Source organism: Lupinus angustifolius, chromosome LG06 (assembly GCF_001865875.1).
Source record: "Lupinus angustifolius cultivar Tanjil chromosome LG06, LupAngTanjil_v1.0, whole genome shotgun sequence".
Taxonomy (NCBI): Eukaryota; Viridiplantae; Streptophyta; class Magnoliopsida; order Fabales; family Fabaceae; genus Lupinus; species Lupinus angustifolius.
The window spans coordinates 30,363,454-30,503,750 of record NC_032014.1 but is presented as its reverse complement, the minus strand read 5'-3'; the positions used below and the strand labels follow the sequence as shown (position 1 = coordinate 30,503,750).

At 32.4% G+C, this 140,297-nt stretch overlaps 19 protein-coding genes, 2 long non-coding RNA genes, 1 other non-coding gene and 1 pseudogene across 42 annotated transcripts in view; 12 read left to right on the top strand and 11 right to left on the bottom strand.

Moving 5' to 3' along the window:
* LOC109351048 (ethylene-responsive transcription factor RAP2-7-like) overlaps positions 1-847 on the top strand; it is a 3,900-nt gene extending 3,053 nt beyond the window's left edge. The window contains exon 10 of the mRNA XM_019592370.1: positions 462-847. Coding sequence (XP_019447915.1) covers positions 462-725 — 264 coding nt within the window. The 3' untranslated portion in view covers positions 726-847. The remainder of the gene's footprint in view (positions 1-461) is intronic.
* On the bottom strand, positions 2,154-5,453 carry LOC109351047 (DDB1- and CUL4-associated factor 8). 3 transcript variants are annotated; one of them, XM_019592367.1, is made up of 6 exons: positions 5,228-5,453; positions 4,832-5,083; positions 3,800-3,943; positions 3,023-3,715; positions 2,274-2,526; positions 2,154-2,235 (listed from the first exon to the last, which is right to left on the bottom strand). In XM_019592367.1, exons 1-5 carry the CDS (start codon positions 5,354-5,356, stop codon positions 2,284-2,286), a joined length of 1,461 nt encoding a protein of 486 aa, XP_019447912.1. In that variant the 5' UTR covers positions 5,357-5,453; the 3' UTR covers positions 2,154-2,235; positions 2,274-2,283. The 3 variants fall into 3 exon arrangements, with proteins under 3 accessions (XP_019447912.1, XP_019447911.1, XP_019447913.1); XM_019592366.1 differs by having other exon boundaries at positions 2,154-2,526; XM_019592368.1 differs by lacking the exon at positions 5,228-5,453 and having other exon boundaries at positions 2,154-2,526; positions 3,023-3,341; positions 3,375-3,715; positions 4,832-4,969.
* LOC109350607 lies at positions 7,314-11,125 on the bottom strand (annotated as a pseudogene).
* LOC109351109 (tetraspanin-3-like) lies at positions 15,077-17,590 on the top strand. Its single transcript, XM_019592465.1, has 2 exons — positions 15,077-15,589; positions 17,246-17,590. The coding sequence occupies exons 1-2, from the start codon at positions 15,077-15,079 to the stop codon at positions 17,588-17,590; spliced, it is 858 nt and encodes a 285-aa protein (XP_019448010.1).
* LOC109351045 (carbamoyl-phosphate synthase large chain, chloroplastic-like) lies at positions 20,346-25,062 on the top strand. 3 transcript variants are annotated; one of them, XR_002108177.1, is made up of 4 exons: positions 20,346-21,829; positions 21,936-22,628; positions 22,824-24,389; positions 24,846-25,062. XR_002108177.1 is itself a non-coding variant. In XM_019592364.1 (3 exons), the coding sequence occupies exons 1-3, from the start codon at positions 20,513-20,515 to the stop codon at positions 24,333-24,335; spliced, it is 3,522 nt and encodes a 1,173-aa protein (XP_019447909.1). In that variant the 5' UTR covers positions 20,346-20,512; the 3' UTR covers positions 24,336-24,541. The 3 variants fall into 3 exon arrangements, 1 of the variants encoding a protein (XP_019447909.1); XR_002108176.1 differs by having other exon boundaries at positions 22,824-24,397; positions 24,851-25,062; XM_019592364.1 differs by lacking the exon at positions 24,846-25,062 and having other exon boundaries at positions 22,824-24,541.
* Positions 28,121-29,626, top strand: LOC109351046 (LOB domain-containing protein 1-like). Its single transcript, XM_019592365.1, has 2 exons — positions 28,121-28,486; positions 29,281-29,626. The coding sequence occupies exons 1-2, from the start codon at positions 28,232-28,234 to the stop codon at positions 29,623-29,625; spliced, it is 600 nt and encodes a 199-aa protein (XP_019447910.1). The 5' UTR covers positions 28,121-28,231; the 3' UTR covers position 29,626.
* On the top strand, positions 34,276-36,852 carry LOC109351044 (protein disulfide-isomerase 5-1-like). Its single transcript, XM_019592363.1, has 5 exons — positions 34,276-34,483; positions 34,891-34,949; positions 35,048-35,223; positions 36,157-36,263; positions 36,633-36,852. The coding sequence occupies exons 1-4, from the start codon at positions 34,367-34,369 to the stop codon at positions 36,249-36,251; spliced, it is 447 nt and encodes a 148-aa protein (XP_019447908.1). The 5' UTR covers positions 34,276-34,366; the 3' UTR covers positions 36,252-36,263; positions 36,633-36,852.
* LOC109351041 (E3 SUMO-protein ligase SIZ1-like) lies at positions 38,354-50,624 on the top strand. Of its 5 annotated transcripts, none has more exons than XM_019592359.1 (17): positions 38,354-38,611; positions 38,754-38,851; positions 39,708-39,788; positions 40,159-40,201; positions 41,490-41,562; positions 41,783-41,951; positions 42,151-42,281; positions 42,853-42,921; positions 44,094-44,181; positions 44,279-44,354; positions 44,562-44,635; positions 44,812-44,919; positions 46,362-46,523; positions 46,604-46,708; positions 46,807-46,887; positions 46,974-48,204; positions 49,803-50,624. In XM_019592359.1, exons 2-17 carry the CDS (start codon positions 38,828-38,830, stop codon positions 49,868-49,870), a joined length of 2,583 nt encoding a protein of 860 aa, XP_019447904.1. In that variant the 5' UTR covers positions 38,354-38,611; positions 38,754-38,827; the 3' UTR covers positions 49,871-50,624. The 5 variants fall into 5 exon arrangements, with proteins under 5 accessions (XP_019447904.1, XP_019447902.1, XP_019447903.1 ...); XM_019592357.1 differs by having other exon boundaries at positions 38,356-38,513; positions 49,772-50,624; XM_019592358.1 differs by having other exon boundaries at positions 38,356-38,611; positions 38,775-38,851; positions 49,772-50,624.
* Positions 52,309-52,846, top strand: LOC109351040 (protein transport protein Sec61 subunit beta-like). 2 transcript variants are annotated; one of them, XM_019592355.1, is made up of 2 exons: positions 52,309-52,349; positions 52,391-52,846. In XM_019592355.1, exon 2 carries the CDS (start codon positions 52,399-52,401, stop codon positions 52,723-52,725), a length of 327 nt encoding a protein of 108 aa, XP_019447900.1. In that variant the 5' UTR covers positions 52,309-52,349; positions 52,391-52,398; the 3' UTR covers positions 52,726-52,846. The 2 variants fall into 2 exon arrangements, with proteins under 2 accessions (XP_019447900.1, XP_019447899.1); XM_019592354.1 differs by having other exon boundaries at positions 52,338-52,355; positions 52,390-52,846.
* On the bottom strand, positions 54,260-58,288 carry LOC109350606 (fasciclin-like arabinogalactan protein 12). Its single transcript, XM_019591832.1, has 3 exons — positions 57,575-58,288; positions 56,661-56,870; positions 54,260-54,525 (listed from the first exon to the last, which is right to left on the bottom strand). Exons 1-3 carry the CDS (start codon positions 58,191-58,193, stop codon positions 54,260-54,262), a joined length of 1,095 nt encoding a protein of 364 aa, XP_019447377.1. The 5' UTR covers positions 58,194-58,288.
* Positions 60,122-61,411, top strand: LOC109351039 (fasciclin-like arabinogalactan protein 12). The gene has a single exon (XM_019592353.1). It carries the CDS (start codon positions 60,342-60,344, stop codon positions 61,218-61,220), a length of 879 nt encoding a protein of 292 aa, XP_019447898.1. The 5' UTR covers positions 60,122-60,341; the 3' UTR covers positions 61,221-61,411.
* LOC109351038 (protein PRD1-like) lies at positions 61,820-67,892 on the bottom strand. Of its 3 annotated transcripts, XM_019592350.1 has the most exons (9): positions 67,406-67,892; positions 66,568-66,677; positions 66,312-66,487; positions 65,760-66,062; positions 64,516-65,470; positions 63,711-64,419; positions 63,272-63,552; positions 62,446-63,112; positions 61,820-62,336 (listed from the first exon to the last, which is right to left on the bottom strand). In XM_019592350.1, exons 1-9 carry the CDS (start codon positions 67,871-67,873, stop codon positions 62,112-62,114), a joined length of 3,894 nt encoding a protein of 1,297 aa, XP_019447895.1. In that variant the 5' UTR covers positions 67,874-67,892; the 3' UTR covers positions 61,820-62,111. The 3 variants fall into 3 exon arrangements, with proteins under 3 accessions (XP_019447895.1, XP_019447897.1, XP_019447896.1); XM_019592352.1 differs by lacking the exon at positions 67,406-67,892 and having other exon boundaries at positions 61,821-62,336; positions 65,760-66,082; positions 66,312-66,492; positions 66,568-66,673; XM_019592351.1 differs by lacking the exon at positions 67,406-67,892 and having other exon boundaries at positions 61,821-62,336; positions 66,312-66,492; positions 66,568-66,673.
* On the bottom strand, positions 68,009-71,560 carry LOC109350605 (protein PRD1-like). Its single transcript, XM_019591831.1, has 6 exons — positions 71,074-71,560; positions 70,236-70,345; positions 69,980-70,155; positions 69,428-69,730; positions 68,184-69,138; positions 68,009-68,087 (listed from the first exon to the last, which is right to left on the bottom strand). The coding sequence occupies exons 1-6, from the start codon at positions 71,539-71,541 to the stop codon at positions 68,009-68,011; spliced, it is 2,091 nt and encodes a 696-aa protein (XP_019447376.1). The 5' UTR covers positions 71,542-71,560.
* Positions 72,212-73,369, bottom strand: LOC109351037 (fasciclin-like arabinogalactan protein 11). Its single transcript, XM_019592349.1, has one exon. It carries the CDS (start codon positions 73,356-73,358, stop codon positions 72,531-72,533), a length of 828 nt encoding a protein of 275 aa, XP_019447894.1. The 5' UTR covers positions 73,359-73,369; the 3' UTR covers positions 72,212-72,530.
* LOC109351030 (beta-galactosidase 8-like) lies at positions 83,054-88,905 on the top strand. The gene is made up of 18 exons (XM_019592345.1): positions 83,054-83,572; positions 83,786-83,881; positions 84,148-84,260; positions 84,347-84,413; positions 84,495-84,587; positions 84,705-84,848; positions 84,990-85,078; positions 85,236-85,341; positions 85,461-85,548; positions 85,751-85,869; positions 86,205-86,366; positions 86,514-86,716; positions 86,810-86,904; positions 87,078-87,187; positions 87,326-87,541; positions 87,678-87,889; positions 87,975-88,311; positions 88,705-88,905. Exons 1-18 carry the CDS (start codon positions 83,402-83,404, stop codon positions 88,810-88,812), a joined length of 2,529 nt encoding a protein of 842 aa, XP_019447890.1. The 5' UTR covers positions 83,054-83,401; the 3' UTR covers positions 88,813-88,905.
* Positions 88,703-89,280, bottom strand: LOC109351031. The gene is made up of 2 exons (XR_002108174.1): positions 88,896-89,280; positions 88,703-88,831 (listed from the first exon to the last, which is right to left on the bottom strand). It is a non-coding gene; the product is annotated as an uncharacterized LOC109351031 (long non-coding RNA).
* TRNAG-CCC lies at positions 93,174-93,244 on the bottom strand. Its single transcript has one exon. It is a non-coding gene; the product is annotated as a tRNA-Gly (tRNA).
* On the top strand, positions 101,215-103,628 carry LOC109351028 (F-box/kelch-repeat protein At5g60570-like). Of its 5 annotated transcripts, XR_002108172.1 has the most exons (4): positions 101,216-101,429; positions 101,663-101,877; positions 102,074-103,324; positions 103,379-103,628. XR_002108172.1 is itself a non-coding variant. In XM_019592343.1 (3 exons), exon 3 carries the CDS (start codon positions 102,089-102,091, stop codon positions 103,253-103,255), a length of 1,167 nt encoding a protein of 388 aa, XP_019447888.1. In that variant the 5' UTR covers positions 101,215-101,429; positions 101,663-101,776; positions 102,074-102,088; the 3' UTR covers positions 103,256-103,628. The 5 variants fall into 5 exon arrangements, 4 of the variants coding, with proteins under 4 accessions (XP_019447888.1, XP_019447889.1, XP_019447887.1 ...); XM_019592343.1 differs by having other exon boundaries at positions 101,215-101,429; positions 101,663-101,776; positions 102,074-103,628; XM_019592342.1 differs by having other exon boundaries at positions 101,669-101,877; positions 102,074-103,628.
* LOC109351025 lies at positions 114,280-118,704 on the top strand. Of its 3 annotated transcripts, XM_019592339.1 has the most exons (9): positions 114,280-114,696; positions 115,189-115,689; positions 115,946-116,105; positions 116,521-116,806; positions 117,377-117,449; positions 117,522-117,612; positions 117,919-117,998; positions 118,181-118,359; positions 118,390-118,704. In XM_019592339.1, the coding sequence occupies exons 1-9, from the start codon at positions 114,628-114,630 to the stop codon at positions 118,427-118,429; spliced, it is 1,479 nt and encodes a 492-aa protein (XP_019447884.1). In that variant the 5' UTR covers positions 114,280-114,627; the 3' UTR covers positions 118,430-118,704. The 3 variants fall into 3 exon arrangements, with proteins under 3 accessions (XP_019447884.1, XP_019447883.1, XP_019447882.1); XM_019592338.1 differs by having other exon boundaries at positions 118,196-118,704; XM_019592337.1 differs by having other exon boundaries at positions 118,181-118,704.
* On the top strand, positions 121,378-127,676 carry LOC109351023 (4-hydroxy-3-methylbut-2-en-1-yl diphosphate synthase (ferredoxin), chloroplastic-like). Of its 2 annotated transcripts, XM_019592335.1 has the most exons (20): positions 121,378-121,487; positions 121,629-121,859; positions 122,858-123,015; positions 123,138-123,244; positions 123,344-123,444; positions 123,534-123,610; positions 123,888-124,007; positions 124,099-124,329; positions 124,422-124,538; positions 124,634-124,708; positions 124,825-124,902; positions 125,027-125,086; positions 125,170-125,232; positions 125,379-125,523; positions 125,900-126,038; positions 126,168-126,245; positions 126,325-126,484; positions 126,574-126,672; positions 126,991-127,095; positions 127,347-127,676. In XM_019592335.1, the coding sequence occupies exons 2-20, from the start codon at positions 121,640-121,642 to the stop codon at positions 127,446-127,448; spliced, it is 2,235 nt and encodes a 744-aa protein (XP_019447880.1). In that variant the 5' UTR covers positions 121,378-121,487; positions 121,629-121,639; the 3' UTR covers positions 127,449-127,676. The 2 variants fall into 2 exon arrangements, with proteins under 2 accessions (XP_019447880.1, XP_019447881.1); XM_019592336.1 differs by lacking the exon at positions 127,347-127,676 and having other exon boundaries at positions 126,574-126,722; positions 126,991-127,079.
* LOC109351020 (protein disulfide isomerase-like 1-4) lies at positions 128,661-132,655 on the bottom strand. The gene is made up of 12 exons (XM_019592334.1): positions 132,072-132,655; positions 131,852-131,981; positions 130,975-131,140; positions 130,767-130,885; positions 130,560-130,640; positions 130,172-130,258; positions 129,957-130,031; positions 129,746-129,814; positions 129,576-129,656; positions 129,358-129,492; positions 129,130-129,186; positions 128,661-129,021 (listed from the first exon to the last, which is right to left on the bottom strand). Exons 1-12 carry the CDS (start codon positions 132,560-132,562, stop codon positions 128,839-128,841), a joined length of 1,674 nt encoding a protein of 557 aa, XP_019447879.1. The 5' UTR covers positions 132,563-132,655; the 3' UTR covers positions 128,661-128,838.
* On the bottom strand, positions 133,290-138,090 carry LOC109351019 (probable serine/threonine-protein kinase PBL9). 3 transcript variants are annotated; one of them, XM_019592333.1, is made up of 10 exons: positions 137,745-138,090; positions 136,839-137,040; positions 136,454-136,564; positions 135,630-135,860; positions 135,277-135,512; positions 134,909-135,035; positions 134,756-134,827; positions 134,332-134,509; positions 133,634-133,766; positions 133,290-133,537 (listed from the first exon to the last, which is right to left on the bottom strand). In XM_019592333.1, exons 2-10 carry the CDS (start codon positions 136,930-136,932, stop codon positions 133,292-133,294), a joined length of 1,428 nt encoding a protein of 475 aa, XP_019447878.1. In that variant the 5' UTR covers positions 136,933-137,040; positions 137,745-138,090; the 3' UTR covers positions 133,290-133,291. The 3 variants fall into 3 exon arrangements, with proteins under 3 accessions (XP_019447878.1, XP_019447877.1, XP_019447876.1); XM_019592332.1 differs by lacking the exon at positions 137,745-138,090 and adding an exon at positions 137,213-137,422; XM_019592331.1 differs by lacking the exon at positions 137,745-138,090 and adding an exon at positions 137,275-137,422.
* LOC109351111 lies at positions 138,187-138,559 on the bottom strand. Its single transcript, XR_002108183.1, has 2 exons — positions 138,372-138,559; positions 138,187-138,341 (listed from the first exon to the last, which is right to left on the bottom strand). It is a non-coding gene; the product is annotated as an uncharacterized LOC109351111 (long non-coding RNA).

The following is a 140,297-nucleotide window of genomic DNA, read 5'->3' as shown; positions in this document are numbered from 1 at the left end:
TACAAATTAACCATCAACTTTTGGTGCTATCTAAGTCTTAGAGGGGAAGTTAAGGGAAAATTGTTGCTATTTTTGTACATATATATTTGATGTTCTGTCTTTTAGTTATTTGGCAACATAACTTGTTTCTAAATGAGTACAAAAGTCATTCCCATAGTGGCGACTGGTGAGTCCATAAGTAGGTTATTTAAATGGGTGCCAAAAAAGTGGGAAAAAATAAGTGCAGTCCATAACAATCAAGTGGGGTCTATAATAACTAATCGTCCATTTATATCCGTTCCCTAGATGCATTAAATGTAACGACCAATTAACAAATGAGATGAATGTGGAATATGGTTAAGACTAAGAATTCGATGATAAAGTCAACTAAAACATTGGGTAAAATTTCCACTAGCGGATTAGTCAGGTCAGATATTATTAATTGGAGTTGGTTAAACAAAAAATGTTGAAATATTTTGCAGGAAATAGGAGAGAGAATCGTCCCTCATCCTTATCAAGGACTCCCCAACTGGGCGTGGCAAACGCAGGGTCAAGTCACTGCTACCCAAATGCCACAGTTCTCTACAGCAGCAGCAGCATCATCAGGATTCTCAATTTCAGCTACATCTCCACCAAAATCTATGAACCCATTTCCCCAGAGTCTTTGTTTTACTTCACCCAGCACACCTGTTAGCATTGCACCTCAATACTATTACCAGGTGAAGTCCCCGCAGGCACCACAATAGCCTTCCCATCTTTGTAAGGCAATGCGTAAAAAGTCTGTATTCAAAACTCTTTGTATGATTCAGTTACTAATCAATGTATAAACATGAAATTTGATGGCACTTCTTGGTTAAACCATTACGCACATGATGTGTGAACAAAACAAAATGCTACTTTTTTAATGCAATAGTTTTCCAACAATTCTGTATTCGCTGACCATTTTTGATATTATATGTGATGTGCGTGCGATCCAGGAAAATAGAGGATAGGGAAGAGATACATGCTATTTTTTACCCAATATCTCATTCTAACCTGCAATATAATCGGCATTGAAATTGGTCGTGATATCTGAATAGAGTTGGTGTTTATCAGTTTTTTAGGTCCGAGAGAGAAGGGAACAAGAGTAGCCAAAAGGAATGGAGAAGGACATGGGGTTAAAACAACAGTTGAGGCATGAATATCTCCTTTTACCCTCTTTTTTGGCATTTAACATCATTATTACTATACTTAGTACTCTTACTACTAGTCACTGACTTATCAAATCAAACAAAAAAAAAATATATAGTAAACTCTGATCTGATGCCTCATTACTCAGTAGTCAACCTGCATTTTCACTGGAAGCAGGGTAGTAGACCACGTCCAATAGAAATGGGCAATACAAGTCCAAGTCGACGTGGCCTGGAGGAAACACTGCCTTTTCAGCGTTCTCTTTTAAGGAGACCACGTTACTACTCCTCACAAATTGTATATGCACACAAACATCTCATCATTATTATTTGCCACTTGTGTATCAAATAAGCATATTATGCTTTTAGCCATACAAAGTTGTACGATTAAATTAGAGAATAAAGTATTTCTTTGTAAGAAAAATTATCTCTTTCGGCCACTAAAATTGTAACATATGTTATATTTCTTTATTTTCTATAAAAAAAAATTAAAAATAAACAAAATAGTACACATGTCATATTTTTATTAAAAGAATGATATAAGTTATCTTATGATATAAAAATTTACTCTATTCTCTTTAAATAAATACATTGGTCATAATAATATTCCAATCAAATAAATACGACCAAAATATAATTATTAGTAGTTTTAATATTAAAAAATAATAAGAAATTCTTTAATATGTGGATAATTATAATTATGAAATAAGTAAAACATATAAAATTCAAAATTAATTAAAAACCATTAGTATACTAAAATTTAATTAAAAATGATTGAAAAATGACATATTTTTCTACAAATCATTTCCTACACCATAAAAAGAATAACATGGCCATCATATGACTCAATTAAAAAGAGGTAGAGTTATTCACTTCACAGAGCCAAGACTTGATTTGCTTGCCGAAAGAAAAGAAAAATTCACTCTTACTTTATACCTATACAATAATATCTTAATTTTAATGCACAAGCCCGATTTTAGACTCTATACATTATTATCGTTTTTCCCCTGATGAGATTTATTAGTACAAGCTTCATACCTGTACATATATGATACTGCTTCATGAAAACAGCAAAGCTAACATCATTTTCTAAGCACTTAGTCAGCTAACACCAAAAAAACCAACTTCCTTAACCTTAACTTATGTTGCAGTCTCTGGAATTTCCACCATAATCCTCCTCAGAAGAGGCATCACCATCGGAGAGTCCTAAAGCGGAGCCCTCTGCATCTTCACTGTTCACGTTATCAGCCCGATTATATCTTCTTTCTACATATGCTAATGTCTGCCGCCTCTGCAGGCGGAGAACATGCATTATGAGATCGGGAGTAAGGGTTACCCGCGATCGGTCTTCTCTGCTCTTTCTGTTTGCCTCAGTTATCTGTTCACATGTATTACCAGTAGGAAAAGTTGCAGTCAAAAATGGAAAACAGGTTTTATAAATAAAAATAGCATATTAAGCAATAGGACATAACTTAAGTATTGTTATGTGGGTGTCTTTATGCTTTTTTTCGGATAAAAATACAACATGTGTAATAATTGTTACACAAGTAGAGACGCCGAGGCTCGACGCAATAAGGTTAATACCTTTTGACCTGAAGGTCACATGTTAAAATCCTAAAAGTGGGTAAAGTTACGTATATCTACCATTCCTAGACTCTGTTGTGAGCCTTGCACAGTGCGTCACCCTTTTTAGTTTTTTCTATGGTTGAACAGCACTACTAGTATCTAGAGAACGACACCTGAGTTTTGTCCTAAGAATACGCACTAAAAATATCCAATGGCCAAAATAAATGCATTAAACATATCCTATGTAACTAGAGAAACCAGTTGTGGAATGACAGGAGGAGGGAAAAAGTAAAGACAGAAGATAGTACCTCTTTCACATTTACCGGAAGTGGAGGAATATCGCTAGCTAGAGGAGCCCAAATTTTCACATTGTTTTCTATGCCACAAGTTGCTAGAATAGGTATATGTGGATGGGGCTCAAGTTGATTTACAACATGTTGATCACCTACCATTAATCTCACCAGTTCAGCTCCCTTCTTCTTCCAGATGAATATATGGCCACAATCGGATCCACTCAATACATATTCATCATTCGGGCCAAAAAAATTCACCCCTTTAATTGTCTGTGCATTTCTATGGCCAGAGTAAACCTGTGCCTCTTGATGATTCTTCAAATCCTCAGATGCAGCAGATGACGAAGATGTAGAACCAAAGCTGGCATTCTTTTCAAACAGATAGATAAGCTCGTCATTATAAGAAACAAGGAGTTCACTTGAGCTTGAGTAAGCCAATGCTGTGATATGGACATCATACGACTCAATTAAGTGCTGAGGGCAAAATGTGCTAACTGGTCTATCGGAATCTTCTGATGCATCCCATTGACATGTTCTTATGTCATAGACGCGTGCATATTCATCAGATCCACCAACAGCAAAGTAACATGGATTCCTAGAGTCGATCACAATGGAATTCAACCTTATTTTTTTTGGAGGATGCTTATTATTTCCTTCCAATGAAGAACAACTGAAAAGTCTTGTAGCAGAACTACTTCGCAAATCATACTGCAAAAGAAACAAAACTTATGATTGTCGGTAAATAGCATAAAGGGTGTTTCAACAAGCAACATGCTGTAATAATTCACTAACATGATGGATGAATCCATCTTCACCACAACTATACAGTATGTGAGGACTTCCTGGCTCCACAGCAAGCTTGTACACACAACCACGGTGCTTCCCCAACACCGTAGTGTCAACTTTGCCATCCTCCCGGAGAAGGCCAAGCCTTACCTACAAAAGAAAGATCAGTTTCCATTTTCCAATGGACGAGATTCAGGTAGATACATTAAAAGAGCATAAGTCGGGTTGGGCTTAAATCCGGACTTTCAGCATGACAATTTCTGACATCATTTAAAGGATGAATTAGAGGCTCCATGTGGTCATAAAATCAATCAAAATGAGATTTTTGGCTTTTTATGCTTGATTGTGGTGCCATTCTATTTTCATTTGAAGCTATGAAGATATTCATGATACAACACAATCATGAGAATATGGAAAAATTTAAACATTACAGAACACAACACGGTTGTAGTATGTATAAAATATCTATAAAGATAGAAAACATATATAAAAGATAAAACTAATGCTTTAGAAGTTGGCAGTAGTGAACATATATAATTAAATATTATTATTAATCGAATTATTGTGGAATTCCCATATGTATTGGTATCAAGATAAAAAACTGAAATTAAAAAAATTGTAGACTGCAACAAAAGAGAATCCGAACTATCCATGAAGATTCCAACATAGATACATGTCAAACACAAACAGGACAACAATTGTCACAACTCACAACTAAGCTTCCTTGTTTAGAGGCATTTAGCAACTTGCAGCATATCGACTAGATGGACAGGAAAAGAAGCTGGCCACAACAAATCCAATTCAAGGACTAAATGAAGTGATTTCACCAGATAAAAGTTCAATGACAAAAAATTAGTACGCCATTCTCACTTCTTAGTTATAAAGATCGAAAACGAAGAAAAGTTTCAAAGACCGTATGATCAATAAAATCAACAATATCAGAGGCAAAAGAATATTGGATGATCAAATGACAACAATTTAATTCCGGCTTAAACGATATAAATCAAGGTGAATTGTAAGGCTGTGATTTCGGTGTACCTGGCCATCACCAGCAGAAGTTACAATTTTGGAGTCATCAGTGAAAGGCATAATTTTAGTCTGAAAAATGTTGTCTAAGTGGCCAGAAGGATATGCAAGTAATTTAGTTTTGGAAGCCCAATTCCAAAGCATAACTTGTTTATCATCAGAACCAGAAACAAGCATGTCACCAGAAGAGTTAAATTCCACTGCATTAACACATCCTTCATGCCCATTTAATTTCCCATATAAATTCAAGTTCTTTACAATAACCTGAAAATAATAAATAAATAAATCAATAACCCTATTAAATCAAATAATCATAAAAACAGTTCTAATAGCTGGATTTCCATGGCATAGTAATAAGATTGAATTTTTATTTCAATCTATGAATATGAAAAGAGAAATTGGGGAAACCTGAGAAGCTGAAAAGCGACGAGGAAAAGCTGTGGGATTTGAGAACCCAAATTCTCTTCTGAAAAGATCAGTGAAGCTATGTGGATTAGTTCGAGTGGTGGGTTTATGAAAATTCTCCATTCTCAACATTCTTTCTCAGATTGTGTATAGTTGCAGTTGCAGTTGCAGAGGTTGAAATTGAATAGTTGAAGTGAAACACAGACACTGACACTGACACTAACGTGTGTTTTTGTTCACAAATGTTGTCTTTTTTCGTGAAGATTAGTCCAATACTCAATGGCCCAATGAAAAGCCCAATACCAATTATCAATGCCACATTCTCACCATGAAAGGATCCATTATGGGGACAAGGAAACCGATGATGAACCAGTCAAAATATTTTTAGCTAAATTTTTTAAATATTCATTAAAAAAAAAACTTTTTCTATTTTTTTTCTATTTTAATTGGTTGAAGATATGCTTAAGAATGTATTTGGGAACCATCCTTGTCCCAATTATAGAGCAAATTCTTGTAAAAAAATAAATTGAAGTAGATTAGTTATTTAGTCAAGGTGTCTGTTTAATAATGTAAGATACTACTTGATCTTCAGCTAAATTAAAATGTCAAATTTTTTATTTATGAGAGTGACCTTTCTCACACATCATGAAAGTAACTAGTTGGTTACCTATTGTATTATGAGTTTAAAATACATTGTCAATACATATTGTTTTATATTACTTTTGTTCGAAAGTTAATAATAATTAACAAATTAATGGTAGATAATTTATTGACAGTATAAAAAATCCATACAATGGTATTGGGGTATAATATTAAATCTTTTTACACACGTGCTTAATTAATGATAGAGCATTTTCATATAAGGAAGTTTGTAGGTAATTATCTCTTGATAGAATTCTGAAACTCTAACTTCTCAAATTAGATCAATAATCAATTACTAGGTTTTACCATAAATTACTTCCAATTAATTAAATCAACAGTTAAAATCTAGCTAATTCATATAGAGCATTTCCCATCTTTTTTTAATGAATACTTCTTTAAATGAATAAATAAATAAACATCCAGAAGTTATCTGAGGGAGTTTCTTCAGAACTAGAAGCAGTTAAGACCGTGGATCGCGACGCCGTAACGAAACATGGGATTGTAATGGATAAGACTCATAGGAGGAACCATAAAGAATTGAGGGTAGCAGAGAAATTGGAAATAGTACAAGCTGTGAATTCAGAAATTGAAGCAGAGTTGAAAAGAGTTAAGATACAATCTGATCAATGGAGAAAAGCTGCAGAAGCTGCTATGTCTATGCTTTCAGTTGGAAACAATGGAAAAATGAGTAAGAGATCTTTGTCATTTAACAACAACTATAGTATATCAACAACTTGTAATGAAAACATTGAGAATGATTTCCAGAGAAAGAAAAATGGGAACATGCTGAAAAAGATTGGAGTCTTGTGCAAGATGCCACAGAAATAACCACTTTGTAATTCATGGCATGTTTTGAATATGCATGTAGTGCATCAATGTTTTTTTTGGGATGATAGTTTTTATTAATATTGTGTTGCTGTAGTGTTTATGTTCTGCAATTTTTGTCTCATTAATATAAAAAGAGAGTTAACATACATGTATTATATATTTTAAATTCAAAAAAACAAATGCTAGACAGCAATTAATCTAAATGGTTAATGGTATTTCACTATTTCAGGTGTTTTTCTTATGATAAAAGTATAATTTAAAGTATATTTGATTTAGATATACAATAACTTAATGATCTTTTGATTGATACATATGAAAAGACAATGTATGAGATAAAAGATTTTTTTATTGATATATATATATATATATATATATATATATATCAATAAAAAAATCTTTTATCTCATACATTGTCTTTTCATATGTATCAATCAAAAGATCATTAAGTTATTGTATATCTAAATCAAATATACTTTAAATTATACTTTTATCATAAGAAAAACACCTGAAATAGTGAAATACCATTAACCATTTAGATTAATTGCTGTCTAGCATTTGTTTTTTTGAATTTAAAATATATAATACATGTATGTTAACTCTCTTTTTATATTAATGAGACAAAAATTGCAGAACATAAACACTACAGCAACACAATATTAATAAAAACTATCATCCCAAAAAAAACATTGATGCACTACATGCATATTCAAAACATGCCATGAATTACAAAGTGGTTATTTCTGTGGCATCTTGCACAAGACTCCAATCTTTTTCAGCATGTTCCCATTTTTCTTTCTCTGGAAATCATTCTCAATGTTTTCATTACAAGTTGTTGATATACTATAGTTGTTGTTAAATGACAAAGATCTCTTACTCATTTTTCCATTGTTTCCAACTGAAAGCATAGACATAGCAGCTTCTGCAGCTTTTCTCCATTGATCAGATTGTATCTTAACTCTTTTCAACTCTGCTTCAATTTCTGAATTCACAGCTTGTACTATTTCCAATTTCTCTGCTACCCTCAATTCTTTATGGTTCCTCCTATGAGTCTTATCCATTACAATCCCATGTTTCGTTACGGCGTCGCGATCCACGGTCTTAACTGCTTCTAGTTCTGAAGAAACTCCCTCAGATAACTTCTTATTGATTTCCATCTTCAGCATTTCATTCTCTTCTGATATGCTTTGCAGTGTTGTTTCCTTGTCCATAAGATCTTCTTTTAGTTCAGCTACACATTCATATAATGTCTTAAGTTCCCTTCTGAATTCATGTTCTAATTGTGATGACATTGACATGCATTTTTCAAGCTTCAAATTCAGCCTCTCATTCTCTTTCTTAACACTTTGTAACACATTTTCCTTATCCATTAGGCTTACCTTCAAATCTTCAATATCAGCTTCTAGCTCAAACTCTCTTTGACTTGATTCTGATTTTATCATATCAACCAACTCATATGCATTGCTGATCATAACTGTGCTCAGAAACTCTTCTTCTTGGTACTTAGTCTCAGTAGCCTCTATAACAGACTCCAAAGAATGAAGTTCTGCTTCAATCTCATTAGGGTCATTTCCATTTTTCAATCTTTCAGCTTCATTCTCAAAGTTAAAATCACCTGCAAGATTTGCACAATGGCTACATTTAATACTAATAAGGCTCGCGACGAGTTTTCGTGCGAGTCCCTCCAGCGAGTTCACCCTTGCTCTAGAGTGCTCTAACTCCAAAGCAGTATCATTGTAACCATGTACAGATTTTGCAGCATTAGCCCTTAGATTCTCTACAGTTTTTTTTGCAGCCTCAAGTTGCTTCAATGTCTCATTCACCATATCTTGGGCTTGAAATGACTCATGACAATCCATGAAATTGTTTTGCATGTTTTCCATAAGATAAAGAGATTCTTCCAAATTTTGCTTCAAGTTTACTAGTTCCAAGTCTAATGATTCTGCAACTTTTACCTTAAGCTTCTGAATTTCATGGATGACAGAATTCAGCACAATGGAGTTTATTGTTTGCCATTGCCATAACTCATCATTCTCTTCTGCAATTTTCTTTGGCTCAATAACACAAGCTTCTTCAGAAGCATTTAGCTTTAAAGGTTGGTGTTTAGAATCTTCAAGTTTCACAGATATAGCTAATAGTTGTTCCTTATACACCTCAGCATCATGTTGATGTTGTTTCTTGCATGATTCTGATAAACTAAGGTGGTTCCTTAGATTCTTCAAATCCACTTTAAGTTGAGAAATTTGAGATTCCAATTCAGATATTCTACTAGGACGCTTTCTCTAAAGCAATAGAAAGTTATGGTTTAGAATTATAGACAAATTTCAATGCAAGGATTGCATAGAACCCAAATACAATAAAACACTATAATGAGAAAAGACATGTAAAGAAAAATATAGGGTCAGAATCTTGCATGGCATGTAGTGATATACAATGCCATCATATACATATATAGAAGCAATGATTAGTTATTATATGGTAGTAGAGTAGCTTATACCACCCACTCTCTATAATGATTCTAATGCTTTTAGATGCTCAACAACATAATCCATTAAAAAGGCTCCTTTAATATCTATCTAACTATGATCATGCATTTGGGCATGACTTTATGTGCCCATAGTGTTAGATGATTCATAAATACAATTTCTATGTAGTTGTATATTACACAAAAAATGTCAAAAGATTCAATTTCTGGGAGGGAGGGCAGTCATGCACCCTAAATCGAAAGGGATGAGTTCTTTAGCCATAGGATGAAAGGTAATACCAAACAAATATTATACAAAAAGTAACAATTAATAATGCAAAGTAAAATTATAGCACATTCCAAAAGCCGAAAGTTGAACGAGATCTCTTGTACTTATTGGTGTACCCAAATCAAACAAAAGTAATCCATATGAATGGTGATTAACATATGAATGTTGATTAACACATCATTCATCGTTGATTTGTTTTACTTTTGTTTGAAAGTCAACGATGATTAACATATGAATGGTGAATCATAAAAAAAACTGTTACCTATGGAACTTGGCTTCTATATGATCTGCAATCAATGACTTTGGTGCTTCTATCCTTTGATGTTTTGTTAGCTTGATTTAACAGAGTTACAGAGACAGTGCTTAGTGCAGCATTTCTGAGAAATTTCTTAGGAATTTCAAGTGAACCAGGTCTGAAATAAGAGCATATATATGACTATATATTATGATGATTTATGATGAAATCATGTCAAATAAAATAAATCATTTGGTTAATGGAAACTCAATTAAGTTTATGAACTCTAGCAATAAAAGCTTTGCCATATAAAGCATAACCAATAATACAATATCTTTAAATCACTATAAATTTTGATCTTGCTAATAGAGATTTTTTTTTATATTGTATAGCATAATAGAGTAAATAATTTAAACCATTAGAAGAATTTAAATATACAAGATGGAGAGTTAAAAACCAAAATTATAATTACTTTTGCTGGAATGAGTAATTAGTAATTGAGTACCATAATTCCATAAATATGTTATTTGCTACAATGAAGTCTTTAAGATTTAACGCAAATTTCATTGACTGAAAATTAAAAGTTTCTCTAAGTACCAAAAAAAATCCATATTATGATTAATGCATAATGAATAGTAATTAGTGACTGGGGTATTTTTCTTATTTGATGCTATATATTGCACCGTGCAATAAGTGTGATGATTACTCTATGTAACTTAATAGTTTAATAGCTTAAGAATCTTTTTCATTAACAGACAGATAAATGTCACTCTATGTAACTAAGGGTGGAAATAGGGCAGGCCGCCTATCAGGGGCCTATTACCTGGCCTATAACAGACTAGGCCAGGCCAGGCTTTTTTCACGAACAGGCCAGGCTCAGGCTTTCTAAAAAGCCTATTTAGCTTAACAGGCCAGACTTTAGGCCACCTAAAAGGCCTATAAAGCCTAACATGCCGACCTATTTAGCTATATTATATAAGAATGTTGAAATTATACTATTTTAATATAAGCAATATTATTATATATGTGTAATATTAATATAAAAATGTATATAAAAATATAGTTTAACTATTAGAATTAGATGGGCCTAACTAAAAATAAGCCTATAAGCCCATTAAAATGTAGATATGATAGCCTATTTCATGAGAATATAGTATAATAGGCCTTTAAACAGGCTAACAGGCCAGACCAGGTTTTTAAACAGGCCAGGCCTAGGCTTTGAATTTTTTTTTAAACAGGCTAACAGGTCAGGCCCAGGCTCCTATGTGCTATATAGGCTGGGCCTGTTTAAGGCAAAGCCTGGCCTGGCCTGTTTCCACCCTTATATGTAACTTAATCGATTAAGAATTTTCTTTTCCATTAATGATGTTTTTATCCATTTGCTTACTATGAAATTACATTTTTGTCATTAAAAATATGAGTAAAAATAATTACTTGTCTCTCCATTAATTGAGAGGATACTTATCCAATTATATGTTGGCAACTATAACTTCATAAGGAAAACCATTCTTTTATCAGAATATACTGTTTATATGCCTTTCTAAAGATTTATACCGATTATTTATTCATTTATATTACTTATATTTAAAAGTTAATTATAATTAAATTTTAATGGTGAATAATGTAAAAAAATTCTTAACCTATGTATCTTTTAAATTATTCATATTAAAAATGGTTTGTTTAGCAATAAATGTGCATACCATCAATCAGTTTTCTATAACGTGTCACAAATTAATCTAAACTTGTTTAGGGGAAGATTTTCATTTTTTTTGTAAGTGAAGAATTTTTTTTGTACTACTAATGATTTTTTTTTTATTTTTTAGATAAGAAACTAATTCTTTCGAGTTTTGTGTTCCTCCCAAAAAGTTGACTCACATGATTAAAAAAAGTTGATAAACATCATAATGTTTGGGTTGAACTCTTTGAACATCTTTATACAATTAGGAAGAGTTATACAACAAAAATTGAATAAAAAATGAAACATGTTAATAGTTATACACATGAATTTGAAATATGAGAAATATCATACATTAAAGTAAACAATCCTGTTGATTAAGCATATTTTTTGTTTAATAAAAAAAATGTATATATAATAATTTTATATACTTTTCGTTCATCATCCACAATTTATTTTCGATCATTATTGATTATTCAAAAAAGTAATACAAATAAATGATGAATATATATTGATTGTATATAAATTTTTACACTTACAATCCATATATATTAACACCTTTTTTTGTTTACTTTTAAAAAACCAAAAGAGGAAACAATGGTGAAGCATTTCAAGATTACCTTGCCTTTGGGGTCTGCATGGTTTAATAGTTTTGAATACAAGAAAGTGAAACAGGTCCAAAAAAAAAATAAGGGAGTACATCTATTTTTCCACTTTTTGTATTATTTCATATCATCACCTCTCTGATCGATTGAAAAAAATTATTGAAATTAAAATTATAATTATGAAATATTTTTCTGACAAATCATATCCTCTAACATATAGAGTGGTATAAATGCGTGAGACAAGAGATGTGTACCCGAGCCTAAATAAAAATATATCACAAACTGACTATGGAATCCAATGTGAATTTCAATAAAGTTAGAGGGGAAATAAATGTGTTCATGCATGATGGATGAACTCCTCATTATAACATGTGAAGTCATATAAATGTAGAATATCTGTCTGTTATAAATTTCATTGTTGGATTCTATAAATTCCTTATTTCTTCTTCCCTTTCAACATAATTGAGCCTATATAACTTTTTTTGGTAGTAATTTGAAGCTATATAACTAAAATTGAACATGTTTAAACAATTAAGCAGGGTAAAAACATTGGTACCAAACTCTCATTACAAAAATATAGAAAAATAATATAACCAATATTTATTGTCCAAGAAACGCAAAAACACCTTGAAAATAAGCATCATTTGCTAGGTTCAATAAACTTTCATTTTCCCATTATAATAAAGAGAATACCAAGAAAAACATTCTAACAAGAAATGTTAGAATGAACCACTTTCACGTGTTTATGATCTGAGATATCTTCTTTTCCATGTGTGTTATATATGCTAATTAACATGAACAACAAATAATGTTTAGTAACATGATAATTAGTAATGTTACTAGTAACATAATGTTTAGTCTAATAATCAGAAACATAATGCTTACCTTACCTAGTTAACATCACCCTCTAATAACTCATGCTCCAGGTTGAGTAAGTTAGATATATACTTGTTCAGTAGAATATTCTTTTGTGTTTTGTTTCTTAATTTTGCAGAATGAGTATGCAAGTGTAGAGAAACCAAGAAACATAGGGAAGGTGGCAATCAAAGAGTGAGTGGTGAAGTAGAGTCCTACTACTATACATTTGTTGTTTTACATGACCTAAATATTTGTTTCAAGTAGGACCTTGTGTCCACATGTATGTCTCATCATTAGTGTCTTAGAAAAAAAATTATTTTATTTTTCTTTCTCAAATTCACTTTAACTATTATATTTTCTTTTTATAATCTATCACATTAGTTGTTTTATGGGTATCATTTTTTTTAAGGATTTCTCACTATTTTTGTTATTATAAACTGATTTCAATTGAAATTAAAGCATATTATGGACAAGGCCGGAACAAATGATAAATATTTTGTTTCATTGTGTATAATGTTTTTTTATTGGTTAATAGAAACAAAACTTATGTAAATTAGTGTTGTAAAAACTGTTTCATGCTGACCGGTTCAACTGGTAAATTAATGAACTAGACCTAGTACCAGTATGATATAACATTATACTAGTCATGCAACAAACTAGTCGAAATCGGTCATACCGGTAATTTTCAATTGAACCATGTCGGTTATACTGACCGGTTTTTATTTAAAATTAATTTTTTAATGAAAATAAAGAAAAAAATGGTTTTTATTGATTTTTCAACATAAATGTAAATATATTATATATATATATATCTAATTTCGTCGGTACACGATTTAATTAGTAAATCACCAATTAAACCACCATGTCATTATATCTGTACCCTAATCTGTTTAATAACTAGTACAATATTAATAACACTTATATAAATATAGCAAACCTTGATTCTTGTTTCTGGCCCAGGGATCCAATATAGACAATGGGAGAAAACGATTTAGAATCAAGAGAGAGAACTACTAAAATGCAATATCTGATGTGTTAAAACTTAAAACAAATATGTAAACCTCTTTCTTTGCTTTCCATCGTAACATATTTCCTTGATATAATCGAATATTTATGCTTATTTGGCTATTTGAAATATATAATTATTATTGAAATATTTATATATTATCAATATAAAGATTTATGTACATTTAATACTTCATTCATTATTTATTTGTATTACTGTTTTTTGAAGAGTTAATCATAATTAAATATGAATGAAAATTTTAATATTATGTATCATTCAAGTCCAATGAAAAATCAAAACATAACCCTTAATATTAAGATCATAATCTTACCCACCAGAAAATGCTTGCCAAGGTAATTAAGTACAAGTGAGTATGAAAAAAAGAAGGGGGAATTCAAGACTCATCAACAAAAAGGTTTTTGTATCATAAGGGTATGCTTTTACATTTTTTATTTGTAGCTAAAAATGAATTACAACATTGTTATTTCTATTCATATTATTTTCAAATTAAAACTATTGGCCCAATGATGAATCTCATACACGATTGAATTATCATCTCTCAATAAAGTTATTGAAAACAAATTCATGCATCATGGTTACAAAACCTAGTTATATACATAATGTTATGTTCAGTGTTCTTCTAGGATCCCTTAGTAGTTTGACTATATTATTACACATCTAGTGTAACTTTTTTGGAAATTATAGGATTACATTTTAATGAAAACCGTATATATTATCCACGATTTAAGAGAAGTCATTGATCAGAAATGCAAGTCTTGAAGGAAGTCATGCTTCTAATACACGAGTTCCACTTTATTTTTTAAATTCATGCTCTTTAAACACGATTTTTAAAAGTTGTATTCTTGACTCATGATTTTTAAAAGTCGTGTTCCTTAAACACGACTTCCATTGTAAATTAATAACAAATTTATTTTCTAATCTAGTAGTTATTGCTTTACATGGTAAGCTAGAGATTCATTGTTCAACACCCACCACTAGACTAGAGAATAATTTTGTTATTAAAGTTACATTAATCTTATAATTTTCGAATAAGTTACACTATTCATGTAAAATTTTTAGTTCTAGTTTGTATATATTTTTTGAGACGTGTATAAATAATAAATGAAAGTTAAATAAAAAAATTTGTCTTAAAAAAAGTTCTCAAAAGCTATTTCAAACAATGAAACTCTTATTATATTGTACATGGAACATAGCTCTACTACAATAAACAAGACATATATAGCAACATGAAAATGAGAACTAGTAACCACTTAATCGGTCTTCTAAACTTCTTAACCTTCTTGCTCTCAATACCAATCCTAGGAAGTGGTATATGGCTAAGTACCAGAGCCAACAACACAGATTGCCTCAATTTTCTTCAATGGCCTTTGATCATTATAGGAGTTTCCATCATGGTCATTTCCTTAGCAGGTTTTGCAGGTGCATGTTACAGAAACACATTACTTATGAGGCTCTACCTTATTATCATGTTCCTCATCATTGCAGTGCTCATAGGGTTCATAATCTTTGCTTATGTTGTTACTGACAAGGGCTCAGGAAGGTTTGTACCTAATAGAAGTTACTTGGATTATTATATTCAGGATTATTCTGGTTGGTTAGAGGAACGTGTAGCAAGTGATGAATATTGGGGTAAGATTAGGTCTTGTGTTAGGGATTCTAGGGTTTGTAGTAAGCTTAGGAGAATCGTTGGTGGGGTACCTGAATCTGCTGATATGTTCTATATCAGAAAGCTCACTCCTATTCAGGTATGTTATCTTTTCTATTTTTTTCTTTGTTGAATTTGGATGATGTTGTATTTTAAATTATGTTTGTGGTCACGATTCGGTAAGAGTTGTGGTTATTGTGATTGTGATTGCAGTCATTGTGGCTGTTGTGATACAGATTGCGGTAATTGCGGTGTCAATTATTTTGTGATTAAAATAATATTTTTGAATTTGATGTAACCTAATACGGTCTGATGCGGTTGCGACTCATTGTGACCGTATCATTGTACTTTAGAGTCACACTAAAATTATGTTGTGATGCGGCTGCAAATTACCGCAACCACAATATTGCGGCTGCAATTTAAATCACTGGTTCTTATCATGGTTATTTTTATGCTAAGTTTAATCTAAGAAGAAAAACAAATTAGGTAAGTTTGAGATTTCTTTGTATTTTGAAATCAATACTAAATTTTCTCTACTGAAAAAATACATCTGGTTCAAGACAGAAAAATACAACAATGGTGTTCATTTATTTTGGATTCTAAAAAAGTGTTTTTTGTATGGAAAAATGTATTTGTGAAAATAATTTGTTTTGTTATTGAAAATAAGGAAAAGCCCTTCTCTCTCTATATATAATTGATTTAATATTTATATAGTTTTAACTATTCAATTATAATCGTACTTTTTTGTATTTATGTATACTATGATGCTATTGCACATAGATTAATGTGAGCGTGAGACATAGTCACATAGATATGTGAAATCGGTGTTGATTAGATTCTTGATATAAACAGTGTTATTGAATTTTATATATTAGTTTTTTTCCCAAGATAGTTTTTGGTTTTGTGCTTATATTATAAAGAAATTAAAGTATGGGTAGTAGAGAAAGAACTTGAATGAAGCAAAGTGCATGCACTTTCATTGGATTAGGTAAGATAGATCTGACTCATGTTGCATATCTCTATCCATGAGCTTCATTGTTGGATTAATCCACACTATTACATATTTTTAAATATCACATAAACAAGAATGATACCATGACCAAAGTTCAAGACATTATATGAAGCTTTTTTTCTTATAGACTAATTATGTATATGCTATGGCTTTATTGGTTATGAGAGTGCTGGTTCACTAGTCAATGGCCACGTTAATCGACTATGTTTGTTGAATAAGTATCAATGGACTTTGAATTTTAGTTGGGTATAGCTTGCATGTATGATTTTATTTCACATAAAAATGACTATAATTTAAGTGGGTATGTGTCAATTTTAAGTGTACTAAGTTGTAATTTTTCTCTTGGAAAAATTGCTCTGTATGTATTTTTTTTAAATTTAAGTTAGTAAATGAAGTATATTAGGGTGGTGCCTAAATGTGTACAAAAACAAATAGCCTATATCATACCACCCCAACCTAGCCATGATATGCTATCTCGATGAATCTACTGAACGTTTCATCTCCGAACTTAAATACTTATGCAATATTTTATTTTCTCTTAAAGGCGTCTCAAACGACTCGAACCCATGATATCACGGATTTATAGTTATTGATTTGATTGATATGCTACCACTAAATTAATTAAAGTAATTTTTATGTATGTATGTCCCTCCTAGTTAATACTCAAATATGTCCTGAACTCAAATATGTTGTAAAATGTGATTGAATATTGAAGTAATATTGTTGCATGTGTTGTATTTATAGTCTGGTTGCTGCAAGCCCCCAACAGAGTGTGATTATATCTATGAAAATGAGACAATATGGAAGCCAGGAATGGGACTAATAGGAACAAATGCAGACTGCACTAGATGGAGTAATGATCAAGAATCACTTTGCTATGCATGTGATTCATGCAAAGCTGGTGTATTGGCTAGTCTCAAGAAAAGTTGGAGGAAAGTTTCAGTGATAAATATTGTTGTTATGATTATTCTTATCATTGTTTATATCATTGCTTATGCAGCATATAGGAACAATCGTAGGATGGATAATGATGAACCATTTGGTGGAGCAAGGATGACAAAGGCAAGACCTAGCAGAATTCATCTTTAAATTAAGAGTAAATACAAGTTTCAGTCTTCGACTTTACTAATTTGGTCTCACAAAAATCGAAAAACTTAAAATGATTCTAAAAATGTCAAATTAGTCTTTTTTTACAGTTAAATTAGTCCTTATAAATATTATAAAAATGACTAATTTAACCTATATCTAAAAAAATTTGGGACTATTTTAGGTTTTTCGATTTTTGAGGATGCTAAACTATGTATTTACTCTTAGATTTGTTTATCTTAGGTTTGGGGATCTTTTTAGCCTAGTATGATGACTATATATAACTAAGTTGTTCTCATGGTTTTGTATCAAATTAAGGCAACAACAAGACAAATTATTTTACTTATTGTATTCAACATCTTTATGTGGTTGAATTGTTTTTGTGTGTGTGTGAATTTTGATTTCAATGCTTTTTTATTTTTGTTGTCCTCAATTGAATTATATATTAGTTATGGATAGAAAATGTTTGCATGAATAACTATGGTTATATTTAGCCACAAATATTAAAATGGTCCTATTTAACTCAAAATTGTCAATTTAACTTTATATGTTTTGAAATAGTCTTATAAATTAAGTAAATTTGAGTTAGTTCATATGATATTGGTTAATTTAATGTGAGATATGTGGTTAATTAATGTGTTGGTAGTGATTACTTAGGATTATATGTTTTTTTTGTAAAAATTAAATAATGTTAAGAGCAAAACAGGAAGTGAAAATTAATTATGAGGGAAGTTGTTTCAAGTTTTGGCTTTATATATAGTATAGATAAGTAAATATATAGTATAAATAAATATATAGTATAAATATAAATATATAGTATAAATAAATATTTCATTATAAAAATTAGGGACTAATATAAAAATTATTTAAATTACACGGACTAAAATCAATATTTTTTAATTTATGAGATGATTTAGGATCAACAGTTTCGATATAAATTGTCACATGTATGAATGTCTTCAAATTAAATAAGAACGAATTCTCGCATGTATTAATGTTTTAAAATTAAATAAGAACCACATTCTCACACCTATCAATGTTTTAAAATTAAATAAGTGTATTTTGTATGATTAAGCTAAATCACATAATAATTTCTGTCCTTTCTAAATGTGAGAGTATAAATTTTCTTACCTTTAATTTTGGGATAAAGGCCCATTCCATTTATTCATGGAGATCTGTTGTTTATCCTTTTCTTTATTTTATGCCTTTTTCCCTTCTAATAACCATCCTAAAGGACCATAACTTTGAAGCATGAGATACCACACCATAAAGCCATGGACCATAAGTTTTCACATTTTTTGGACCACCCCTTTGCTCATATATATATAATAAATAAAATGTTTAAAATCTGTGCATTAACTATAAATTTTTTACATTGTGAGTACATCATTTATCATTGATTTATATTACTTTTGTTTAAGAGTCATTAGTGGTTAATGTTGATAGTGAGATAATGATGTTAGATTAATATCAATAACATTGATGATCAGGCGATAATTAAAATGGTTAAGGGTGGAAGTCAATCAGAAATAGTTTTTTAAATTTTTTTATAAACAAATTTAACTAATTTCATATAGAAATTAATTAAATACAATTAATTATATTGATTTATAAAAAACATACATATAGTTATAATTACTTTTCAATCTATGATATATGAGAAATTGTTTGAATTAAAAGTGATATTGAGAACCATAACATCAATAACATTGTGTATATTTGAGACAAAAAAATATGTTGATATCTGTTTGCTTATAAATAAGACCAAAAGGAATATTAACTAATTTTAATTTAATTAATTGGATAAGCTAATGAGACTAAATTAAAAAATATTGATCTAGTAGTTTAAGATCCTGTTAAATCACCAGATTGATTAAAAGTTAATAGTTCAATTTTTAGAAATGAAATTGATTAATTATTTATCTAAAAGTAAAGAATACAAAAAAGAAAAGAAAGAGAGAGACTAAATTAGAAAGAAGAAACCAATTTATACCAATGTTATATTACTACTGGAAACTCTAAAGATGTAATTTCCATTTAGTTATTCTTCATAAAAAAAGAAATGAGCATAAAACACAGAGAAAATGATGTACAAACTGACAGTATAAGAGTTTTATACATTGTCAATTCATTATATATCACTTATTTGTAATCATCATTGACTTTTTAAAATACAAATTAATAATAAATGATGTACAAACTATATATAAATAAATCTATACACTCATGGTATATACATATTACTATCTCAAATAATTTATAGAAGTTCAAAATGACTATCGCTTTTGACATTTTCGAAAATTACTTGATGATGATAAAGCAGTAACTTTCATAATTATTTATACTAGTGTTGTTGACATGCACTGTCGTGTCTGTCAACCCGCTTTCTTATTGTTTGTAATGTATAGTTTGTATTTTATAAATTCAAATATAATTTTTTGCGCTAAATTTGCGGTTGAATTTATTCAATTCGTCTAATATTCAATTTTTTAAATACACTTTTAAAATAAGAAGATAATAAAGATAAAATAAGAAAATAATATTATATAGTTTTTTGGTAGAAATAAAAAGATATTTATGGCAAAATAGGAAAACACAAATTACACCATGATGAGTGATTATTTTGTATTTTCCCTTTATTAATAGTATAGATAATAAAATAATAATTTGAAGTAGCAGTTAAAAGTTTTAATATTTACCAACCCTATTATTCTATTATTACCCCCAAATTGAAACGAATCTCATCCTCATTAACAATTCTTCATTTCTTGTATTCTCTGTCCTTTTCCTTTTAACATTTTACCACAAATATAGCAATTTCAGCATCCTCTGATATTGACAGAAGAACCCAATACATAAAGCTTATTCCTTTACTTCACTCCGCAGTCACACCAAAAAACCCTAAACCCTAATTTCATCTTCACAATGGGAGCAATGTCGTACTGCGTAACTCATTTCCAGAAACCCCCACATGTTCTTTTCTCCAATTCACCTTCATTTCCCAATACCCATAACCCCAATCGCGCATTCCCAAAACCCATTACCCAAAACAACACCAATTTTCGTTTCGGGAAATTAGGGATTCGATGTTCTCACAAAGCGCGCCACGGCGTCGTTTCAGCATCTGAAGCCACAATTGTCGCTCCAAGTGTCGAAATTGTAAGCAAAGTGGGAAAAAGGACGGACTTGAAGAAGATTTTGATCCTAGGAGCTGGACCAATCGTGATTGGTCAAGCTTGTGAGTTTGATTACTCAGGAACACAAGCTTGTAAGGCACTGAAAGAAGAAGGGTATGAAGTTATTCTCATAAACTCGAACCCTGCGACGATAATGACTGATCCGGATTTGGCTGACCGGACCTACATTACCCCCATGACGCCTGAATTGGTCGAGCAGGTGTTGGAAGCAGAGCGCCCGGATGCCCTGCTTCCAACTATGGGTGGCCAGACTGCGCTTAACCTCGCGGTTGCACTTGCCGAGAGTGGCACGCTGGAGAAATATGGTGTGGAGTTGATTGGCGCGAAGCTGGATGCCATTAAGAAGGCTGAGGATAGAGATTTGTTTAAACAGGCAATGAAGAGTATTGGGATTAAAACCCCGCCTTCCGGGACTGGAACCACATTGAGGGAGTGTATGGAAATTGCGAATAAGATTGGGGAATTCCCTTTGATTGTTAGGCCAGCGTTCACTTTGGGTGGAACCGGGGGTGGAATTGCGTATAATAGGGAGGAGTTTGAGGAAATTTGTAAGGCAGGAATTGCGGCTAGTTTAACTAATCAAGTATTGATTGAGAAGTCTTTGTTGGGTTGGAAAGAGTACGAGCTTGAGGTTATGAGAGATTTGGCCGACAATGTGGTCATTATATGCTCCATTGAGAATATTGATCCCATGGGAGTTCATACTGGAGATTCTATTACTGTTGCGCCAGCACAAACATTGACTGATAAGGAATACCAGCGTCTTCGAGATTACTCCGTTGCTATAATAAGGGAAATTGGTGTGGAGTGTGGGGGTTCTAATGTGCAGTTTGCTGTTAATCCCGAAGACGGTGAGGTTATGGTAATTGAGATGAACCCAAGAGTTTCGAGGTCATCGGCTCTGGCTTCAAAGGCAACCGGGTTTCCTATAGCAAAGATGGCGGCTAAGTTGTCTATTGGCTACACATTGGATCAAATTCCAAATGATATAACCAAAAAGACACCAGCTAGTTTTGAGCCCTCTATTGATTATGTGGTTACAAAGGTTAGTACCTTGTATTTACTTTTTCACGACTTTTCATGTTGCAGATTCAAACTTCAAACTTGGTTTTTACCTTGTATTTACTTTTTAATGACTTTTCATGTTGCAGATTCCTCGGTTTGCTTTCGAAAAATTTCCCGGCTCTCAGCCAATATTGACAACACAGATGAAATCAGTTGGAGAGGCAATGGCAGTAGGGCGAACCTTCCAAGAGTCCTTTCAAAAAGCAATACGCTCTCTAGAATATGGTTACTCTGGATGGGGTTGTGGACAAGTTAAGGAGTTAGATCAGGATTGGGACCAATTGAAGTACAATCTCAGGGTTCCCAACCCTGATAGAATACATGCAGTGTATGCTGCAATGAAGAAGGGGATGGAAATTGATGAAATTTTTGAACTCAGCTACATTGACAAATGGTACCTCCAACAGCTCAAGGAGCTTATTGACGTGGAAAATTTTTTGTTGTCGCATAATTTGTCTGATTTGACAAATGTTGATTTCTACGAGGTGAAGAGAAGAGGATTTAGTGATAAACAGATTGCATTTGCAACTAAATCCACTGAGAAGGAAGTCCGAGTCAGGAGAATATCTTTAGGTGTTACTCCTGCATATAAACGAGTTGATACATGTGCTGCTGAGTTTGAAGCTAATACTCCTTATATGTACTCTTCATATGATTTTGAGTGCGAATCAGCCCCCACTGAAAAAAAGAAAGTTTTAATTTTGGGTGGAGGACCAAATCGAATTGGTCAAGGGATTGAGTTTGATTACTGCTGTTGTCATGCATCCTTTGCTCTTCAGGTTTGTGTTCTTCTATTTTGTGTTAATTAGATTCCATATGTTTATGTATTCACTAGTTGTGTTTTTTATTTTATTTTGCGAATAACCAATTAAAGAAGAAACATATAAATTCTATTTATCTTTCATGCTCTCTATTTCTTCTATCTTTTTTGGTTAATATTCTTTTATTAAAATAAAGGTTTAACTTTGGTGCAGGCAGCAGGATATGAAACAATCATGGTGAATTCGAATCCCGAGACAGTCTCCACAGACTATGATACTAGTGATCGTCTGTACTTTGAACCTTTGACCGTTGAAGATATTGCGAACATTATTGATTTGGAAAGGCCTGATGGTATCATTGTACAATTCGGAGGTCAAACACCATTGAAGTTGTCTCTCCCCCTACAACAATACCTAGATGAACACAAGCCAGCATGTGCCAGTGGGGTTGGTCATGTACGCATTTGGGGAACATCTCCTGATTCTATAGATGCCGCTGAGAACAGAGAAAGGTTCAATGTGATAATTAATGAACTAAAGATTGAACAGCCAAAAGGGGGAATTGCTAGGAGTGAAACCGATGCCCTTGCCATTGCAGCAGACATTGGATATCCGGTTGTTGTCCGCCCTTCCTATGTTTTGGGTGGTCGAGCAATGGAGATTGTATACAGCGATGATAAACTTGTGACATACCTTGAAACTGCTGTTGAGGTGGATCCAGAACGCCCCGTACTAATTGACAAGTATTTAGCTGATGCTATTGAGATCGATGTTGATGCACTGGCTGATTCACATGGCAATGTGGTCATTGGCGGGATAATGGAGCACATAGAACAGGCTGGGGTACATTCTGGTGATTCTGCCTGCTCTATCCCCACAAGAACTGTTCCGTCTTCCTGCTTGGACACAATCAGGTCATGGACGGAAAAACTAGCTAAAAAACTGAATGTCTGTGGGCTCATGAACTGTCAGTATGCAATAACCACATCGGGAGATGTATTTTTGCTTGAGGCCAACCCTCGAGCTTCTCGTACAGTCCCATTTGTATCAAAAGCAATTGGCCACCCGCTGGCTAAATATGCGTCCCTTGTCATGTCTGGGAAGTCTCTGCATGATATACAGTTTACAAAAGAGGTTATTCCTAAATATGTGTCAGTCAAGGAAGCAGTTCTTCCCTTTTCAAAGTTCCCTGGCACCGACGTGCTTTTAAGTCCTGAGATGCGTAGTACTGGTGAGGTCATGGGCATTGACTACATGTATAACACTGCATTTGCGAAAGCTCAAATTGCTGCTGGCCAGAAGTTACCACTTTCTGGTACCGTGTTCCTTACTTTGAATGACTTAACAAAGTCTCACCTTGAGAAGATCGCAAAGGCTTTTGTGGAGAGTGGATTTCAGATTGTTGCTACTTCTGGAACAGCTCATATTCTCGAGGTAGCTAATATCCCGGTTGTGCGAGTGCTGAAGATGCATGAAGGGAGGCCTCATGCTGCTGACATGATTGCCAACGGAGACATTCAGCTGATGGTGATAACCAGTTCAGGTGATGCACTTGATAGAATAGATGGTCTGGCTCTGAGAAGGATGGCTTTGGATTACAAGGTTCCTATCGTGACAACGGTTAATGGAGCTCTGGCAACTGCTGAAGCGATAAAAAGCTTGAAGTCCAATTCTATCAAAATGATTGCTCTTCAGGACTTCATCAATGATGATTTTAAACAGTGAGAAAAGATCGCAGAAAGCCTCTTTCTCTTTGAACTCGCTTGATGATAGATACTAGTAAGCATATCCATGTTTTCTCCTTGTATCGGTAATTTGGTACTATTATTAATGCTGTCTTTTTGGTTACCAAAAACTTTCCAATTCATTCATCTTTTTATTTGAGATAAATTAATCAACAATATTTGGGATGTGTTGCATATTTTTAGCTTCACATATATTTTATGGATAATTTTTGCAATGTGTAAGTTTGCTAAAATACTTCTAATGCATATATTGCCTCCAAGCAACTCTAGTCAGAACCCAGAACTACAAGTATATAATATTTGATTATCTTCAGTTATTATAACCATATCCATTCTCATTTTTCCTTGGAACAAAAAAAAAAGCATAAACCATCGAACAATCTTTTATCATGTTTTAGTCTTTTGGATTGCGCTCCTTCCGTAAGCATGTATATGTAGCTTTGACATCATTGGTTTTGCATATTGACTACTTAAACTTGGGTTGTTGCAGATTACTGTGAGTTTGTACTAGTTGCTTATTTTGGCAGAGTGGAAGTTGAATTTGGATGGGATGCTTTCATTTGTAGACTAAACCAAAAGCAATATGAAAGGTCATGTAGTCTCTGTTCTTGACTCCTTCATAAAATCACTATCCTTCTGTGTAAAAGTTTTTGTAGTTTGTTGAACTTCTACTGCTTAATAATCATTTTCATTTTAAGAGTCTCTTATCTTCTGTTTGAAGCTGCTGCTTAACCATTTCATTTATATGACAATCCCAAACCAAAAACTCTGAACAGTAAAATAATATTTACTATCTGATTCTCCTAAAATTTGTGAATGCTTTACCAAGATGTACTTATAAGTATTTGATAACAAAATTTGAGAGGAAAAAAGCCCTCTGGGAAAATATTGATAGAATTTAACTTGAAGTAATTTTCTTTGTTAATTTAGACAATAATATAGACTATAATTTTATTTTATTTGAAAACATTGAGGTGGGTCTTTTACCACATACATCTCAAGAATCAAACCAAAAAATTATCATTAGGGAGTTCAATTATTTACTAATTATGATAAACTTTGTTGGTAAGTTAAATCTGTTTCTAATGTGCCAACTTGCAACCATTAGAAAAATTGTAGGAATGGTTGTGTAGTATTATAGTTCATGTTTTTTATTTAACAATGGCATTCCAAATTTTGTGTAGTAGTAATAAATGCACTTGTTTGCAATTAGAAGGACACATACTATAATGTAATACGACCATTCAACATGATTTCTATATATTCCTTACATGGGAGGACAAGTGATTATGATTGAAAAATATATATTTGTTGACAATATAAGAGTTTTATACACTGTTAGTTTATCATCTATTATTCATTGTTATGGACTCTTCAAAAAATAATTATATCAAATGTGTATAAATTTTTACACTGAAAGTATATAAATATTACAATGTTATGATTAATGCTATGTTAGGAACCCCTCCCTTCAACAAATGGAACTGTAAATTGCAATTTTGTCTAGTTTCATTTATAGCCTTTTGAATTTAGTTATCATACATGCTCTAGTTGGGTTATGTATTGATCACATTCACATGGGACCATATAAGAATTCACTTTACATGAGAATAAAGTGTAAGCCTATATTTTCTTCATGATTAATATGAAAACACTTATTTTATGTGGGTGTAGGAAAGAAATGAGACTTCATTATAGTAGGAATGCAATGTATTGACCTTAAAAAGAAGCTATAGTGGAGTTGACTATTGTTCTTCTTTTCTTAAGGTCCACACGCTTAAGACTCTATGAGAGGATTAGAGAGTAAATATGTGAAGGATTTGTTACAAAAAATTGCAAAAGTCTAACTACTTTCATAGCAAAGTTGAAAACTCGGTTTAATTTGTTCTAACTAGTGGAAAACTTTAAGATAATCTAGAGCCCAAAATTAAAAACATTACTGATTTTAGAACTCAGTATTTATATGTATTTAATCTTTTAAGTTTTTGCATTAAAGGAGTGAGGCTCTTCATACAATCATACTAAGAAATTGGTGGAAAGTATGAGAGAGATGTGAACAAAGACATTATGAACAGACACAACAATTGAGGGAACAGCCTAGGTCCTCCATCAATGAAAGGCCTAAAAAATTATTTCTTGTTCGATTGGACTGCGATTGGGGAGCCTTCACCTATCGAGACTTTCATTGTTATCGGGATATGAGAATAGTTGAGAGGCACAAGTGAGACATCGCGTTTTGAACTAAAACTTTAAGATATTAGTTTCATGAGTCTTTTCTATTTATAAAGTCTTTCATTCCTTTCATATCCAATGTAAGACTTCACACCTGAATAAACCTAATAATTGAAGGAACAACCTAGGTCTCCTAAAAATATTTCTTACATTATAAAAAATTATGATTATATCCTATATTAAAATGATTATTTACTTAATTTTAAGGTATGAATAAATGATTTTATAATTTGGAAATTACTCCTTAAACTTAGTTCACATAGAGCCTTGGGGATTTTAAACATGATATAGCTTAACCAATTGAGTTAACTTTTTAGGTAAGATTGAGAACTCATCAACCACTTTTGATGCATAGTGTGCTCAACGAGGCTTAACGGTTCTTCACCAACCTTATGGCCTATTATTGCTCTCACACACACAAATATATATTATTCTATTTTCTGCAAATAGACACTTAGATATGTATCTAGTCCTTAAATAAATTGCTAATTCATTATGTGGTAGTTAAGTGGTAGAAAAATAGCATTGTCTCTATGGTGGTAGCAACCCCAATAACTCTCATTCTAAACCAATTAAATAAACTATTATCTAACCAAATATGAGACAGTTGGCATAATCATAAGACCAAAGACAACTAGTAGTTTAGAGTGGACTAGGACTAAGAAACACACTAGACAATCAGTTTTTGATCAGGATCACATGTCTTCATTTGTGTCTCATTTCATATTTTCACCTAATTAAAAAGTCTTATTTAATTAGTTACAGGGGAAAAGTACGTTTGTTCCTCTGTTTTACCATGGAATTTGTGTAACTAGCAAACTAGCTTAATCTATCATAACTCATAGGGTAAGGGTAGACAGAGTTGTTCCTCTAACATTCAAAATGATTAGAGTGGGAGAGAAGTATTATTTTACATGAACCCATAAATTAAATATACTTAAAATTTTATATTCATACATTACTTGTAAAGTTTTTTACACGACTAATATATTACTTTTACTTATCAACTAATAATGATTAACACATAAATATCAAATGATGTACTTATGGTATAAAGTCCCTTAGGTACTTAAGTGATTTGTTGCATGATTTATTTCATTTGTGCATTAAAGTAAAAGAAGAAGAAAAAAGAAGTTTTAAAAAATAACAAGCAGAAATATATGCCAACCAAAAGGTTTTTTCAAACTTAGAAGAGTATTTTTCATATAATGAGCCAAAGAGGTATCACAATCCACAACACCTAACCTAGAAGAAGTGAGAAAAAGCTCCCACAACCACATCAACTAACAAATTTCAATGGTCACATCACTTTTATTTGAGATGATTTTCTCTTTATTCTTTTTCATTTTTTTGTACTACCAAAAATATTCTCTTACAGTTTGGATAAGAAATTAATTTCTTTTGAGGACGTGGTTGTCCCTCCCAACAAGTGTCGTTTCCAGAAATTGAACCCTTGAACGTTTGATCCTTCCAGGATCTAGTGAAGTATTACACCACTACTAGACTAACGTCCTTGTTCGTCTTATCTTTTCATTATATATATATAAAACCCTTCCCTAGCTTTGGCTTCTTAACCAACCCTACACACACCTTCACCTTAATACCCTTCTTTTCTCACTAAACAACAAATTCAAACTGAGAAAAATGGATTTCAATGACACAAACACCCCTAATTCCTCTCCATTTTCTCACTCTTTTCCTACCATTTACACATCTTTCCCTCCACAACCTATAGCTCCTACTCAAGTAGTGATGAACCCTTGTGCTGCTTGCAAGATTTTGAGGCGAAGATGTGCTGAAAAATGTGTGTTAGCACCTTATTTTCCTCCCAATGAACCTGCCAAGTTTACCTTTGCACACAAAGTCTTTGGAGCTAGCAACATCATCAAGTTCTTACAGGTACTTAATAAAGGACCACTCTAGCATTAGCTAGGTCTAATAGTTACAAAATATTATTATCAACTATAATCCTAGATGGCAAATATTTATGAGTAATATATTAAACTCACTACAAAAATATAATACTTATATTGGTGGTAGGTGACAATTAGAGAAACCAAAAGCTGAAAGTGAATCTGGACAATTAGTTATTAGATATTATACGAAGTTATAAAAAAGATGAATGTTCGAGTCTCATCGACTATAAATATTAACATTTGCCTATAAAAAACTTTCATCACATCAACCAAACATTTATTTTGTAGGTGGAAATTCTCTTCGAAATAAATGAGCATAATAATAGGTGTAAGAATATTATAGAACACTTGATCATATTTTTATAGTCTTCATTTTTAAGACCTTCCACTTAATGTTTCTTTTTCTGAGTGAAAATGTTACATAGACATAGACACATATATGTAGTAACAAAAGTAGATATCACTATACATTATATTTTTATTTTTTACTCTTCTTATTTTTCTTCTTTCTAACACCAAAATAAGTAAATATATATAATTATAATTAAGAGAATAATGTATCTTCTCATATCAGTAGATGATTTATCTCCTTCTGTCAATAAAAGTAGGACATGTGTATTGTTTTGTTTTATTTTAGATTTTTTTTGTAGAAAATAATTAATTAGGACACATGTCATGATTTTATTGGTTGAAGGATATAACTTATCTCCTTATACTATGAGATGGGTTACTCTCTATAATTAATTGACCAAATTATTCATTTGCTTGATTTTTCAGGAACTTCCTGAGTCACAAAGAGCTGATGCAGTGACAAGCATGGTTTATGAAGCTGGTGCAAGAATAAGAGATCCAATATATGGTTGTGCAGGAGTAATATGCAACCTCCAAAAACAAATCAACCAGCTTCAAACACAATTAGCAAAGACACAAGCTGAGGTTGTAAACATGCAATTGCAACAAGCCAATCTTGTGGCTCTAATTTGCATGCAAATGGCACCACAACAATCATTGGACAATTTCATTTCAAGTACTCAATACAACAATATTGGATATCAAAACAATCTTAACTTCTATGAGGAGAATATTAGCCTAAATTCACTATTAGAGCCTCTTTGGACATGAAGAAAGGACAATGTAAACAAGTCATTTTAAAATTGTTTGGATAACAATCAATCTCCTAAGGAGAATTTGAAGGAATCAATTAGAACTACTAGTTTATTAAATTAAAGTAACTTTGGTAACTAGAAATGTAATTGATTCCATGTATAAGCCTCACATCACCTTTTCAAATATTCGATACTTTTTCCACCATGTAATCTTTCCAATAATATTGAATGTTTAATATCCTTTCGATCACGAGTTGAGATCTTTAGAAGAGTCGAACGATTAACATAATTTGATAAAAATGGAGAAAAGTATTTATCTTGTTTATTTCATTGTCACATATCTTCTATTTCTTTAAATTCATATAGTTTTTGGATTAAGGATAAGAAATTAACTTCAAAATTATCAAAATTAAAAGATGGTCACAATGGTAACTTGAATCTTGTTATTGATAATGTGATAAGTTGCTTGCCTAGAACTAATATGCTCAAGACTAATGGTGCTATGACTAGCCTCAAGCTCATGCCAACAACACCCATGCTTATGCCAATAGCAGCCAAGCCTGAAATCAATATGCGCACATTGGGCATAATCAAAATCAGCAACATAGTTTATGTACCAAATATGGTCAATGTCCTATTCTTGATTAAGACAGATTGGGTAGACCAAGACATTGCCCTGCATCAGCTGCGCCAGGTCAAGGTCTTGAGACAACTTCATATGCATCAGGCTAGAGTCACAAGACATCATCAGATGCACCAGATGCATCAGTTGCACCAAGCCAAGGTTGTCCCATGCACGACTCAGGCCATTTAAGGCACTTCCTCTCGGGCCAAGCTTAGGCACATGCATCAGGCCACCCATTCAGTCATGGTCCAGGCCAAGCATCAATTAAGAAAGGCCAATGATCAATCAAGCAATCTAACCAGAATTTTTTGGCATAAGCCCATTGCTTGTAGTTGAAGTCATTATGTTGGGTACTTAATAAAGGACCACTCTAGCATTAGCTAGGTCTAATAGTTACAAAATATTATTATCAACTATAATCCTAGATGGCAAATATTTATGAGTAATATATTAAACTCACTACAAAAATATAATACTTATATTGGTGGTAGGTGACAATTAGAGAAACCAAAAGCTGAAAGTGAATCTGGACAATTAGTTATTAGATATTATACGAAGTTATAAAAAAGATGAATGTTCGAGTCTCATCGACTATAAATATTAACATTTGCCTATAAAAAACTTTCATCACATCAACCAAACATTTATTTTGTAGGTGGAAATTCTCTTCGAAATAAATGAGCATAATAATAGGTGTAAGAATATTATAGAACACTTGATCATATTTTTATAGTCTTCATTTTTAAGACCTTCCACTTAATGTTTCTTTTTCTGAGTGAAAATGTTACATAGACATAGACACATATATGTAGTAACAAAAGTAGATATCACTATACATTATATTTTTATTTTTTACTCTTCTTATTTTTCTTCTTTCTAACACCAAAATAAGTAAATATATATAATTATAATTAAGAGAATAATGTATCTTCTCATATCAGTAGATGATTTATCTCCTTCTGTCAATAAAAGTAGGACATGTGTATTGTTTTGTTTTATTTTAGATTTTTTTTGTAGAAAATAATTAATTAGGACACATGTCATGATTTTATTGGTTGAAGGATATAACTTATCTCCTTATACTATGAGATGGGTTACTCTCTATAATTAATTGACCAAATTATTCATTTGCTTGATTTTTCAGGAACTTCCTGAGTCACAAAGAGCTGATGCAGTGACAAGCATGGTTTATGAAGCTGGTGCAAGAATAAGAGATCCAATATATGGTTGTGCAGGAGTAATATGCAACCTCCAAAAACAAATCAACCAGCTTCAAACACAATTAGCAAAGACACAAGCTGAGGTTGTAAACATGCAATTGCAACAAGCCAATCTTGTGGCTCTAATTTGCATGCAAATGGCACCACAACAATCATTGGACAATTTCATTTCAAGTACTCAATACAACAATATTGGATATCAAAACAATCTTAACTTCTATGAGGAGAATATTAGCCTAAATTCACTATTAGAGCCTCTTTGGACATGAAGAAAGGACAATGTAAACAAGTCATTTTAAAATTGTTTGGATAACAATCAATCTCCTAAGGAGAATTTGAAGGAATCAATTAGAACTACTAGTTTATTAAATTAAAGTAACTTTGGTAACTAGAAATGTAATTGATTCCATGTATAAGCCTCACATCACCTTTTCAAATATTCGATACTTTTTCCACCATGTAATCTTTCCAATAATATTGAATGTTTAATATCCTTTCGATCACGAGTTGAGATCTTTAGAAGAGTCGAACGATTAACATAATTTGATAAAAATGGAGAAAAGTATTTATCTTGTTTATTTCATTGTCACATATCTTCTATTTCTTTAAATTCATATAGTTTTTGGATTAAGGATAAGAAATTAACTTCAAAATTATCAAAATTAAAAGATGGTCACAATGGTAACTTGAATCTTGTTATTGATAATGTGATAAGTTGCTTGCCTAGAACTAATATGCTCAAGACTAATGGTGCTATGACTAGCCTCAAGCTCATGCCAACAACACCCATGCTTATGCCAATAGCAGCCAAGCCTGAAATCAATATGCGCACATTGGGCATAATCAAAATCAGCAACATAGTTTATGTACCAAATATGGTCAATGTCCTATTCTTGATTAAGACAGATTGGGTAGACCAAGACATTGCCCTGCATCAGCTGCGCCAGGTCAAGGTCTTGAGACAACTTCATATGCATCAGGCTAGAGTCACAAGACATCATCAGATGCACCAGATGCATCAGTTGCACCAAGCCAAGGTTGTCCCATGCACGACTCAGGCCATTTAAGGCACTTCCTCTCGGGCCAAGCTTAGGCACATGCATCAGGCCACCCATTCAGTCATGGTCCAGGCCAAGCATCAATTAAGAAAGGCCAATGATCAATCAAGCAATCTAACCAGAATTTTTTGGCATAAGCCCATTGCTTGTAGTTGAAGTCATTATGTTGTTCATGTGTTTTATCATATTTAACATGTGCTAAATATGCTAATTAAGTTAGTTGGTTTGTTATTAAAAGTTGTTAAAGCATTCTTCTTCCTATAAATAAGAAGAATCAAGTTTGTATATTTCGGCAATTCAATTTCTAATAAAAGTATCAAGTATTATTCTTTTCTTATTCTCTTTGCCATATATATTCATCTTCTTTCTCGCATTATTCTTCTTCAACAAGAACAACATTATTCCTTCTTGATTTCTTCTTTTCTTTGAAAAATCATACATACATTATATTTAATCCTTAATATATATAATCTCTTTCCAATTGAAGGTATTTTGTGAATATGAGCAACAAGGCATTGTTGATGTAAAGATATTTTTTTGGTACTACTAATGATATTTTCTCATTCTTTTTGGGTAAGGAATTAATCCCTTTTGGGCTATGTGGGTGTCCCTCCCAACAAATGTTGCTCACAAAAATTGAACTCTTAACCTTTTGGTCATCTTGGAGATGTAGTGATATAATCAACCATCTTTGAAGCTATGATGACATGTGTCCTTAAAGGCATATTTTAGGGCTATAATTCAAACCTTGTGCTGCCCACGTGAGTTGATATCTAAAGCAATTCAACCATAAAATCTCACTTGTTGCATGTGGGTAACCCAAAGATGTGTGTTTTTATCTTCCTAGTGGACCTTTCTCACACCCAACATGTTATTATTTTCTATGCATGAAGGGAAACATAGTTGTTTTGTATTGACTCAAAGTTGTAAATTTTCATGGGCTGCGACACTACCTACTTCATGGGTTGAACAACATGCACATGCAAAACTAGAACAAGAACAGGAATGTATAAGTTACACTTCCCAAACTTATAAGGATGAGGTGATTATGGGTTTTTTTTTATTAGATGATTAGAGGAAGATTTGAGTGTGTTTGTGAAAATAAGATGGAAATTTGAGGGTGCAAGAGGTGCTAGTTTGATAGAATCTATTGGCCTTTGGTTATGTTTTTTCTTTAAGAAAAAATTAATTTTGAGGGCTAACATTTTTAAATTAGAGTACTTAATGGATATATTTAAGAATGAAAATTGAATCAAAACCTAAAAATAAGATATAATGCTATTTATTAACTAAATCTCGAGGTATTGACATCTCATATATTGGAAAGTTTTCCATCTTTGATCAGAAATTCCTAACGAATAATTCTCTTAAAATGATGAGATTTTAAAATTACAATATATTACAATGTAATTAATCAATTGCTTTTGCTCATAGTTCATCTCAACAATCCTCTCCATTTTATCAACACATATAAATAATCTCAATCTTTTAATAATTTATTTATATGATAGAGGATTAAATTAATTTTTTTCATTAAAAAATACTTGGTGTCATATAGAGGAGTACAAAACCAATAAATTGTCAGTTTATAGGTACAAGACCTCATTAGATTCTCAACGTGACTAAAAGATTAAGTATTCGAGAATATACTATTTGTAGTACAAAAAAGGAAGGAAGAGGAGAAAAAATAAAAGAAATATATTTACCATTTTCATATTCATCACCCTTTCTTATTTTTCAGATTTAGTCCATAATTTTTTCCCCTTTTGGATAAAAGATGTTAATGTGACCTAACATTAGAGTTACTGGTAACAAAGAACATTGCAGAACAGTGTAAGAGAGTGTAGATCAGCCATGAAAATTCATCATCATTCATTTCTATTACTCCTAACAATTATTATAACATCATGTCTCATCATTCCAACACATTCTGAGGTTATAACCTTAACCACTGATACATTCTCCGACAAGGTAACACACACTTCAACTCTTTGTTCTTAATCCTAACCCACTTTCTTCTTCCCATCAAAATCGAATTTTTCAATTAAAAATCTTTGCTTTTTCTTCTTTTAATGTAACCCAATTCATCAACCAATTTTTTTTTTTGCATTTTCTTTATGCACTAGTTTATATTGTTATACCCTTATTGAATTCTCTGATTTTTCCCCTTTTCAAAAATCACAACAATGTTTTATCGAAACTAATTGGAGTTTGCAATCATAGAGGGTAATAAACATACAAGCTGTTTAATTAGGGTTTTGTGATTGCGTTTATTAATTTTTTGATGGTAACAGTATCTCACATTTCCTTTAGTTAGGTTAGTGTAAGTTCATTATTGCTATGATCTTAATTCTCATTTATTTATTTTTTGTGTTTAGATCAAGGAAAAGGGCACTGCATGGTTTGTGAAATTCTGTGTTCCCTGGTGCAAGCATTGGTGAGTAATTCTTTTACATACTCTGCAATAATCTAAACTTGATGCTGAATCTGCTCTTTTGTTGAAACTGTTTGCTAACTAGTAGAATTGGTTGCCAGTAAGAACTTGGGTTCTTTGTGGGATGATTTGGGGAAAGCAATGGAAACGGAAGACGAAATAGAGATCGGGGAAGTCGATTGCGGCACAGACAAAGCAGTTTGTAGCAAAGTTGACATTCATTCATATCCTATATTTAAGGTATTCTATGATGGCGAAGAGGTTGCTAGATACCAAGGTAATTGGATTTTTTACCTTCATGGAATCTATTCTGTTCCCCTGTATAATACAGACTGTATTCGTCGATTTGATTCACATGCTCAATAAGAATTTTCACTTCGGATGATTATAACGAATTATGACTAGTTGGTCTCATGTTTGATTGTATCCCTCGTTTTCTAGTATGTTACTTACTTTGATTGGGGTAAAAAGTATTCTTCTTTCGAATTTCACATAGTATTAAGTTTGGTAAACCACACAAGACATCACCTCAGTCATTGCATTGCATCTATACAAGTACTATATTTCTTCTCGACGTAATGAACGTAGAAACTTTTTAAACAAAAAGTCGCTGATAACGAGGTTCTCTAACTCTTGCGCATACTATCGATGATGAATGAAGGTGCAAGTTGGCACCCATCACATGTCAGATATCGATGATGAACAAATGAGTCTGCTAGTTAACAGAGATTTTATCTGCAATAATAACTGAAGTTAGCATGTATCTTCAAGTCATGCGTCATCTTAGAGTCCGGTCTAATACTAAATTCAGTGCTCCGAAACTCTTTCATGTTATAAAACTTCCCTGTTTCATTTTACAGTTATTAAAGTCACAGCTACTCGAAGGGGGTTGGGGGTGAGAACTTATTGAACTACATCATAGTAATGGATTTAAGCCTTTTATGATTCATTTCGATTTTATTCTATCTCCCTGAAGTAAGAAATCAAGTAATATATATTCTGTAATTTAAACAAGAAACAAATCATGATCTTGTGATCATATATTAATTTCTGACGTATGCTTTAAAGTTTTTATATGATTTTGTCCTTACTTGTAATAGGCTACTCCCCTCGCCCTTTCCGGCTTCTCTCAACCTAAGCCAGAGGGAGAAGTAATGGATCATAATTCATAGATCTAATCTTATTTTTTGCATGTCGTAAACATGATCAGGTACGAGGAATGTTGAATCATTGAAAGCCTTTGTTTTGGAAGAAGCTGAAAAGGCAGCCGCAAAAGTACAACTTGACAACGATAAAGAATTGTAACAACTTTTTGTGGTATACTACCAAGACACATTCTTCGCGTTTATCCTTATATCATTCCAATGAGTTTTTCTAATAGTATCACATAAGCGAGGGCTTAAAACCTCACAACATTGCTTACATCCATCAATTTTGACAGTAAATACTTCTCTGTGTTCCACCTCTGATATATGCTTTCGGGAGATTACCATTTACGATATTGAAGGAATGGCTGGTTACGCATCGTATTAACAAGCTCACTGCCCTTTTGGTTGATCATCTTAAATTTGAAATATATTTCCACCATAGTCTAAATTATAATTCTTCCTTTAATTTTTCATCTAATAAATTAACCATTTTTTATGTGGTGTGCTAAATGATTGATTATAATTTCTTCTGGTGCAGTCATTGCATGGATTGCAACCGGCTCTTCATCCCGGATTAGTAGTCAAGTCGTTTTTCAGGTTGAGGTTAGCTAAGGTCCATTCTGCTCAGTTCTGATCAACATTTGTAGGACCATGGAACTATGAATGTAGAACTAATTTTGTATTCTACCACATTTTGGTTATTGTTTTCATTTTTTTTACTTTACAAAACTGATAACATCTTCAGGTAAAAGTTCCAATATGATTGTCTTTGAATGCCCAACTTTGTATTTTATGGCACCCTTGTATGAAAATATGTTGTGCCATTAATCATATAGAATAAAGTATCTCCTTATATCAGAATATAACTTATTTCCTCCGGCCAATAAAAATATGACATATGTACTACTATTAGAAATGCTGACACTGAGACTGGTTAGTTATAGACTCAGTTGTTATTTGTAGTGCTTTTATGGAAGACTATACATTCATGAAAATGCCATGAGGGTTGTGGTCCTTAAGGTTGGAATATATCGACTGAACGGATTCCAAACTAGGGCTTGTGTATCCGAAAAACCAAACGTTATTCTCAATAAATGACATTCACAATATGAATCAGAATGCGGTTATAATGTTTTATAATTGATAAAGTCGTAATCTTTAAATCCTTCCTAATTGTTATATCTATTATTTTCATTAATGAAATAGAAATTGAATGAAAGACAAAATTAACAAATGACCAATACTTTTTGTAGATGAATCAGAAAATTGATCAAAGTTCGAAATCAATAATACAAAAGTGAATCAAGAATGGAGAAATAACCATAAATCCATAATAGACTATAAAGGGAAAGTCAACCACTTACTTGAATAATAAAGAATAACAACAAACAAATCATAAATTAGGAAAGATTGATGAATCCAACCATAAATGAAACTTCCAACATAAAATTTTATTAACAAGGGACTCATATTATTGTCTATGGTTTAATCCAAACATATCATCAAGTTAAAGATGCAAGATGGAAAGTACTTGAGAGAAAACAAACTACAATTTTGGAAATTAAGAATTTCACAAAGAAATGATTACTTGATAGAGAATTATACACTATTATTGTCTTTGGTATAATAGAAAGAAGGGAGAAGAAAGAGAATAGAGGGGAAGAAGTTAGAGAAATAATCACTTTCTTTCCTTTGGTTACGAGAGAGTTGGAGAAGAGAGAGTAAACATGCATTGTGCTAGAAATAGTCACTTTCTCTCCTTTGGTTCACGAGAAAGTATGAAAAAAGACACATAAAAGTGCAGTGCATTATTGATTTGTTTTTACTCTAATGTTAATAGAGAAGATGAGAGATAGAGTTGGGAGTCTTATTTTTTCTCTAAAACCAAACAACATAAAATTAAACAATATTACATAATCTCCAATGATATTGACTTATACACTACAAGACGACTACTACAAATGACAATTAACATTACAAAATTGATATCAAGTGGTTGAAAACTACATATTACCCGGGGATTTTGAAGCACATCATAGTGATTTATGTCATTTAGTGACCCATCAAACTTCTTTTGAAGTAAATAAAAAATTGTAAGTGACTGTTTCCGAGTTGATTTTTGGAAGATAAAGGAGAGAAGAGAAAAATTTATAAGCTCTTTATAAGTGTATTTTATGATTCTCAAACCTTCTTTTTCTCTCATCTACCATCCAAAAACCAAATTGAAAGGAGCTAAAAGAAAATATGAAGCAACCAATGACCATGTTCCATTGAACCTAGACAAGACACTAGTGGAAGAAGCCTAACCCGGACGTGTCCCCGAAAAAAAACCGGATTAGATAAACGGCCATAGGTCCGAACCGCATTGGGTCAAAAAGAAGAAAAAAACACGTTAACAGTGAATGAGTGCTGAGTCGGCGTAACCGCTCAAAACCCTAATCTACGCTCTTGCTTCTCATTTTCATCACTGTTTCACCATTTCGATTTGTTTCTATGCTTTGTATCTTCTAATTTGAGGTTAATTTCACGCTCTCTCGTTATAATTGTAACTTATATATGTGTTTTATATTTGTAGTTTTGTACTAATGATTTTTGTTTTATAGCTTGTAAATTGAACTGATTGCTTTTGTTTTGGTGGTTTTTTTGGTTATTTGAGTAGATCGATTGGTGGTTGTGGCAGCATGCACTTGCTTCAGTAGTTTTGGTTGTGAATTGGTGAAGATTCTGTGCAAAATGGATTTGGTATCCAGTTGCAAGGTATATATACTTCATTTTTTGTTTTAATTTTCATTTTGACCAATTTTTCACTATCATTTTCGAAGATTCTGTAGTTGCCGGAGTGTTTATTAATTTGCGATATCATTGCCATTTAGTGTAACTTAATTTTGGATGTGAAGCTGGAAAGTTGGTGTTTTTATTTCTATTGAGGTTATGTTCGAGTCGTGCCAAATGCAATGTAATCATTGTTTGCTTTTTCTTTTTTGGTAAATTGTTTTGGCTTAGTCTCTTGTTATTTATGCCCCACCGATAGTTCGAAATGGTTTCCTTAACACTTATTGGGTTGGATATTTTGAGATTTTTTAGATATCAACTTATCTTTCAATTATTTAATGAAATTCTCCATATTGATATATCCATATCGTGTCGTATCTGTGCAATTTATCCATGTCCGTGCTCCTTATCTTATTATGAATGTGTAATACAGTCATGATTTTCCTGGTAATTGACAAGGAAATTTATTGTCTAAAATTTTAATTTCAGTTTTTGTTCAGTTTGGTCTGCTTACCAGTTATCGCAGAATATTTCTGTCCTTACTACTCAGCGGATATTGTTTATGGTGGTTATGTTGGTTTTGATACTTTGTCGACGACATGATTCTCAGATACCTTTAGTTCACCTTGCTTTGGTACTATTATATAGTCTGAAATGGATATGCATAGTTTTTGTATTATGATACTTGAGTTTCTTTTGCATGCCGTCTTCAGAGCATGTGACATCACAGTATATCAATTTTCATGTTATTCCCCCTTTCTTTTGTTTTATTTTGTATTAATGCTGAGCTATTAAATACAATGTATGCTGTTCTACTTTACTCATCCAGTGATTTCTGTAGGAAAAGTTGACATATTTTCGTATAAAAGAGCTCAAAGATGTGCTCACTCAGTTAGGACTTTCAAAGCAGGGAAAGAAGCAGGTGAGACAAGAGTATTCTGTCACGTCAATGTTAGACCTTTTCTTTGAAAAATGAAACCTAAATGGTAGTATTGACATGACACCGAATTGTTTGTGTGGACTGATTACTTATCATTTTTTATCTCGTACCTCTTTTCCTACTAGATTGCATGCATTATTGAATTATTGTATTTAGATCATTTATGTCTTAGATTTTATACGTGTGTTACTGATCACGAATATGAGTTTAAAACAGAAAAGACGTTATTGTGAATGTATTGCAGGAACTTCCATGATTACTTTGGTTTTAACCTCTGCATTATTGTTTGTGCATAATATCTTCTTTTGTGTTTTAGGATAATGTAATGATGGTAGTGCCTTATATTTTGCAGGATCTTGTTGACAGGATATTATCTATTCTCTCTGATGAACAAGGTAAGAATATACTCTCTATGAACCACACACGTGAGCATGGTTGTCAAGATTGCGATCAAACTCATGTAAATGCATGATATTACGATTTTGTAATCACCAGTGATCCATCGGGATGGTGGACTCGGTGGGATCGCCCAGCAGTATCATGAATTTTTTTCCGCGTTTTCAGCATTTTGTGTGTTTTCCGGGTCGACACAGTTTTTTTTACCATTGTGGATGGGCGCAGGATGGACCAAAATGTTAACACTAAAAGGTTTCACCCCAAAAAAAGTCATACCTGCACTTTTTTTCTCTATTTTAACTTATTCTCTTCTATATTGTCACTCAAATTTCACCACCCATGAACTCAGCCCAAAACAGTTCCAGTTACTATCAGCCCAAAACATGTAGAACCTAACACATTTTCCCTTACACACAGTCTTAACACTTCCTACTTTATCTCAATTGTTTCATTCATATATTATTATGCATAATTAATTACATATTAATTATATAAATATTTAATATGCATACAAATACGTATGAACTTATGGAAATTTTTATTTATACATATAAATATTCAAAATTTATACTTTTTTATTTTAGAATGAGTAGGATCTTATGATCCGTGTTATGAATTTATGATTCCACGTTTTACGTGTTTCTTTCCCCTCTCCATCCTATGCAAGATCTCTATTTTGACAACCTTGCATGTGACTCAACTTTTGGTTCTATTATATCTGGCATCCCGATTAATTCACGATAGATGGAATTCCTAGGAAAAGACTGTTAGTTTTTTCTCATTAAATAGTAAATCTTCCTTCTTAATGTTAGTCAGATGAATTTGAGTTGGTTCTTTACACCTCGGCTTGTGTTTGTCCCTGAAATTCCTATGATGCTCACTTTGTTATTTTAGAGGGTGGCCTCACCACAATGGTAAGGGTGCTACTTAGTGACCACGCAAGAGGTCACCAGTTCAATTTCTGCAAACAACCTCTCTGCTTGCAGGGTAAAGTTGTGTACATCTACCCTCCTCGGGCCCCACTAACTAGATGAGAGTCTCTTCCATTGGGCCACCCTTTTTTGTTCACTTTGTTATTTTAAAGTACAGCTCATTCCATTCTGTGTTAAGGGTGAGGCTGACTCGTATTTGGGCATAGTTCATAGAACCATATGACATTTGGAATATTTAATAAATGTTCATTTACTTCAATTTCATGATTCTAGTATGTGAAGTTGGTTTGCACATTTTTCCCTCTCCTTTCTCCTGTAAACTAAGGACCTAAGGACCATTTTGCTTTTTTCCCAGTTTCCAGAATGTGGGCTAAGAAAAATGCTGTTGGAAAAGAACAAGTGGCAAAATTAGTGGATGACACATATAGGTCAGTTTTAGTGAGAACACTGTTAATGACATTTTCTTCATCTACCTTCGCTATCTTCAGATAAATGTAATGGTAAAAAATATTTAGATCATCAGTTCACATTGTATACATGATTTGGTAAAAATTTTGCAGTTTGATTTAGGTTGATTATACTTGTACGTACATGTCTTAATCCCCTGAATTTGTTGTTTTTGTTGATGTTCTTTTTCTTTTTGTCCAGAAAATTGCAGGGATCCGGGGCCACTGATCTAGCATCGAAGGGACAAGGTGCCTCAGATAGTAGTAATGTGAATGTGAATGTTAAAGCTGAAATTGATGATTCCTTTCAATCAGATACAAAGATTCGCTGTCTCTGTGGAAGTTCATTGGAAACAGAGCCATTGATAAAGGTATAATATTCAATGTGTGTCTACTGTACTCATGATATGTAAAATTCTATGCACTTTTATGCACAAATGATTTTGCTGGTTATCAGCCAAATTGTACATTTCATTTTCATTTCCCCTTGATGTGACATATACTTTTTATTCAGATCTCTAATGATCATTGATAATTATGGCATTTATACTTTTTCTCATCTAATTGCAGTGTGAAGATACAAGATGCCATGTGTGGCAGCATATCAACTGTGTTATTATTCCAGAGAAACCCATGGAAGGAACCCCTCCAGTTCCTGATAAATTTTATTGCGAGACCTGTCGACTCAGTCGTGCAGATCCGTATGTCATGTTCTCTCTCTTTTATCTTATATATAGGGTGGGAATGAATTTTTGAACTTTTTTAAATAGTTCATTGTTCGATATTTATTTTTATGATTACCTCGAGAGCGTATATGTGTGTATCTTCAAGGGCTTGTGTTAGTTGGTTGGCATAATTTGCTTAACATTCATTTAGTTGATATGATATCATATGTTGGTACTTTGAACTGAACTTAATAGTTGTCAAATGATAACATGTTGCAGTTTTGTAATTTTTTGGGTATATTATGATTGCTCTGTGGCACATTTATACTTGTAGAGTTAATCAATTTGTATGTGTATATTCTTCTGTGGTAGCATTATGTTGCAGATTCTTATTAATTATTGTGGTGATGTGTGAGGCTTTCAAACATTTTTTTCTTCATTTCAAGGGTCTGATAGTGATTCTCTGATGTATGCTAAGTTTGTCGTATTAATTGGCTTTTCCCTCTCTTTTCTATTATATTTTCTTCTAGTTGAATGAGGTTTCTTGTTCTTTTATTGTTTACGTTGGTCTAACTCAAATTTGCATTATTTGCTATTATGTTACAAGGTTTTGGGTTTCAATGGCACACCCTTTGCTTCCGGTGAGGTTGACTACAACAAGCATTCCAACTGATGGGTGAGTTCACTATGTGGCTTAGTTCAAGTTAGATATAGTTTATGTAATTGGCATCGTCCTCGATGTTTAAGGGGAAGTTTGATTGCACGAATATAAGAACCGAAATGTTATATGGGATTAAATGTTTGGCAATAAAATGTCAACAAGAAAATAAACTCCATGTAGTAGAGATGAGAGTGTTGCGTTGGATGAGTGGACACACTAGATGAGATAAGATTGGAGTAGTTCCTATTGTACAAAATATGGTAGAATTGTGGACACATTAGGGAGAAAGTTGGAGTAGCTCCTATTGTAGAAAATATGGTAGAATTGTGCATTTGGTGGTTTGGACATGTGTGGAGGAGACTGTTAGAAGCCCCAATAAAGAGAATAAATAAAATGGAGGTTAGTCCAATGTCAAGAGGAAGAGGGAGGCTAAAAAATCGTAGGCGAAACCTTTGGAACGATTTAGAGATCAATGTTTTGCCAAAGAACATGATTTATGATAGAACATTATGGCGTCGTTCGATACATGTAGCTGACCCACTTACTGGGAGTAAGGCTTGGTTGTTGTTGCCTAAGTTGTAAGTTATAAGAGGTTGATTTGGTCTCGATTAATATCCATTTCTTTTGGGGATGGGAGTGGGGGATAGGTGTCTAATTTAATTCCAATATTCGATGGGAGTACCTGTTTACTGTGCATAGCTCTAGGTCCATTTATTTTGTGCCATTTGAAGGGATCATAATGTTAGTGCTATTCCTATTTATTTCGCTAATAGTTTTTTTTATAATAAAGGAAATATTATTAGTACCAAAGAGAAAAGTAAAAAGGAAGAAGATAATGCATCCTCACAAACAAAATAAGAAACAACTAAAAACCTATATGATATATGACAGAACCATGCAACAAAGAATGCCAACATAGAGCCCATGGGCAGAGTTTGTGAATTGAAATGGTTTAGGTATTGAATATGTTTCTCAGAGGTGAAAATTCTCTGTGACAATAAACTATTGAAAAGTTAAACCTTTTCCCTTTTCTTTGAGTTTTTCTTTTCTTTTCTTGTCTTAAGGTTTTCCTCAATCTTTCTGATGAGATTGATCTAACCATTGCAAAATAGTTGGACTAAGACTTGGTTGTTGTTATTATTGTTTATAACCTCGTTTTTAATATGCTTTCTGTTTGAGCTGACCAGAACAAACCCAGTTCAGAGCGTGGAGAAAACATTTCAACTTACGAGAGCTGATAAGGACTTGATAACAAGACCAGAATTTGATGTTCAGGTTTGTTTGGTGATTCAATGCTAGTAGTTTTAAGTGTTGATATGTAACCTTTTATTCAGGTAGTGTGTTGATGTTTGCTAAATGACAACATATGTAGGCTTGGTGTATGCTCTTGAACGACAAAGTTTCATTCAGAATGCAATGGCCACAATATACAGACCTTCAAATCAATGGTATGATATTACATGACATGATCTTCTCACTGGAGTATTTGGCTGCTGTGAAAATGATGTTTTCATGTCGTTGGTCTTTTTTGAGTTTTCATATTATATTATTATTTATGTAATTAGAAGTCCATCATTGTAAAAGTAAAACCTCAGCTTTCTTTTTGGGATGCATGAATTTTGCGGCTGTATTTGATTTTGTTTTTTTATGTCTAGGTTTTTCTGTACGTGCAATTAACAGACCTGGTTCACAATTGCTTGGAGCTAATGGTCGTGATGATGGCCCAATTGTGAGTTTATTTTCATCTATGCTTATAATTATTTGTATTTTCTTGCAGCAATTGTGCTTGTATTTTAAATTAGATTTTTTAAGCATCTGGGTGGTAGTTTTAGTCCAATCTTTTTCGCAGTGTTTATTAAATTTATCTACATTGATTTCATTCAATTTTTATCTCTGTTTTGTCAGATCACGCCATATACAAAAGACGGAGTTAATAAAATTTGCTTAACAGGGTGTGATGTTCGCATTTTCTGTTTAGGGGTCCGTATTGTCAGAAGGCGAAGCATGCTGCAGGTATATTGCATTCTATTTTTTTTTAATTACCAAGTATATTCTGGATGATTGTTTGTTCATTCTATTTTTTAAGATTTCCTCCCACTTAATCATGTTAGTCTGAAGTTTCTGAGGCTGGTCCATTTATGTGGATTTCTGATAAAAAATGAATTTGGACAACTTGAAATTTAAGTAGACAATCTCAAATCCTAGAGCATCCCAGCCAACCCCAAAGTGGGATATGGGATAGCGAGATGGCTGAGATAGTGATGTTTAGGGAAAGAAAGTAAACAATTTATACTATACTATACCAATATAAATGCTAAAAAGTAGAAAAAAATACATAAATGAAGGCGTTAGCTCAAAATATAACTCAAATCTAATAAAAGTAGGTATAAGTAGCTCAAAATTTCAATATAGGTTAATGAGTTTAAGGAGTTAAACCTCTCTAAAGCTTAAAAGTAAGTACTAGGTACTAGACTTAGACTATTAGTCTATTCTAAGCATTCAAAATAATATGGTGAATAAGGTTAATGGCTGATGGCTCACGAGCTTGGGGGTTGAGAGCTGCTCATCCAAGGTTCAGTTGTTGAATGGGTTGAGAGCTGCTCACCTAGGTCCTTTTGTTTGAATTAGGTTTAGGGGTTTGTCAAAATGACCATAAGGTCCCAAAAAAGGACAGTGATAAAAATGAGGACAAAATGGGGTTTTAACAGCCAGCGTGGTTGCCTAGTCTCTGTTATAGATGGCCGCATCATTGAAACAACCATAGTCCTTAGTGCTGAGCGCACTTGTGGCTATAAGTGTAATCTTATTCGTTAGGCTTGTGTTTGGCAGTTATGAGAAAAGGGAAGGAGAGAGATCAAGGGGCAAGGAGGGGGGAGGAAGGGAAGGAGAAAGGAAGGCAAATCAAGTTAAACCTCTCCCTTTTTTGGGAGTGTGAAATTTAGATAGGAGGAGAATGAAAGGTTAACTAAAGTAATGATAATGTAATAATACCTTTTTAGCCTCCCTTTAACAATCTATTTAACAATGGGAAATGGATAAAAATGTAATTATAAAATTTTACTAAAGGCATTTAAGTACTACTTTGACATATTTGTCTCCATAAAAATCCCAAATTCGGGGAACCATGAAAATGGGCATATGAAGGGTTTTAGAGGGTTCCATAAAACCTTCAAAACCATTTTCCCCCTCTTTCACCTATAACTCTCATGCATTGGAGACACTTTTCAAAGTCATCCCTTCCCTTCCCTTCCCTCCCCCTCCTAAACAAGACTCCCAAACACAACCTTAGTGAAATAAAAATGTAGTCCACAAAGGATGAGATACTTAGTTATATATTTGATTGAAATGTCTCTTACTTGTATGTTGAATTTTGGAAGTGCCTATATGTTCACTGATTATTTTTACTTGCCTTCTTTCGATGCCATGAAATTTGTGATTGTCTCTCTGTTATCTAGATCTTAAACATGATTCCGAAGGAGTCTGAAGGTGAGCGTTTTGAAGATGCTCTTGCACGCGTCGTTTCTTGTGTTGGGGGTGGAAATGCAAGTGATAATGCTGATAGTGACAGTGATTTGGAAGTGGTTTCAGATACTTTCAGCATCAACCTTCGTTGTCCAGTAAGGCTTTCATGCGTAGGATTATGTTAGTAATTCATGGACTTGTACAAATCAGTTCTAAAAATCTTGTGAAATTATAGATGAGTGGATCAAGAATGAAGATTGCTGGAAGATTCAAACCTTGCGTTCACATGGGTTGTTTCGATCTTGAAATTTTTGTGGAAATGAATCAACGTTCAAGGAAGGTAAGATTCTGAGGAATAGTGCATGCTTTGTCTGCCCCTCATCCATACGCACAAACAAAAAAAGTAATTGTTTGATGAAACATTTGTTGTCTCTGCAGTGGCAATGCCCCATATGTCTTAAGAATTATGCATTGGAGAATATCATTATTGACCCTTATTTCAATCGCATCACTAAAATGGTAGATTCTCCTCTTTGGTCTTTGTTTCTCTTTTCATAAATCTTATATTTGAATAACCAGTAGCTCTAATTGGTTTGATCATACAGATGAGAAATTGTGGAGAAGAAGTTACTGAGGTTGAGGTGAAGCCTGATGGTTCTTGGCGTGTCAAGGCTAAGGGTGAAATTGAACGCATGGAGTTGGGGAATCTTTCTCAATGGCGCTGTCCTGATGGATCCCTCTCTGTTTCTACTGGTGGTGAAGTCAATAGTGTAGAAACTTCAAAGCTCAAACAGGGTGGGGTTTCAGACAGTCCTGCTGGTTTAAGACTTGGCATCAGGAAGAATTGTAATGGAGTTTGGGAAGTCAATAAACCCGACGGCACAAATACCTCTTCTGGTAATAGATTGATTAAGGATTTTGGAAATCACGAACATGTGGTTATTCCAATGAGTAGCAGTTCCACTGGAAGTGGCAGGGATGGTGATGATCGTAGCGTAAATCAAGGTGGTGCTGGGCATATTGATTATTCAACTGCCAATGGGATTGAGATGGATTCTCTGTATCACAATAATGTTGATTCAGCTCATGGGTATGCTGCACATAACACTTCGGCTCCAGTGGGTGCTGCAGAAGTTATTATTCTGAGTGACTCAGATGAAGACAATGATATATTGGCCTCTCCTACACTTGGGTACGAAAATAATCAAACTGGTGATGCAGGTGTTGTTTACTCAGTGCCATCACATGAAGTTATTGATTCATATGCAGAAGATCAGCAGCTTGGTGGAAATCCATGCTCGGGACTTTATAATAATCCCGAAGAAGATGATTTTGGGTTTTCATCCTCCCTCTGGTCATTACCTTCTGGAACCCAGGCAGGCCCTGGATTTCAGTTATTTAGCTCTGATGTGGATGTGTCAGATGCATTGGTCCATTTGCAGCACGGTGATATTAATTGCTCTTCATCACTGAATGGTTATACATTGGCTCCAGATACTGCTGCTTTGGGCTCTAGTACTCTCATACCAGATTCTTCTGCAAGACGTTCTGATGCTGATTTAAATGGTGGTTTGGTTGACAATCCAGTGCCATTTGCTGGAGAAGATCCCTCGCTGCAGATTTTTCTTCCAACAAGACCAGCAGATTCATCTGTGCAGGATGAATTGAGAGATCAGGAAGATGTATCAAATGGTATCTGCACTGAAAATTGGATCTCTCTTAGCCTTGGAGGTGGTGCTAGTTGCAGCAATGGTGATGCATCAACTACAAATGGATTGAATTCCAGACAACAAATTACATCTAAAGAAGGCCCTTCTAATACTTCAACCGATACTGGTACATTACTTTCTCAATCTAAATCTAACCTTATTTTTTGGTGGAAGTTACTGTTGTGAGATCTTCCCTCATATACAACCCACTGGATTTTGTTACCCGGGGAAAGCATTTTCTTCGACTTATCCACAATATATATCCCGATTGTAAAAGTTTTAGACTCATGCATGTGGAGGTTAATATCCTCTCCACATTTTCAAGTGGACAGACAACCGTTTATTTATTCTACAAATGAAAACAAATTAGGTCATAGAATAACGAAATTCTTTGACTAATATATTGTTTTCTTTTCGAATACAGTTCTTTTGCTTTATCTATCTGTTTGTGTTTCACTCCTCTGTAAATGAACATGTTTTCATTAGCCTTTTGAGAAGGAATGGGTTCTTACTAATTTTTTTGCATGTGTAATGTTCACTAAGACTTTTCTAACTTCCAATGTTCCACATCAAGTTATTTTATAGGGGCTATGAAGGAGGAAGGGAAACTGGCATATACATTTTGTATTCTTTTTGTGATAAAAATTCTATTAGTGTTTGTTTGGGGCTTGGAATTGGGATTGGGCTTTAGAATTCTAATTTTCATGTTTTGAAGTCCTTTTAGAATTATAGTCATAATTCCTATAGCCAACTGTGTGGAATTAAAGCCAAGACCATTATCAATTCAAACCTTTACCCTGAGAATTGTATTTCCAAAACTACTGGTGCTATTGATGCACATTAAGAAGCAACACAACTTTTGTAATACATGCTCTTAAATCTCAGAAAGCTTATTTTAGTTCAATAGAACTTCACAATTCACATAGGTGCAGGTTGTTACTCACTAGTAGACTATTCAAAATATTCTGCATAGTTAATCTATTTCATATTATCGATGAGTTCATCTCATTAGTTCAAATAAAATTTCGTACAAGGAAATAACTGTTTAATTAAATTAGAGATATGCTTAATGATAGTTGAGTTGTATTGCAAAGTGGAATTGGAAGAATCCCATTAACTAATTGGTAGGAGAAGTTAATCAAGATCTACTATATAAAGCATATGATATTTGGTTTTTCAGAAAATGACTGTCAATACACATTGCATTCCTATTAAGCGTGTTAGTTTTACTGCTAAATCATTGTGGGTAGTTGTGTTTTTTGTAGGGCATGTGTTTATTGCTTCCTAGGGCTAAGCATTTTACTTGTTTACTTGAAAGAATTTTTTCAGGAGAGGAGGGACAATTAAGGAGGATTTAATCAAATCTTCTTGAGATTTTTTTCATGAAAATGACACTAATGACTGTTATTTGCTTCTGCATTAAAAGTTCATGGTTACTTTGTGCATCTTGAAAGTGTGGAGAAGCTGACCTCTAACCATAAAGGTGAGGAGGTTAGCATTTCCCTGCACACCCAAAATGTGTGCGTGGTTTTGTGGTCCCACGGTCTGTCTCCTTTTTCAATGTGTATTGTTTGCCTCTTTTTACAATACTTCGTGAGTATTTTACTATGCTCAAAGTTTATTTCTTCAATCCTTAATGCACTATGCCATTTTTTCTCCTTCAACTTGTTGACCAATTATTCCTTCTTACACAGCTTCTTTGCTTCTTGGCATGAATGATGTTAGATCTGACAAAGAAAGCAGACAAAGATCAGATAGCCCTTTCTCATTTCCTCGCCAAAAACGTTCAGTAAGGCCCCGCCTGTATCTTTCCATTGATTCAGATTCAGAGTAGAGTTATCAGGCCTTGTGTATCTAATTACTCTAGATGCGTTTTTCAATGCCGCATGGTGTATTAGAAACTTATGAAAGTTCAGAAGCATTTTTGGTCCTCAGGAAGTGAAGGCTGATATGATCGGAGGCATAGGTGGAAGAGTTATGAAATTTGTCCTCCCAAAATACTTGCACCTATAGGGTATTATTTCCCTACTAGTAAAAATGTTGGCTATAAACATTTTGAATTCATTATGCTTGATATTCAAGTTGTCCTGACAAATGTGATGATAGGTCAGGGGGAAGGTATTATTAGTCCTACTAGTTTTCATTGAAGATCTGATGGCCATTCGAATCAGATCGTACAGACTTTTTGATGTGGGTAGGGAGTTCCCATCAAGAATATATTTGCAATTTTGTCTCTGTTGAAGCATATAACCTGTAAATGTTAAGTTGTCAGATTCTGTAGTCAGTTTCATCTTAATCGTGCCCAGGCAGACGCGTAATTTTGTTATATATTTAGGCACACCTGGATTGTGAATTCTGGTGAGAATCATCATTTCTCCTGTCTATGTATTTAGTTCTTGCTGAACATATTGGCATTCTCTTGAGCACTTTGAAATTTTCATCAGCAGGAGTTAAATAGTTGACATGTAGGTTTACTTTGGGCAAGAAAACAAAGATGTTACATGTAATCTTATAAAATTTTATCTTTTATTTATGTATTTGGATATTGGATGCTACAAAGTTTTCTTACTTTTCAAGATTTTAAACATCTAAATAGAGGGAGAGCTATTAGTTAACCATTCTTCCTTTTTGTTGTGCTTACTATCTCAGATATGCAAATAGTATTGATTATAGATTATATGTTACATAGAAACGGTGCCCAATATAATAATTAAAGACCACTGAAACTAGACTCAAACTACTGTTGAGGAATTTGGGTGACCCACTGAGGATAACTTGGAAGCATCCACAACCACTGGTGTTTGTTCCAAACAACTCTTGGTGTTATCAGTAAAATTGCATTTTTAGTAACTATCACAGAATAGAATGGAAGTATGATTGCTTCACATGTTCCTAAAAGGTGGCAAAAAATGAGTTAGCTTGAATATAATAGGATGATAAAAAACTATGTAGATGCAAGTTGATGTGTGCATAAGTGTGTGTCTTACTGCCAAGGGTAATCATACTTCCATTCTCCTTCTTATAACATGAAACACAGTTAAATAAGAATGGATGTAGTAATTGCAATAAATATCTTATCAAATTTAACTAAATATTATTGTGAAAAGAATTAGTAACATAAAAATCTCCTACACAACTATTCATGTCTAATATGTGTCATGTCTATTATGATGTTTAAGGTTCACACAATCTATTTTCTTAATTTCCTTCCATCCAGAAATTCCAGACGTCAAAATAATTCCATGGTTCCTTTTTGTATAACTCCTATATTACTTGGTAAATAATAGTTTAATAAAAAGTTATCATAAGATTATTAGAGGTTAGAATTAAGAAGGTAGTTATATTAAATATTTAGTTAATTAGGTACCTTAAATATTTGGTTATAGGTATTTGTTGCTCCGCAAAAAGATATAGTTAGGTGCTGAAGTGGCAGTCGCTTACCATCAATATTTTTCATGCATGAAGTTTTAGAGAATTTTTCAGAGAAAAAATGGAATTCATCATGCTTAACAAATTTATGTCTTTTCCACTTTTTTGGGTTATTTGGAGTATATAATTATTTCTGTTAACAAATATTAGGAATTTAACATCTAATCTTTTGGAACTAGATTAACATATTATCGATATTCATTTTTCACTTTGAGAATATAATATTCAAACATATATTTTGGTTAAAGAAAATGATAAATTTGTATTCTTGTAGCTGGAGGGCAAAAAAGAAAAGCAAAATAATATGATGATTCTATATTATTATTATTCTTATGCTGGAGACAAATTATAAATATAAGAGTTTATTATTTAGGAATTGTTTATATAAAGATTTATATATAATTATTACATTATTTATCATTTATTTAAATTATTATTTTTTTGAAAAATTAATAATAATTAAATATTAATGGTGAAGAATTTTACGGTAGTATATAGAACTCATACACTAGTAGTATATCATCCACCATTTATATTTGGTCTTTTTAATTAAAAAAAGTAATACAAATAAATGATAGATAATACATTAATTGTGTATAAATCTTTATGTTGACAATGTATATTACACTTTTTTTTTTTTGTTGGATAAGCATAAAGTACTAAATAATACAAAATCCCTAAAAAAGTGTTAAATAATAACCCCAAATAATACCAAATTTTCATCATTATTCTTGTCCTCTTGTTCTTTCTCTCTTAATCCCATTTATTCACCTTTTCACTTTTAATTTCCCATTTTCCAAATCCTTCTTTAACTTTTCACTTTCAATTTTCCAAATCCTCTTTCTCTCTCTCTCTCTCTCTCTCTCTCTCTCTCCATTTCCATCCCTTCAACATGGCCAGAGGCGCTTCTCAATCTCAATCCACCGCTTCCGCCACAACCACCCGACCTGGTGTCATGGCTCCACGCGGCTCCGCTGCCGCCACCGCAGGCATGCGCCGTCGCCGTCTCGCCGCAGGAGGAACCACCGCCAACACCTCCGTCGGTACTGGAGGAGGAACCGGAGGCAGCAACATGCTTCGATTCTACACCGACGATGCACCGGGGCTGAAGATATCACCGACGGTGGTGCTGGTTATGAGCCTCTGCTTCATCGGATTTGTTACCACACTCCACGTGTTCGGAAAACTGTACCGCTACAAATCTGGTGATTCTGCATAATCGCATTGATTTTCGGATTAAGCACTTTATTTTCTCTTGCTTTGTAGCTTCTAATGTTACTTTGTTAATTTTTCACTTTCTAATTATGCCTGAAAAAACACTTTCAGATCTTTCTTTTCAATTTTTTTTTTGAAATTTCGCTTATCTCTCAACAATTAACATGTTTAATTGTTGATATTTTTTGTTATAAATTTCAGTGTCTTCTTTCATTATTCATTCTGAGCAAACAAGGATCATGATCAATTTCGCATGATAGTATTAGTAGCAACCAAATTCTTATTATTCTATGATAAATTAATAATTCAAAGTTTATTTTAATTAATAATAAAAAAAATGTGATCGAGACTATTGTTATGATGTAGCATCTCCATTCCATAGTATTAATAATTTAACGTAGACACATATTATAAGCTCAAGAAATCATTAATGATGTAATTTTTTTTTGTATTATAACGATATTTTTTCACATTTTGTTAAGGAACTAGTTCATTTTGAGATGTGTGGTTTTCTTTCCAATAAATGTCATTCTTAGGATGTAAAAGTTTAACGTAATTTAACTAAGATAATCATTTTAATCTACATAGGAAACTAAGTTGAAAAGAAATGAAGAGACATTGGTATCCATATTTAGGGACTATATATTGAAAAGAACTTGAAAAATAAAGGGTGAAAAAAATAAATAATAAAGATATGATTGAAAAATAAAGTATAAATGTATATTTTATTATTATCTACTTTATTAACTATAATCTATAATGTATTAGTGTATTTATTTTCATTGAAATTCTAATCATTATTGGTTTATTTTTATTGACATTTTTTTAAATAAAAGTAATGGATTTTGTCTCTATCAACAAATTCTTTTTCATATATATAATAATCCAGAATAATGTATATCATCATCTTATCTTATTTTACTCATATCCTTTCTTTCTTTATCATGGTAAATTGGTAATATGCTTTAAGGAATTTCACAATAGGCTAGTCTTATTATTCCTAGTGATGAACATTACAAGTCCCTTATGACCACCTCTTCTAATGAAATTATTTTATTCTTTTACCTACTATATATGCAAATTTGAGCTATATATACAAAACTTTGAACAACTAGGTGAAGACACCATATATGAGAACCTTACATAGTCTATTTTTTCATCATTTGAAATGGTGTAAGAGAACAAAATATAATTGTCTGTTATGTTGTAGTGTAAAAGCATTACATTGGTGTTCCATTTAACTGTACAAATAACACAACTCATGAGTTGTTAAATGATCATAATGAATCTTAAGTTGTAGCCCAAAAAACATGATAGGGGTTAAAGCATTCATGGTTATCTTATCCAATTCAATTTAAAGCTCAATTTTGTAGCTAAAAAATTATAAACTTTAATTTTTGTGTAATTATTTGATCCAAGAAATAACATAACTTAATTAACAAACATGAACTAAAAAATACAAAAAAAAATCACGATATAAGAAATCACAAAGTGAAACTTGAGCCATTGAATCAAACCCAACATATAAGAAATCAACCTTAAATCATGGCTCCAAGAACAAGAGGAATCCAAATTATATTGAAACTGAAGGAACCTGCTGAACTAGTATGAACAGGAACAACATCATCATCATTGTTACTTTTACTACCATCTTGTCTTTCATCTTCAGGTGACTTAGTTTTTGGTGATACTCCTTTGGCTGGTGAGGGTGCAAGAGCCTTAGGCTTAGGAAGAACAATGTCAAGTGGAAGAAGCACTTTGTTCACTTCATAAATACCTAGCTTGTTGTCTGCATACACCGTACCTGTTGAAACAAAACACACATTTGCTCCATAAACAATAGTAAGTCTTAGTTTCATCCTCAAAGCTCTCAAATTTCTATAAAGTTGCTCTTATTAAATGCCATCAACTTCATCCTACTTGTAATATTTTGAGAATAAATTAGGACTATAAAGTCTAAGTATTGAGTAGGACAAATTATACTAATACTTGTTAATTGTAATATTTTGAGAATAAATTAGGACTATAAAGTACAACTATTGAGCGGAACAAACTATAGTAATACTTATTTCTGAATAAATGTAGATCATATGTTCGATGTGTCCCTTAACTTTCATGTGTCTTTGTCTCGGACTAATGAATCCTTGTATGTGATCTCCATCAATCTCCAACTATAGAAGGGGATTACATGTCCTCATCTGGTGTCTCAAGTCAATGAAAAAACTACTTTCATTTAGTTTTTTTTCACCGACGGTGGTGCTGGTTATGAGCCTCTGCTTCATCGGATTTGTTACCACACTCCACGTGTTCGGAAAACTGTACCGCTACAAATCTGGTGATTCTGCATAATCGCATTGATTTTCGGATTAAGCACTTTATTTTCTCTTGCTTTGTAGCTTCTAATGTTACTTTGTTAATTTTTCACTTTCTAATTATGCCTGAAAAAACACTTTCAGATCTTTCTTTTCAATTTTTTTTTTGAAATTTCGCTTATCTCTCAACAATTAACATGTTTAATTGTTGATATTTTTTGTTATAAATTTCAGTGTCTTCTTTCATTATTCATTCTGAGCAAACAAGGATCATGATCAATTTCGCATGATAGTATTAGTAGCAACCAAATTCTTATTATTCTATGATAAATTAATAATTCAAAGTTTATTTTAATTAATAATAAAAAAAATGTGATCGAGACTATTGTTATGATGTAGCATCTCCATTCCATAGTATTAATAATTTAACGTAGACACATATTATAAGCTCAAGAAATCATTAATGATGTAATTTTTTTTTGTATTATAACGATATTTTTTCACATTTTGTTAAGGAACTAGTTCATTTTGAGATGTGTGGTTTTCTTTCCAATAAATGTCATTCTTAGGATGTAAAAGTTTAACGTAATTTAACTAAGATAATCATTTTAATCTACATAGGAAACTAAGTTGAAAAGAAATGAAGAGACATTGGTATCCATATTTAGGGACTATATATTGAAAAGAACTTGAAAAATAAAGGGTGAAAAAAATAAATAATAAAGATATGATTGAAAAATAAAGTATAAATGTATATTTTATTATTATCTACTTTATTAACTATAATCTATAATGTATTAGTGTATTTATTTTCATTGAAATTCTAATCATTATTGGTTTATTTTTATTGACATTTTTTTAAATAAAAGTAATGGATTTTGTCTCTATCAACAAATTCTTTTTCATATATATAATAATCCAGAATAATGTATATCATCATCTTATCTTATTTTACTCATATCCTTTCTTTCTTTATCATGGTAAATTGGTAATATGCTTTAAGGAATTTCACAATAGGCTAGTCTTATTATTCCTAGTGATGAACATTACAAGTCCCTTATGACCACCTCTTCTAATGAAATTATTTTATTCTTTTACCTACTATATATGCAAATTTGAGCTATATATACAAAACTTTGAACAACTAGGTGAAGACACCATATATGAGAACCTTACATAGTCTATTTTTTCATCATTTGAAATGGTGTAAGAGAACAAAATATAATTGTCTGTTATGTTGTAGTGTAAAAGCATTACATTGGTGTTCCATTTAACTGTACAAATAACACAACTCATGAGTTGTTAAATGATCATAATGAATCTTAAGTTGTAGCCCAAAAAACATGATAGGGGTTAAAGCATTCATGGTTATCTTATCCAATTCAATTTAAAGCTCAATTTTGTAGCTAAAAAATTATAAACTTTAATTTTTGTGTAATTATTTGATCCAAGAAATAACATAACTTAATTAACAAACATGAACTAAAAAATACAAAAAAAAATCACGATATAAGAAATCACAAAGTGAAACTTGAGCCATTGAATCAAACCCAACATATAAGAAATCAACCTTAAATCATGGCTCCAAGAACAAGAGGAATCCAAATTATATTGAAACTGAAGGAACCTGCTGAACTAGTATGAACAGGAACAACATCATCATCATTGTTACTTTTACTACCATCTTGTCTTTCATCTTCAGGTGACTTAGTTTTTGGTGATACTCCTTTGGCTGGTGAGGGTGCAAGAGCCTTAGGCTTAGGAAGAACAATGTCAAGTGGAAGAAGCACTTTGTTCACTTCATAAATACCTAGCTTGTTGTCTGCATACACCGTACCTGTTGAAACAAAACACACATTTGCTCCATAAACAATAGTAAGTCTTAGTTTCATCCTCAAAGCTCTCAAATTTCTATAAAGTTGCTCTTATTAAATGCCATCAACTTCATCCTACTTGTAATATTTTGAGAATAAATTAGGACTATAAAGTACAACTATTGAGCGGAACAAACTATAGTAATACTTATTTCTGAATAAATGTAGATCATATGTTCGATGTGTCCCTTAACTTTCATGTGTCTTTGTCTCGGACTAATGAATCCTTGTATGTGATCTCCATCAATCTCCAACTATAGAAGGGGATTACATGTCCTCATCTGGTGTCTCAAGTCAATGAAAAAACTACTTTCATTTAGTTTTTTTTTTATAAAAACAGAAATTAATATTTTAATATTATTTCGTGAAATTTGATTGCTTCGGAATATGAAAACAGAAAAATTATGGAATATATTATCGTTATCCCCCAATTATATCTATTATTATATATGTCCTATTTTACTATCTCAAGATAGACTGTTTTGAGTATTGGAACCATAATTTTAGGATCATTACATGGTGACTCACCCACTACTTAAATAAATATGCATGAGTAAAAAATATTGTGAACCTAACATTACATGAATGTGCTGATAAATGAATATGCATTACATGAATATTAAGTAACTAAGTGAATGCATCATAAATAAGATTTACTTTCCATCACCTATAACGGTGGCGTTAACGGCGCCGCTGGTCATGCTCACTTGGCTGCCACCATAAGTGGTGACGTTCAACTGAAGCCTCTTAGCATCATCACCAGCCTGGGTCTGAACCGGGTTAGTAAGAGTATCAAAGTTAGAGATAGAAATGAAGGAAGAAAGAGTATGGAACTGTAACAGTTCCACTTTCTGTCTGTCATTGAGAGAGTTTAGAAACCCTTCTTTGAGTTTTGAGAATGCACTGTCTTCTGGTGCAAAAATGGTTAAGCCACCTGACCCTGAAGTAATGAGTTGTGAGTTGAGTTGGTTGATTAGTTGGGTTGTTTTTAGAAGACGGGTGAGAATGGAAAATCTCTTGGCTTTTTTGAGAATTAGGGTTATGTCAATGGTGGGTGTTTTTGTGATGGAAGGTGTAGGGGATCCATTTTTTGGTGTGGGGACTAGGGGTATGGTGTTTAGTCCCGGTGCTGCGGCCGGGGCAGTCACCGGTAGTGGTGGTGGTGATGATGATGATGGAGACTTAAGTGGTGATAGAAGCTGAGCTGATGTTGTTGTTGTGGTAGAGAAGAATGTGAGTAGTAGTGTAAGTGAGGTAGAGATGATGAGAAACTCTTGCATCATCATGATTTCAGTGTTTGAAGAGAAACCCTTTGAAATGTAGAATAATGCTGAAATGTTGTTTTGTAAATTGGACACTTGAATTGAGAGATCCTTGCTTTGATGTGAGTAAAAGAAACTGAAGGTGCTTCATTTTATATTGAGGTTGGAACAGAAAAATAATTGATGTATAGATAGTATAGTTTAGTTAGAAAATTGATTTGTTCAGAAAATAGTTTTGCCTTAACTATCATGTAAAGGTGGTGGATCATAAAATTTATGGTTAAGGTTGGCACAGCAATTTTTGATAGCTATAAGAGGGACAACTCAAAAGTATGAGAGGAAACATTGCATGCACCAATAAATATCCTTTATCATATGGGTAAGAAATTAATCCATTTTGGGTTATATGACTGTCACTCTCGATAAATATCACTCCTAGAAATCGAAAATTTAACATTTTAGTCTTTTTGAGATTTAGCGGAGCCGTACACTACTATATATATATATATGTGTATATATGAAATGTAATTTTGAAAGGTGGTGATTATAAATAGGTTGAGTATTTACATCAATAAGGAGGAAATGATATTAACAGATGTTTAGTATATGATTAAGGAACTGATTAGGATCCTAGCTAGTTGAGACAATGAAACCTGCACCACATTCTATTATCTCTTCATTCTTATTTATTTGTATCTAAAAACAAAGTCTATCATTATTAGAATTATTTGAAAAGGATTGAGCCTATAATATATGACTTATTATATCTCATCCATTTCTTATCACTTAATTAAGTCCAAGCGACAGACATTTATTTACTCTGCAGCTTCACTATTAAGTGATCAAAACATCAAATAATAGAACTTTGCTTCAAAACACATTTCTTCACATCAGGGATATATGATAGAATAGGAATTAGGAATTATGTATTAAAAAGAAGAAAAAACAATACAAGACCAATTATAATCTATGGTATTCAAATAATATAATATAAGCTACGTCAACATATTTATGATTAATATTATCAAACATATATATAACAAGATCAAACATATGTTTTTATCTCTTAATTTGTGCTTATCATTATTTTATGAAGTATTAAATCATTAACTATGATGATTACTGAGTGAGGTTCCACAAACTTTAACTTGTAGATTACATTCCCATTTACTTTTCTAATAAATATGTTTTAGGTTTTTTAATAAATAAACAATTAGTCTTACCAAACAGTGTGTGCCCTAAAAACACCTTATGTTTTAAATTTATTATCTTCCAAAATAAAATTACATCTTTTATTTCCTAAACACATTGGTTAACATTCTCCCTAAATAATTAGCTGATGATAAACATATTTAGGGGATAAAATAAGTATCTTGTTTTTCCAAATTTGTAGTGGATGCATTGCCAAAATAATGGGGGAATGTGTGATGACAATAAAGAAAAACATGCATGAGGTGCATTTGGGACTCTTAAGCCTTAAAGTTAAGGCCTAACGAACTAGTACTAGTATGAATATGGTAATATGATACTTGCATGGAGGGACAAACCCAGAGCCATCTAGTTGTGAAGGTAATAACTCCCACTAAGTTCTAAATTTTTGTAAAGGAAATGAATGAATCAAAAGGTTTAACTCTTTCACAAGACTATCCTCCACCTTCATTTTCACCTTCATATCCTGACCGACCGATCTGTTTACGAGTTGGTTTTTACATGAAAATGAAGAGAAATAAAAGTTTGAATCATTTTATAAATATATTTAAGGAATACGATAGTTTTTCCCTTCTCTCTATTACTTTTCAAAAACCAAGATGCAAATAGACTTAGTCTCCTTTGAGGATAACAAGATACAAGATGTATACTCACAACACATTCATGCATCTAATTCTGCTCACACATCTTATTCTGCTCTCTCTGCCTTTCACTCTCTTTAACCTGTCCCTTTTCAACCAAAAACTCTCAATCACATACCCATCTCAAATGATACAACACCTTAATCAACAATATGTACGTTCAGCAATCACAATTAACCAAACCATTTGATGCAAATCTTTGTCACAAGCCTCAATAAAAGCCTCATTTCCTCATTTCTCCAATGCATCAAACAAGTAACAAACATTCATTACATCACAATTGCAATTCATATCACTTCTGTTCAAACCAAAAGCAACAACAATGATGATGAGCCAAACTCTCTTATTCATCTCATTAACACTACTAATCCTTCCTCTCTTCTTTTCCACCACCACTTTAGCAGCCCTATCTCCACTTGGTGCACCACTGCAACCAACCCCTGCCCCTACCCCACCAACTGCAGCCCCAACAAAACCATTAGTCCCAACATCACCTGGAGACAACTCTCCAGACACCACCGCGACCACTAGCAGCGACATCGTTGGAATATTAAGGAAGGCTAACTCCTTCAACATCTTCGTTCGCCTCTTGAAAACAACACAACTCATCAATCAACTCAATTCGCAGCTTATAACCATAAAATCTGGCGGCTTAACCATTCTTGCACCCGATGACAGCGCCTTCTCAGAACTCAAACCAGGGTTCCTCAACACACTCTCTGATACACAAAAACAAGAGCTCCTTCAGTTCCACGTGATCACTGACTATGTCTCTAGCTCAAATTTTGATACTCTAACCAACCCTGTAAGAACACTTGCGGGAACTAAACCTGGAAAAGTTGAATTGAACGTGATTAGTTATGGTGGTAGTGTGAATATCTCAACTGGAGAAGTTAACACTACCATCAATGGCATCATATATACAGATAAGCATCTTGCTATATATAAGGTTGGTAAGGTGCTTCTTCCTTTGGAATTTTTCCCTAGTAAGATTGCAAAGGCTCCAACTCTAGCACCAGCACCTGCTATTGATGCCGCAGCAAAGGCACCTAAACCCGATAAAGAGAAGCCATCATCATCAGAAAATTCTTCGCAATCATCACAGGTTGTTCCCACTGAGACCTCTGGCGCAATCAGCATGTGTGGAACATTGGTGTCCCTTGTTCTTGGAGTTGTTTTTGTTGCAGTATTGACAACATGAACCTAACTATTATTATGATACATTAATATTGAAGAGTGTTGTGAAAAGAGAGAAAGGAGGGGATATTATCTGAGTGGTTTATTACAGCATTATGCGCATTATATATGGGATCTCTGTATCTCAATATGAATTATCTTTGTATCTTTATGAATTTATTCCAATAAACAAGTGTCATGTTATGTTTGCTTCTAATGCATATTTTGTTGTTTGTCTTGTGACAAGTAAGAAAATCAAGTAGAGTGTTTTAAACATGGATATTTTTTAAGCATACTTCACTGGCTCGAGTAGATGTTATATTATTTTTCTCCTTCATGCTGTATAATGGAGAATGATTATTGACTACTACTAGTGATAAAATTGATGCATTTAGCAGCCAGTTCACAAGGCTCCCACTTAGTAGAGTCCGAAGAGGATAGATTTACAAAACTTTGCCCCGAGAGATTGTTTCTGGAAATTAGACATGTGACATTATGATCACTAAGCACCAACCTTAAAGTTGCATCAAGTTCACCCTCCAAAAAATGGCAGTCAAGTGTACAAAGCTCCCAATTAATAGGGTCTGGAAAGGGTAAACTTACACACACCCTTACCACTTTCAAATTTTTTAGGGCTAAGTAATTAAACATATGGTTTGGAGATTAAATGATGATATGCTTCTATAATATTGAGGAAATAGAAGCTATGTCTATCATATAATCATTGACTCAACAGAATTTGTTCTTCAATTGTTTCATCTACTCTTTAACCTTCCATGTTAGATTTTTTATATTTTGAATTTAGATCCTTGTCTACATAAGAATTAGTATCTTACTATACATTCTATGAGTGGGAACTTAAGGGCATTAACTATTTTCGAATAAGTTGGTTTATGAGAGGATAATAGCAGTATCTTCAGCTACCATCCTCTACAGTCAAGGTACTGAAAAAAGCCTCTATTTCTTCTAGGAGCCTCTTCTTAGTTGCAGTGTCCTTATCTAAATTCGTCTCTGATGATATTAAATCAATGAGATAACTACAAATCTCTCCCAGATCATATGGTGTAGTGTGGACCTTCTTTATTGGATCATTTCGGAGACCCTCTTGAGCATTGTTAGTATATATACACTTTCTGCATTCCTGTAAAAATCAATAGTGGCATACATAACTATGCAACCAATATTATGTAAACCTGGATGAAGCTAAGAATAAAGAGGAAACCTAAAAGAAGACAAAGGGAGGGAGTTACCTGGAGCATTACATTTATAGTTGCAATTTGCTCGGAACTTAAGAAGTCAGATTTCAGTAGTTCACGAAATAAAACCAGAATTTCGGAACTCAAATCAGTAGCAGCAACGTTGTGCAGTATGCCAGATATGCATGAATGGGTAAACACAGATCTCATCCACTGAGGTATTTTATGCAGTTTCAGCAATGCAATAGCTACATGTATTGCAGGCCTTTGGCTGTTAATGAATGATTGTGATGCTAAAGTCGGGGTTGCCAAAGATACTGTCATCTCCTCCATGATCAATCTACACCAGCTGCTCCTTCCTATTAGATTTGTTTCCTTTGCCACCTTTTCCCATCCGATAAGTATTGACAGACAGAGGGCACAATTTGTAGCCACTCTCAGGTCACTGTAAAAAACTAGACCTTCCAATACACTCATTATAGACCTTAAATACCGAACGGTACATTTCAACTCTTCATGTTTACTGTTGATTTGATATGATATTCTGTTAAACAGCTCTAAAAGGCTATAGGAAGCAATAAGCTTGATGACGGGAGAACCAAAATGTAGAAGTCTGCATAGGTCATCGCAACTGATGCTAATGAAAGCTAGCGGCTCTGCTGGATTCTTTGACACAAGGAAGTTTTGCCAGTCCACAAATCCAGGAAGGATAGCATGCAAACTAGAACAAGAATTTTAGCATGAACAACCTTAGACTTCTTTATTTTAGGGCAAAGCATCACGGGTCAAAAATGCAATAGTTTAAAGTTAGAATCTAAAAACTAATTTGAAAAAAATGTAAGTTATCCTTTTATTTTTTTACTGCTGTGAACCGGCATACCTTTTAATAGCGAAGTAATCAAGCAAAAGAACAAATATTAAAGGTTTCGCGGTGTTTGTTCCTTCATCATGGTCAACCAAAACAGGTCCGGCTGAAGTAACTGCACAGACTGTAGTGTTGACCACAGAGACTAAAGAAGCATTAAAAAGAATTTGCTTTGAAGCCTCTTCAAGTGCAGTACTGATGGAGAGATGCAATATCAAGGAAAGAATGCCAATAACGAAGAGAAATTCATGACTTGAGTTATCCATATTTTTGTGCGAAATAGAGTAATCCATCATCTGCAGAAGCAATATCATGCTGTTAGAATAATCATTGACCAAATTCTTGTGTTTTCTAATAAGTTTTGGGACAGTAGCTAAGTTACAGAGTAACTGCATAATCCCTAACAGCTTTATATGCAAAATTAACATTGTAGTGGAAGTTCAGTTACTCACACCTTCATGGTCACTGTAACCCAACTCTGATCAGCAGAAAGTGTTTCAGGATGCACTGAACTCAAAATGTTAAAGACTAAAACCAAGATGGACATAAAATTCATCTTTGAGAAGGGGTTACTCGAATAACACCAAGTCCTGATTGCTGTCGCTATTCCATGCAAACACAATTGTTCTGAAGCAGCTGGACAGATACTAACCATCATTGCCATGTGATTCAGAACAGAAATTGTGTCATGTTCCTGGTCTTCATTCTTGAAGAGCTGTTCCAATAAGCATACGAAAATTCTAGCTCCATAGTTATCTTCAGAGGATACTAACTCTGCAAGTGTCCGATCATTTACAGTTTGAAAATTATTTCCAAGAGTTATGTCTGTCCCTTCTAAGTTAGAGCTTCTGCAGAATTTCAACATCTGATGACACAATGAATTGGTTATAGTCTCTTGTTGGAACAACCATTTCAATGATACTGTGTGAATTCTTGCAGAAAGCAAGTCCCATTCATCATTGTTTATGAGGTGGAATATAATCTCCTCAGCTTCACGACTGTAGTGAAACTGGTAATCCATCTGGCCAAGACCCCTTAACAAACTGTAAAGATTCACCAGTTGTGTTACTTTCAAAGTATCAGTAGTCTGATATTGAAAATCGCTGCTATTAAGAAGAATGTATTGTTCAAGAGAAGCTAAAACCAACTTCTCATCTGCAAGTCTGGTAATGAAAGCCAGAAAAAATGTTAGCCAAAATAGATATTGATGAATTGTCAATCAGAAGAATGGAGAAAAAAGGATTTAGAAGTTTAACTACCTTTCATCATATAGTGAACTGGTGTACATAATCAGCAAAACAGAAGACTGACAAGGAAGCAAGTCTAAACTGTTAGGACTCCTTTGCCCAAGTACAAAGAGTAAATCTCCAGGATCAGTAGGAAGGTGTAAAGCAGCATCTCTAATTGATTTTCCAGAGTCCTTTCCCAGGAGAGAATCCATGAGTGAGCTGAGTAACAAATATATTCTGTATTTCATCCTATCTCCTGTAAACAAGCCCAGACATCCATATGAGAAACTGAACCAATGGGATGAAATCAGTGTCTCTGCAAAATTAGTACTGGATTGCAGAAGCAGTATCGAATGGAAAGTTTCCAGCAAACCAAGTACAATTTCCTCTTCCATTTCATTGATGCCTGTTACAAGCCAAGGAAGCAAATGTGTTCTGCATATATCTAGAATGCAGCTTCTAAGTTCCAGTTTACTAGAGTCAGTAGAGTTTCCATCATGACTGTATACATATGCCTCTTTAAGTAGGTATAAGCATTGCAAAACTTGGTTAATATTTCTTTCAGAGGCATAGAGACAAGCTGAAGTGGCATGTTTCATCACTTCCTCAATTGACTTTGACAGATCAAGAGCTCCATTACAAGATGGAGATCTTATGAGAGCCGCAATGATTGAGCAGGCTATTATGAACGTCTCCGGAAGCATACCCATCTCCCCGTCAGAATACTTTCTAAGCATTCTTGTCAAAACAAGAACTAGTTCCTCCAGTTGAGAAGTTGATACAGTTCCAGGGCACTTAGAAACACATTCATAAATGAGCTTCAGTGTCTCGCATTGGACTGGATGAAAAGGAACTTCAGCCACATAACGTAGAACTGAAATGAGAGTTGAAAACCCAACCACAAGCCTTAGTCTAAAGGCTTCCTCAGCAATTGATAAAAGGTCTAGCACCTGAAGGCACATCTTGACTGCAGGATCTTTATACCCTGCTAATTAAAATAGAACAATTAGCAAGCCACCAAGGTGTAGCACAGTAGCAGTAAGGTCAACATCAAGTTTGCATCAGAAAATGGAAATAGATGTGCAGATAACAACTACCGATTTCATTTAATCAGCAATGAATCCAATTCCAAACTAAGGAAACCATATTCGTTTTATATCACGGCAAATTATGAGGCTATAAAGTAGGCAAAGAACTCTACATACCTACATCAATGTTTTTCTAAGCAGGGTGAAAAACAGTAGTGTTTGCCAATTTCAGTACAGAGTCCTTACCTGACAGTCTTACTATTTCAAACACATAATCTGCTATGTTTTCTTCCACCATGACTCGAATATGACTGTCTGAAGTTCCTTCTGAAGACAAATAATGAAAGAGAAAATCTAGAGCACCAATTTGGACTTCACTTTCCGAAGAAAGCAGTGGACCTTTGATGGCTTCAGCCAACAGATTAACCAGCAACCCCTTGGTTCCATCCTCGAATTCTTGAGAGTGAACTCCTCCAGAGGACAACATATAAGCGTCATATTCACATGCTTCCCTGAGCAAATGCCTTCGAGCCAGCATAGTCAAAAGTGCTAACCAATAATGATGGAAACTGTTAATGAAGAAAACAAGACAAGAATAAAAATTATGTAAACTATGGTATCTTACCATTACTGAAGTATATTCCATAACCTATAGCTACAACATCTAACTGACCTTTAATTACTTGTTCATTTTTATTGATATAACACGTGCTATACTTTTATCAGAAAATAGCATTGTTAGTACCTAGAGAACAACATCTAAGTTTTGTTAAAAAAAATGAAAAATTGATGACAGACCAATACAATTAGAGCGAACATCATCATTTTGGGTCTTCATGAGAACATCTCCCAACAGGTACAGGAGCTTTGGACAAAATGGAATCAAAATATCACTCCCATCTCCTTCTGCTGATATACTCTGAAGAATAGAAACTTTGTAAAGGACGAAAAGGATTTCCCCTCGAATCTCCTCGCTGCACTGATAAAATAGAGGACTAAATAATGTCTGAAATAAATTTGGAATTCAACAGCATACAATACATTTTTCATTTACCTAGGCAATTGAAGGCCAGTCACGAGAATGGAAATGAGGCTATACATATCTTTGATGTGTGCATAGAGGTCACCCTTATCGCAATTCAGAAGAACCCCAAGGCAGTGAATCTGTACATTCAAAAGCATCACAACAATGCAAACAGTGCATAAAAAATTTCGAAGCCTCAGCCAACCTCACATAGTGGAATAAAGGCTTAGATGTTGTAGTTATATCGCAAATTATGTTTTTTCTAGTATAAGGGAATAGCTTTCTTGTTCAACAAGGATCCGAGGGACAGTAAATAATCCACCTACGAGAAAGTAACACCCTTATATATATTTTATTAAATTGATGTATATGATTTCACACACATCCTTTCTGTGTGAGCTTAACTTATCACTACCAGAATGTTTCCAAAATTTGAACATATAGTAACTAAGTAACAAAGGAGTGACAATTATTTTTTGGTACTAACAAGGGTATCCCTTCACTCTACAGATAAGAAATTCTCAAGAATTAACAAAGCAATGACAATTACTTTCGGGTTGTATGGATGTAACTCCAACAAATGTCGCTCTCAGTAATTAAATCTTTAATCATTTGGTCATCTTGGAAATCTAACAGACTCTTACATCACCAAATACCAACGTATTAGTGTATTTGTTTTATACATTATCACTTTATCATCCGGATTTCATATTTAACATATAGTGATTATATATAATTTTGTTAAGTTGCATAGATATTACACTCTTCATTGATTGACATCTACAGATTCTTACATCATAGATGAACGTCTTGACTAGTTAACAATATGAAAAGTGAAATTAACATTTGGTTACATATATATGTATACCATGTGCAACTGGCGGGAACTCCAAGCTAAATCAGCAGAAGAGATAAGAGCCGAAACCCTATCCACAAATTCATGACAAACAGAATCATTAAGAGCAGAATCAGATAGAACCCGAACGAGATCCACAACCTGCACCGCAATAGGTTCATCATCGAAGCACGAGAGCGCTGAGACGAGAGGAGAAACGAGAAAATGAGGATGAAATGTAAAGAGAGATTGAAGGAATGAAGAGTGTGAGAGAGATCGAGAGAGTTGAGAAAGAGCGTAAGAAACGTGAAGAGTTGGAGAGAGAGGGTTTGAGATGAGGTTGGAGAAACAGTGGAGGCAGATTGAACCACCGTGATGTGTTTCGAGGTTGAAAGAAGAACGGTGGCCTTGAGAACACGGTGGTTGTGGTGGATCCGAGAAGGAAACGTCGTCGTTTTCGTTGAGATCTGGATAATGAGAAGAATCGATGCTCGTGTACATTTTTTGAAATTTGACGAAGAATAAGAGGGAATGAATTATAGAAGAAGAGCTTTTAAATTTTCTCTCGTTTTGGCGCCAATTTTATTTCTTATTCAGCTTTTTCTGTATATTGTTTTTCCTTGGGACAAGGATCCACTATCCCAAGAAATTTCTGTCCTCATGTACCAAGCCAATAAAATCTCGAGAAGCTAAAACCAACTTCTCATCTGCAAGTCTGGTAATGAAAGCCAGAAAAAATGTTAGCCAAAATAGATATTGATGAATTGTCAATCAGAAGAATGGAGAAAAAAGGATTTAGAAGTTTAACTACCTTTCATCATATAGTGAACTGGTGTACATAATCAGCAAAACAGAAGACTGACAAGGAAGCAAGTCTAAACTGTTAGGACTCCTTTGCCCAAGTACAAAGAGTAAATCTCCAGGATCAGTAGGAAGGTGTAAAGCAGCATCTCTAATTGATTTTCCAGAGTCCTTTCCCAGGAGAGAATCCATGAGTGAGCTGAGTAACAAATATATTCTGTATTTCATCCTATCTCCTGTAAACAAGCCCAGACATCCATATGAGAAACTGAACCAATGGGATGAAATCAGTGTCTCTGCAAAATTAGTACTGGATTGCAGAAGCAGTATCGAATGGAAAGTTTCCAGCAAACCAAGTACAATTTCCTCTTCCATTTCATTGATGCCTGTTACAAGCCAAGGAAGCAAATGTGTTCTGCATATATCTAGAATGCAGCTTCTAAGTTCCAGTTTACTAGAGTCAGTAGAGTTTCCATCATGACTGTATACATATGCCTCTTTAAGTAGGTATAAGCATTGCAAAACTTGGTTAATATTTCTTTCAGAGGCATAGAGACAAGCTGAAGTGGCATGTTTCATCACTTCCTCAATTGACTTTGACAGATCAAGAGCTCCATTACAAGATGGAGATCTTATGAGAGCCGCAATGATTGAGCAGGCTATTATGAACGTCTCCGGAAGCATACCCATCTCCCCGTCAGAATACTTTCTAAGCATTCTTGTCAAAACAAGAACTAGTTCCTCCAGTTGAGAAGTTGATACAGTTCCAGGGCACTTAGAAACACATTCATAAATGAGCTTCAGTGTCTCGCATTGGACTGGATGAAAAGGAACTTCAGCCACATAACGTAGAACTGAAATGAGAGTTGAAAACCCAACCACAAGCCTTAGTCTAAAGGCTTCCTCAGCAATTGATAAAAGGTCTAGCACCTGAAGGCACATCTTGACTGCAGGATCTTTATACCCTGCTAATTAAAATAGAACAATTAGCAAGCCACCAAGGTGTAGCACAGTAGCAGTAAGGTCAACATCAAGTTTGCATCAGAAAATGGAAATAGATGTGCAGATAACAACTACCGATTTCATTTAATCAGCAATGAATCCAATTCCAAACTAAGGAAACCATATTCGTTTTATATCACGGCAAATTATGAGGCTATAAAGTAGGCAAAGAACTCTACATACCTACATCAATGTTTTTCTAAGCAGGGTGAAAAACAGTAGTGTTTGCCAATTTCAGTACAGAGTCCTTACCTGACAGTCTTACTATTTCAAACACATAATCTGCTATGTTTTCTTCCACCATGACTCGAATATGACTGTCTGAAGTTCCTTCTGAAGACAAATAATGAAAGAGAAAATCTAGAGCACCAATTTGGACTTCACTTTCCGAAGAAAGCAGTGGACCTTTGATGGCTTCAGCCAACAGATTAACCAGCAACCCCTTGGTTCCATCCTCGAATTCTTGAGAGTGAACTCCTCCAGAGGACAACATATAAGCGTCATATTCACATGCTTCCCTGAGCAAATGCCTTCGAGCCAGCATAGTCAAAAGTGCTAACCAATAATGATGGAAACTGTTAATGAAGAAAACAAGACAAGAATAAAAATTATGTAAACTATGGTATCTTACCATTACTGAAGTATATTCCATAACCTATAGCTACAACATCTAACTGACCTTTAATTACTTGTTCATTTTTATTGATATAACACGTGCTATACTTTTATCAGAAAATAGCATTGTTAGTACCTAGAGAACAACATCTAAGTTTTGTTAAAAAAAATGAAAAATTGATGACAGACCAATACAATTAGAGCGAACATCATCATTTTGGGTCTTCATGAGAACATCTCCCAACAGGTACAGGAGCTTTGGACAAAATGGAATCAAAATATCACTCCCATCTCCTTCTGCTGATATACTCTGAAGAATAGAAACTTTGTAAAGGACGAAAAGGATTTCCCCTCGAATCTCCTCGCTGCACTGATAAAATAGAGGACTAAATAATGTCTGAAATAAATTTGGAATTCAACAGCATACAATACATTTTTCATTTACCTAGGCAATTGAAGGCCAGTCACGAGAATGGAAATGAGGCTATACATATCTTTGATGTGTGCATAGAGGTCACCCTTATCGCAATTCAGAAGAACCCCAAGGCAGTGAATCTGTACATTCAAAAGCATCACAACAATGCAAACAGTGCATAAAAAATTTCGAAGCCTCAGCCAACCTCACATAGTGGAATAAAGGCTTAGATGTTGTAGTTATATCGCAAATTATGTTTTTTCTAGTATAAGGGAATAGCTTTCTTGTTCAACAAGGATCCGAGGGACAGTAAATAATCCACCTACGAGAAAGTAACACCCTTATATATATTTTATTAAATTGATGTATATGATTTCACACACATCCTTTCTGTGTGAGCTTAACTTATCACTACCAGAATGTTTCCAAAATTTGAACATATAGTAACTAAGTAACAAAGGAGTGACAATTATTTTTTGGTACTAACAAGGGTATCCCTTCACTCTACAGATAAGAAATTCTCAAGAATTAACAAAGCAATGACAATTACTTTCGGGTTGTATGGATGTAACTCCAACAAATGTCGCTCTCAGTAATTAAATCTTTAATCATTTGGTCATCTTGGAAATCTAACAGACTCTTACATCACCAAATACCAACGTATTAGTGTATTTGTTTTATACATTATCACTTTATCATCCGGATTTCATATTTAACATATAGTGATTATATATAATTTTGTTAAGTTGCATAGATATTACACTCTTCATTGATTGACATCTACAGATTCTTACATCATAGATGAACGTCTTGACTAGTTAACAATATGAAAAGTGAAATTAACATTTGGTTACATATATATGTATACCATGTGCAACTGGCGGGAACTCCAAGCTAAATCAGCAGAAGAGATAAGAGCCGAAACCCTATCCACAAATTCATGACAAACAGAATCATTAAGAGCAGAATCAGATAGAACCCGAACGAGATCCACAACCTGCACCGCAATAGGTTCATCATCGAAGCACGAGAGCGCTGAGACGAGAGGAGAAACGAGAAAATGAGGATGAAATGTAAAGAGAGATTGAAGGAATGAAGAGTGTGAGAGAGATCGAGAGAGTTGAGAAAGAGCGTAAGAAACGTGAAGAGTTGGAGAGAGAGGGTTTGAGATGAGGTTGGAGAAACAGTGGAGGCAGATTGAACCACCGTGATGTGTTTCGAGGTTGAAAGAAGAACGGTGGCCTTGAGAACACGGTGGTTGTGGTGGATCCGAGAAGGAAACGTCGTCGTTTTCGTTGAGATCTGGATAATGAGAAGAATCGATGCTCGTGTACATTTTTTGAAATTTGACGAAGAATAAGAGGGAATGAATTATAGAAGAAGAGCTTTTAAATTTTCTCTCGTTTTGGCGCCAATTTTATTTCTTATTCAGCTTTTTCTGTATATTGTTTTTCCTTGGGACAAGGATCCACTATCCCAAGAAATTTCTGTCCTCATGTACCAAGCCAATAAAATCTCAGAATAGTGTACAAATATTAATTTATGTTATTATAAATTTTACTTTTAATTAAATAAAAAAATTTGATTGGATGGAGAAACCAAATGGGACAGGTAATCCCCATCCTTTTCCTTTTGAATGTACATTGTTTTTTTTTCTTTCAAAACGGCAAAATATAGGAAGGGTGGGAATTGTGATATAAGCTAGGCCTCTAATAAGGATCACGATCCTTTTTTTGGTGTCTTAAATCAATTACAATAAAATAAAAATATAAAAAATAATAAATATTTAATTTTTGTAATTAAGGTTTAAAGTTAAAGTCATGATAATGGATGTATTTCATTTATGTCACATTTGTTCAATAGGTTGAATTTAAAGTTAGATTAATAGATAAATTTTTGAAGTTTCTCATTTATTTAATTCAAAATTAATATTAAATTTTGGCCTACCTTTTTTAATATCACATATCAAGATCTAGATTTTAGTACCTGAAAGGATTCTATAATTTTTAAAGTTGCAACATTGCACAAAATTCTCAATATAACACAAGATGTGAACCTTTTTGTTGTGGACAAAAACTAATAGAAAAAAGCCTTAAAAAATGTACTACAATTTTCACCACAAAATGACTTGATCCAATTGAAAAAATAAAATAAAAAGTAAACAATCATTGGAAAGTGGTACAAAAGTGTTGGTAATTCCCCTTAAACCCAACCAAACCCCACACAGCACATAGAAATCAATAAACCACAACAATTAACATTAAACCACAACTACCATACAATCCATGCACCATGTTGGTAAGTTTTTTCAATCTCCCATCATCATCACAATGAAAACACTGCAACAACTCCAACAAAAACCCATATTCCATGCATGTGTTTCTTCAAACTCATTGCATCAGAATTATCACCTGCTGGAGATACAGCACCATCTTCAGATTTCTTCTTAGAATCCTTACCCTTCAATGGTGCAGGAGCTGGTGGAGGAGGAGGTTTAGGAACAAAGAAATCCCTAGGAAGAAGAACCTTATCAACTTGATAAATAGCAAGTTGATGATCAGAATATACACTACCACCAACTGTAGTGTTAACAACACCAGTAGTTAAGTTCACTTGGCTTCCTGAACTTGTTATATTCAATGCTAACCTTTCAGGGTCATCACCAGCTTGTGTTCTCACAGGGTTGCTCAAAGTGTCAAAGTTTGTGATGGTAACAAATGTGGGTAGCACATGGAATTGTATGAGTTCATCTTTTTGTTGGTCACTTAGGGAGTTAAGGAAGCCAGGTTTTAGGGATGAGAAAGCATTGTCATTTGGTGCAAACAAGGTTATTCCATTGTTTGAGTTTAGGAGTTGTGCATTGATTTGTGTTGAAACTTGGGTTGTTGTGAGAAGACGGATTAGAGTGGTGAAACCTCCTGCTTTTTTTAGGATTCTTATGATGTCTGTGGGAGATGATGAGGGTGATGGTGCAGGTGTTTGAGATGAAGTGGTGGTGGAATGGAAGAGAATTATTAGAAGAAGTGATAGAGAGAAGAATGAATGTTTCATCATTACCATTTTGCTATGCTTTCTTGAGTTGGAACTAGTGAGGGTGGTATTGGAGAATGGTGAGAATGAGAATGGAGGAATGGTCCTTGATGTGGGATTCATGGAAGGAGTGAAATATATTGAGGATTGAAGTGGATTATGTTGAAGTTAGGTGCCATGTTTTAGTCAGCAAACCTCATCTGTTAGCACATAGATTATACTGGTTATCAAAGTCTTCTCAACAGACAAGAAGTTGTTTTAGTCAGTTAAGATTTTACTAAATTTTGAGATAGGTGAGGTTAAAGGTTTAAATCTTGTGAATGCTAATAAGATACTCTTGATTATAAACAAGGATCTGATATTCCAAAGCTTATCATAAACCGATCACAATATACTATATCAGTTAAAGAAATTAAATATTCACAACTTTGTTTATTTTTACTTCATTGTGATTGGTTTGGGAAAGGCTTGAGGAAATGTTTGGGGACAATAGATCCACATCCCCTTGATTGAACCAAAAAATGAGTGTCTTGGAAATTTAATATATGGAGAAATATCATAATCACCTATGTGTATTTTAATTGGTTAAAGAAATAATTTCTTATTATTAATTATTGAATATTTATCATTTTCCCCATGGTATTTGTCACAACTATGTAGTATCATATACTTCCATAGGTAAAGAAAGAACATCTCTCTTTATTAATTATTTAATATTTAAAATATTATCATGTTACCAATTAAGTTTAATATACTACTGTTAGAAGATGGAAAATGGAAAATGCTTGCTTAATAGAACTACAATTTACTTGGATGATGTATGCATCTGGGTTAGTTTTTGTTTGGTTGGTGCAAAAAAAATGTTATCACGTTAGCATAAGTGACATGATTGAAAGGTGGTGTGTCAAGTGAAAGATATCAATGTAGTAGCAAGTTGCATTTTGCTTGAGAATTCAGGAAATAGAGTGGGATCTCAAGTGGGTGTGTGGGCAAAAATTTATGAGCATGATTATTACATAGCATTCACTTATAAGGCTTTGAAATTGTTGTCAGATTGGTTCCAAAAGTTAAGTGCTAGCTGTTATCTTAAGGAACAAGTTATACATTTTTGCTTTTGTTAGAAAGTTTGATGATAATTTGAGTTAGTGAGTTTAGTTCCATATCAACCCATTTGGATGTTAGCCTCTGACCTATGATGCATTGTTACTTGGTAGGTTTTTATGTCAATGGGTCACTTCTCTTGACTATGAACTTATGATCTCTTTTAACATTCTATGACTCATTGTCTTGTTTCAACAAAGAAGTGCTAATACCTTATAGTAATCATCAAATACTTTTTGTATCCCTTATTATATTGGCAAGTAATCTCACTAGCAATATTTTCCATTTGTTGCATCATATGGTTAGGTGAAGATATTTTTGCATACAATCCCACTATTTGTACTAATGTAGAATCATAAAATAGTCAGATGAATAAAACGAAGGATATAAGGAATAAAGTGATAATGAATTGAATATTCGAGTCTCACTTACTACTGATATTAACATGCTAATATTTGTCTATCAAAAATAGAATAAAATATGTTTTGATATTCATCCACACTTATTTCAAACTCATAATTTGTGGGGCTCCAAGGTCCACGCATAGAGTAAGTACATGGCCTAATGCCATCACAGCCCATCAACTAATGGGGCCAAGGTTAACCTGGCTTGAAAGTTTAAACAATACATATTAAAATTAGCATAAGATATTAGATACCTAATAATAAAAGTAACTTAATATATACCCATTTTGAGTATTTGCCTAATTTGAGGTTTGAATGCTAGTTCCAAAGTAACAAAAAAAAAATCTAATGCTAGAGAAAATTAAGGGTCCCAACCTCCCAAAGAAAGAAAGGATTAAGAATTATTCTGCTATGTTTCTAGAGGAAATTTGAACATCAAATGAGCTTGCACAAATGAATACTAGATCATGTTTAAGATTTTTCATCTATTGTACTTCTTGGTGTTACACTAAGTGCTTTTCAATAGCTTAAGATAGAAGTTGCTTAGAAAACAAACCAAAACACCTGACAGAAGCAGAAGTTTGTAATGGGGCTTTACTTTAAAATGATGACAAAACTTGCATAACATTCATTAAATGGTACAAAGCTTGGAGCACTTGTAGAAATTTCATAGAATAAGTGAAACACATATATGATTTAATTTGACATCACATCTTAATCTAAAACATTAATCGATTCGGTTTATGAGTATAAATATCAACTTGTATATTTTTTAATTCAACCACTTTTACACACAATACGAGACTTCATCCTATTTTCATTGTTCCAAAACTTTTCACGGGCCACCTAAAATCCATTCCCTAGAAGAATAAGGATTGAGGGCACAGTATATATATATAGTAGTTGATATATATATAATAATCCCTAGAAAAAGTTTAGTTTTTCAATATAGTAGCGTGATTGTTGCATGTGGACTTATACTTTCATCTATAATTCATTTTTTTAATGCACTATGCCTTATAGTATTATATATGTTATTTTGTTCCTAGGTCAATCCTTAATTTTTTTGTTTTTTATTGTTGCTACTCTAATGGAGAGACAAGTCCTTGAAAAACTAAAGAAAATTTAACATGTAATAACATATCTATTATTTTAAGTATAATAAAATAATATCTCTATCATTCAAAATATAAGTAAATTGAAGTATTTGTCACTCCATTGATAAAGAAATCATTATTTATTGTACTGGTGATTGTTCTTTTTTTTAAGTTCAAACTGTTATACTATTGGTGATTGTGACATGGCAAGCGATTATATATCAATAGCCAAAGTTTTAAATTGCTTTGGACGAATGTCCACTTCGTGGTGCTTTCATGGTCCCCCTACCCTCCTTCTGCCTCATAAAATTGAAGTATATCCATCATAACGTCTCTTCTATCAACAAATTGTTAGTATAGTGGTATAAGGCTTCGTTAGATCTCAAAAACACTAAAAAATCAACGGTTTAATTCTTGTGAGCAACATTTGTTAGAAGAGATAGTCATGCACCAAAAAATAATTAGTTCCTTAAGTGAGAAGCTTGATAGTACAAACAAAATAATTGTCTCTTCTCACCCTCTTCAGTCAAAAAGTGAAGTATATACTCATGATATAAGAGTAGGTCAATATACAAGGCAGCTAGCTAGTCGAATTTAAAAATGTCGAATACATACAATTTTACTCGATCCAACATACGAGGCTGCCAATTAATAGAATTTTAGAGTAGTAAATGTATGCAACTTCACTTTAAGATTGCTTATAGAATTTCAACTCATAACATTATCTATATGTATCCCTAATATTATTAGTAATAAATTAGTAGTGCTCTATTTAGTCCTAGTAATAGTAAAAAAATCTTGTGCAATTTTGTTATCTTAAGGTAAAGATAAATAAATGAAACCTTTGCCAATTAACTTCATTCGTAATCACTAGGAAAAATCACCTTGAAAGAAAATCTACATGCATTGCAAGCTGTGCAGCACGAGTGGTTGATGCCACTCCTAACCAAAGACCATATCAGAAGAATCTGCATTTTGAATTACTCAACCATCACAATCACATGTCATGACCTACCTACATAAAAATCTACACCTTACATATATATATATACATAAAAGATAGATATCTCATCATTCAAAACTTAAATTACACTAGTTACATTCAATATCAGTCATTCGTTTTCTTGAATTTCGTTCATTTTCTTGAATCTAATGAACTAACGGGTGAAACTTAAAAATTATTTAAGATTTATCTTTTTTTCTCTCATCACTTATTTCACTCACCATTTTGGTTCATTCGATTTAAGAAAATAAATAACTGATATTAAGTGTAACTAATATAACTTAACTGAAGTGTAAACGAATCTCTCATATATATATATATAAATAAATCTTATTTAAGATATATAAATAACTGATATTGAGTGTAACTAGTATAACTTAACTGAAGTGTAAACGAATCTCTCATATATATATATATATAAATATAAATCTTATTTAAGATATATGCACTAACAGTATATGAGTTTTATACATGTCATTGTATCATCAACCGTTGATATTTAATCATTATTGACTTTTCAGAAAAGATAATCCAAATAAAAGATAATCTAAATGAGTTTTTACACTCTTTTATATATATATATATATATATAAATAAATATATATATATTTATTTATTTATTTATATTGGTAGTCTCTCATATTATTATTATTATTGAAATAGGAGCAATATTCAATATATACTAACAGCCAAATCAACTACGTTGATGTAAGTAATCCAAGTTGAATTCTTTCTTTTTCTTTTTATTCTAACGAAATGTCACACCCCAATAGATGACAGAGCCTGTTATATAATAGTAGGAAAATATACATGCTTGTAAAATGATATTTAAAAATATTTACAATTTTAGAATTTATTTTACAAAAGCATATTTTGTTATGAAAAGGACAAAACAAACAACAAAGAGTAAATGCTACTATTATATAGGGTATGTACCAAAAAATTAAAGATGTTCCTTATAGAGTAATATTAGTTATTTGATTTAATTACTTAGCAGATATATGTGAAGGTTGTTAGTGACAGATATCGAAGTGGTTGGTTCACTTCACTTCCCACTTCTGCAATGCTACTTATAGACTCAAAAAAGATAATAATAAATATTAAATACAGTTCTGCTAACAAAATGTTTAAGAAATATAAAAAATAGTTTTCTATGGAAAACTAAATACATATGTTATAACTTGTTACGTTAGTACGTTACTACCCATAAAATAAAAATAAAAACTTGGCTCGATTTCGGTTTAATTTTGATAAAGACATAGAAAAATTATTGAAGACTTATGCATGGAAAGCAAGCATCTCAAATAGTTAAGTTTTTATTGTTTCCTAGGTTAAGTTCTTTCTTGCTAAGTCATTTATTTTTTTATATCTTAATGCTTGGAATTTTCAAAAGGATTTTATAAACTTAAACTAGTTGAGAAAAGGTTTAAAATATATTTTTGGATAACTAAGTAACATCAGTCGAAACTGAGTAACAAGTTACTTGAAATAGAATAATAAGTTACCCAAAAATGAGTAACAAATTATTAGACAAAAATAAGGTAGAATAACCGATTATTTAATCGAGTAACTAATTACCTAGAGTTATTGCAACAATTTTGAATTTCAAACTAAAGTAACTTCTTCTCAAGCGAACCATTATCACTCCAAATGACTCATACCTCTTGGAAAAGGGTATAACGACAGTTTGAAACTCTGTTCAAACATCTCTAATATTCATAAACTAAATCATAACTTTCATACACAATTCCTAACAACTTGAATTACATTTTCATATCAAACATTCAAGTTTCTTAAAGATTTTTAGAAAACACTTTTTCTACACCTATAGAAAATCAGAAAAACTTAGAGCATTGTGTTATAGAGTTTGTAGTTGTCTTACAAGGATTGATACCTAAAGTGAGAGGGTATTAATAACCCTAAGTCATTGTGGTAATTCTCCATTATAAGTGAAATCACTAGAGAGTGAGGTGAGAGTAAAGTGTAAAACAAAGGAAGTTATTTGCTTGTTTGGGGATCTGAGTGAGAATCTCGAGAGAGATCTTAGTGTGTCATTTGCAAGATTAAACTCAAAGTATAGTGAAAATAGACCTCGTGGTTTCAAAAGGATTAGATGTAACCTTCGGTAGATTGAAGGTAAACCAAATTACATCTGGTTTGATTTTCTCTTACCCTAAACTTTTTAATTCTAATGCATTTGACTTTTGCTTGTTAAGTCTTTCATCGCTAACAATACAGACTCTTATACCCTTAAAATTTATTAAACAAAACATTTTATTTTATATTTTTGTGTGTAACAAGAGTTCATCTTGCTCTTACATATTTTTATATGCAATAGGGAAATCAAAATTATATAGTTGTGAATTTAAAAAGAGAATAAAATATATCCTCGTACCATGAAATAAGTTATATCATTTCGCCAGTAAAAGTATGATATGTGTCATTTTTAATTATTTTCTATACAAATATTTCTAAAACTAAAAAAAATAATACATGTCATATTTTTACTGACGGGAGAAGATAACTTATCTCCTGGTAGGAGGAGATACTTTATTCTCATTTAAAAATGATTTATTTGATTTAAGAATATAATTTATCAATAATTTATTAACTTTAAGAAAGGTGAAGTAGCATAGACTAATTTGTACATCACATTCAATCCTAAAGAAATATTTGAAAATATAAGTATAATTATATTTTTTTCAAGAAAGATGAAGTAACGAAAACTAATTGATCATTCGCAGTTGTCTATATTTACTTATTGTTTACTAGATAGCAAGCACACTAAAGTTTAAACGCTATCATGGTAAATAACCGCTAAAGAAATGAATGTCAATTTTGTTAAAACTAGGCGAACATTATGATCAATAAGCAAAATTTGAAACAAGAACGTTATCGAAACTCGTGACAAGAAATTTTAAAACGAGATCATAGGGATGCTGTTGGAGCTCGTGACAATAAAATTAAAAACAAGTATGCATAGATACTGGTACAACTCGCCAAAAATGTTGCTGGAAGTCGTCATAGTAAATTAAAAACAAGAGTATGTGATACTCTTGGAACTCACCGAGAATGCATGGATACTACTAGAACTCGTGACAATAAAATTAAAATCGAGATCATAAGGATACTGCTAGAGCTTGTCGAGAACGCATGGATGTTGCTAGAACTCGTCGAGAACGCATGGATGTTGCTAGAACTCATCGAGAATGCATGTATACTACTTGAAATTGAGACGATAAGATTAAAAACGAGAACGCGTGGATACTGCTGGAACTCGCCGAGAATACATGGATAGTGCTAGAACTCATGGCAATAAAATTAAAAACGAGAATACAAGGATATTACTGGAACTTGCCGAGAACGCTGTGATACTATTGGAACTTGCCAAGAACGTATTGATACTACTGGAACTCATGACAATAAAATTAAAAACGAGTATGCATAGATATTGCTTGAACTCGTCGAGATTGCAAGGATCGTGTTGGAACTCGTGACAATAATATTAAAAATGAGAATACATGGATACGGTTAGAACTCAAGACAATAAAATTAAAAACGAAAATGCATGAATAATGCAAGAACTCCTCACTCAAGGATACTGCTGGAATTCGTGACAATAATATTAAAAATGAGATAAGGCTAACTTTGACCTTATCTATTGATGTTAGGTTTGGTAGAGACTGATTTAACTTGATTCTTTTTATACTATTAAGGGTATCCTCTCACCCTTTTTGAGTATGAAATTATCCCTTTCAGGTTTGTGACTGCCCCTTCCAACAAATGTCGCTCTCAGGAATCAAACTCTTAACTTTTTGCTCATCCTGAGAATCAAGTGGGGCCTTACACCACTATACCAACACCTTGTAGATAAAAAAGGTACAACACGACGACTTCCTATAATGTCACCCATCCTAGTACTTCTCTCGCCCAAACATATTTTACTGCGGATTTCTGACCAGGTGTGAATTTTTCCCCATCTCTCTACCTTTTTTCTTTTATAGTTATTTTCCTTTTGCAACCTTTTATCTCTTTTTCCGAAGCTATTAACTATCTTCTTCTTCTTATTTTTATTCCTTCATTAATTGACAGTTAAAAGTCTTAAAGCTTGCAAGAAAAAAGTAAAATATTTTATTTTTATATACAGAACACTCACAAAGTAAAGTAACAATAAAACTTGCTTATAATTCATAGGATTTTCTAAATGATGGTAGATAAATGTTCAGTCAATCTAAGATATCTATAAATATATTTGTAATAAATAAATAAATTCTTTTTATATAAAATTGAATAAAAATTATTTCCTTACCTTTAAAAGGTATTCAAACATTCATTTTTTTTTACAGAAATTAGTTGGAATCTCATAGAATCCCCAAAATTACCAAAATACCATAAATGGGTAAATGTTTGTCTATATAAAAATCACAAAAGTGAGAAATATATTTTCCGTATTTATTTCTATTTTCAAATTAGAAAATATTATACTTGATTTTCTCATAAATGTATAGAATAAGATATGAGTGAATTATAAAGTGGTGTGATAGTTATGGTGAAAGGTTTAAAGAATAAAGTGAGTCATGATGTGAGTTTGAGTCTTACCATAATAAAAGGTACTAACATTTGTCTATAAAAAATGAAAAAGTTTATAAAAGTGTGATAAACTTTATGCATTTTGCAAATAGGCATCATAAACTATTTTTTCTTCATAATTAATACCCTTAAACTTTAACTATTGGTGAAATTAGTCTGTGCATAAAGATAATGTTTAAATTGAAAGCAATGAATTTTTTTAACCCATTCGTTTTTTAATCCTGACTGTGAAAGTTAATTTTATTTGTATATATCATCAAATTACCGTATTAATAACTTTTAACTTTATAATTTACTTATTTTCTTCTCCTCAATCAATTTTATATTTTGATGGTAGTTTCCTCTGGATATCAACAATTTCCTTATTATTTATGAGTAATTTAACAATATATTTATAGATAGACCAATTTTATCGAGTAATAAAGTTTAAGGGGTGAATTACGAAGAAAAAATATAAGATTTATGGGGCTTTATGCATTTTCTCAATAAAATATAAGATATAACAAAATTGGGTGTTGACATTTAGATATTTCTCTCTTGATTTAATTCTTTATCATAAAGGTGCATTTGGTATAAATTATATTTTTAATTTCAGTTTATAAACTGTGAGATTATAATCTATTTATGTTTGGGTAACTTAACTAAAAACTAAATATAAATTAATCTGCTTTGTTTGGATAAGGTAGAAAGATTGTTTTTTTTTCGTAATAAATTGCAATTGCAAAAAAGGATATGAGGTTATTTGTTTATGTTATGATTATTTTGGTTGTTTTTTACATTATTTTATAAATATACATTTTTTAATATTTACCATCATATATATTTGTATTATAAATTTTTAATGTTGCATAACAAAGACTAAAAAATATACTAAAATAAAATAAAATATAAAAACTAATATCAACATCAAAAAATATCATAATACACAAATAAATAGAAATTGCTAAACTTGAATTACACAAAATAAATAATACACAAATGTCAAGTTTTATACAATTTTTTTAATAAGTTATGATGATGATATAAAAAATTATGGTGTTTGGTGGAAGAGAGAGATAGAGTTATGATGTTGTAAAATGGGAGTGGAAAAATTGAAAATAATAAACCATCATATATATGTTTACTATAAATTTTTAATATTGCATAACAAAATCTAAAAAATATATATTAAAATAAAATACAATATCAATATTAAATAACAACATGACACACAAATAAATAGAAGTTGTTAAACTTGAATTACACAATTCACGAAATAAATAATACTCAAATGTCAAGTTTTATACAAAGTTTTTAATAAGTTATGGTAATATTGTGAAGAGTTACAACATTTGATCGAAAAGTAAAAATAACGAGAGAGATAAAAGTACGACGATGTAGAATGAGAAGTGGGAAATTTGCAACAAAAAAAAACAAGGTAACAAAAAATAAATCAACTCATGATTTTGGAGCTTATATTTTTTTTTGCTTATTTCTTAAAAAGAAAAACTAAGTTTATAATTAGTTTTTTTTAAAATAAGTAAAATCTACCAAACATGCACTAACTCTCACATATACTAGCTTAGTTTTGCTATTTCATTATTGGTTATAAATTGAAGCCAAGAAGAAAAATAATATTATATCTTCATCTCTCAATTGTCCTGAAACATATTACACATGCTGCAATGCAAAAAGCCTTGTCTAGTTCACTAACCTTACCACAATTCTTGTGTTACATTATTTTCCTAACCAAACACCGACACCATTATTCACATATATTCATATACATTCCTTACCTTCACTCTTCACTCTTCACTTTTCTTCTTTCATTATATGTTCACAAAGCAACATCATTTCTTTTACATTATACACGCTTGTGACACATAAACCAAAACAAAGCAAAGTTGTTGTTTTTTTTGTGTTAACTAAGCAACCTTTTTTTTTACTATTGTTTTGGTTATAGGAGAGTGTGTTGAGAACCAAAAAAACTATATGGGTATGAGAGGGACACAAATTCTGTTGTTTTTGGTTTGGTTCCTTGGAATTTATGCTCCTACTTTGTTTTGTGCCACTGTGGAATATGATCATAGAGCATTGGTTATTGATGGTAAACGCAGGGTCTTGATCTCTGGTTCTATTCATTACCCTCGCAGTACTCCTGAGGTTAACAACTATTCTCCACAACTTTGATTTTTATAACGTAGTGTTATAAAGAGTAGCCGACCTTAACTTGTGGGATAAAGGCTCGGTTGTTGTTGTAGTGTTAAAAAATGTAAAGTTTTCGGAAAAGTTGTCCAAATTTGTTGTTTCAGATAATTCTAGGTGTGAGTTTGTATGTGGTGTTTGAAGTGAATAGTGTGGAACTTGTTGTTGCAGATGTGGCCAGACCTTATTCAGAAATCTAAAGATGGAGGATTGGATGTGATTGAAACCTATGTTTTCTGGAACTTACATGAACCAGTTAAAGGACAGGTTCAGTGTTACTTTTATGTTCTATTACCAATGTGTAAATAATCATGAACTTATGAAACTTGTTAAAGAAAAAAGAAAAAAAAAGTATCTTTAATTAGAAGTAGAGAAAAAAGAATAAATGTTTAATTGCTAATACTATTTAGCTGAAATGCTACTATGCTTTAACTTGTTATTCAATATAACATTGATTGCTTAACAATCTTTCACTTTAATCAAAAGACAGAGATTTAATTGGTGACATAAAATATTGAAATGGGTATTTGCAGTATAATTTTGAAGGGAACAATGATTTGGTGAAATTTGTGAAGACAGTAGCTGCAGCAGGTTTATATGTGCATCTCAGGATTGGTCCATATGCTTGTGCTGAATGGAACTATGGGTAAATTTTAGTGCTTAATTTCTAACTATTCTTTCCCATAGATTTTCATTTCTAAATTCTAATCATGGGTTTTAACTTCTTAACAGTGGTTTCCCTCTTTGGCTTCACTTTATTCCCGGAATTCAGTTCAGAACTGATAATGAACCATTCAAGGTAAATAAATCCCATCCATTCTCTTCACACCTTCATGCTATTGTCCTTCAGAGTCTGACTACCCGAAAACTTTGTCTTCAGGCGGAAATGCAGCGGTTCACTGCGAAGATCGTGGATTTGATGAAGCAAGAGAGACTTTATGCCTCACAAGGAGGACCTATTATTTTATCTCAGGTTTCTTTATTTATATGTGAATCATATACATGGTCTTATATTACATTATTTTCTACATAATGTTCAAGTTCTCTGGTTATTTGGTAATAAGATAATATCTGATTTTTCTAATGCCAGATCGAAAATGAGTATGGAAACATTGATGTACACTATGGTGCGGCTGGTAAGTCCTACATCAAGTGGGCAGCATCAATGGCTACATCTCTCGATACCGGGGTTCCATGGGTCATGTGCCAGCAAGCAGATGCTCCTGATCCAGTTGTAAGTTTTCTCTTTTCATGTGTCTACATCATGTGTTTGTGGTTTATGTTTTACTAGAATGTTTGTCTTACTGGATAGCGCAATCCTAGTATGATGTTGTGTACATTCACCTTACTTGGTTGTTACTTTAATCACTTGCAGATTAATACATGCAATGGGTTTTACTGTGATCAGTTCACACCAAACTCTGACAAAAAACCGAAAATGTGGACTGAGAATTGGAGTGGATGGTTAGCCCTTTTTTCTCTTCTTCATTCTATATGTCGTTTAGTTTTTCGAATGAAGTTTTTTCCACAAAACGTGATCTCATCGGTTGTTTATCTCCTTTCTAGCTGAATCCTTTTTGTTATTTTGTTTCAAATCTTTTGAAAACCTTTGAAATGGTAGGTTTCTTTCATTTGGTGGTGCTGTTCCTTATAGACCAGTAGAAGATCTCGCATTTTCTGTGGCACGCTTTTACCAACGAGGAGGAACATTGCAAAATTACTATATGGTAATGCAACTTTACATGTAGTGTATGTTCATTATATTATGATACTTGGAGAAAAAATCAGTCCTAGATATAAGGAAATGAGTTGATATTGCAATTTTTGATTGGTTGCTCTATGACAGTACCATGGAGGGACCAACTTTGGCCGAACTTCCGGGGGACCTTTCTTCGCTACTAGTTATGATTATGATGCACCAATCGACGAGTATGGTATGCACTATTTCAGCCTCCATTATGCATATGTGGTAGCAATGCACCACCAATAGAAAATTCAATGCAGCTTAGTTTCCATATGCATTCAAGAAGATAAATGAATAGCATTCCATATACAGATTATTTTCTTGTATGTAGAAGACAAAATTTATCCCGGAACAATTTTATTTATTTTGAATATCTTTATCGTCTTCTGCAGGAAGTATTAGACAGCCTAAGTGGGGCCACCTTAAAGATCTTCATAAGGCCATTAAGCTTTGTGAGAAAGCATTGATATCTACTGATCCAAACATTACATCTCCTGGTCCAAACCTAGAGGTATAAGTGATTTTCGTTACAAGGTTTAGTCACGAAAAATCTCACTCATACTCCGTGCATTAGGATAGAATTTCCGGACATACAACTCTCCTAGTTTGTAAATTTATAAGTTTCTTTTCCTTAAAATACCATCCATGGAGTGGAATTTCGGAAAAACTACCGAAACTACTACATTTGGTCATTGTCAAAGGATTCTTTAGTCCCCTCCTTCACTAGTTATTGGATGTTGTTTTTTATTGATTGCAGCAAAATGCTGCTATATGCTGATGCATGTCTAATACCACTTGTTTTATATACTTTATGGGTAATGTATGCCTTCAACTATTTAAACTCAGGTTGCAGTTTATAAGACAGGATCAGTATGTGCTGCCTTCCTCGCCAATATCGGCACGGGGTCTGATGCAACAGTAAAGTTCGAAGGCAATTCTTACAACTTGCCTGCATGGTCTGTGAGCATCTTACCAGATTGCAAGAATGTGGTTCATAATACTGCAAAGGTTTGCGTTAACAACTTCGTTTTCATGTTCATGTTGCTTCACTAATGTATAGTTCTGTGATTGGTTTTTCCTATCAAAATAAATAGTGAAGATCTATTGTCTAAGAAGTAATTAGCATGAAGGGAAAATAACATTTTTCTATTACAGATTAGTTCTGCATCTATGCTTTCAAGCTTCACAACTGAATCCTTAAAAGAAAACATTGGATCTTTGGAAGCTTCTACTTCAGGATGGAGTTGGATAAGTGAACCGGTGGGTATTTCGAAGGCTGATGCGTTCTCGAAAATTGGATTACAGGAGCAAATAAATACGACAGCCGATAGAAGTGACTACTTGTGGTACTCAATAAGGTATATAGGCTTCCAAAGTTGAAACTTTTTTCCTCTGGCCTATAATTCTCTACTCCTTAATAACATTTTTCTTGATAATTTTTCCTTTCAAAGTATCGATCTTAAAGACGAGGCCAGTGCTCAAACTATCCTTCACATCGAATCTCTTGGTCATGCCCTTCATGCTTTCATCAATGGGAAGCTTGCAGGTAAATAAAAACTACAGCAAAAAAATGTTGATGAGTAAACACTGAGTTTAAACATGACCTTAAGTGATTGTATATCTTCTCATGCAAAATTGTTGAGAGAATTCTTCTTTTCACTAAAAATTTCTTGACATAATTAATAACAATTATATCTGATATTATCGAAAACTTCTCAGGGAGTCATACAGGCAACAGCGGAAAATCTGCGCTCAATGTGGACATTCCAATCACACCAGTGACTGGAAAGAACACAATTGATCTCCTGAGTCTAACCGTGGGACTTCAGGTTGAACCTTGTCTGATTCATACTTCATATCACGCAATTATTCATTGTTTCGTTAAACTACATCCAGCAAGATTTGGCTTGATCATCAGTGATTAGTCTCATTACTATATCTATTAATTTGAGCCTTACATGCTTCAGAACTACGGAGAATTTTTCGACACACGGGGAGCAGGGATCACTGGTCCAGTGATATTGAAAGGTTTGAAGAGTGGAAAAAATCTCGATCTCTCCTCCGAGAAGTGGACATATCAGGTTGGGCTGAAGGGTGAAGAATTAGGTCCATCTAGTGGAAGTTCCGGACAGTGGAATCCACAATCTACCTTGCCTAAGAACCGATCATTGACTTGGTACAAGGTAATCCTATTTTTTGTTTACTTATACAGATTATAAGACAGGGAAATCATAACAATCATATCCAAAATAGAAACCATTGACTTGTTTTCTTTATGTTGCTTCTTGTTACTAACCGATATATTACATGTCGGATTAGACAAACTTCGATGCTCCATCAGGCAGTAATCCAGTCGCAATTAACTTCACCGGGATGGGAAAAGGCGAGGCTTGGGTAAATGGAAAAAGCATTGGAAGATACTGGCCTACATATGTCTCCGCAAATTCTGGTTGCACAGATTCATGCAATTATAGAGGGCCTTATACTTCATCGAAATGTCTTAAGAATTGCGGAAAACCATCACAAACACTGTAAGTCTTGTATACTCCAGAAGTGAAGAAAAAAATTGAAAATCAATCATGAATTTCAATGTCACACAATACACTAATCTTGCAGATACCATGTGCCTCGATCGTGGTTGAAACCGAGTGGAAACATTCTTGTACTGTTCGAAGAAAGAGGAGGTGATCCAACACAGATATCTTTTGCTACAAAACAGATAGGAAGTTTGTGTGCACATGTATCTCAATCTCATCCACTATCAATAGAGTTGTGGAATTCAGACACAAAATCTGTAAGCAAAGCCGCGCCTGCTCTGTCGCTAAAGTGCCCGAAACATAATCAAGTCATGTCTTCTATCAAATTTGCAAGCTATGGAACCCCTCTTGGCACTTGTGGAAACTTCTACCATGGAAACTGCAGCAGCAATAAGGCTATGTCCATTGTGCATAAGGTTTTATCTAGCTTCCTCTTCAAATTTCAAGTTTATAATGTCTTTTCTCTAGTCACATTGGATGTAATTTTCATACACTCTCAATATCCGGGAATTTCAGGTTTATATGGTACCCGGGCGAGTTGTCCGAAACTTATCGAATGTCGATTTCGTAATAAATATTTAAAGATAAGTAGACTTGGTAGGGAGAATTTTTCCGCCCAAACCACGGCCTGAACCAAGATTAGTCGAAGCCAGTATCCAAATTCCAATGATTTATACAAAAACAAAATGTTTGACAACTCGCCGAGATTACCATGTCCTAGAAGAAAAACAAACCCCCCATGCAAATTGACATGAAACCTTGTCTTTTTTTCTTAGGTTTACATTGACATGAATGATCTTTCTTAACAGGCATGCATTGGAACAAGTAGTTGTAGTGTTGAAGTATCAACTGCTACATTTGGAGATCCTTGTCAAGGAGTGCAAAAGAGTTTAGCTGTTCAAGTTATTTGTACATAGACATGTTGCTATTTCTTACCTTAGGTTCAGTTCAAGAGCAATCACAAATTGTCTTGGACTATTTGCTTGAAAATGCTTCCTACTATCACAAAATAAAATAAAATGAGTAATCGCTCGAAATTTTTACATATACCAGTTTGGTCTTTAAATTTTGAAAAAATTAAAATGGTCATAAAAAATATTAAATATGTGTCAAATTAGTCATTTTTAGCATATAACATCTAATAAAGACTAATTTAACTCACATTTGATATTCTCTGTAATCATGTTGAGTTTTTTAATTTTTAAGGGATCAAACTAGTATACATAAAGATTTTGACAGATCAAAATAGATATTTACTCGGAGAAAATTGTATTCAAGTAGTGAACTAAGAAAAATATTATTAAATAAAACAGTGTAGTGTTACTTGCAAGAAAAGAAAGAGAAGTCTTATTTGAGTGCCATCAATAAATTTAAAGTTTTGGTTATGATTAATGCATAACCGGTTGCTAAATGACTTATAGTTTCAATGCTGGGTGTAAGACAGGTTCATATATTCACATAACTTGGATCATATATTCATATGTAACAAACTACACAAATAGTTTACCCTATCACTTATAATAAGAGTCTAATATTTATATACTATTATTATAAAAAAAATTAAATTGTTATTGTATTATCCACAATTCATTTGTATTATTTTTTTGAAGAGTTAACAATGATTAAATACAAACGGTAGATAATGTATTAACGGTGCATAAAACTCTCACACTTTCGGTACATATATTTTTTCCTATGATAAAAATATAACTTGTAAAGTATCTCTCCAATAAATGTATGGAAATGAATGGTGAACTAATGGAAACTTCTATGGTATGCTATTGTGGACAAAAGTATCCAAGGTGGGTTATAACTTGTAAAGTATCTAATAAATATTTACTTATAATAAATGTTAAAACATAATTAATGGTTAATAGAAAATTTAACAACCATCCAAAATAATATACACGGGAAAAAAGCAAAATATAGATACCATAGAATTCAGCTTATATTTATACAATGTTCCTAAGGTGCACTCTTTTTTTATTATTGCCCTAAAGTGCATTCTTGCTAACCCTCCCATATGGACTAACATTACTCAGCCAGAGTGTCTCATTTCTTGTCCGAGTCAATCAAATATTGACATATAAATAAATAAAAGCTTTAAAAACAACAAATAACATTTTTATATTTTTGTTAAAATTTGATTAATCTGGGACAGAAAATGAGACACTATTAAGAACATGAGATCTTTGTCCCCGCCATATGTTGCAAGGCAAGGATCTAATATACTCAAGCATGTCTCGAACCAATTAAAATGAAGCAAAAATAGAAAAAGTTATGTATATTTAACTTTTTAACTAATATGTAATATTTTGATTAATTTGGGACAGACTTGTAGACATGGAGCATATTCTTTTACATATGTTGCATGGCCAACTCTTCACGCACCTACTTATTATATCGACACATGTCTCTTCATTCTCATTGATAATACTAAAGCCCAACAATGATCACAAGATGCTTTTATTATAATAGCTAGCATTATACTTTACTTTTATATATTATGCTTATGCTGAGAAAGAAAGGATGAGAACTAAGAAGTTTCAACTCAAAAAGCTATTGCAAACTATTTATTTATTTATTTGATAAAGTTCTTATTCATTGCACAAGTTTGGTTATCGCTTTCGTAATAGAGTTCTACTCTTCAAAAGAATAGTTCATCAATGGAAAGGGACAAAAGTATAGGCAATTCTCAAGGTTTTTGTTTTTTTATTTTTAGAATTTTCTTATTAAACTTAGCAATATCAACTTGTTCATTTATAACTAACAACTCCAATTCTCCACGGTTCTCTCTTCTCTAACCACTATCTTTTAAGCACCGATATCACATGTTTTCAATAGTATCTCATTCCATGTCTCAGACCAATTAGAATGTTATTTTTTATTTTATTTTTTATTTTATTCATATGATAATATATAATTGACCCAGAATAGGAAACAAGACATTGTTAAAAACAAATAATCTTTGTCTATACTCATGTATATAAAAATTGGAATCATCAAACAACATTTATTACTTTTTTCTTGTAGTATTTCTTTTTATAGATTATCTCTGTTAATATCTCTTTTTTTCGTTTTTCATCATATGACGATCATATTTGTCACCTTTTCTTTCTTTTTTTATCCCTCTTGCTAACCCCTATTGACATAAAAAACAAAAAGATGTGTAGGACACCCTCTTCTTTTTAGGAAATGTACTAAACGTGCATTTTTGCAACAAGGAATGTTAGGTGAATGCAACAAATAATAACATGCGTTTCATTTTCTCCATTTTCAAGTTTCATACGGCACCTTTCACACTAAAGAAACTTAGGAGGAAGTAACCATTAGTCCTGAAATATGCATCCGCGGTATATAAGTTTTATATATTATCATTGCATCATTTATCATTCAAGTTTAATTATCATTGATTCTTCAAAAAATATAATACAAATAAATAACGATATATAATATATTAAGCGTGTATAAGTATTTACCGTGATGGTGCATAAATATTATACTAAAAACAAAACTATTACATTAATACAAACTTACTCATCTAAATATTTAAGGGTTCTTTTTTTAATATGCAACCAGTCACACATTTTAACTTATCTATTAGGTTGAGTTAGGATCGGAAATTGGTGGCCACTTATTTACTAATGCCCGTGAATTTTATAAATGTATAAACTTTCGTGAAAACTTCTCTTTTTGAATAAGTTAAAATGTGTTTTTTTGACACATTATAAAAGCTCATGCATTATCACACTATTAAAAGCATTTTATATATTCTCATAATAATCACACTACTATTATAGTTTGATTTTCCTCTTACTTCTTCTCGTGAATGTGTGTTTCATCGTAGCTATATATGTGTGTGTCTCATTGTCCTTTTAAAGCATAAAATACAATGGAAAAGATTTGAGATAAACTCCGATCCACCCACTACAGGAAAATGGTGATGATAGTCACGGTTTAGCATCGCAAAGTGCTCTAAAACCGTAGCTAATAATAAATTACCACAATGCCTGATGAAAGCATCGCAGAGAATGGCGTGACGAATTTATTTTCAGTAAGGGTCGTAGTTTAATATTAGCTACGGTCTTTTTTTTCAAAAACTTTATCCTTCACTAAACAGGACTAACATTTTTTACTATAAAATAATAAGCAAATAAATAAGTAAATAAAATATCAAACACATCTATAATGGTGATTAAGTTATATAAAACATCTATACTATATATAAAAGCAAAACATGGTATAACTTCCACCATGATGTAATTTATATTTCCTATTTTGCCCTTTACGTTATTTAATTTTTACAAAAAGGCCATATAATCATAAATAAACATCACTAGCACATTAATTAACTATATCTTTCATATTAAGTTGAACATTATCATAAATACATAAAAATTATAACAAATACATTCTAATTCTAAAAATAAAATATATAAAAACTAAATACGTAATACCATGTAATATTGACCGGCAGGCACGAAATGCCTGTACATACTAGTAATTATTAAAACAAATTTTATATAAATCTTTATATCGATAATATATTTTTAATAAAAGGGAGAATGGTTTTGAGATCCACAGGTGGCATAACTAAGGCCGTAGTATATATTCTGATTGACATGGTTCCCCACTAATAATCCCATTCAACAAAACCAAACCAAAGTTATTAGATTCTTCATCCACCTTCTCATTTTCCTCTAAACCAATCAGATGAGATTAATTGCATGTGATCAACACCTCCAGTTACTATTTATAGCCAATGAATATATGTATGATGGAAGGAAAAGTAAGTGCATGCCTTCTATTTGCTTTTAAGGATTTTATATTCTAATTACAAAACCCACCATATAAACAAAACTTATAATAATTCTACATCCTCCCAACACTTTTATATATACAAAAACTATCAATGATCTTCATTATATATATTTATTGATATCATGAGGGATATAAAACCCTAAAAGAAAACTACCCTAGTACATTTGGGTAGATACATACATGTATAATCAATCCCTATGTTTACTAAGAGGATACTCCATCACATAAGTTTTGATATCCATATAATAAGCCGTATTTACCAACAAATCTGCCACTTGATTAGCTTCTCTATAGACGTGAGAATATTTAATTGTTCAACTCCTTTCCTTTTAACATCTAATCAATTTCACGAAAGATACATATGGATGAAACATTTTTTCATTTGTTTTAAGAAATATGCTTTGAATTTTGCTGGTTTTTTTTAAATATTAGTTGTTAAAAATTATAATTAAAAACATGCGCATCCAGGGAATCGAACCCTGGTCAGTACCGTGGGAGGGTACTATGATACCACTACACCAGATGCGCTACTTGTTTTGAACTTTCGCTCGGTGATATTACAAACTAGTTCCTAGTTTCTTATGCCACAAGATACTTCATTCTCTTTAACTTATTAGTTAATACTTTATCCATTTGATGAATTATTATCCTTCTATCTTTTAGTGTACTATTCTCTCATTAGTTGTTATCTTAACAAATTTTCATTCCAGTTTTTATTTGCTTAAATCAAATTTATTGTGAATAATTATTTGTATAAATATATAAAAAATAATAGAGATATTTCAATAAATTTATATTCAATTTTAGATCATTGATTTCATATGCATAAACTTAAACATAAATATTTTTTATAAGAAGAAATTAATTATCAACACATTAACCATAAATGATGCACTATAACATAAAAAACTTTTCACAATCAACCTTGTAAACCATTTTCTCACATTTTCTTTTTACCAACATATATCTTTAAGCATTGGAGGCTGAACTTTAGACTTTAACTAGGGAAAGAATATTCACTAGTTCCTAGATAGGTTAACTACAAGGGAATGGATGTGTTTCTTTATTAGGATTATCCTATGTTTTTCACACAAATCAAGAAATCATTCAACTTTAAAAAATTATTGTTTTTTTTTTCTATTGTAACCTTCCATTGATTTTAAGAGGACGAAAAGATTCTACAATTCCATTTATCGAAAATAAGGTAAAGCAAAAAAAAATGTATTGAATAACTAGTGATTGTGCATAAATCTTTATACTAATAGTATATAAATATTAGAACTCATTACATAAAACTCATTACATAAAACTTTGGGGGTGACAATGAAGTTGAGAGGCAATTTATTATCCATTGAGGAACCAAAACTATTGGTGTTTATTTCTCAAACTTTAGTGTTCATTGGATTGGGTTCAACTTTTCAATTTCCCTTTTTAAATTAAACCTCCTTTTCATATATCTACTCTATTTTTATCATTTACTATCAACTAAGTTTTTTTTTATATGAATCTTATATTTGTATGTTTCAATGTTATGCAAAACCAATTTTAACTTCCTTTTAGCTATAAAAATGCTAATAATATTTGAGCATATTTTTATGGCCTTTTAATGTTGTTGAGTAACACTTTTGGTAGCATGTATCATATGTGTAAAAATAAATCTACGAGTTTAGTCAATCTCAACCATAATAAAACTTAACAATATATGTGACAAACATGTTTTTCATTAATTGCTTGATTAAATTATGTGGACTACTAGTGTTGATTTGTTAGCACTACTACTGAAATATGGAATTTAACCAGGTAGTTATTATATTACTTAAATTTTGTATAATATGTTCATAAGTTAGTGTTGCTATCTTTTTAACCATTAAACTGAACCAGGTATAAAAGAACAGAGAAAAACAATGGATGATATGCGAATTTTATATAATGTCATTATATTATTTATATTTTATTATCATTGATTATTCAAAAATAATAATATAAATAAACAATAGATAATATTTATATTGAATTACACTGCATAAATATTACACTTATAAAAGATTGTGTAACACCTCGGAGTTGTAAGTTTCAGAATGATGATCATTTGTCCTATACGGTATCACACTATATGTCCAAGCTAATCAGAATGTTTCATTTTATTATTTTTTGGTTTTAAAAATTTTATTTAATTCATATGATAATACATAATTGGCTTGAGACAGAGAATGAGATACCATTAGAGACAAATGATCTTCATGGTTTCACTTGTACTATTGGGCATTTGGAAACTGCTTAAATAATGTTTAATCGTTATGTTTTTAGTATAGAAAAATTATAGCAATTATCATCACATTCTTTTGACACCCTATTTAATGATATATTATACTATTGCCTTATTGGGTAAGTTGTATATAGATTATGTTAAAATGTTGAAAAATAATGATTTAATGATATCTAGCATAAAATTCACTTTATCTTATTGTAGCTACAAGCCTACAAATTATCTAACCTGAATTTGCATTCATTTACTTTGCAGTTTGTTCGTTTTATTGGTGCTACAAATTATTATCTTATTCATTTTAGTAAAGAAAATGATTGATTTTCCCTCTATTGGTTTTCTTTTTGTACTAAGCTACAGTGTGATAATTTGCCTAACTATCACTTTAAGGCCTTGTGTTACTCATGTCTAATATTTTAATATATAAAAAAGAGAGATTGGGCTAATATTATTATGTCTCATTACATCTTCACATATTACATTAGACTAAGGGGAAAGAATATATACACTGATGTAATATTACCATTTATTTTTAATTATTATTTTCTATTAAATAAAAATAATATAAATAAATGATACATTATCTGTATATAAATTTTTATATAGTCAGACAATAAATAATACACTAATTATGAATAAATTTTTATATAATTAATACATATATATTACACTCTTAAATTAAATATAATTGTTCCCACCCAAAAAAATATAATAAAAAGTGAAAGGAACAGTGATTGGTTTATCTACTCCAACGGCTGACCAACCAAAATTTATTGATTAATTTGAAACTAAAATTATGGGATTCATGCACGTGCTTTGAATATTGAACCAAACCCATTGTTTTACCACTTTAATTATTGACTGGGTCAAGGTTCAAATTGCTTCTTCACAAGTTACGTGGTCAAAATAGTTGATCAGTCAAATTTTATAAAATTTTCAGCAAATTCAGCCTAAAAAAAGACGTCAAATTCAATTTTGTGAACTTATCTTTTATGAACTAAAAGTTGGGTTTAGAGACAAACCCATGATAAGTCTCACTTTTATATAAGAAGAAAAATAATATATACTTGTTTAAATTTTCATACAAAAAATGTGTCACAAAATAATACATTATTTATCGATTATTTTTAAGTGCCATATGTCATCTTCTAAGTGATACTTAAATAAGTTAATAAGTTCATTTTTAATAAGATATATCTAACCCTAGTAATTAAATAAATTTTTGAACATTTTTATATTAAATTTACAGGCATATATATATAATAATTAAAATACTTTATACTAAAATGTAATAGTTTTTCTAGATAATCTAAAGTCTACCATGTTAAGCTATTAATAGGCTTTTTAATAAACCTGAGTTTGAGGTATTTATAAAAAAAAGTTTAATCTAAGTTAACTTACTATAACCTTGGTAATTTGTCATGATAAACTATCTGAACTCTTTCCACCATATTATGTACATCATCATCTCATAAAAATAATTGAAATGTTTTTTGACATGTTGAAATGATTTGATATTAGTTACGTTTTGTTATATACAATGCATGCTTTGTGAATGTGAGGCGTTAAAGAAAGGGAAGGGGTGATAGAATGTAATTCAAAATGTAGTTTGTTAGACTATATATAGAAAGTAGTTAGTTGTTATATGTGTTGGTGATGTTATGATCAAAGGTAGAACTGATAGATTTGCCAAGATCACTGAAGTATTATATGTGTCAGGCAAGAGGAGCAACTTGATAAGCATATGGCAATTGTTGGAAAAAGGCTTCACAATGCAAATGAATAATGGTCACATTGAAGTATTTGATGCTCAAAACAGAAAAATATTGAAGGCACCACTTGTAGATAACAGAACATTTCAAATCAATGTGTCAGCACTAGAATCTCAATGTATGGCAGCTAAAATGAGTCACAATTGTTCTTGGCTTTGGCATTTAAGGTTTGGTCACTTAAACTTTAGAGATCTCAGTCTCCTACATGCTAAAGAACTAGTCTTAGGATTACCTGAAATCAAGATTCCTAAGCAACTATGTGAAAATTGCTTGATAAGCAAGCAAACAAGGACACCCTTCACTAATTACACACATCACAGATAAAGGACTTGCTTCATGTGGTCTACTCAGACGTATGTGGACCATTTGAAACATGCCCTATGGGAGGAAATAAATACTTTGTGTCCTTTGTTGATGAATATAGTAGGAAGATTTGGATATACTTAATCAAACACAAAAGTGAAGTATTCACAATGTTCCAAGTCTTCAAGAATCTAGCAGAAAAACAATCAGGTAAACATATCAAAGTCCTAAGAACCGATGGAGGTGGAGAGTTTTGCTCAACTGAAATGGACAGCTACTGCAAAAGTCAGGGGATTGTACATGAGATTATAACACCTTATACTCCTCAACATAATGGAATTGCTGAGAGAATAAATAGGACAATACTAAACATGGTGAGAAGCATGATCAAAGGCAAGAAACTGACTCATAATTGTTTGGGAGAGGCTACTACAACTGCTGGCTATGTCCTAAACAGGAGTCCAACTCAAAGGTTGGATCAGCAATTCCCTGAGGAGGTATGGAGTGGAAGGAAACCTTCTGTTAAACAAAAAGAGTGAAGCAATGATGTTTGCTGGCTACACTTCAACTGGTGTCTATAGATTGTACAGTCCAACAAGTAGAAAGATCATCTACAGTAGAGATGTGGTATTTGATGAACTCAATCGTTGGAATGACACAAAACTTGATAGAAACTCACAGAAGATGACAGAATTGAGTCTAGAACGGAGAGACTCAATGGATCAAGCAGAGGAGAATCCTACCACAACAGAGACTCAAAACATGTCCAATACAGAAAGATCATCTAGACATAGAAGCATGCCATTAAGACTGGGAGACTATGAAATGATACCAGATGATGCAGTGAATGATGATGGGAATTTGGTACAACATATGGCACTTTTTGCTGATACTAAACCAATTGAGTTCAGAGAAGCCATTGAATGTTCTGTATGGAGAAAAGTTATGCTAGAGGAAATTCAGGCCATTGAAAGAAATAAGACATGGGAACTCATGATTTTGCCACCAAATAAAACTGTTATACCAGTGAAATGGGTGTTTAAAGTGAAGTTAAAGCCTGATGGTTCAATTTCAAAGCACAAAACTAGGTTAGTTGCCAAAGGCTTTATGCAAAAATCAGAGTTGGACTATTCAGAGGTATTTGCTCCAGTTGCGAGGATTGAGACAGTTAGGATGATTGTGGCAATTACAAGTAGCAGAAAATGGAATTTGTGGCAATTGGATGTGAAATCTATCTTTCTCACTGGCCCATTGGATCAAGAAATATATGTCAAACAACCACCAGGATTTGAGCTTAAAGGCAGAGAAGGTGAAGTCTTCAAACTCCACAATGGCTTAAAACAAGCCCCTAGAGCTTGGAATAGAAGGATAGACTCATTTCTGCTAGAACTTGGATTCAACAAATGTACAGTTGAGCATGGGGTGTATGTGAAATCCACCATAACCAACTGCGTAATCTTGTTGTGCTTATATGTGGATGACTTACTTATAACTGGAAACAATGACAATGAAATTGAGGCAGTGAAGCAGAGCTTGAAGGCAGAATTTAAAATGACAGACCTTGGCAAACTCTCATTCTTTCTTGGTCTGGAATTTGTAGAAACCAAGGTCGGAATTGTGATGCACCAAAGGAAATACATCATTGAACTATTGGACAGATTTCAAATGAAGGCTTGTAACACTGCAGATACCCTAGTAGAAAGTAACTTGAAGATTGATTGTTGTGAGCATGAAGCAAGAGTCAATGGCACTCAATTCAGGTAACTAGTTGGATGTCTCAGATTTGTATGCAATAGCAGACCCGAGATTAGCTATGGAGTGGGTTTAATCAGTCGATTTATGAGTGATCCAAGAATATCACACATGACTGCAGCCAAACGTGTTCTGAGGTACTTGAAGAAAACTCTTGATTACGGTTTACTATTCCCAATCCTTGGAGCACAGAATGAGCTACACCTTGTAGCATATTCCGACTCTGACTGGTGTGGAGACAAGGTAGAAAGGAAAAGCACGATGGGTTACATTTTCTTACTATCAGGTGCTCCAATCTCTTGGAGTTCTATGAGGCAAAAGGTGGTTGCTCTCTCTACATGTGAGGCAGAGTACATAGCTGCTTGTCAAGTAGCATGGGTTTCAACTCTGATAGAAGAATGGAAGATATTCGACAAGATTTCAGTGATGTTGTTAGTAAATAACAAATCTGCCATAGATTTCTTGCAAGAAATCATGTGTCACATGGGAGAAGCAAGCATATTGAAACAAAGTTTCACTTCCTTCGTGACCAAGGAGAATCTGGAAATGAAACATTGCCCAACTGAAGAACAACTTGCAGATATCTTTACTAAAGCACTAAAGGCTGATAGATTCAATAAGCTAAAGGGTGAAATGAATGTTGTAAGCTTGAGAGATTTTGAATTAAAGGGGAATGATATAATGTAATTCAAAATGTAGTTGGTTAGACTATATATAGAAAGTAGTTAGTTGTTATAGTCTATAAATAGAATGACACTATTGCTGATTGTAATGTAATTGTGAAATACACAACCAATCTCCAATATACAATCCATACCATACATTCCTTCTCTTCCCTTTCTTTCTTCTTTTCTTCACTTTCCCTCTAACAAGGGGAGTTTTATGGGAAAATGATGAAGTTAAATTCGATTTATGAGAGGGTTTTGTATTTTACTTTTTTGGTTTTATCAATAACTATATATGTGTCACATTATTCTCATTTTGTTCATTGTGGGGTGTTTCTAACGGGAAACAGTAAAAACAAACAATATATTATTTTAACTATAATATTGGAAAACGATAAACAAAATAAAAAATGAGGTTTCACGCTTGTAATTGTTAATGAACATAAAAATAGGACGCAATTTTGAAAATCAAGGTAGTATTTAGTTTTTCAATATAAAAGTGTATTTTTAATATTAATTACATGTCATGTATTTTATTTAAGTTTATTGGATAAAAGTGGCAATTGCATCTATGAGAATGTAGGCAATATTCTCTACTAATAAAATGTTGATCTAGTAGTGAAATATCAATTAGATATTGATATGATCAAAATATTAAAGATTTGATTCATATACTTATTGGGAGAAACAGTATAACCACACACCCTAATAAATATCAATTTTATTTATATGGTGAGTAAATAATATTAGTAGTATAAAAAATTCACACTATTAAATTTTGGATGCAGTAAGTTGTAACTTGTGCCGTTACGTTTAGTAGTTTGTGAAATTGAATGTCGATTAATGATATTATCTTGTTCAATTTTCCAAATGAAGTTTGCTAAGATTTAATGTTAGATTTGTGCTTTAGTTTTTAGGCTAAGAATCTACTTCTTTTTTCTTTTCATAATTTTGTATAGTCATTAAATATTTTGAATTGAGCAGGAGCAACAACAACAAAAATTCTCAACCTTAATTTCAATAAGAATGATAATATATTTTTATGTTGTCTTTTCTTTAACATGTCCCAAAATCTATCCATTCTTTTGAAGGAAGAAAATTATGGTAGATAAAATCATTCTCTCTATCTAATTTCCATGCCTAATGCAGCAATTGAACCTCTACCCATGAATTAAATCTATTTAACAAATCAATTACCATGTACCAAATTGATTAACAAATGCTAAATTGGCAAAAATATTTTTATGCTAGGTACCAAATTAATATGTGGTGTTATTTCAAATACCATTTGATTTTTTCGGTACATATCAAATACCAATTGATGATTTAATATAAAAAAATAAGTTTAATATCTATACATTGTGAACATAACTTTTTATATAATCAATATATTATTAATCATTTATAAATATTATTTTATTCGAGAATTAATATTAACTCATAAATGATGAGTTAATATTCTTAAAAGTTAAAACAACATAGAGGTTTTTAAAAGAGAATTTTTTTTGGTACAAAAAAAGAGAATTTAAAGTGGAACAAAGTCATCCCCATGACCCCATTATTACTATTATTATTGAATCAATCATTTTTCATATATAATTTGTATTTTCATAATAAGTACCTTCCCTAATAATAGTGGTTTTTGGCATTCTTAACAATACAACATAAAAACAAGAAAAGCAATAATATATATAAAATGAGATTAGACTAAAACATAGGATCATAATAACAAAGTAAGAAAAAAATTGATGAATTACATTTATAAGTTACAATATAAGATGAACCATTCTCTATGATAAGTTACATTAATCAAAGAGAGAAGCTGAGTCATTTTCTCTGTCCATACTTTCAACTTATCTCTATCTATCTAACCCCACTTTCATGTTTTCCGGCAACAATATGTTTTCACAACCACACCTATGTTTCTGAGATCTCCCAACCCTTCTCTCTTTTTCAAGGTACAATCCATATTTATTCTCCATTCATTCTCATTTTTCAATACTCAAGTTCATTTTTTTGATGTTAAAAAAAAAGTTTATTTGATTTGGATCCGAATCTGTTTGTTACTGTTCTTTCAATTGGATCAGTGAAGACCCTTTTGCTCAAAGTTTATTTTTTTAGTATTGTTTGGAAGTTTCAATTAAATTAATTCGTTTTTGGTTTTGCCTTTTTCATTCTCTTGAATTTGCAGCAGAAGATGTTGTTGATGATGATGATGATGATGATGATTTTGTCTATGTAGCTGGGAATCAGACAACTTGGGATTGGAAGAGTTTTGAATCTGATTCTCCTAGGATTGAAATTTTGTCTGGTTCTCTCTCATTTCATCATATCTAATGGTTATTCAGTTTATGAACAAATTGTGAGGATTCACTTTAAATTGAATTGGAAATTTTTATGGATAAGGTAATTACTAATTACAGATTAGTTCTTAAATTGATGGAAATAATAGTTAGAGATTGGTTGCATGTCAATACTTTTTCAAAAGAATAAAAATGATTCTATTTTATGAGTATATATGAAGGAATTGTGAAATAATTGTGGCCTTTTCTCCTGCCTTTCAAGATTGCTTTTCCATCTGATATGGTTTTTTGGGATGCAGTGAAGATTCGTTGACATGACAAAGAAATCCCGTTTCGATTGTTCTTCCTCGGAGGAGGATGAAGATAAACTGAATAACTTTCTGGAAATGAATACGAGGGAAGGTGTGAATGATGGTTTTTCTCGGCATAGACCAAATGAGTCACTTCTCCCTGGTCTTGTTGACGATGTCGCACTGAATTGCCTTGCTTGGGTTAGTAGATCTGATTATGCTTCACTATCATGTATAAATAAAAGGTACAATAAGCTGATTAATAGTGGAAGTCTATTCGGGTTGAGGAAACGATTAGGAGCTTTAGAGCAATTGGTTTATTTGGTATGTGATCCAAGAGGATGGGAGGCGTTTGATCCGAAGATAAATCGATGGATAACATTATCCAGGATGCCTTGCGATGAGTGTTTCAACCATGCAGACAAGGAGTCCTTGGCGGTGGGCTATGAACTTTTGGTTTTTGGTCGGGAATTGATGGAGTTTGCTATTTGGAAATATAACTTGATTCGCCGAGGTTGGGTGAAGTGCCAAGGGATGAACCGACCTCGCTGTTTGTTTGGATCTAGCAGTCTTGGTTCAATTGCTATTGTTGCTGGTGGCAGTGATGGATTTGGAAAAGTTCTAAAATCGGCTGAGTTGTATGACTCCTCCTCAGGTTCATGGGAACTGTTGCCAAACATGCACACACCACGTAGATTGTGCTCTGGTTTTTTTATGGATGGCAAATTCTATGTGATCGGTGGGATGCAAAGCTCAACTGTTTCATTAACTTGTGGGGAGGAGTATGATCTTAACACAAGAACTTGGCGGAAAATAGAGGGTATGTATCCATATGTTAACGGTGCTTCTCAGGCACCTCCACTTGTAGCGGTTGTGGATAATCAGTTATATGCGGTTGAGCATCTAACTAACATGGTGAAGAAATATGACAAGGAGAATAACACTTGGAGTGAATTGGGAAGGCTTCCAGTCCGAGCCGATTCTTCCAATGGGTGGGGCCTTGCTTTCAAGGCCTGTGGAGATAAACTCTTGGTTGTAGGTGGACAAAGAGCTCCGGAAGGTGAAGCTATCGTGCTGAACTCATGGTGTCCTAAGTCGGGACTCAATAACGGCACCATAGACTGGCAGGTACTTGGCGTGAAGGAGCATGTCGGCGTGTTTGTGTACAATTGTGCTGTTATGTGTTGTTGAGATACTTTTTACATTGACTCCACACAAAGATGCTGGTATCTACAATCTGACTTAGCCTTGAATGGTGCTTTCATGTTCAATCAACTCATTCACTGAGTTCATTGTTGCTGGGATAGTTTCCCCTAAGTTGAGAATTTGGTTTCTTTCTTTTAACATGGCTTATTTGGATGCATTTCTCACTTCATTGATCCATAATTTTAAACTACTTTCAAGATTGCTGAGTAGGCTTACACAAATATGTTACAGTATCTTAGCAAATTATGTAAACCAATAAATCAAGGAGATTATTGTTTAATATTTTGATGATTGATTTTATGCTGCTTCAGTCCTCTAGTGTATAGCATGTTTGTCAAAATTCATGCCCATCATGTATGCCTAGAAAATCATTATATGTGTGTGTCTCATAGTTCAATTTCTCTTCCGGAGTACATCTGCTATCCGACGTAGTGTGTCACTCCATCTCTATCTGTCTGTCGAAAAAATGTATTGAAGTTAAAATCTTAATAATTAAAAAATTTTCTAACCGATCACAAGCCGTGATACATGAAGTGATACACTTTTCGTGATAGAAGATGTCTGGCCTGTAGGATGTAGCTAATGAGGTTGAATGATAGAGATTGCTTCCTATATTTGCTTACCAATCTATCTTCACAAGTTCACACCATGCTCAAATTTTAAACCTTAGATTATAAAGCATGAGTGAAAACAAAGTTATGAACACATTTGAAATCATTTTGTTGATGTTTATGAAAATGAGGTCCCCTCCTAAGGGCTCAGGTGAGGTAGTGGACCTTGTCCATGACTCCAGCTGTACTTTGCTGTATTAAGCAGGTTATGTTTTCAGCTTCCTACTTATGTTTGGTTATACACTTTATGAACAATATCACCTAAAATGATTTATCTTCTTTAAACAGGAAGGTTATTTTTGGGACCATTCTTTAGTACCCTATTAGATTCCTTTGTACACTTCATTTGTCCTTGGTGTATACTATACACTTAATCATCAATTTGACCCTACATGAATCATTTAACCTATTTACTCTCTAACCAACCTTAGGCATTTACCATCACAATCTTTTCAGTTTATTTATATAGAGTTCAATTTGACATTTCAGTCATATGTCATGGTTATAATACAAGTTTTTTTAATTCCCCCAACATGTGGTTTAATTATATTGCAAAGTAGATAACCTTACCTAACCAATAAGGCATTGGTCTAGTGGGGTAAGACTTCACTAAATCTCTAAAATAATCAAAAGGTTAATGATTCAATTCATGTGAGTAACACTTGTTGGGATGGACAATCACGTACTCCGAAAATGATTAATTCCTTAACCAAATGGTGTAACCTTACCAGGACTTGACCCCTCCCTATCATAGTCGATGTTAGGTAGAAGTTTTAAAAAACTTATTTCACATCGTAACCATCAATTATAGAGAAATCTAATGATTTAGATGTACTCACTAATTCAAAGCATTAGATTTCTCTAGAATTGATGGTTAAGATGTGGAATAAGTTTTTTAAAGCTACTATTGAAATAAGTTTTTTAAACTTACTATTGAAGTAACTGGATCCCCTCACTTTTTCGATTAGAAACTTCTTTTATAATCTAAAAGCTTTCATGGTAACTAGCATAAGTTATAAAACAAGCTTTTATTTTTAAAAAATAAGTTTTTTTTATTGAGTCTCAAATATGATGCATTATGTTTTTTCTTTCAAATAAATATAATCATAATCTCGATGCATAATGTATGGTAGTAGTGTGTTAGGGAATGTGATTCATTTTATTCTCATTGATGTTTGAGAATGGAATCTTTCTGACTTGTACTATAAGTGGAATTTATATCCACCCTGTATTTTACTATTTTTTGATAGAGACTATTCGACCAGCCAATTTTCTATTTGAACAACAATGTGTTAGTGAATACTTTGCATACTATTTTTGAAAGTGTGAGCTAAGCATTTCTCAATTTTGGAAACTTATTTGGCACAACTTCCTATTATTTGTCTTCAAGTGATAGGAGGAGATGAAAGATATAAATATTTGTCTTCAAGTGATAGGAGGAGAAGAAACTTTAGGATATAAAAATACAATCTTCATATTTAAATAAGCCGTACAAATAATAAAACATGCACCTACTCTCTGCTCGTGATTCGTGAATGTTATACATATCAATTCAATTATTCTACATAGTTGTTTCATACATGTCTTTGATACATAGTTGTTAAACACAAAACCTATCTCAACCATGTTCTCGATGGTGAGAGTAAAAAGAGAAGATTGAGATAATAAAAAATGGGTCGACATTAAATGTATTAACCTAATTATGAACCTAAATTTTTTAGGACTAGCCAGCCCAACCCAAAGTCTAGTCCTATTGGGCAAGGCCTAATGGTTTGGTGTGAATTGAAGCTTATATTTATCTTTTATGAGAGAATAGTGAATAGTGTACCACACACAGTAATAATATCAGTAGATTAGAGTATCATTCATCATTCATGTTTTATTATTATTGATTTTTCAAAAAAATAATACAAAGGAATGACAAATGACATATTAATTGTGTATAAACCTTCACACTGATAGTTTATAGATATTACACTATTCTATGAGAAAAATTGTATGCATTAACAATGTATGAGTTTTAGTCACTACATCATCTATCATTCATGTTTTATCATGATTAACTCTCCAAAAAAATACAAATAAATAGTAAATAATACACTGGATGTGTATAAATCTTTACGGTGATGCTTTATAAATATTATACTCTTATTCTATTCCTCAAAATCTAAACTTGCCTTTCTGCATGTTCTTTTGTACTACTAGTTATGGAGCACCCCACCCCACAAAAATAAGTGCATGAAAACACACATTATTACACTTATACTCGCAACAAGAATGTAACTTCTTGTGTCACTTTCAAAACTTACAACTCATTGTTATGTCTACCTTCACCTGATTTCAAGTCTCTATTTAGGTTCCAAATTGTTTTTAAGGCTACTTAATTTTTGAGACCTGAAAAACACAACTTTGATTTTAAAAATTGTTCTTCAAAACTAAACGGGTTGATCAACACAATACATGTTTGATTCCCCCTAAGCAATGTATTGGATTCGATTCTTATGGATGAAAAAAATATCCACTGAAAGAGTTAGCTTCACATACTTGTGGATATTCTCGGCTCGAATATGATTGTCTTCAGTGCAATGATACATGTGAGAAACAAAAAAAACATTTTCAAAAATCTAACTAGCTTTTGGGCCACGTAGCTCTGGCCCTAACTTTTTCAACATCCTTTTTTTCCAGTGCTAGACTTCAGTTTCTTCAATATGTAACCCCAGTTCTAAGCATTTATCCAAGTGGACTAATTTAAGAGTTGTATACATTGTTACTATATTATTCATCATTCATATTTAATTATCATTTATTCTTCATATTGTGTATAGATCTTTACTCTGATAGTGCATCTATATTATTCTCTATAAAATATTGATCATCACTCAATCAATTGAGCAATTACCAACAATGTGTTGGTTTAGTGGTGTAAGGTCCTCCTAGATTTTCATGATTATCAAAATGTCAATGATTCAATTTTTGGGAGTGACACTTATTAGAAATGACGGTCACACATCTCAAAAAAGATTAACTCATAACTCAAAAAGAGTGAGGAATACCCTTCATAATACCAAAAAAATCAATAAAACAATTGTCAATATTCTTATTGCTTTTAAAGGCAGCAATGCTAAAAATGTTGATAAAACAACTTATATAATATATTTTAGAATGTGTGATTGTGATTCCTAATAAATATTGATCATATAAATTAAATCATTTATCTTTGATTAACACTTTGGACTTAATATAATATATAGGAATTCAATATAACTTTATATTACTAGATTAATATATTGTTGGTAAGGATTATATAAGTTATGAATTAATATATTTTAGAATGTGTGATTGTCATTCCTAATAAATGTTGATAGATAAATTAAATCATTCACTTTTGATTAACACTTTTGACTTAATATATGAGTTCAATATAACTTTATATTAGTATACTAATATATTGTTGATAATGATTATATAAGTTTATTAGAATTGAAAGTGATAGGATTTTCATAAATTAGGATGATCCTTTTTATTACTTTATGGGACCACGTGATTGGTTTCCCTTATCCATGTGGCATTTGATAAGGGAACTTAAAAGCTTGTTTGGTGTACCTAAGAATTATGACTTGTGGTTTGAGTTGGCATTTCATAGTGTGGCCATATTTAATTCCTCAATATTAATAATGCTCTAAGTACATGAGTCCAATAATACACATATATATAATGTAATTTGTGGACCAACCTATAGTTTCTATCTAAAATGGTTGAACACTACCAAGAAGCAATATAATTACAAAAAAAGTGATCAAAATCATTTCCACACTTCACCATGCAGTTTTTACCATTCCTTATCCTATTAATTATTGATGCCTCACTCCATTATATTCACTACATTACAATATCACATCTTTGGTCATATTATTTTGCTTCCATATCCATAAGTGTAGGCTTTATTTACTATGATGATGATTATATATATATTCAAGATGACACAATAATAAGGTTGTTGCTCAATAACTATAAAATTATACTTGAATTCTAATTGAGGATGACAATGAGACCGAACGAACGTGAGTAATAGTTTTCTCATTCCTAAACCCACAATATTTGCAGGTACAAGTGTAGGTAGCGGCTATTTGTAGGTACTCAACGTATTTATATATATTTTGCAGTAATCAATATATAAAAATAATTGTTACATGAATAATATAATATTTATATGATAAATTTATGATTATAAATTTATTATGAAATAATAATTAAATGTATAGTATAATAATCTTAAAATAATAATAATAAACTATTATATATATATATATATATATTTTAATTTAAAACTTAATTTATAAACTTAGAGTTATCTACATATCGAGTATCATAAAACTTGTTTTCAGTCATAAATTATTATTGTGATTATTTATTTAAAGTATTTTCATGAGTATCATAGATCGAGTTTTTTACTATCCTAATTATAATCCTAAAAATAGTCTTTTTAGTTATAGGATAAAGTATATAGATGTATCCAGCCTCCCTTATTATAAATGTTCAAAATCTCTATATATATATATATAATATATCACGTGGTTTGAGATTGCACAAAGGGATAATGAGAAGGAAAAGAACTAATTCATGTCTTCATTTGAGAAATAACAAATAATATATTTAAAAAGCATTGATGGCACATCACATCTCAACTATTGTCATGTATGAAATTAATTTGGATAGGTGGAGGTGGCACAACAAATACTTTTTCATCCATATTTTAAAGAGTTTAAAATGTATATAGTGATAGTATAAAAATTTATACATAATTAGTGCATCATCCACCACTTCATTTGTAATACTTTTATTTAAAAGTCAATAATAACTAAAAATTAATGGTAGATAATGTAGTGACAGTGTAAAAACTTTTACACTTTGATATATATATATTTTTCTCAATTTTAAAATGAATGGCTTGGCACATTTGGGGATCCTAAAAGTATAAAACTAACTATAGTACAATATAAATATTAAGGTAAATTAGGAAAATTAAATGTTAGTTTGAATCTTGTTAGATTCATAAACTTGGAATCTACCTAGAATGTTATGTGTCGTATTTATCACGTAAGCTTATTATTAATTACTTGAGTGGTTTTTCAAGAATAATTTAAGGGGTACCATCGAATATTTAAATTTTTTTGTTGCGTCAAAACTACAAGTTCGATAGCATTACGTGGGAAAAGTGAAAGAAAAAAAATAAAGTGGAAAATAAATGGTAATCTATATTTAACAAAAATGCATATGATCATATGAAAATAAAGAAGATAAAAAATGTTTTGTTATGTATTAGTGACCATAATTAATAATGTATTCCCCAGCACACAAAACATTGTGTTAAAACCAATCGAGAAAAAATAGTAGGGGAATGATAAAAGCGTAAAATTCATTTAAATTTCGAAAGGTAATATTTGCCTATTTGGATACATAAACATGCAACTTCTTTCATAAATTTATTGAATATGTTATCCTTCAAACCTAAATATCTCATATTTCTCGTAGAAGAAGTTTCTCACAACCCCGAACTCAAGACATCAATGACTTATAGCAAAAAAATTACGTTGTTTTGCTTAACTTAGTAGAGGATATCATTTTCTATTATATATATATATTATTCCTTTTTTGTTCTAAAATGCAAAAGTTAAAAATATTTATACCAAATTGAAATTAAATTTCTCTATTTTGATTTCAATAACAACATTTAAATCTACCATAATAGAATTTTATTGCAAAAGCAAACAGGCAATCTCTCCACGATTTTTTTACAAGCTTACTTACTTACATTTATTGTCAAGACACCCTCTTTGTTTAAAGTTCACACGTATAATTTATTAAGCGTTTTATATTTATTTATTGAATTTAATCATTTAATAATTACAAAATAAGTTCATTTATTCATTTATTTATTTTTATCAATTCATTTTATCCCTATGTTGTTGAATACTGACAGTCAAAAGTTTTTTTCAATGTTATTGTATGATCTACCATTCATTTTCAATCATCATTGATTCTTAAATAAAATTAATTCAAATGAATAGTGGATGATGCATTGACTATGTGCATAAATCTTTACATTGTCAGTATATAAATATTATGCTATTTTAATATTCACCCTAGTCCCTTAAATAATTTTTTAAAATTTCTTGAGCCTTGCCCGTTTTATAATTTGGCTTTTTAAGTGGCCATATGTTTTATACATAAATGTAAGTTTTACAAATTCACCCGTTTTCCAAACAACTTTTGTTTAGTCATGAAATAAAGCCAAACAATGGAGTGATAATTTTATCTCATTCCACCTCAATTTAATTTATTCCACTCTAATCATTATTAAATATCCAAACATACCTTAAAATATTTCACAATAATTGCGTGAATGAAAAAAGGCACGGTAAATAATCCAAAAATCAAGCACAAAATATGACAAAGTGAATGACTTTGTACCAACTTTCATCATAACCTCACATTAGAAGTGAAGAGGCACGAGGCAAAGCTAGGTTTAAATGTGAATCACTTTTACACATTTTTGCACTTTGTGTAGTAATTTATAGAAATAAATCTTATCAAATAGTATAAAAATCATTATCATTGGTAGTACCATCTTATCAATGTCATCTTAGGCTGACATTAATCGGTTGTCATCACTTGCGATATCTTTTAAGCACCATCGTCAATAGAGTTGTCCAACCATCGTTGTTGACGGTATTTTTTGCCCTTTATCGCCATTGCGAAAAACATATGTTGGTAACATCCTCCAATTCAATTTTAATTCTATGTATTAATTATTTATTTATTATATTTTAATTTCAATTTCAATATTTAAATTGATATTAATTGATTTTTGATCAATTTGGACAAAATTGGCCTGTTGTTTGCTTAAGGGAAGATCATTAAACCATGAGTTTTAGGCCTCTTCTTATACGAGGCATGTTTTGATATTTGTCTCAGGGATTCGGACAATATAACATTGTGAGATTAATCTCTAAATCGTGATGGTGATGATGACTAGAATAAAAATTTTCCAGAAATGGTGACTTCAAAATTCAAATTTCTAACTTCACATGTAAGGTTTTATATTTTGTAATAATAATTTTAGTTAATTTTTTTATTATCTTAAAATAGTTTTATTTATTATTGTTCTTTGGATAAATAGTCTAGGAATTAATTTAAAAAAATATAAACTTAAAGTAGTAAACAGTCTATTTAATGAAGTAAGGTGATATTTTTTCCAAATACAAATTTACTCTCTTTTTTTGGATTTTTGAGCCATTGTCCTATGACAATAGTTAACAAAATGATTTTGTTGTGCTGATTTTTTACACAATATAAAACCATTTTTTAACATATACCTCTCATCCTTTTTAAATATTTTCTAAAATTTTACCATCATTGTTAATACATATTCCTCCATTTTGGTGTGCATCAAAGGTGATTCAAGCCAATCACCAAAAACTAGTTTCTTTCTAAACGTAGAAGTTATCAACATATATTTTTGTGTTCATCAACAAATAAATCATTTTTCATATATATGGTAAGTATTGGAACCCCTAATATATAATCTATTTGTGCATAAAAAAGGTAGTTGCAATGTATATTTCAATGTCTTATTTGTTATTTCTTTTTTGACATGTGTACCATAGGTATGATATTTTGCTCAACTATTGTCTTGTTTAGTATATATATGCCAGATATCATTTCTTCTTTGAAAATTAGTAATTGTATATTGATATTATAAGTGTTTTTTAACAGCAAATCATTCACCATTAATTTATTAGATTTCATAACAAAAATAATATTAATGTGTGACATACAATAGGAGTTGTTCATAACCATTTCTTAATCAATGTATAGCTTTAGGCTACATATATTACAAGTTTTCGATCCATAAGTATATACTATTTTTTGAAAAAACTGTTGTAAAGAATGATATACAGTTACTATTATTCACTTGTATTACTTTCTTTTTCTGAAAATGCAATAATGATTAAAAATGAATGATAGATAATACAATGATATGGTTAAAAAACTATTAATTGGTGTACATATTTTTTCCCTCTATTTGAATTTTTTGGTACTGTTAAAGATATCTCCTCATCTATTCGGTAAGAAATTAATCATTTTTGGATGCATGACTATCACTCACAATAAGTGTCACTCACATAAATCAAATCATTGTTCTTTTGGTCATCCTAGGAATCAAGTGAAACCTTACCTTATTAGATTAACGTGTTGTTGGACTTTGTTTGAAGTGGTACTCCTTATATAAGTAAGAGGTAATATAAAAGATATAAAAACTCATCACCGTTCATTTATTTCTAGATTGAATGTGATTTGGTGTAATGAAAAAGGAAACCACTTTACCCTCTTTTTCATATATCACCAAAGACTTTATTATTACATTTTGCATGTTCTTCTAAACAAACTACCCCACAATAATTACGTGAGTGCAAAGAGGTTCAGTGAATAACCCAAAAGCAGGCACAAAATATGTTAAAGTGCGTCACTTAGTTACCTTTTGCAACAACATTCATCATCATTATCATCTTACATTGGAAGTGAAGATACACTAAGGTTGATCTAGATTGTGAATGTGACTTGTTTTTCACCAAATAAGTCTTCTCATTCTATATAGGATTCGAGAGTTGTTTTTTAAACCCGAATTTAATCCTAGATTTAAAGGTTAACCCAACCATCATGAGTATTGATTGAATTAGTATTTTCCGAACCCGACTTTAGATTTAATTAGATGAATTCTCTTTTAGATAAAGCTTATCAATAATAGTTATTGTTATGAATATATAATTTGAAATATAAAATAATATTTATGTAGATATTTTGTCAATTATTTCTATATATATATAATAAAAATATTAGTGTCATAAATAAATAAATAAAATAATTAAAAATACGATTAAAAATATGAAACTATATTAATAGATAAGTTGTTGCAAAAAAAATGTTTTATCTACTTTAGGTCAAATATATATTATTATTTTGGAGACAATTAAATAAGTATTTACAAACATGTGTAACGGGTCGGGCTGAGTCATGTTTGTCATTTACATAATCATAAATATTAATTATATTAATTTTTGAAACTAATCTCAATCTTAAACTCGATTAAACCTGATCATATTCGACCCAATTAATCATGACTAGACCAAATTGAGTAAAATGTTACTCGGTTAGGATTCTAGTCAACCCGATCTCATTCTAAAACAATTTATGGAAATGAAAAGTCATGTGAATTTTTTAATTAAGAGCCTATATTACCAAATAACACACCATTCTAATAAAGAACAAGACGTATAAAAACATAAAACTTACTATGTGGTTATATTATCAACTTATATATATAATAACTTATTAACTCAACAACAAAATGTAGAGAGTGATTTTTGGCTTTTGAAAAGTTTTGCCAAGTTACTTTCCAAAAGCTTTAAATGAGTGTTTAGAAATGTTCAATGACAGTAATGTTTTTAACTTTTGCCCTTTTGTATAATAATTGTTATTTTTTACCTAATATAATGCAATATTATATATTAAGTTATTTTAAAATGTTTAACTACTTCCAAACTAATTCTAACAATCAAGCTCTGTTATTTGACTACATGACTATCAACTTAGGTAACTCATATACTCTATTGAACACAACAATCTTAATTTTTTTTTGTTTATGTATAGTTTACCCCTCAGAGTGTTTAATGTGTATGATTTTTTTAATATTATTCAATGATTAAGTATAATAATTTTACATGGTTATCTTATAGGAAACAAATCTTTTTGTTCCCATAATTTGTGTCACTTCATATGCCATAAGTTATGATTGGTCAGAAAAATATTTAATACTTAAATTTTAATTTAAATATTTTTTTTGAGTTCACGGATATGACACTGATTATGGGACTGTAAATGTGCATCCTTATCATATTAATAATGAGAAAAAAATGCACAATAATATAAGAGTTTTATACACTGTTAGTTAATCATCCACCATTGATTCTTAATCATTATTAACTCTTCAAAAATATATAAATGAATGATATACTGACTACATATAATGCAAAAAAATGTAGAAATTTATATATAATCACTCAACCAATGTGTTATCCATTATTTAAAAAAGTCAACAGTAACTAAACATTAATAATATAATGATAAATATAAAAAACTCTTACGATAAGATAATATAGAAAGAGTATTAAATCTATGTACATAAAGATGTATGTAAAGATGTATACATAGTACATTATCTGCAGTTCATTTGGATTATTTTTTTTGAATGATTGAAAATGAATATTGAATGTTACACTTTTGGGGTATATTTTTTCTCATATAGAAAACTCATAATGTTAGTATTGAAATAAAAAAAGGAATTAGGATTTCATTACACACTTGCAGAGAGAGAGATGAATGAGGGAGCATTGAAGAGTGGAAGTGTATGTAAGAAGTGAGAGTGGCATAAGAACAACAACATGATCCTCATAACCATGTTTCTATGTCCTCAACCTTATTCATAAACACTTTACGTTACCCATTTTAACCTTTTTCCCTTTTCTCCCTCAAACAAATCACAATTTGGCTATACTTCAATCTGCCTCTATATATTGCTATAAAAAACTATATTTGCCTGAAAAGAATTGAAATTTATTTCCTTTTTTAGTTAATCTTGGAATTCCAAGTTCTGGGTTTGCTTTTTTGTTAATTGTAATCTCAAAAATGAGTTCTGAGCAAACACATGTTGCAGCTTCTTCTTGCAACAGAACAATTTCTCTTCCCTTTCACAAGGTATTTTTTCTGTGTTAATTCATGAGCTTTTGAATTATTTGTATTTTCATACTTTTACTTTGTTGTGATTTTCATTTTCTGCTGCTTCCTTTTCTATTTGCCTTGACTTTACCCTTTACTTATTTTTAATTTTTAATTTTTTGTAGGACTATAATCTCTGTTTTAAATTCTGAACTGAGTATGTTTTTCCATTTTCTCTTAGCTTAGGTTCTACTAGTGTAATAAGAGGGTGATTATTTTGATGGGTTGTTGAATTAATTGTACTTTAGTAGGTAAAAATTGACTGCATACCTTATTCATCAATTTCATATGATATTTATAGGTTGATTTTGGTTTAAGGACTATATTATTTTTCAATTATCTTAGCTAGTTTCTATTAGTTTAATAAGCTGAGACTTTGAGGAAAGAAAGGTTGGTGATTAGTTTGATAAGTTGTTGACTTAATTGTATTTGAATACTTATTCATGAATTTCTATATGGTATTTATTATAGTTCGATGATCCGATGGGAGTAGCCGAAGAAACATCGCATGGGAATAGGCAGAAGAATATTGTGCTGGAAGTACCCTCAAGAACAACATCATTAGAGTCTGGTCAGGATTTTGTTGGAATAAAGATGCCAATGACACCAAGTCCAGGTCCTGCTACTAAGAGAGTGAACTTTCTTGCGACTTCTCGATCCGTCGATGCTCCAAATAGTAATTCTGCTCCGGGGCCTTCAGCACCAAGAGGCAAACCATCCATAAGAAACATGTTACCAAAATTGACCTTCAGGCAAAGGACATCATCAGATATTGAGAAGGCTAATCTTACTACTGCAACTCCAGATAGTTACTTTTCCGGAATTCAAGAAAAATCTCCAATCCCAAGATCAGTGTCCATGGCTAAGATGTTTACTCCGAAGATTAGGAGAACATCGTCATTACCCGTAGAAGAATTTGGACATGCAAACACAGAATTTGCTCCTGGTGGATGTTTTGATGGTTCTCCATATGTAAGATTTTAAGCACCGTAGTAATAAAATGACTCTTAGTCTTAGATATATGTAATGGACATGTTGGTTCATTAACAAATAATTTGGACATGGATTTGAACATTTGCTGCATTTGTTTCATGAAGGCTTAGGAATATGACAGTAACTCTCATATATCCACTGCTTCCTTACCGTTTTATATTCAATCGCTGCTGAGTTTTGCATCATAGAAATGCATTTACTCTTTTTGCTCTAGCCTAATAGTTCCCTTTTGCAGATAAGGGAGAGCCAGGGGACAATAGCTCGGTCTAATTCAGTGCCTGTCAATAGCAAAGAACAAAGCATAAGGAGGATGGATTCACATTTCCGCATTATTTCCACCCCTCAAGTAAAGAAAGGGAATGAATGGTTGACCAGTTCCACAACACAGAATACTGGTATTTATTACATATGCATTCATGAAAATCGCTAAAAAAAATTCGAAATTCGATTTGGATTCTCTGGATCAACACAGTTATGACATGCCAAGGTTTAGCAGCTAGGAAAATATCAAAAATATATTTCTAAGGCTGTTTCCTAGAGGATTAATGCAGATTGAAATGTGTTCTCTTAGTGTATCGGATTTTCAAGTTATTCCCATAACTTCCTATTTTGTATATTTATTTTGTACAATGATGTCTTTTTCTTTCTTGAAACTTATTTAAAAGTAGCTGAAAGTGCATTTCTTTTTAAAATATGTCTGACTTTCTTTCATGGTATCTTAGTTTACTTTCTAAATCTAAAGCACACTGTTTCTATTCCTACGTAACACATAAAATTAGTTAACTTGACTTAAAGCTTATCTTGGTTCAGAAAATGGTGACGCTGATGGTGAAGATATAGGCGCAGAGGAAGCTGTGTGTAGAATATGTATGGTTGAGCTATGTGAAGGAGGTGAGACGTTCAAGATGGAATGCAGCTGCAAAGGTGAACTTGCCTTGGCTCACCAAGAATGTGCTATCAAATGGTTTAGTATCAAAGGTAACAAGACCTGTGATGTGTGCAAGGAAGAAGTTCAGAATCTCTCGGTCACTCTCTTACGTGTCCAAAATGCTCAACCTCAGAGTACTGGAGCAACGCCTCACCGTAATGAACTCAGGCATGTATAGTTATTTTTGTCCCAGATAACGTTCATTACTTGTATCGGATGAATTAGTTCTGACAATATGCTTCAATTGGGAGTAAATGGATGTCATAGAATCTTATTTCTCACTTGTTCATTGAATCATACTAAATCCGTAAGTTAGCATTCATGAACCACCATCCATCCTGCCACCTAGTCGTTCATTTTTTGACAAAATTCCGCATTACTTTTCACTAGCTGCTACGCCTCTTCACATATGAATATCTAATATATAGGGCCAATCAGTATAATACTGTTGTGCATCTAAATTGAATTATTGAAATTATAAGATAACTGTGGATTTATCAAAAGTTTAGTACACCCACGATAAGTTTACGGCTTAAACAATCTATTATTACACTTTCATAACAATCTGGTCTCTTGCTTGATTTAAAGTTGAAGGACTATTCCTTGCAATCCATATTTGAAAACTTTACTATTGAGTTTCATTCTTCAAGTAGTCTTAGAATATTACGACACACTCAATATTTTCCTCGGAGTACTGCAGCCATCACACGTGTATTGTTTCTTGGCACAATTGAACAGGGTTTGGCAGGAACTGCCAGTGCTTGTCCTTGTCAGCATGCTTGCATATTTCTGTTTTCTTGAGGAACTACTGGTGAGAATAAAAATCCTCTCAGATCTATCGAAGTTAAAAAAATTATAGCCTAATTTATTCAAATCTCTGCAGGTTAAACAAATGAAATCCCGGGCGATTTACTTGTCTCTTCCATTTTCCTGTGTATTGGGTCTACTTTCTGCCATGACATCATCAACCATGGGTAGGTTTGCAAAAGATCCTTGATAAATATCGTCAAGATACTTTTCTTCTGACTTCACCATAGTTTAGTTTATGAATCTAAAATGCCCTATAAGCAAAATCATTTAGCGATTTGAGCATTGGACTCAACACACCCGGACAATTGTGATATATCGGCCAACATTATTTATAGAAGCTTTTATATTAAAACGATGTAGCAATTGATGATAGATTTTTGACATGACTCTTGTTTTGAAAGTTTTGTTATTCTTGGTTGAGTATAACTAACATACATAAACCCATTTTTCTGAACTTTTGTTATGTCTAGTGAAGAGCAGGTTCACCTGGATTTATGCTTCTATCCAATTTACTTTGGTGGTTCTCTTCGGACATATATTTTACCCCTTGGTAATACATTTTTACGAGCTAAATTCTTGTCACAATTATTTCTCACATGAATCAAAGATTGATAAAATTATTTGACATCTATCCGATCGAGATATTTGTAGTCCATGATTTTAGATTTGCATTACAATGTGCATGAAACCAGAAAATGAAGAATCACTAGCATACTAACTTCAATGGATTAGCTTGGTGCTATGCAGGTTGGTAAGCAAGCAATTCTGTCAATCCTTCTAGCAACATTTGCCGGGTTTGGTGTGGTGATGAGTGGAAGTTCAATTGTAGCAGAGATTTTTAAATGGAGAAGAACATGGCAAGCTTTAACAATGCAGCAAAATGGTTCACAAGGGGTGACACATTCAGAAGGACAATACCCTCAAACTATAAATGCTGCATCACAAACAGGCCCTTCGAACCGCACTCAAATTATGGTTTAGAATCATCAGAACTTAGATCAGAGTTGAAGTGATGTCTGTGCAGCTTCTATTATATTGCATAGGTGAATAAGCTGTGGTAGAATTTATAGATTATGATGTTGCAACTTAGAATAGTTTATAGGACTATAGCTTTATATTGCTATGGAATTGTTTCTATTTAGTTATATGTATGAAACTTAGCATTTCAGCAGTGAACTTCAGTAGTAATATATATGTATGTTAAGGCCTCAATGCCAGATATAACATGATGCAGTGAACTTCAGTAGTGGCATTTAGTTTCTTAATGGCACTTTTAATTTTTTATTAACCAACTAATCCATCAACTTATGGGTAAGAAATATTATTCTTGGATGTTTCGCTGTACCTTCCGACAATATCGCTCAAGGGGATCGAACCTTTATTTTATCCTCTATACAAATTATATTTATAACTTTTTTTGAAGTTATCGAGACATTGTAAAATAACATATTTCAAGAGATATGAATGCATGAGATCCAATAATAAAGAGAAGATCAAGTTGACAACAAAATGGTTTATTGTAGAAAACATGTATTGTTAGCATTACTCACAAAGTCATAAGAGAATGATTTTATTTGACCCAAAAAACAAAACTTAATTATGCTTTTGATAATCTAAGGTTTCAATTTGTCTCCTTAACTAGCATATAACATGCATAGAAATGCATGAGCAACATAACCATTTCTGTTTCAAGCCTTTTATTATGGATACCGAAGTAATAACAAATTATTCCATCAAAAAATTAAAAACCCAAAATGGTCCCAGAGAATTTTAAATGTGGGTCAAATTAGTCATTTTTATCATGTTTTATAACACTTGGTAGAGACTAATTTGACCCCAAAAGTGACTAATTGACTCACGTTTATTTTTGGGACCATTTAAGGTTTTTTTTAAGGATTAAACTAGTAAAATCAAAAAATATAATGGATTAAACCTGTAAGATGCAATATTGCAAAATCATTCTTTAGTTGAAACAGTAATCACTTTATATTGATGGAATAAAGTTTGAGGATATTATGAGATTTTGAAGAAAATGGATTAAATTGATTATAATATAAATACATCATTTTTTACCACTAATCTTAATGCATGTATTATCAGGCTACCTTTACAAGTTCTATGGTTCACAGGCACAAGGTCTTTTGTTTATGTTCAATGTTCTGATTCTAGTTATTTAAATCAGAGGTTTAACTTAATTACATTCGACACTTCTCTTGTTTAAATATATGATACTCAATATAGTGCCTATATAAATTAGAAATTTAGGATAATGGACGTATATAAATTAGGAGTAATTTGTGTTACTATAAAAAAGAGGTATTATGTGTAATTTTATTAAATATCTAAGAGCGTGTAATTCTCTTTACAATATGAGTGTAATGTTGAATTCCGCTCAAAATATATTTAAGAGAGAATTATTAAACAAATTAATTATATAAATATTGAATTATTTCTTAAATAATCAAATAATACTTTATTCTTATAATATTTCGTAGAATTTCCTCCATAAGTAGTATTAATTACTTTCAGAAAAAAAAGTATTATATGATATTAATCCTTAGAAAAATTCCATAGCGTACTAATTTCGAATAAGATTGCTATGAAATAGGATATTATGCTCTATTTTATTTATAAAATTATTTTCCTTTTAATTGAATTTAACACTTGAGAATGTGTGAATTTAGGTATTCTGATGTACATAGTTAACTTAATATAATGATTCTAATTATTTATCATTTTATGTCAAATGCCCTTTAGGAATTAGGAGGAAAAAACTAAGAAATCCTTACTAAATTTCATTAATGATTTATTTGGTTTAGGAAATAAAATAAGATAAAAAGAAAGAATATGAGTGGAGAAAAAGAAATGATCGTAAGAATTGTTTGGTAGAAAAGAAATATGAAATAAGTAAAAGAGAAAGAAAATATATTTGTATTAAATAGACAATTTTACTCTTTATAAATAATAATGAATATATGATAAGATAAATATATTATAGGAAATGCAAAAAAACAATTTTAACATTTCTTCTCACTTAGATAAGGAACCAAAAGTTGGTAGGTCTCTATTTCCTTTCTTTATTCTCTCCTACCAAAAACACTCTAAGCTCGATAATGACTGTTGTGCCTTACTTCTCAAGACGGAATATTCCTAACAACCAGAATCTTTATTTGACACTAAGTAAACAATTTTTTTTAAAATTTCAAATGTAGATATTCCTCCCCTATTGTATTAATTTTAATATTCATCAACATTTTACTATCTAATACAAAGAATGAATAAAAATAAACAAATCATATGCATTTTGGGTGTATAATCAAGTTATGTGGTTGTCCCTTTTCATAAGTACCTATTGCTTTCCAGAATTGAACGTTTGACCTTTGATCTAGTACGATATTCTAGAATTTAGTGAGACCTTGCACTATTAAGCTATTTCTTACATGTTTTTGTCGCTCTCAAGAATCGAACATTTAATATTTAATATTTGATATAGTAAATAAGTTGTTGGTTGTGCATTTGAATATGAACAAATAGGTGATAATAAACCAAACAATTTGGAGTTGTTTTTTTATTTATTTACGTGATTCAATGTCACTTTTTAAAAATGGTATTAGATTGACTAATTTCTTATAAAGGGTAAGGTAGAAAAAGGAAATAAATAAGTAAATAACATTGCATAAAATCACATTCCTTTTCTATGAATGGTTAAATAATAATTAAATTCAAAAAATATCTACTGAGTTTTCTAAAAGCACTCACCAAACAGTGTTATATTTGAACCCAACAAAATACCCCAAATAAAAATAAAAAAAAATAAAAAATTAGAGTGGATATATTGAATCAATAATCACAAATATATTCATTAAATAATTTATTAATTATTTCATTTTTTTTTAATAATTTGGGTACATAAACACATAGTACAAAATATACATTGTACTAAACCTTGTATTGACAAAGGATAATATTTGTTTAGTGCTGAGGAACACAACACAAGATCATCATAGTCACAAACAATTATTCTCTTTCACTCTATCAGGTAAACCAATGTAATGTTTTGACATTTGAATGTTGACTTTTGACCCTTGATTATAGTATTATGTTATGTTGTATATGGAGTTTGTATTTCTATGCTATTGTTACCATTGATTCATAAATTTGCAATCTTTATTTGATTAAGGTGCTTCAAAAATGGCTTCAAGTGTAAGAGCTATACCAGGTTCATTTTCAACCATCAACACTTGGGATTACAGTAATGGGTTTGGAAAAAGTATGGATTTTGTGAGAGTTTCTGATATGAAGAAAGTGCAATCTGGAAAGACAAAGAGGGTTTTAGTTATAAGAAACTCTTCAAATCCTGCTCAAGATATTCTTCAACTTCAACCTGCATCATCAGGAACTCCTCTTTTGGGTATATATTTTCATTTCTTGTTTTCTAATTCTTGTATATTATGCAGTCTCTTCATCTATTAATTTGCATGCCCATTTGTTTTAGCTTTTTTCACTCAAAATTTGTGATTTTTATAAGGAAAAAAAATCCTTTTTTTGATGTTTCATATGCTTGTTTGGTTGGGCTTCAATTAAAAATCTGTTAATTGAAGAAAAAAGCTAAATTTCGGCTTTTTTGGAGAAACTGATTTTTTCAGTCTCATGGAAAAATTTCTTCCGAAAACGCTTACGGAGAATCAATTTTTTTTACCCTGAACAAATGTGGCTTCTGTTTGGTTGAGTTTTTGCAAAAAAAGTAAAAAAAACTGAAATTCTGCTTTTTTTGAGAACCTATAATTTCTTTTCAAAATAGCTTCTACCTAAGAGAGGAGAGAAGGCAAGAAATTTACTTTGTTTAATTCTATGTAGCCAAAAGCAAAATAGCTTCTTATTTACATACAAGATACAATGAAAATCACTTATTTTTATTTTTGGAATCACCTTTTAAAGCTTAAACGAACGATCTCTAAACCTCGTATCTGCCTAGTTTTCATCATTTGATTATGATAACTGCCCTCATTTTATTTTCTGCACAAATGCCCCTTATGTGAATATACGTGCATGAAGCTATATCCTATCCTGTCTATGATTTTACCTTCAAGTTGTTTTGATAGACGCCTTCCGAAAAACCTCAAGAGTGACACATGCAAATTGATATTTATGTTCCTTTCAAATTAAAGCTAATAGAATATGCTATAAAACATATTGTTGTTAAAAATTCTGTCTTAGCTTCAAATCCACTACTTTAGTGTTTCACATATTTTCCTGGTAGTGTTTCTAAGACTTTTAGTTTTGTTTTTTATCCATCCATTTTTCATTCCTAAATGGCCTCTCTAATTATTGTTTAGGTGTTATTTTTCGTATAGTGGTTATTTACTTACTTTACTTTCACCCGATGCATGGGTAACAATGTAAATGTAGTTCCTAGGCAAAAGTATTGTGAATCATTAAACCAAACTATTCGGAGGAAAACAAGGACAGTGAAGGTTGGTGATGTGTCTATTGGTAGTGAACATCCTATAAGAATTCAGACAATGACTACAACTGATACAAAGGATGTAGCTGGAACCGTTGAACAGGTTATACAACCGCTCTTCTGCTTTGCATTAATTGTGCATGCTTTTATGTGATTTACTCTTATGGATTAAATTTGACTGATGGGTTTAGTTGTTATGTTTACTTATCTGATTTCGATCGGCAGGTGATGAAAATAGCTGATAGAGGAGCTGATATCGTACGGATAACAGTTCAAGGGAAGAGAGAAGCTGATGCATGTTTTGAGATTAAAAACTCCCTTGTGCAGAAAAAGTGAGTATAAATTATTGTGTGCTATATATTGGACATGGTTGATGCTTTAAGCCTATATAATTCATGTTTTCAAATGTGTCCTTATTCATCTTTGTCCAGCTACAACATACCATTGGTGGCTGATATTCATTTTGCCCCTGCTATCGCTTTGCGAGTTGCTGAATGCTTTGACAAGATTCGTGTCAACCCTGGCAATTTCGGTAGCATATCTTCCTTAATTCATTAGTTTTCTTTTATTTTATTTTTGCTTTTATTCTGAACCCACAATGCCGATGATGGTCTTTTGCAGCTGACAGACGGGCTCAATTTGAACAACTAGAGTACACAGAAGATGATTATCAGAAAGAGCTTGAGCATATTGAACAGGTCAAACTTCTCATCTGTTGTTTTATCTCTAAGTTTTTTGTGTAGCGCATGCATTACACTAGTTTATCAGCACTTTAATTTTGGGCCATTCATCTCTCATGCATGCATCCTTAGTCATTACTACGGACATCGGGACAATTTATGTATTGCATAAATCTTGCTTAAAAATTTATAAAGGAATCGGGAATTTATTTTCTTCTTTTCAATTCCAGTTAGAATTAATATCACAACTGAACTATGAACTTATTGACCTTTTTTAAGCGTTATTAAATGCCAGGTTTTCACACCATTGGTTGAAAAATGTAAGAAATATGGGAGAGCGATGCGCATCGGGACGAACCATGGCAGTCTTTCAGATCGTATAATGAGCTATTATGGAGATTCTCCTAGGGGAATGGTAAGCAGACAATTCTTCCCCCTCTTCTACTGCAATGCATTTATGTACCCGCAAAGAGAATTGCCTTTCTTACTAAGCTATGATTGGACAGGTTGAATCTGCTTTTGAATTTGCAAGGATATGCCGAAAGTTGGACTTCCACAATTTCGTTTTCTCTATGAAAGCGAGCAACCCGGTTATCATGGTCCAGGCATATCGCTCCCTTGTAGCTGAAATGCTTGTGCAAGGTTGGGATTACCCATTGCACTTAGGAGTTACTGAAGCCGGAGAAGGTGAGGATGGGAGGATGAAGTCTGCAATTGGAATCGGAACGCTTCTTCAGGTATGCATATGATTAATTGCATATAAAATAGAAATATTCATCCAGATGTTTAGAATTCATGCAATGCATGTTGATGATATGCTGTTTATCAGGACGGATTGGGCGATACAATTCGAGTTTCTCTCACCGAACCACCCGAGGAGGAGATAGATCCTTGCAGAAGGTTGGCAAACCTTGGAATGAGAGCCTCTGAACTTCAGAAAGGGGTGGTATGATTCAAAACAGATTTCTATTTCACACGCCTAAACTGTATAAAATCCGACATTCTCAAATGCTAAGAACTTTCTTTTAATCGCTCCTTCAGGCACCTTTTGAAGAAAAGCACCGACATTATTTTGACTTCCAGCGCCGATCTGGTCAATTGCCAGTTCAAAAAGAGGTTAAACTATTAAATGTTTAGACTACTAAACCAAATATATACCTCAAATCCACACACACAATTTCCTTCTTTTGGCACCATCCGTACTTATACGTGAACTATCCATCATGGTACAGGGTGAAGAGGTGGATTACAGAGGTGCTCTGCACCGGGATGGTTCTGTTCTCATGTCAGTCTCCTTGAACCAGTTAGAGGTAACAAATCGGCACCTCTTCTGTTTGTCGGGCTAGATGTCTCTAAAAGAATATCCGTTTATGTGTATCACATTTGAATTCTCTTAATCTTTTTCTGAAAGAATTCGGCCCCTGACTTTTACAGAATCCGGAGCTGCTATACAAGTCACTTGCTGCTAAACTCATTATTGGCATGCCATTTAAGGTTTCTGTTACTTTATTCTGTTCGACGAATGTCTTATGGATTTAAATAAGAAGTTATTGACATAGTAGGACCTTTACATTCAGGATCTGGCTACAGTAGATTCAATCTTATTGCGGGAACTTCCTCCAGTAGATGATGCTAATGCCGTAAGATCCTCCACTTTGGCAACCAAGTCGAAATATAAGATTTTCCTTGTTCTGCTTCATTATCAATCAAATTATTTCGGCATTATAATTTATTGCAATAATTGAATGATTTTCTTTCCCTTTCCAATTTTGTATACTGTGATCAGCGTCTAGCTCTGAAAAGACTGATAGATATAAGTATGGGGATTATAACTCCTTTGTCGGAGCAGCTAACGAAGCCGTTACCCAATGCCATGGTTCTGGTTACCCTCAATGAACTATCTACTGGAGCTTATAAGCTTTTGCCACAAGGTGCTGCTCACTCCGAGTTTTTCTTTTTATACATTCTAAATAAATTACATGAACATTCATTCAGATTTAATGGCATCACAGAAACCTTTTTTCAAAACTAAAGATTCGTTACATAGATATAATTTATTACATAAATTACTCAAAATGTGTAATTTACTTTGAAACTTGCCTTGTGACATGGTCATGAGTTCAAATAATGGAAACAATCTCTTCGCTTACAAGGTAAGACTATGTACATCTACCCTTCCCTAGACCTCACTAGGTGGGAGTCTCGTGCATTGGATCGCCCTTTGCTTTGTGTAATTTACTCCGAACTTATTTTCCTCACCCGCTTCAATGTTCATGTTTGATCTAATGTGAATTGGTGATCCATTAGGCACACGCTTGGTTGTCTCATTACGAGGGGATGAGCCTTATGAAGAACTAGAAATTCTCAAAGGTGTTGATGCTACTATGATTCTCCATGACCTGTCGTACACGGAAGAGAATGTTAGCAGGGTTCATGCAGCAAGGAGGTGAGAATGTTGCTCATGATTAATCATTTGCTGTAAACAATACGATGAAATTTCCGAGCTTCATCTATAAAACTAATCTTCACTGATTAATAGAATTCTCATAATATTTATATCTTGAATCGTCGTCAGGCTATTTGAGTACCTATCAGAAAATTCTCTGAACTTTGCTGTCATTCACCACATAAACTTTCCAACCGGGATTCACAGGTAACGCAATTTGTGGTATTTGTTGGTTAAGATGCAAGAAATATGAATCTTAGTGAAACCTAATCCATTCCGCTTACAGGGACGACTTAGTGATTGGTGCCGGTACTAATGCTGGAGCCCTTTTGGTTGATGGGCTTGGAGACGGTCTTCTTTTAGAAGCCCCAGACCAGGAATTTGAATTTCTAAGAAACACATCTTTCAATTTGCTGCAAGGCTGCAGAATGAGAAACACAAAGACGGTATATAGTTCAAGCATAGACAAGACGTAGACTGAACTCGAAAAACAAATATCTATGATCTTTATTTATAAGCCTAACATGTGTTGCAGGAGTATGTGTCATGCCCATCCTGTGGAAGAACATTGTTCGATCTTCAAGAAATAAGTGCAGAAATTCGAGAGAAGACATCGCACCTGCCTGGTGTATCGGTAATTAACTAATTCTTTTCCTCTGCAGCGCATGCTCCACACCCACACTTATAACCATGCATCGTAGTTTATTATAGGGAATATATCGACTTTGTTACACAAAGTATCCTCTTGTTTCAAGAATTGCACGAACCTCTCGGGGTTTATATTATGATTACATTTGTGATATTGAAATTACACTGACCTCCCTTTTTATAACTTCCAAGACAAGAGACTATATGGTGTAATTAAATCAAACCTCAAAGGAGTTCAACGTGATTTCCGTAGTTTATAAATTACATGAGTGTAACTATGCAATGTTTATTTTTCCGGCATCAGATTGCAATCATGGGATGCATTGTGAATGGACCTGGGGAGATGGCTGATGCAGACTTTGGTTATGTGGGTGGTAATCCCGGAAAGATTGATCTCTATGTTGGAAAGGTAACATGTTCTTTACTTCTTCATGCCCATATTACTAAAACTTAACTTCTAGAAGAAAAAAACCATCTTTTTAACGTTGTATGCTTAATGAACCTTAAGACGGCGAGCTTGGCACAACCGTGTTTGCTTAGTGGCCATGAGGTCACAGGTTCAAATCCTGAAAACAGTCTCACTGCTTGTAGAGGCAAGGCTGCGTACGATTTTTAATGAACCTTGAGATTAAGTTCTTGTTTTTTCTACAATTATTGCAGACTGTGGTGAAGCGCGGAATTGCGATGGAACATGCAACCAATGCATTGATTGATCTAATAAAAGAGCATGGACGTTGGGTAGAGCCTAATGCAGAAGAGTAGAAGCAACAGTTCAATATGTCCTTGTTAACTGTTGTATATGTAATTTTGTGGAAGCATTGAGAGTTTTAGTTTCAATACAAGTTGGAAAAAAGGCCTAAATTTCCATGTAAGGTCCCTATTAAGGGTAGGGGTGAAGGACTCTACAGCTACATGTATACAGAACAAATACCTACTTTGCTTCCATCATTAATAAAAGAATAAGAATAATAATACAAAGGATTAATTATATGATTTCAGTCAGGTTCAGGAATAGGATTATATCCTACCAATTAAGTCTTTGTTTGGTTGAAATCTTTGAGTGATGTTTGGCTAAACAAAAAATACAGAGATATTGCAGCTTTAAAAACAGCTCCAACTTAATCAATTAGATGCATATCTTGCAATAAAATATTTGACTTTAGTACAAATCAAAACGAGCTATCACCTAATTGATGCTTGTTAATTCAATTTATGGTATCGTGTGATATTATAGATGGAAGGGAAAGCTATTTTTATGCATTGGACACTTGATAACATTTTAAAAAAAAAATGCCATTTCTTGCTTTTCATGCAATTGAGGGAAGAACTACGATAGATAATCTTTAATTTTTGAAGGGGTGCATAAATAATCATTTTAGGGGATTTAGAGATTAAAAAATTAGTTTTCATAAAAAGTGTTCACTGTTCATTTATAAGGTAATATGAATTCATTTTTATATTGCGTTGTAATATTGCATGTAGTTAATTTCTTATTTTAATCTATAAATTAAATATGTACTCTCTTTTTATGCAAATTAAATTATGCATTTTCATTATGAGGGTTAAGATCTTGATTCATTTTATGTAAATTGCGTATAAAGAAGAAATGAGGGGCAAAAAGATTTTATCACACACAATCCTCAAATCAAGAGATATGAGTGGTTAAGAAACTTTATTTAACAAAATATGTCGACCACTTATTGGATTGTGTAAATTGTGAGATTCCCTTCTATCCATAATTTCTCCTTTAGTTACACTATCAATTAAGAAAATCAAGGTGTGTTGTCTACATGGACCTAAAGAAAAGAATGAGATCACTTCTTATGAACTCGTTGAGAATGACTCTGATCGAGTTGGTGGCCTATTAGAAACATAAGGCGGGAGAATGACCCTGGTCGAGTTCATGGCCTATTAGAAACATAAGGCGCTCTGCCAGTGGGACATGGAAAATTTAGAGTTATAAAAGAGGATGAATAAACAAAATGAAAAGTTTTTTTTATTAAAGTCTCACCAAAATTCTTAAATACCCCATGAAGCTGTAAAAACTGAAGCTAATAATAATACACATGTCGCCTCATTTGTTAGATTGTTTTTCTGCTAACATCTATATGAATCATACCTCTTCAAAAATAGAACTATATCTTGTAACTCTTCATAATTCATCCTTCACATCAACATTGCTGCTCTGGCTCTCCTTAGCATCAGCACTCTCCTTGGCATCAGAACTTGGCGGTTTAGAAGTTGAGGTTGGTTTCTTGAGCTTGAATGGGATTGATGCATTTTTCTTGAGGAACTTATAAAAAGCCACCACTGTACGATCGGTATCAACAGTAATCTGCAGACAAAGTGAACAAATTATATATTTAGTCACCTAATGATAAAGCTTCTATAGATCTTATAGTTGAATAGATAAAATATGCACCGTCGTTTAATATTCACATACCGGGTCAAAACTCTTGTTTCCTGCTGGGAAGAAGAGAAGAGTGGGGAATCCATCAGGCTGCAATGTAAACCAGTATTGATCAATAAATTTACATAATGGCTTATGATATGATGCTTCATGGAAAATTCGAAACCTTGCGTGAGTTAAAGACCAAAAGCCACTTCGATCGATAATAGCAATAGTATATACCATATGCTTGCAACATGTGGTTTACATTTTTGGGTTTACCTTTGCCCTAGGGTGCTCATTTGTTGTTCCATCCATTTTGGCTATCACAATAGAGTCAATACTGCGAAGATGTTTTGCAAGCTTGTCATATATTGGTTCCAGTGCTTGGCAATGTCCACACCACGGAGCATAAATCTAGTATTCCAACAACCATCAAATTAACGTAAACAAGGTGCAGATCTAAATATAACTCATAAAGTAGAGGGCTAAAATTGTACCTCGAGGAGAACATCCTTTGACTCATCCAAGACAATTTCATCAAAGTTATTCCCAACAACTATTTTCACGTCACCATCATTCTGTCAATAAGTTAGCAAACATATTAGATACGAAAGACCGGGTCAATAGAACATACTTGGAGTGAGGGATTAAAATCAAAATAGCTTACACTTTCAGGAACTGGATCTGACTTGAAGAAAGGCTTTAACTTGTCTTCAAAGAAATTTTCCCCAAATACCTGGGATAAAATAAAGATTTCAAATTTTAAACTACAAATTTGCTTCTAAAACATTGTTAGATAACAGAGAATGGCATTAATGCACATTCCCTAACATGGTAACAAAATTAAGAGGTCTGAACGAGAAGGGAGAAAAGGGTACCTTTATGTTGTCAACAGTCACCTCCTCATCATGCACAAATTTTTTTCCATCTTCATTTCCAGTGTATGCAAGTACCTGTATTGGAAATTCGACAGGGTTACTTAAATTTGCTTCCAAATGATTTAGACTTTAGAGGAAGTAGTATGTTGATGTCTAGAGTTTCATTAGTCAAATGCACTTGGATAGAATTAAAAAAGGGAAGAAGAAACAATTACTTTTGGAGCATTCCCACTGATACCAAAGTACTCCGAAACAGGCTTTCCAAAATCTTCATTGTCCAATTCCACATATATAAAGATCAGCTGCAACAGATAATTGCACAAAAGTGTAGGAAGTAAATTTAAATATTTCTTAAAATTTAAAATGATATATGGGATATTTTATCAGTAAAATGCAACAAAAGCAGAAAAGAAAGAACTTTCAAATATCACTCATATCAGCTCCCAGCACAAGTAAAATGCTAACTTTTTATGATTTTACAATTTTACAAATACGGTCAAGGTTGCTAATTGTGGCAGGGTATTTGTATAATTCTAGAAGTGTGTAATTGACCGGGTTTGAGTTTTGCACGAGTATTATAAAATAGACTGTAGGAAAATATACCTTCCCCTTGAAAGATTTTGCTGCTTCTCGAAATACTGGGATCAGCTTCTCTGAATCATTTGAAGTTGCAAACAGCAACAACTAAACGTGAAGATTCAAACCCATAACAATGTCAGAAAAATGCTATGATGTCATTCCCGAAGATTATTTTTCTTCTGAGATCAGTAATATAACAAGAAACAAATTAACATGTACATAAATAGCTACCTGTTTCTTGATTGGATTTTCAAATATTGCTGGAGCACCCTCTCTTGTGAAAACTGTTACCAAAGGAAGCTTGTTGGAGGTTACAAAGTTTGCTATTTCAGACTTCGCAAATTGGCCATCTGCAGGGACAGATACAATATGTCAAGTTTACAATAAAAATAACTTCTTTTTTCAGACAAAAGAGAGAAGAATGAGAAAGAAAACAAACCAAAATGGTTGAGTTTTTCGTCCTCTTTCTTGATCAGGATCAAAGCTGGGCGTTTAACATCGGGATCAATATGGAAAAGCTTCGCCACATCAGGATTCACAGTTTGATAAAAATTGACATCATCCTCAAGCCTTGAAGCGGCAGCTAGCTCATCACTCTCAGGGCCCTGCATTGTTATACATAACAAGATAAATGAAGCACTAGAACCAACAATCTCATATAGTCAACTATTCCATCTCAAACCAATCGTTAAATCATTTAATCCAGACAATTAACAATTAAAAACAACTTAGCTTCATTGAAAATAAATATACTGATTGACTAGGAAATGAAGCAATCCATTTGACAAACCAAATTATAAAAACAAATGGACATTTGATTCAAGTAATAAAATACAAACTCCGCTTATTAAGAAAAGAGTAATAATGCATGTGTTTGATATAAATTGTGTTTTTAAATTATGATTATAAACTGAAAAATTAAACTGAACATGTTGACCTTTGGCTCTGTACCTGGGTTATAAGTTTCCCCCCCATAAACTGAGCTTTTTTTGTTGGTACTACCAAGGGTATCCCTCACCATTTTGGGTAAGGAACTAATTCTTTTTAGGGTGCGTGACTGCCCCTCCCAACAAGTGTCGCTCCTAGGAATCGAACCCTTAACATTTTGGTCATCCTAGAGATCTAACGGGGTCTTACACCACTAGACCAACACTTTGTTGGTCCATAAACCAAGCTTATTAAGTTATTACCCAATAACCCAAACAAACTTAGTTAACAAAAAAATTTATATACCAAAAACAATCACAAACAAGGTACATTTGTTAAGTACAAATTTGGCATTGAATGTGTAAAAAGTAAACATGAGTAATACTTACAACTAAAGAGTTGAGGAAAGCCAAAACAAGTTTGGATTGAGAGGTCAAAATGGTTTCAGCATCATCCAAACTAGTTACATTGTGAATACCAGGCCCTGTCTTCTTCTTAATCCAACTCACTATAGCATCTCTATAATCATATACATAAAAAAAATCAATATTCAAATTAAAAATAATAAAATTCAAAAAACCAAATTCAATTCAAATTCAATGAAATTACTTGTTCCTATTGCCATTGTAGAGTTTATGAATCCCATCGATGAATAAATAGATAGTAGGAAATCCTTGAATATCATACTCCTGTGCCAATTCATTTTCTTCAGAAGCATCAACCTTCGCTAAAATTACACCTTTGCCCTTCAATTCAGTAGCAGCTTCTGCATATTCAGGAGCCAATGCCTTACAGTGACCGCACCAAGGCGCGTAGAATTCAACCAACACGAAACGGTTATTGTTGATGACGTCACTGAAGTTCTTCTGATTCAAAACGACGACGTCCTTTTCATCGATTTCAGGATCGGAAACGGAGGAGGAGTCATCGAGGTTGTCGTCTTCGTCGTCGAAGTGGTGGTGGTGGTCGGAATCGGAAGTTTGATCGGAGTCTTGGAGGAAGGTGAGATCTTCGAGTTCGTCTTCGGTGGTAGAGGAAATGAGAGAGAAGGAAGAGAAGAGAAGAAGGGTTGTGAGAGAAAGGAAGAGAAAGGTTCTCATTGTTGAAAGTGAAGGAATTGAAGTTACAGATCTATGGCTATGGCTATGGCGTTTTTCACTCTCACTGTGTTGTTGACTTTCTACTTCAACTATCTTTCTATACGACGCCGTTTTGCAATTGTCCAAAACATTTCATTTATTTTAAATTACTTTATAGAGAAATCGTTTACAAATTCAAATAAGCAATTTTTCCAAATAACTTTCTCAAAAAGTACAAGTATTAATTAAGTTGTTAGTTTTTGAGCTATTTACAATTTTATAATTGTGTATTATATCCATTCTTAACCAACAAAGTGGTACAGTAGTATAAAAATTCGTTAGATCGATCAAAATATTCAGTATTCGATTTTTTATAACAATACTTGTTGAGAAAGAAAGTCATACACCAAAAAAAATTAATTCCTTGTCCAAAAAGTTAAGAATATCTTTGATAAAAAAATATCCATTCTTTAATTTAGCTCCAATTCTTCAAAGTTTTTTCAACCATATAACATTATCAATCAAACTTTTATGATATAAGATGATCATCACATTATTTTGTTCTCAAAACAAAACAAAAGAATCCACTTTCCAAAATTATTTTATAATTTTTTACTCCATCAATATAATTTACAACATATATCAACATAATAATATAATTGATAAATATAATTACAAATGAATATCCAAATGAAATACAATACCTAAATAACAATAAAGTCTTAATTTCACTTAAATCGACATCACAAGTTATTGAAATAGCTCACTCCCTAGTGTGACCACACCAATTTCCTCACTGAATTGAGAATAGAAAGGAGCAATTTCTCTTTGAATATGCTCCAACTCTTGCACAATTTGCCTCATTGATGGTCTTCTATAACTCAAATCCACACATAACAATGCCAACTTCATCATATTTGTAGCACCATTATTACACTTTTCATGCTCTCCTAGTCTCATGTCAACAAAATTGTCCACATCATTGTTATGTTTTGCCTTCAATACAAAACTAGGATTAGTGTGTCCTAAGAAATTATTAAACAATGGAAAACAAAATTTCATTAAGTTTGGAAGCATGTATTAATAATGTACCTGAAATACTAGAGTTTCATATGTGTTTGACATGTTTTTGTTATGTGCTTCACATCCACTAATCAATTCTAGTAAGAATACTCCAAAACTGTATACATCACTATGCTCTGAATAGTTTTGTGATAAGCTCAACCTTTGGACAAAACAAATGTTCATATATCCCAAATCAACAATCAAAAAATAAAATAGAGAAAAATAATTTGTATAGAGATTTTGGGGTGCTTAGGATATTCTTTTTTTTTACTACCAAAGGTATTCGTTCAACTTTCTTGAGTAAGGAACTAATCTCTTTCGGGGTTTGTGGCTACCCCTCCCAACAAGTGTTGCTTATAGGAATTGAATCATCGACCTTGGACCACTAAACCAACACCTTATTGATAATATGATATTCTTTTTATAATAAAGTATAACATGTATTATTTTTATCATGTCAATATCACCTTTACATAGGGTTTAATTTTGATATGTTGATGTAAAGTTTTTTACATTATCAACCAACCAAATATAGATTTTTAAGTGTGATTTGTAAGATAACTATTATAAGAGACTATATGATAATATTTTTTAAACCTACACATAATAACAACTATAACTTTTTAAACAATGCATGTGTCACATTTATATTGAAGAATAACATGAAAGTATTTAAAGAACTTCATGCAAGTTTTATAGGAGAGGGTGGTATTATTGTAGCATACTCTGGATCAAGAAAACAGTCTATGTTTGAAGATGAGCCAGGTTGGTCAGCTTTTCTTTGCATTTTGCAGAATCCATAATCAGAAACCTTGGCACTATAATTTTCATCTAAAAGAACATTTCTAGTTCTAAAATTTGTGTGAACCAAAGGAGGGACCAAACTATGAAGATGTTCAAGTCCTGTTGCAAAGCAAAGATGAATTTGTTGTTGAGTTCCACAAAGGACACTAAAAATCATCAATGTTGTCCCAAGTTGATGTCCTTAATCCTGTCCTGCCCGATAAGATAATGTCACATCATTTAACAAGCCTGAGGAACGGATGAATTATCCGTGGAATTTAAATGACGTGACACTGTCTTATTGGGCGGGATATGGTTAGAGACATCTTATCTTCATTCGAAAATCATAGCTTAGATGGGTTTTACCTTTGGCAGCTCCTAAAGCAATGGATAACCTTCTCCACAAGTCTAACCTTCCTAGTGGTAAACCTTCATTGTCTGCAATAACAACATGCATATTAAGCATAAACATGATAGAATGTGAAACAAACTTAACACAAGTATAGATTGGAAAATTACCATATAGGTGATTCCCTACATTGCCATTAGGGAGATATTCATACACAAGCAATTGTTGGAACCTATCTTCATAATAGCCTATAAGCTTCACAAGATGTATGTGGTGGATGTGAGTTATCTGCTTAACCTGCCATCCATTGGAATCACACAGACATTGTTATGTTTAGAAGACTAAGTCGCGCTAGCACGGTCGCAAATAGTTACTAACTAGGGGGATTTGGTTTGAATGAATATGAGGTCTCATGTTCGAGTCGTGGAATCAGTCTCTTACAAATATAAGGTAAGAGTGTCTACCAAACCATCCCTCGGCCACGCGCATAGCAAAGCTTTATTAAGCAAATGGAAGAGACTTCTCATTACATATTTACCTCTCGGACGAAATCTGGTGTCAAAGCAAATAGGCGCCTTTTTATGGCTACAATAGATCCATCTTCAAGCAAACCCTTGTAAACAAAACCAAATCCACCTTCACCTATAATATTACTCTGACCGAAATTTGTTGTAGCTTGTTCAAGTTCCAAAATGGTTATATGCCTTGTCTTCTGTGAATAATGTGAAGTAAAAGCACTTACATACTCTGAGTTGTTGCATCTTCCCATCTCAACTGCACAAAAAGGAAATGAAATACCATAACAACAATCACAATTCACAACAAAGTGAAACAGAACTTGTTTGAATATTTGTTACTATTACTCTTATTGAAGATCTTCATTTAACTTACCAGATGGAGATGGCATAGAAGAAGCAGACTCAGATGTTTGTCTTATAAGTCTTTTGATTCTCATCAAGCAGACATAGACAAACACTAGAATTGTAACCACAATTAAGGAAGCAACAATGCCACCAACTATAACAGCACCCTTTATTCCTTTTGGTCTCTTAGCTTGAGAATCTTGAAGAGGTGTAAGTGTTGGAATGTCATTATTCCCATCTATTTTTCCTGTTATTACACCTGTTTCTAAAATAAAGATCTTTTCTTTTTATGATTGTTATAGCTGAACTGAAAATTCTGAAGGAAAATACTTGAAGCAAAAGTTGAAATCTTTTGTTATCTAGTATTACTGTATTATGGTTAATTACTCTATACTGTTTTATATAAGCCATACTATTCATTTATCAATAGTAATGTTTTATGCACACACTTTTTCACCTTGTAGTAAAATCTTAGTCTAGTTTGTGATTATCTCATTTTCTGTATTCTCTACCATATTTTCCATTCTGGATAGAGGACACATTTGTTTAACATTCCAAGCAACTTCTGGCATGTTTTATCGAGCATAATGATCGATGTTCTCAGCAATCAGATTCTATCGGCGGCGAGTGAGCATCCTGCCTTTTAAGGCCTAGAGAAGGTGTCAAATAGATAGATGATGTTGTGACTAACAACTATAACTTTTGGCCTAGTGATAAGTGCTCGATACTATAAGTTCTAGATCGAGTCTCATGCCGTCAATGTTTTTTGAAGTTCTAATAACCAATGAGTACTACACACAAATTCGGAGAGATTGAGAGAAGGAGCTTACAGAGAATTTAGAGAAAAAGCACCTGGATCTTTTATTTTATTGCAGTCAAGACAAGGCCATTGTATTTGACATGGATAATTCACAATGTTGCATCCAAATTGTTGTGAACTCTTGATAGTGAACAAAGCCTCAGCTGCAGTTAAAAAATTATGTAAAAACTGTAACCAACAATGTAATTGATTCATCAAACATGTTTATGCAACAACCCTTTTGAAACTAATGATATCTGACTTGAAGATCAATGTGTATATCCATGAGAAAATGGAAAAGTTACATGAAAAAATCATTATTTGTAAAGGAATAACTTAAGGCCTATTGTCCTTGATTCTGAAACTAAGGAATAACTTTTTTGTTACAGAAATCTTCTTAATGAATATGATAGGTGAAACAAATTAACAAAATCTTACCATATAATTTGTAGGTTGATTTGTTGGGGTATAAAAGTTGAATCAATATGAGTAGTGGCAACCTTAATCTCCATAACAATCTCATTGTCATCATGCATTACCCCATGAACTTCTTTATGAGCTCTTAGCTTCAAATTTTTTCTGCTTTTTGCTTTTGAAGTAAAGATATCAAACTCTCTTCTCAAATGGTCTTAATCTGCCCCTACAAAATTTCAAAAGACAATCACTAAATAATAAGAAACTTTGTTCTTATAATGTATTGAAGAGACACAATGAAGCATGCACTTATTCAAAGGGAACAGAAAACAACTATTGAAAACTAGTACACAATAATAGAGAGGCAACACAAGCTATGAAGTCAAATATTAACTCACCAAGAAATGTAATGAAAAGTCATAGTAAAATGGTAAAATTTGAGGAAAATAATTGAACTCACACTTTGCATGGTTCTCAAGTAAGTTACATAGATACCAAGGAAATGTAGTAGTAAGAAGTAAATATGAAAAAAGTGCTTGAAAGGGGAAGGTTATAAGAGTGTAAGTAAGACTAGTTTGTAGTCTATTCTAGCATTAGCATCCCAAAAAATCAAACATTGGATTTGGTTGTTGACTATATATATATAAATACAGCTAAGAAAGCCTGCATGAAAAGCTGGAAAATGCTTTAAACAGGTTGTCTTCATTGAAGTTGACAGAAGAAATTACTTGTTTCTTTTTGAATTTTGTTGAACCTACACATATTTACATGATAGTGAAGTGGAATTCCAAATCCCAAAATATTCCCAAGGAATCTCTAAACATGGGTTCCTATAGGACATGCTTGTCACAAAAAAGTGATTTCTGATTTTACAAGCACTTGTGAAACAAAAAGAAAATCAATTCTACTCAACTACTTAAACCAAATTACCTGAATGTTCCACTAGCTCTCAGGATTATTATCCAGGTTCATGCTACTCAAAAGTTTAAACTTTTTTGTAAAACAAAATCTGGGTCTCCATGTTACACATCATTGTTGTCCTGAAAAGTGCAGAACATGGTGAATGGACCATGGTAAAAGCAAACAGTGTTGGTGATTCTCAGTAAGGTAAACTACAAAAGCCAAAAAACATAATCTCTAGAAAGAGTTGAGGTTAAAGCAAAAACTGTACAAGTAGAAAGTGATGAATTATTATGATATTTTCAGGCTGTGTTTTGAAATTCCAAGAAAAAAGTCACCCTCACAGGATGCATGCATGCATGGAAACTATACAACTACATAAGTACCGAAAACAATATGTTGTTCCAAAGTCTGTCCCTGACTAATCACAATATGCCACATCAGTTAAAAACATTAAACATTTGTTACTTTGTCTATTTTTGCTTCATTATGATCGGTTTGGAACAGACTTGGGGACATGCTCGGAGACAATAGATCCCCATACGAATAAGTACTTTGCATAACATAAACAGTAAATAAGAAAGAGATTCTGTGCATCAGTGTTCAGAACAGTGCATCATGCCCTTTCTAATGTTGATGAAGAGAATCAGCTAGGACAAATAGCTTTATCTTTTTCACTAGATTATTATTTTTCAGCATGCAATGGAGAAAGTAAAGCATTATTTGTAGGCTCTAGCTAGCTACTCAGGTTAGCACATTGGTTGCATTGCATTGGAAGAAAATAGTTCTTATATTGCAGCCACTGCATGCAGAGATTTTGCTATTGATATATCTCCTAAATTTTCTCTTATTAGCTTTATTACAAATAGTTCAAGTCTTGAAAACATTACAAGTATTTAAAAAGTTGCATGCACTATAATCTTATGATCTCATATCTAATATGTGACTTCACACTTGAATAAACCCAACAAAATATTTATGCTTTCACGTGTCCCTTGCTGGAGTACTTGGTCTTATTTGTTTAAGAGAGTAATAAGGGGTATACCTTAAAAACGGTTAATAATGCTAATACATACTCTTTTATAAACATATGTTTATATACATATCACCTAATTAGTTATTACAGTCTACTTTTTATATAATCATCCTCCTTGGGCAAATGTGAAGTAATGTGACTTAAATCAAATGTGTATGAAGCACATTGGACAAAAAGAGAAATGTGCCTAAATCATTTTTCACTATCAATATAAATTTACATTTAACTATATCAAATAGAAAAATGATATATCCTTCTTAAAGCATATTGTTAGAAGTAATCTTATGATTTAAGAGTTAATTTTGTCAAATATGTTATTTTCCTACGTTTTTGTATTATTAAGGGTATTCCTTTGGATAAAGAACTGATCACTTTCGGAGGAAATAATTGATTCTTCCAATAAGTATCGCTCCTAGAAATCGAACCTTTAACTTTTTAATCATTCTGGAGATCTAGCATGATCTTACACTACTCTACCAACATTATGTCTGTCTACTTTCCTACTTTTAGTCCAACTTTAGGTTCACATGTTAAAATAATATAACATTATTCTACAAAACAAGAGAGAATATGCAACTTGAAAGTAGAGTTAGCATTTTGAAGTAGTTTCTTAGGAATAACCAAAATTGTAAAAATAGTAAGGAATTCCCTCAGATTATATGCCATTTTTAATTAAAAACTTTTAGTTCAAAACTCAATAATTGGATCTCTAAACTTACCAAGTTCTATAATAAATACAAAATATAAAATTACCCCACCCTCCTTTCAAAAAAGCCTAATAGTAATTAAGTAAAGGACCATGGAGTGGGTGTGAAAGTGTATGTGTGGGGGGACCAAAAGTGAAATTATCCAACAAAAGAGAAATGTCATATGATAATTGACCCATTGCAGGGACTTCACATGCCACAACCTTTTTCCCATAATGCAAACCAAAAAAAAGATTGACTGCTTCTCCCAACAAGTATAGTTCCAAAAAATGAATCATTAACCTTTTGGTCATCATGTGGATCTAGTGGGGCCTTACAATATTAAAAGAATGCCTTGTTGGTAAGATACCTCTATTTACTAACCATATACATCATACTCACCCACATTTTCACATTTCTCACCTTTACGAGCATGAATATGATACAAATTTGAAGTTTATTTAATTATAATCTAAATGATACACAACAATAATAAAACATTAATTCCATAAGGTGAGATTGGATTAAAGGACATTATAATATTATGTCAAGAATATATGAACAATGTCAAAATTGGAGTCGGCTAGATGCTAAAAGTATAAGATAAATAGGAAACACAAATGTAAATGATAAAAATCAATGTAAATATAAAATCATGTCTAAGTATATGTACTTAACTTGTCATATTGTTCAATTAAGTAATGTTACTTCCTCTTGATCGTCATATTTGAAAGAGTTTAAAATCTATGTGCTGACAGTGTAAAGTCCAACACATTATCCACGATTGATTTGTATTATTTTTGTTTGAGAGACAATAGTGGTTAACAAACCAATGGTAGATGATTCACTGATTGTATAAAA

Bases quoted from the DNA above. Each gene is read 5' to 3' on its own strand.
- LOC109351047 (XM_019592366.1), bottom strand. From the start codon at position 5,356: ATGTTGAGAATGGAGAATTTTCATAAACCCACCACTCGAACTAATCCA. The intron at 3,716-3,799 runs GTTAGTGAATTA...TTTCTTTTGCAG, and splicing joins AAGATGGATTCATCCATCAT to TATGATTTGCGAAGTAGTTC. The intron at 2,527-3,022 runs GTACTATCTTCT...ACATGTGAACAG, and splicing joins TTCCGGTAAATGTGAAAGAG to ATAACTGAGGCAAACAGAAA.
- LOC109351109 (XM_019592465.1), top strand. From the start codon at position 15,077: ATGAGAACTAGTAACCACTTAATCGGTCTTCTAAACTTCTTAACCTTC. The intron at 15,590-17,245 runs GTATGTTATCTT...TTGTATTTATAG, and splicing joins GAAAGCTCACTCCTATTCAG to TCTGGTTGCTGCAAGCCCCC.
- LOC109351045 (XM_019592364.1), top strand. From the start codon at position 20,513: ATGGGAGCAATGTCGTACTGCGTAACTCATTTCCAGAAACCCCCACAT. The intron at 21,830-21,935 runs GTTAGTACCTTG...TTCATGTTGCAG, and splicing joins TTGATTATGTGGTTACAAAG to ATTCCTCGGTTTGCTTTCGA. The intron at 22,629-22,823 runs GTTTGTGTTCTT...ACTTTGGTGCAG, and splicing joins ATGCATCCTTTGCTCTTCAG to GCAGCAGGATATGAAACAAT.
- LOC109351046 (XM_019592365.1), top strand. From the start codon at position 28,232: ATGGATTTCAATGACACAAACACCCCTAATTCCTCTCCATTTTCTCAC. The intron at 28,487-29,280 runs GTACTTAATAAA...TTGATTTTTCAG, and splicing joins ACATCATCAAGTTCTTACAG to GAACTTCCTGAGTCACAAAG.
- LOC109351044 (XM_019592363.1), top strand. From the start codon at position 34,367: ATGAAAATTCATCATCATTCATTTCTATTACTCCTAACAATTATTATA. The intron at 34,484-34,890 runs GTAACACACACT...TTTTGTGTTTAG, and splicing joins CTGATACATTCTCCGACAAG to ATCAAGGAAAAGGGCACTGC. The intron at 34,950-35,047 runs GTGAGTAATTCT...ATTGGTTGCCAG, and splicing joins GTTCCCTGGTGCAAGCATTG to TAAGAACTTGGGTTCTTTGT.
- LOC109351041 (XM_019592357.1), top strand. From the start codon at position 38,828: ATGGATTTGGTATCCAGTTGCAAG. The intron at 39,789-40,158 runs GTGAGACAAGAG...TATATTTTGCAG, and splicing joins CAAAGCAGGGAAAGAAGCAG to GATCTTGTTGACAGGATATT. The intron at 42,922-44,093 runs GTGAGTTCACTA...TGAGCTGACCAG, and splicing joins ACAAGCATTCCAACTGATGG to AACAAACCCAGTTCAGAGCG.
- LOC109351040 (XM_019592355.1), top strand. From the start codon at position 52,399: ATGGCCAGAGGCGCTTCTCAATCTCAATCCACCGCTTCCGCCACAACC.
- LOC109350606 (XM_019591832.1), bottom strand. From the start codon at position 58,193: ATGATGATGCAAGAGTTTCTCATCATCTCTACCTCACTTACACTACTA. The intron at 56,871-57,574 runs GTGATGGAAAGT...TTGTTTCAACAG, and splicing joins CGTTAACGCCACCGTTATAG to GTACGGTGTATGCAGACAAC. The intron at 54,526-56,660 runs GTTCCTTCAGTT...TTGTTTCAACAG, and splicing joins TGTTCATACTAGTTCAGCAG to GTACGGTGTATGCAGACAAC.
- LOC109351039 (XM_019592353.1), top strand. From the start codon at position 60,342: ATGATGATGAGCCAAACTCTCTTATTCATCTCATTAACACTACTAATC.
- LOC109351038 (XM_019592350.1), bottom strand. From the start codon at position 67,873: ATGTACACGAGCATCGATTCTTCTCATTATCCAGATCTCAACGAAAAC. The intron at 65,471-65,759 runs GTAAGGACTCTG...TTTAATTAGCAG, and splicing joins TGAAATAGTAAGACTGTCAG to GGTATAAAGATCCTGCAGTC. The intron at 63,113-63,271 runs GTATGCCGGTTC...TTCTTGTTCTAG, and splicing joins GATTACTTCGCTATTAAAAG to TTTGCATGCTATCCTTCCTG.
- LOC109350605 (XM_019591831.1), bottom strand. From the start codon at position 71,541: ATGTACACGAGCATCGATTCTTCTCATTATCCAGATCTCAACGAAAAC. The intron at 69,731-69,979 runs GTCTGTCATCAA...ATTATTGGTTAG, and splicing joins TGTTCGCTCTAATTGTATTG to CACTTTTGACTATGCTGGCT. The intron at 68,088-68,183 runs GTAGTTAAACTT...TTTCATTACCAG, and splicing joins AGTTCACTATATGATGAAAG to ACTTGCAGATGAGAAGTTGG.
- LOC109351037 (XM_019592349.1), bottom strand. From the start codon at position 73,358: ATGAATCCCACATCAAGGACCATTCCTCCATTCTCATTCTCACCATTC.
- LOC109351030 (XM_019592345.1), top strand. From the start codon at position 83,402: ATGGGTATGAGAGGGACACAAATTCTGTTGTTTTTGGTTTGGTTCCTT. The intron at 83,573-83,785 runs GTTAACAACTAT...TTGTTGTTGCAG, and splicing joins ACCCTCGCAGTACTCCTGAG to ATGTGGCCAGACCTTATTCA. The intron at 87,890-87,974 runs GTAAGTCTTGTA...CTAATCTTGCAG, and splicing joins GGAAAACCATCACAAACACT to ATACCATGTGCCTCGATCGT.
- LOC109351028 (XM_019592344.1), top strand. From the start codon at position 102,089: ATGACAAAGAAATCCCGTTTCGATTGTTCTTCCTCGGAGGAGGATGAA.
- LOC109351025 (XM_019592337.1), top strand. From the start codon at position 114,628: ATGAGTTCTGAGCAAACACATGTTGCAGCTTCTTCTTGCAACAGAACA. The intron at 114,697-115,188 runs GTATTTTTTCTG...TATTTATTATAG, and splicing joins TTTCTCTTCCCTTTCACAAG to TTCGATGATCCGATGGGAGT. The intron at 116,807-117,376 runs GCATGTATAGTT...ACAATTGAACAG, and splicing joins CCTCACCGTAATGAACTCAG to GGTTTGGCAGGAACTGCCAG.
- LOC109351023 (XM_019592335.1), top strand. From the start codon at position 121,640: ATGGCTTCAAGTGTAAGAGCTATACCAGGTTCATTTTCAACCATCAAC. The intron at 124,330-124,421 runs GTATGCATATGA...GCTGTTTATCAG, and splicing joins GAATCGGAACGCTTCTTCAG to GACGGATTGGGCGATACAAT. The intron at 124,709-124,824 runs GTTAAACTATTA...ATCATGGTACAG, and splicing joins AATTGCCAGTTCAAAAAGAG to GGTGAAGAGGTGGATTACAG.
- LOC109351020 (XM_019592334.1), bottom strand. From the start codon at position 132,562: ATGAGAACCTTTCTCTTCCTTTCTCTCACAACCCTTCTTCTCTTCTCT. The intron at 130,259-130,559 runs GTATATTTTCCT...TATCTGTTGCAG, and splicing joins CAAAATCTTTCAAGGGGAAG to CTGATCTTTATATATGTGGA. The intron at 129,657-129,745 runs GTAAGCTATTTT...ACTTATTGACAG, and splicing joins CAGATCCAGTTCCTGAAAGT to AATGATGGTGACGTGAAAAT.
- LOC109351019 (XM_019592333.1), bottom strand. From the start codon at position 136,932: ATGATGACAATGAGATTGTTATGGAGATTAAGGTTGCCACTACTCATA. The intron at 135,513-135,629 runs GTAAGTTAAATG...CTTTTTGTGCAG, and splicing joins TTCTATGCCATCTCCATCTG to TTGAGATGGGAAGATGCAAC. The intron at 135,036-135,276 runs GTAAATATGTAA...AATGGATGGCAG, and splicing joins CACCAGATTTCGTCCGAGAG to GTTAAGCAGATAACTCACAT.